Consider the following 143,561-nt stretch of genomic DNA (forward strand, 5'->3'; position numbering starts at 1 on the left):
TTCTGGTTTTTTGGTGCATGTTTTTCTTTCCCTTACGAGAACAGCTTTTACTGTTTGTGGAAGTTGTTTAACTTTTCTTCAACACAAATTTTTTGTAAGAATTATGGTTGATTAATTTCAAATAGCTGACCAAAAAAAGTGAGATAAAGCCCATCCTTTCTGGTTCCAACTCATGGAAAAGTGAGTGTAATCTTTATCTCCCCCCCCCCCACACTGCCCCGCTCCTTGTTTCTGCTTTTGGTTGAGTTTTATTTCTCCTACTTTTAGTCCCCAGGGAATATTATTTGTACAAATTTAGTCTTTAAACATAAAACCTAAAACATCAATAGAAAGTGGTAAACCCTGCTCGAAAGGAAATTAAAATCTAGATCATCCTTTAAAATAACTCTATATAAACTTTTCTTCGATTTTCTCTCTATTGAGGATACATTTTGAAGAATCATGGCCAATCATGTTGGAGAGAAATACATTTTTGCTACATTATCTGTCTCTTGTTTTCTTACTCTTAGTTTTGTTTATATGGTTAATAGTGGAAAATAAACCATGCTGTGTCCTGGTATAACTTGTTTACTACTTAAGTACTCCCATGGTGTTTTGAATGTCATACATTTGTATTTTGTATCTTATTTTGATATTCAACTTTTTCCTCCTACTGCCAGATAGGGAATTATGCAGCCTGTTCATATTCTGATTTTTGTCTTCTTTTTCCCCTGATTTCTTTTTTGGAGGATGGGGAGAGGGGGGAGTGCTTTAAAACTCTTAAACTACCAGCTTACTTTAAGTTTTTCTAGTATGTTTTTACATTTTTATAGAGAGAGAAATGGCCCCAGAAGATGTTGGTTCAGCATTTTAGGTGATCAATACTTATTTTACGTTATGCTGGTCGTTACTGTGATGCTTCAGTGCAACTAGCAAGTGTTAGCCTGGTGTACAGAGAAGGCTGTGATGTTTTATTTCTAAATACGTTGCAAGTATATGGTTAGAAGAGACCCGTTTGTGTGGTAATGTGAGATGGCCCAGTTTTATTTTTATTTCTCCCACTAGAACTTGAAAGCTGCCATTAGGCACAGAGCAGAAAGGGAAAGGGCAGGCTGCCTCTTTAAGAGCGCGTGAGCCCCCTCATGTTCTAGAGTTAGCCTTCTCTGCCCTTGCTGTGCGGATACCAGACGAGGTTTTCTTTCAGAATTGCATTCACTGACACAGCAGTCAGTTTACCTTAATCTTCTCAGACTTATTCTCTTCTTCTTATCCCTTTATACTGGCCTCTTCCTCTGGCCTCAAAGCAAGTACGTTTGCTGGCTGAATTATTTTTGTTTACAAAAATTAGCAGCGTACAAATTAATATAGGACTTTGTTACACAGAAAGTCTGTGTACATGTGCTTATTCTCTGAGATGGTGACAGACTGTACTGACGAAGTCTCTTTGGCCTTTCCCCGGTTGCTGTCATTCACATGGCTCCCTCCTTTTGTCTGTATAGATTTCTTTCAAACATTGTCCTCTGATGAAACCACTGGAGCAGCTGACAGAATTTTCTGTAAATGAAATTCTTCAGGTTTTGCCTGCTCGTCACAGTGAAGGGCCTGACGACCCAAAGCGTGCCTTTCGCTGTGAAGGCAGCCTTAGGCCAGGGTGTCCTGCTCAGCTCCAGTGATCCCGACTCCCCCCGCCTGGCAGAGACAGCTTCCATAGTGACCAGTCCCAAAACACATTGCGAGTGGCACCTGGGGGGGCGGGGGTTCCAAAAAAAAAAAAAAAGGGAATTAGACCCCAAGGGTATTCTTTGGCAAGGAACTGGCCAGCCAGTTCTTCAAGTGTATCTACCAGGCTGTGCCCTAAATACTAAATTCTGGTTCCTGCCTCCTTTGGTACTCAATCTTTAAATAATTGATAATTAAGATATAAACAGTGTCATAAAAGGCCAAGCCTATAAATTTGATAAAAGCATCTTTACATCGATGGGCGGAAGCAACCATCTTACCATGTAAACATTTAAACAGAACACCATTTTTCAAAAATTTGGAAGGAATCTTTTTTTTTTCCTTTTAGCTCTATATAGAACTTCAACCCATTAAATCAGGGAGAGGTTCACATTTTTAGAAATTGGGCCCAAATCTGTCACCAGGGTCATCAAGGAAATGCAGAGGGATGAAAGCATTACCTGTGCAGCCACTGTCCTCCAACTGAGATGCCCCAGTGGGACACTTTGTGTATCCTGAGGCTGAATGAGTGACCTGGGATTTGTCCCATGTGACTAGATAGGTCACTTTGCCTATCAAATGAGAGGACCATCTCACCATTATCTTGACATTTTAAGATGATCCTTCACCCTACAACAGTATAATTTTAATAAATTATAGATTTATAAACATATAACAAAAATTTCATTTCCAAGCATAACAAATTGATCTTTTAAAAATTACTAAGTTTTCCATCTCCTTGAAGTCTCTGTTCTCCCTCCCACCCCAGTGACTTCTTATTCATCCATCAAGACCCAGTTTTCATTTCACTTGACCCTTTCTATCCTGGTGTGATGTGATCAGATCTTCCTCTCTAAGCAAAGCGAAGTGCCAGACATCCAGCAGACTGATTGGGAATGTTAGATCATTAGGTTTGACTTTCTCATAACAAAATGTTTCACTGTCCAGTACTCCTCATCAGTCATTCTGGGGAAAAGCATCGGATCCCAGGCTATCAGGTGGCGTTCCTCAGGCTAGCTGGAATTGGCTGCAGATACGCAGAGTTTGGCATTGGGATCGCCCTTCTGTCTCGTTCTCTCCTCCTGTTCTTGGGCCATGCCAAGAGCGGGCGGTGCAGCAGCAGCCATGAGGATAACTAAGAATATGGAATGACCATGTTTCCATAGTCTTCTTCTTGAGCATTCTGACCAAGTGACCTAAAGATAAAGATGAACTCATCCGTGTTTGCAAAACAAAATACCATTGGGACTCACAATTTATTGAAATTTAATAAAAGTCATTTCCAAAGAATGTGAATCCTGGGGCAGGGAGGCCATTAATTAATTAATCAGCCCATCTTAAGAGATGGATTATGGACTGAAATCTTTTGAATATAGCCCTTCAACACCGAAATGTTTGATTTGATGGGTTTTTTTTTACATCACATCTGTCCTGCTATCTTCTAGTCTTCAATGAATCCTCTTGTGTTCATAATTAAAGCCATATTTACCATCATAATCTACAGTCACCTGAGCTCCTTCTGCTCTGAAACCGGGGACATAGCACTGTTCCATTTCTATGTGTCCCTTAACTCAATGCTATGTAAAAGCAAGCAGTGGTATTTAATACACAAGCACTTCAAATTCCACATGCAATGTTTAAATAACCACACAATTTTTAAAAACACAAAAGTCCTCTAACTATTGGAAGCAGTACTACTCTCTATCTCACCATGTTGTCATCATGTTAAGCATTTTGGGGATTTCTCCTTTGTAAACTGCCTTGGAGAACCACTCGTAAGCCACAGAGGAAATCAGTCTTCTTGCTTTATAATCCTATCTGGGTTGACACACAAAAATAGCATTACCCCACTGGATCTCTTACTTTATAAACCAGACTTGGCTCTACTGATTTTGGACTCTTTTAAAAATTACTCCTTTTCTTACTAGTAGCAGCTGTCACTGTTAGGCGAGAATACACCCGAGGAGCAAAGTCAGAACAGCTTTGTTTGAGCGTCTAATCCCTCAAGGTGACCACTTGGCGGAGACAATACAAACTCGGATTTTCTAGTAAGTACATATGTTTAAATAGCCCTTAGAGTAGTTTTCCTTCCCTAATATCTCCCCCACTTCCAATTCAAGGGCAATGTACAAATTTTAATTTCTTGGGCTATTTATTTTAATTTCTTGGGCTATTTATTTTAATTTCAGTTTTCAGAAATGCAGCTATAAGAGCTAAGGTAGTCCTTTTAAACTATAAAATACTGGCATACATTCTACCGGACTGTGATGTGTAATGATAATTGATTCCTCTTATACTTTTTTTCCTATAGTCTTAGTTCCATAAACCCACCAATAACTGGACCTGTAAACCTGATTTTAAAAAAAACAAAAAACTCATGTTTTAAACAGAAAAAGAGGGGACGGCAAATTACAGCATGTGCTTGGGCCAGGGGCCAGGGGCGCGGCACAGACCACATCTGCATCTTTGGATCAGCAGCCCTTCAGGAGTGATCAGGGACTGTGAGCATGGGAGCTTGCCTAACTGCTGATGTGACTGTCCCAGCCCTCACCCCCAAGTTCTCTCTCATTCAGAAAACCCTCTGGCTTCCAGAGGTCCTTCTCCTGGCCTCCTCAGGATGGCTGCCGACATCGGTCAGGGGTAGGAACCCCATCGCTCCAGAGGCGAGAGTCTTAATCCACAACGAGCTGCAGGTGTTTCCAAGGATAAAGTTCAGTCCCAGATGACATTCCCATCGGAGGCTCTTGGCCACTCCGGTCACTCTCCTGGGCCATGTTCGTTCTGTCGTTAATGTAACAAGAAGTACGGTAGCTTCCGGCATGGTTTTCTGATCCATGTCCATTGTGAGCAACAGTGACTCTGACTCAGACAGATACAGGACAGGAAATGATTCGATCTTCTAACATCACGCTGATTATCAGGAATACAAAGTAAAGGAGGAACATTGTGAAGCCCAGGATCTTGTTCATTCTCCATTTGCACGATGCGATTGAAGAGATCACAAACAAGAGCATGAGAAAAAGCAAAACGATTGCACAAAACAAGCCATTGCTGCTGACCGGCACCGGCTGTAATCCGTTGATGAGAGAGAAGAGCAGCCAAGGGACAGGCAGGCTGCAAGATGGAAGAAACACTATGAGTATTCTTGATTTGTAATACAGTAGTCCTCCTTACATACAATAATCCCACGTGCGCAAACAGTATTTTACAATTTACAAAGCACTTATTTTTCCACACATGCACACACACACAAAGCCTATGAAATAGAACAGAAAATATGAGCACCATTTCACAGATGAGGAAACTTAAATTCAGGGAAATGGAAATTACAAGCCCAAGGACTCACAGCTAATGAAGACCCTAGATTAAAACGGAAATTTTCTGAGTCCAAGTGGGGTTTTTTTTCCTCTGTAATTCATGAAGTACGTATGAGGAACCCAAATGGGTTGATGTTTGACTCTTTAATATCACAATTTTTATGATAAGTCCTATCTCAAGCTAACACGTCATTAAATCCTTTAACGCTCAGGGCTCTCCATGCTTCACCCCCCGCCCCATACACAGAGACACAAATTCAAATTAAAGAAACCAAAGCCACCACCCAAATCTAGGCTATGCCTGCGGAAATGAAAATTGCCCAGAGGTTCTGCTCTGACAAGTTGGAAGGAGGGGGTAAGAGAATGGGTACAGGAGGAGGCTGCATTTGCTTGTTCAGATGAAATGCTTTTAGAGCCTCTGAGCTGGCAGGAGCCCAAATGCAAAGGAGCAGAAATATCAGGAAATGAGACTGAGTCGCTGCTCCCTCCAACCCCACTCCCACCACCTTGGAGGTCAGTGAGCAGAGCATTTGACTGTATTTGGTAATGAAGTTGATGGACTTTGTTTTTCAACTCATCTATAAATTCTACTCCGTTACATTTCAGGCAGCATTTTTGTCCTATTATCCCATCTGGCTGTGATGAATGAAGGGAGGGCACTTTGCTGCCTTGTAGCCACTAGTAATATAAATGCCCTTTTATTCCATGAATACATAATACAGCAGAAAACCAGGGAACCAAGCCAACACAGCGTTTTCCAGTCATACTTGATATGCCTTGGAAAGCAACTTTGCCACTCACCCCACGGTGATATCAAATATGTTACTGCCCACAGAACTTGACACAGCCATGTCTCCCAGGCCTTTCCGAGCGACAATCACACTGGTGATGAGGTCAGGAATGGATGTGCCTGCTGCTAGGATCGTCAAACCCATTATCTCTTCAGAAATCCCTACTGTTTCACCAACCTGGTAAAAAGTTATAGTGATAAGAAGCCATGGCAACAGCACCAACCACGTGCTATTTTGTGCCCTCCCAGCCCCTTTCCACAGAGCTCAGCACAATCCTTTAGTCTGGGAGAGATGGGCCACACAGAGAAAGAGCAGGGCCCCTGCTCCAGGCTTCAGGGAATGACGCAGCTCTTGTCTAAACTGGACTACAAGTCTATCTTGTAGGTGGTAACCTCTCACTGTCATTCCAACTACAACACCTCCACCTTCCCAAAAGAACTGCCCCTCCAAAGATTTGTTCATGTCATGTTTCCATTTCCAGAACCATGGACTCCTGCTATGTGCCAGGAACTAAGAGGCCAGAGATAGAAGTATGAGCACCACAACACTGACCCTACTCCCAGCCTAGCGAAAGAGAAGAGCTTGTAACCAGCAATCCCAGGTAGAACAGAAAAGCCATGCGCGCTCAGGGAGGAATACTGACTAGATGCCCAGGAGAAGGCAAAACTGAGCTTGCTCTCATGAGTGTGCACAGCGTCACCAGGTAGAAGGGAGCGGGGCATGCATGACAGAGAAAGCTCAGAATAAGGCTAATAAGCAATGGTCAGCTGGGTCAGACAGTGAAGGGCCTTCTATGTCAGACTGCAGCGTGACTGTAAGACAAGACCCACACTTGAAAATACTACACTCACTGGAATGAAAAGTCAACTTTTGAGCCTTTACAAACAATGTAGAAACTACAAAGTCACTTGGGCCTCACCACTGCCTGGGTACTGGACTTATATCCTGAAGGGGAAAAAAGTGTCCTTGGACCCACTAATGCAGGATTTAGTTCACTCACCTGGTGAGCCCACCATACCATGAGGTATGAGAACATGGCTATCCACACGATGGATCCCAGAAAGGTGAAAACAAAAAACTTCTTAGACTCCTGTTTGCAAGTTTGAAAAGGAAGAGAAATAAGTTGCAGAGACTAAAGGTCTTTGACCCTTCCGAGGGAGCCCCAGAATCAGTGACAGGATCTGCTGAGGGAATGATGGAGAGGGTCTGGAGATGGGTCAGCTGAGATCTGGATCTCCAGTGAGGACCCTGAGATGGCTGGGGAAGGAAGGAGTTGGCGGCCCACAGGGAGTCCAGCTAGCAGGGCATTCAGCAGTCACCAAACTGAAGAAAACTGCTTGCTTGTGGTCTGGGTGTTTGGTGTGGTATCTACAAGCTCCTGCTGCCCTACCCACCTCCCGACCTCGAGGGAGAGTATGGGTAGCTTTGGTAGAGCATGTTAGTCAGAGCTTCCCCTATAAATGAGAATGCTGGGTAGAAATAATACTGTCCCCCTAAGTTTTCAGCCTATCTCTATGACATATGGCGGGGAGGAGGGGAGCTTGGCGTTATTCCCATATTAAAATCAAGAAGCTGACAATAGGAGTTGAGGTACTAGTTCACACACTTACAGTGATGGAAATAAGCACATTTTAGGACCTCCCAAGCCTACCAGTATGTTCCCCTAGGCACATGGTCCCATCTGGAGCTGCAAGGTACGTCCCGGATCCTCTCTGTGGTTGAGCCCTGCCAAGCCAGTTTGCCCCATCCTCTCACCTCCTGTGCAAGAGTGCCTAGAGACTCCACAGACTCCCTGGGGTGCAGCTGGGCAAACTCACCAGCCTCCGGACGTCGGGCACTGTGAGCCACAGCGGGAACACAATGGGCAGGAGGAACAGGTAAATGGCCTGCTTCTGCCTGCTCTCGGGCCACTCCAGGGACAAAGGCTCCTCATTTGCCTCCTCTTCTTCCTCCTCCTCGTCCTCCTCTTCTTCCTCCTCTTCATCTTCTTCCTCCTCTTCATCTTCACTTCCACCTCCTTCGCCTCCCCCGTCACCATCTCTACCTTTCTCATCACTTTTGGCTTCACCTTGACTTTCAGCATTGAGTTCCTGCTCTTCATTTTCACCCTCATCAGCTTTCGTTTCACCATCTTCTGCTTGGAGTTCACCTCCACCTTCATCAGTTACTTTTCTTTCTGCCTGGAGTTCACCTTCACCGTCACATTCATTGGTGCCTTTTCCTTCTTCAATTTCACCTTCAGGTTCACCTTCACCTTCTTCCACTTTGATTTCACCTTCAGGTTCACCTGCTCCTTCCCCTTCCGCTTTCATGTCACCTTCATGTTCACCTTCACCTTCTTCCACTTTCATGTCACCTTCAGGTTCACCTGCTCCTTCCCCTTCCACTTTCATGTCACCTTCATGTTCACCTTCTCCTTCCCCTTCCGCTTTCATGTCACCTTCAGGTTCACCTGCTCCTTCTGCTTCAATTTCACCTTCCCCTTCCAGTTGAGTTTCACCTCCACCTTGTGGTCCATTTTCACCTCTACCAGGAGCTTCAGCCTCTTCACCTATCACTTCACCTGTGCTCTCAGCTCCAGCCACGTCTCCTTCCTGCCATCCAAAGCCAACAGATTAGTGTGTAATAACTGCCCTGCTTGTTTTCCTTCCCAGTTTTTCCCCACTTGTGTTGTTGTTCGCAGAAGGGATCTAAAACCTTGAGTATGGTGAGAAAACTAGTGCAGTCATTCAGCAAAATTCCCTTCCCAACATTCCCACCTGGTGGTGGCTCTGTCTTTACTCGGTCATTTTCAGGGATGGAAAACTCACCACCTCCGGTGGCTTCTACATCTTGACCACTCTGATTAAAGTCCATATTTATAACAAGGTTCTATCCTCTGTGTATGGGTTGACTCTTTGGAGCCACACAGAACAACGCTAATCACTCTTCCACAACACAGCTTTTTCCCCTGAGTTAGAGATTCCCAGATCCTTTCATCTTTCCATGCTGTGGCCTTGAGCCTCCTCCCCATTTTGGTGAACTTACTCTAAGTTTACACCCCCTGAGGGAGCTTTGAAAACTGAACACAGAACACCACAGAGAATGGAATAGGACTATCACCTCCCTTTCTCAGATGCCTGCTTCCATTAATGTTGCCTAATATGGTGTATCTTTCAGTGGTTACGTTGCTGAGGCTACTAAAACTCCTAAATTGTCATATTGCCTTATATATATAAAATGATAATGATAATACCTACTTTCTGGGGGTTTTATGTTCCAGGCACTATGGTAAGTGGCTTAAATAATAATAGCACTTAGTGTTTTTCATGAGTCAATTAATTTTTGATATAGACAGAATTAAACCGATCTAACAGATGGAGAAACTAGGGAACAGAGTGGTTAAATAACTTGCCGTGGTCTACACAGTTAGTAAGCGATAAAGTTGGGCTTTGTAATATGGATAGTCCAACTCTCAGCCTCTTAACCACCAAGCTACCCTGCTTTGCAATTGCCAAGGCTGAATGAGATCTTTGGTTCTCAAAGCTGGGTGGCTTGGGGAGCTTAGTAGAAATACAGATTTGCAGAATAAATTAATAAAATCAAAGAAATTCAGATGTCCGAGCCCCACCTGGACCAACTGAATTAGAATCTCTGTGATGAGAAGCCAGGAATCTATTCTAACGTGCTCACAAGTCCTCCTAATACATTTGCTTGCAGATCAGCGTTTGGGCACCAGGGACTGACTCCATAGGTAATCTAAAAGCCACTCATTCTGAGTGTCCACAGATTAGGTACCCAACTACCCTATAACAACATGCCTGGCCAATCCCCTGAGCAAATGACCTGGGCTGTGTGCCCATGGAGTATGTCATCTATAACAAATTTCATGACGTAGACAGCCTCCAAGGAATGCTCAGTGAGTCTCAACTCCACTGCATGCTAAAATCACCCAGAGGCTTTAACAACATTCATGCCCAAGGACCCACCCCAGATACTCTAACTTAATTGGTGGAGGGTGAGGTCTGGGCATTTTTATAAAGTTCCTCAAATTATTCTAACATGCAACCCGAGTTGTAAAACCCCTGATGAAGCAGTCAAATATTAATATTCATGAGGCCTGTGCTTTGAATTGGAAATGAACAATGAGAAGATTTTAATCTGAAATAATTCCTGCCCTCCCTCCCCCACCCCTATCAGGAGAGAAGTTTCCTGGAGGAGATGACAAGTCATTTAAATCCATAGGTATGGGAGTGTCTGCCCAGCCTGCACCCTTGTCTCTGAGAACTGTCACCCCTAACACCCTCTGAACGGGTGGCGCTTTTTTTTTCCACGTTGGAGTCAAAGCACCCCCCCACTCCCTGCCCCAGCGGATTGAACACAGGCTGGATCCCTGACCTGGGACCTGGTCTGAAGAGATCCTCTCTCTTCTGAGATGGGGAGCCAGTCCTTGGTTGATCCCCCTGTGGACTGGAGGTGCCGGGTGGGGGTTTAGGGCTGTGTGTGCCAGTAAGAAAGCAAATGAAGCCAGGCCGCCAGGGAAGCTGAGCGATAAAGCATGCACGCAGAGAAGGGGACCTGAGGGAGAGCACGATGGAGAGTGAGAAGCCACGAGAGTCACAGATGTCTGCTCGGGCCTAGGTGCAGTTCTTTGTGAGACTGATTTTGCCCTGGGGTTCCAGGAGATGCGTCCTTTTAGTCCCTTCCACCTGAGCTGACTGTAATGGGTCTACTCGGGACACTCAGTACCATCGGGATGTCTTAGACACTAAACCCGAACTTGCGGGTTTAAGGATGTGATATAACTGTTTCCGGGTGTCAAACAGAAAAAAGCAGGGATGGAACTTGTAAACTAAATGCTTATTTACTGTCCTTCTCAGCCCTTACTGAGCACAGCTGGTTGCGCCAGGCAGTGCGTCTCTCTCTGTGGGAGAGACAGACAGCTCAGACGTGCATCCTGCCCTCGGGAACTTTACCACCTAGTAGGAGAACTAAGAGAGACCCTGGGGGCGCCTGGGTATTGCAGTCGTTAAGCGTCTGCCTTCGGCTCAGGGCGTGATCCCGGCGTTGTGGGATCGAACCCCACATCAGGCTCCTCCACTGGGAGCCTGCTTCTTCCTCTCCCACTCCCCCTACTTGTGTTCCCTCTCTCGCTGGCTGTCTCTCTCTGTCAAATATAGGAGCCCTGAGACAGGGGCCAACTACAATGGGCCTTCATTCATCAGATGGGGGGGGGCGGTCAGGGAAGCTTGATGGCCATGGAGACATGCACAGGACATGAAGGTGGAAAGGAAAAGGTATCCTGAGTGGGGAGGAAACCAAGGCCTAGAGGTAGAAAAGCATGGAGATGAGTCCAAAGAGCGTGGTGGAACAAGAGGCTGTGTGGCCTTAAAGACAGTGGCGGCAGGACTCTGGAAGCCCTGTAGGCAAACCTCAGAGAGTTCCAAAGGCGTGTATCCAGCGACCCTCCCCGCTGCATGTCTTACTGCCCCCTAGCTTCTGGCAGACCCCCTGACAATTACCCTAGGCTCTTACAGCCTGTGACAGTTGGCAACACATTCTTACATACAGTATCTCCCTCATCCTGAGGTGTTAATGTGAATTAACTGCCCCCATGAGGTACGTGATCTTCACAGAAAGGGCCGTGCTTACCTCAGAGGAATGAACCTCAAATAGCACTTCAGACCTTCAAGAAGGAAGGATGTGGGGCCAGCAAGTCCTTCCCTGGGCCTCTTGAATTCCCCCACCTGGGAAGAGGCTTGTGCCTACCTGACTGCTGGGATCCTTCTCCCGATCTCCCTTGACATCCGGAGCGGGGGCTGGCGAGGCTGTGACCGCAGGAAGCTCGGCTGGCTCCTCCTCTTTGAAGGATAAACATGGAATAGGTCAGAAACGTGTGCCAGGTTCTGAGGGTGGCTGCCAGAGGCTCGTGTGAGGGGCTCTGGGGCTATTGCACCTGTCCACCTTGGCATCTCAGAAAGTTTGGGGAATTTTTTGTCGATAGGAAAAGCAACGTGATGTGATATGAACTGTTATTGCCCCACCCACAGAGACAGCTGCGGGTAAGAGGACAGCTAGAAGATGGCCATCCTTTCTCGCCCTGTATTCACAAGCATTTCATCCTGACCAGTGTGGCCAAGGATCCTGTGAACAGCTTGGGCAACAGAGACTAGAGAGACAGCAAAGCCCCAGCTCCCAGCCCTCAAGGTCTGACCCTTCCCCTTTCCCCCTACATGGAAAGGATCCTGGTGACTTCAAAGGCAGCAACTTGGAAGCCTTGGAATAGTATTGCAGGGAAGGGAGACTCAGAAATTCTGGAGAGCTGGGTTTAGGAAGAGGCCCTCTCCTCGGCTCTGCAGCTTTAGGTAAGTCACTCGACCTCTCAGCTGGGGTTTCCTTGTCTGTAGAAAGGGGAAAATGGCTGCTGCTCTCCTCCCTCCTAGGATTGTTGAGTGCATTAGGTAGGCCTGGTGTGCTGTGCAGCACCCACAGGCCAGAAGCTCTCTCACTGCCTCCATCCCGGCTGCCACAGGGATGCTGCACTTCTGTGTCACCGGACCCCTGGTGTCCTTCCCTTCTGGGGTTGCTGGTCTCAGACCAATCCCTGTCAGCACTGTCCTTGCGTAGAAGTGACAGGAAGAAGAAATAGAGGCCAATAGAGTCTCCTCTGGGACGAGATTTAGTGAAAAAGCAGGACTTCAATCACACACACACACACACACACACACACACACACACACACACACCCAGCCTGGCCCCGCCTGGCCCATCAGAGGAAAGTGTGCAGGGTCTCCCTCGGGCCAGCAGCCCCATCAGAAAGGGAGGACACTGGAAGCAGGAGGCCGGCGTGCGGCACCAGATCATTGCTCCAGCTGGCTGGCTCCGAGAGGCCAAGAAGCATGCCTCAGCCCCTGGCCCACAGGAGGGAGAAAGGTGGCAGGAGGAAACCCAGTGGTCTCCCTATCCTCTCACCTTCTGGTTCGTTCTCTGCATTAGCGTGAGGCTTGGCTTTGGCCTCCTGACTCAAGCTCTCCTCCTCCTCCTTGTCTTTGGAGGGGCGGGCTGCAAATGAGAAAGGGAACACATCTTATCTGGGACCCTTTAGTCAGGCTGGTCAGCGGGGCAGCCCGAGCAGCTGGAGTGGGTGGGACGAGGCCGGCCAGAGTTGTGGTCTGGATGCTGGTCCTACTAGGCTGTTCGTGCTGCCCAGTTCCCAAACTTTCACCCTAAATGCCCTGCATCATTACTAACTGGCTGTGACCTTAGGCAAATCACTTCCTCTCTCTAATCCTATTTCCTTTCTGGTAAAATGACATGGTTGGACTCGGAGGCAACAAATAGGATTTATTTCCTTTATGAGTTCAAGTGATGGCTGTTGGAGCGCTAAATTGAGGAGGATTCTGATCCAAGGTTGGTAGGAGGGGACCAGGCCTGATCAGTGATGTCTGCGATTCCACATCCCTGTGTGTGCACTTTGCCAGAAGCTTGCAGAGCACGGTGTGCAGAATAGTGCTGCTCTGATTTCCAAGCAAGAGAAACAAGGGGGGAAATCTCTTTCAATGCGACGATGTTGCGGGCAACATGCCAAGTGCTTGACATGTGGAATTCAAGGTGAGAGGCACAGAGGCTGAGGACAATGGCACAAGAGATAAAACAGCACGGTGCCGTGGAATCTCTTCTGGAGTCCAGCCTGGCTCTCCCCTGTGAGCCCTGGCTGACGTGGGAAGCCTGGGTACCCTCTCTAAGCTTCTGTGTCCCCCTCTACAAAGGCAACCTCGTGATACACACAGAGTGCTGCTGTGGGGGTCCATGAGACAAAATAAATAAAAATGTTTTAACTGGAACCATTAAATCTTGTGCTGCTAGCTGGGGTTCTGGACCCAGAGAGCCTGGGTTTGAATCCTAGTGCCACCACTTGCTAGCCAAGGACCTGGCCCACGGATTCCTTAACCTCTCTGTACCTCAGATTCCTCATCTGTAAAATCTTACTGGGTTGTTAAAGGAATAAATACATTTATGGAGGAATGTGCTTTAAACAGTGCCTGGCACCTAGAAAGCACTATACAAGCACTAGCTACCACAAGGATGAAGAGAGTGGTTGAGAGCAGCTGTCCCACCCATAGGCAGCTGTGCAGGGGCCCAGCTTTCCAGAGGGTTTGAGTTAGAAGAGACCCTGGAGATCCTCTGGTTCATGACACAGACAGGCTGAGAAGGTGCGACACAGGAAGCTGCAAGGACCAAATGCTGCCTGGGTCCAGGATGGGCAAGAGATAGAAACAGGTCTGGAATTTCCTCCTAAACCGTCAGCGTTGGTTCTGTGGCAGCCACTCCTGGCAAGAAGCTCCATCCTGCAGAGCACCCCCCGGGCCCATGAGGCCCTTCGAGGTGTCCCAGTGGGCCAGCCCCGCAGGTCCGTGTCATAGCTGAGATGTCAGGAAGCCGGCCCACCACTGCCTCCTTCACCCACACAACTTTGGTGCCCCCTTGGCACGGATGGAGCACCGCAGTCTTCTGTGGAGCAATGCAGAGTTGCTGTTATCCAAGGAGAGTTCCCCGGGTTCCAGTGCCTGCACAGAGAACATCTGCTGACTGTGGCCTGGAGGGGCTGGTGGGGCTGGCAAGGAAAACCAAGTGCCCCCCGCTTCCTTCTGACCCCGCCTCTTGCACCCTAACCTCTCATCTCCCAGGCCACTGCGGAAAGCAGGTGAGCTTCGGGGCCCCCTGCTGTTCCCCTCTCCCTCTCTCTCGTGCATACACACACATCCAAGTGAAATCACTGTAAAAGGCAGAGGATCCTGGAGAAGAGAAGCCCTCTCACAGGGTAGGGAAGCATTCAGACCGCACACATCAGCTCTGTGGAAAGAGCTGGAACATCTGGAAAGGGTGGAAACATCTGGACAGCCATTTGGAACCAGCAGATGGAAACATGTATCTGGAAGATCTTGGGAACAAAGGCCTTCATCACTGCTCTGCAAGGTCCCAGAGACTCCTGGATAAGGTCTCGGGGTATAGAATCAGAGTCGGCCTCTCTGAGCAGGACTTCATCCCACAGTGTATCAGCGGTCACCTGCCGCGAGGCCCTCTCCGTGGCTGCCACATGTGCCCACCATGTACCAAGCTGACTTGTCTTCCTGGGGCGGACTGTCGCTGGCTCCCCAGTGCTCGTTTCCTCACATGGCCTCTGTGCTCTCAGCGCAGTGGATCATCTCCTACTTAGTATCAATCTCCTCTGACCTCGGCCTGGCCCGGCCATCACATAATCCTGTTAGGACAAGTAGGTCAGCTGCTGGTCATGGAAGTGGCCCGGGGAAGGGGGGCCTGCGGTCGCATTCAGGAGAAGATCTTTATCTTCAGGACTTTGCTAAAGTTGGTGATTCCACAAGGAGTGGCCAAGCATAACCCAGAGACAGAGCTTCCTTCAGTGCCCCAGGCCAGGTATGCCCCCAGCACCGATCACCCACAGGCTGCTGGGTAGCTGCAAACTCCACTCTCCAAACTTCAGGGGCATCGATACTTGGGGGTGGCCTGTCTGCCGAGGCTCACCCTGAGGATTTTCAAAAGAAGGTTTGATCATCTTGTTTTTGTCTCTGCTTTTCCCAGTCCAATACCCTTTTAAATACCCAACAACCCAATACTGTATCTGCAGGGAATACTTCAGGGCCTGAGGAAATTCTGAGCAACCCCCCCCCCCAGATTTGTCCCTGAACCGGAAGGGTAAGTCAGGATGCTTCCTGATGCCCACGAGTCAGTTTCCAGCCCACGAATCAGTTTCCAGAAAAGGGGCCAGAAGGCAGGACTTGGTAAGACGGATGGTGAGAGTCCCATCACTTGTCAAGTTGGACACCAGGCCCCACTTTACTTTGGACCCCTACCATCCCCAGAAGGGGTTTTGGCAGCTCCTTTGGGGTTCCTGGCTGGAGAGGGGGTTAGCAGTTTTCATAGGACTCCAGCACTCAACATAGAGCACAGGCAGGTACCACTCAGAGCTTCTGGGCTGTGGGGCCCTACAAGAGGTACCCCCAGAAGTGGCCCTGGCTAGTCAGCCTGGGCCAAGCTGCCTGGCTAGAGATTCTGTGCAATACTGTAGCTGACTTGTGGGTGGTGGGCTTTGTAGGAAGTCACTGAGGGCAACGCCAACATAGACCAGGGCAGGGTACACGGCCCTCATGGCCTCGCTAACTACAGGCGAACTCTTTTACAGGAGGGGACGTGGAGACAGGGAAGTTGTGGGATGTGGATACCTAAGGACCTTAGCTCCTTGGGGCCCTCTCCTGTTGAGTCGTGTGCCTTCTCTCTGCCCTGTCTCCCAGACTGTTGACTTCACCCCCCAACTCTCCTCTGCTCTCTAGTCCCCGCCCCACCCTTATCCTACCCACTGCCTCCTAGCTTTCAGGTCCCAGTTCTCGTCCGGCTGCAGGAGGGAAGGAGTGGACAGGAGACCATGCAGGTGTGGGGAGGCCTTGCTTACCTTCTCCCAGGGGGTCCAGGCTGTGGAGCATGAGCTGGTAGATGGTGCTGCGGATGGTGCTGTTGTGCAGAGAGGCCGAGCTGCTCCCTCGGGTCAGCACCGCTGGGAGTACTGCCGGGAGCTGAGCAGGGGAGAGCCGCACAGGCCTCAGTGGGCCCCTGCCCAAGCCAGGGGAGGGGCCGAATGAGGGCCTCACTAACCCTGCCCCCCTCCCTTGGAGGTCAGAACAAAGCACAGCAGCCTTATCCTGGCCTCCGCTCTCCCTTCACCTCCGTCAGGAGTGTTCCACAGCTTTCCTTCACAGCCTCCCCTCACTCTTCCATGACTGGCTAATTCTACATACTGAGTAATTCCCCAAGGTCTCAACAGGGAGCAGACAATGTGTACGAAGCATAACACATTACCTAGGGTTTGTCCTTCCCTGAAAACACACTCTCCTAGAAACACACACTCAGCCACACACCACACACACAGACCCACTTTGTGTGGGTACACTCCATGGTCCACAGAAGCATCATCATGCTTTATCATTGCCCCAGGCCCAGATAAGCAAGGCTGTGATCCCCTTCTACAGAAAAGGAAATCAAAACTGAATGAGGCTAGGTGACTTATCCACAGTCACGTGGGGAGTAAATGAGACTCAAAACCAGTGCTCTGGACTGCTGATTCCCAGTTCCGTTCTTTTTTTTTCTACCCACAGATGCTCAAGAGACCTTCATAGGCACACACATACTCACACCTATATGCTCAGATACCCAGGTGTGACACACACAGAAATATCACCTGATTTACAAAGGAACAGGACAGACCAACACTTGCTCAGTTCCCACCCTTCCCCCCCAACAACCCAACCCTCTGGAGCTGAACTCTTCTGCCATCTAGTGGCTGTGGTAACACAGTACTTCACAACAGGCCTAGGGATTTTCTTTGGATGAGGAAGATTTCATTCAGGCCCCAGCCTCTCCTCTCTAAGGTTCGCATAATTCTTCCCAAATATCCCACTGGCCAAAGGCAGCTAAGATACAGTTTTTCAGAAATCTCAGACTTCCCTGCTCCCAGTGCGCCTCCTATGTTTCTCTTATTTCTGGAGCATTCCGAAGCCACAGGTAATTAGGCTTTTAGATCAATTCTAAAAGTTGGGGCTTCAGTTCGTCTAGTCCACAGTCATTGTACAGATGCAAAAGCTCGTACAGCAAGCTATTGGCAGAGCAAGCAGTGACATTCTGGATTTAGGTCCCAAACAAGCACCTCCTCCAAGGCCACCTTGGAGGGGACAGTCCCTCTGGCAAAGGAGCTGGTTCCTTCACTGGCTCATCCTGGGAGCACTCCCAGGAGCTTCCCAAGCCTGAACCCAGCCCAGGATGCCCAGCATCAGGGCCACAGTGCCTCAGGCCTATGGCTGTCCTCCAGACCCTGCAGTGTCCCTACTGGGCAGACTCCTCCTACAGCTTCTTGCTTTCCTGTGGCTCATCCACCATCCACCACGACTAACCCGTTGCCTGGCTGCAAACAGGGACAGGAGTCACGAGATGTTTGGAGAGGCCCTTGCTCTCCTTCCCTACTTCCCTCTCTCCAGGGAACTCTCAGATGGGAACACAGAAACACACCCAAAGATAACCTGCTCTCAGAAGATGTTTTAGCATGTCCAAACCCCAGCCTGGCCTTTCACGGTCTGGCCTCCGTCTGCACGCAGTAGGCCCAGTCAAATGTGTCCATTGTCTACAGTCCAGTAACTATCTTTCAGTCCCTCAAATGCACCATCCTCTTTACCCACTTTGAAACCCTCATCACGGGGCCCCCCCTCCCATGCTTGGCACCATCCTTCCCTCGCTCCCCATATTTCAGGTCTCCATTTACACATCGCCTTCCTATGGGAAGCTAAGGTGTTGTCCCATTCTCTTTTATAGATTCCTGTTCTTTTCCTCCATAGCACTTTCCTCAATTTACTCGTGTGTTAACAAACATTGCCAACATTGTTAACAAACATACAAATAAATTAACTGCCCCCCCCCAGCATCTTGAAGGCAGATTGCCTATTTCATTCGCCACTGTGTGTCCAGCACAAAAACACTCTCGGGCACTTCACAAAGGTTCGATAAATATTTGTTGAGTGATGCATGAATGAACCGTCCTCTAACAGTCCCCAACCCATTCCAATCCCTGGGCCCTTGTTCATGACTCTTCCCTCTGCTTAAAATGTCTTCTCCTTTCCTCCATGTCTACCAGTTTTTCAGAAAATTCAAGGTGAATTCTTCTATAAAGCTTTCCTGAACGGTCCCTTCTATTCCCACCCTCACTCCAGCTCCCTACGATACCTCTCTCCTCAAAAACTCTATAACGACGGCGAGCACATGCTGTGTTACCAAAATCTGGCTCTGAGATCAAGTAAGCGCTCATGTCCTGGGGAAGCCTCCGGGCAGCCAGCTGGGAAATGAGACAGCCCTAGAAAAATCTAAGATGAAGGAACATTAAACCCACAGGACTTATTGTCCGGACCACTAGCCTTCCACCTGGTATTTGCAGCTTTATAATATCATTTGAACTTAAAAAATAATCATTTTTTAACTATTGACCTATGTGAGTTGCCTACCTAGCTAGACTCGATTTTTTTTTAACTTACGGCACAGTCATCTCTGTCCCCCTAACCTGCAGCATGGTGTCTTGTCCATAGCAGGTGCTCACTGAGGGTGAGCCGAATGAGTAGCTATCCCTAAGTAGCTTCTAGCGCTATCTTCAGGCAGCACTGTCACTAAGAGCTGCCTTCGGTAACTGTCTTCACCTCCCCACTGCTGGACTAGAACTAGACTTGCTATACTCCTGTCTCTGTTTCAACTCAGAAAAGAGAGAAAACAGTGCCTGAGCCCGGGCTCCTCACCCTCCCATCCACCCAATTTGCTCATTCATTCAGTTCTTACCTCCTGAGCACCTACTGTGTTTAGGTCAGTGTGCTTAGTGCTGTTGGGACGCAAAGATGTTGAGAACATGGGTTCTATGTCCAGAAAGAAATTGGAACCAATACTGACAAAGCAGAACAGGGTTCAAGACATGAGAAGCATCGATGAAAGTGCAAGGGGACAAGAAGGTAGGAGGGACGAGAAGCCTTCCTGAAGTAGGTAGAATCTGAGTAAGCTTTGAAGCATGGGGGAGGTTTGAATGCTGGACATAGATTGCTGAATGGATTGAATAAACGGATGGATGAAGCAATGAATATGCAAATGAATGAAATAGAGCAGGAACAGCCAATCTGCCTACGAAGGGAGCACTGCTGATTTTCTCAACAAATCCCCTGACTCTTTCACGACACACCGGTGAGTTCACTGGCATACTGGAGGCTGTGGCACCAACCCCTGCTGGCTCAGCCATCTCACCATTTGTCATGTCCCACCTTCACCCAGTGAGTTTCTGGAGGCAAAAACTGTGAGGAGCCAGGCTGCCCTTCGGGGTAACTAGTTGTGTCCACAGAGGGGCAGGAGAGATTGACTTTCACCCCATGTTGCACATGCCTAATGATTTTTCTGCCTTTCAGATTTACTCAAGCCAAAATATTTCTCTATGAGTTCATCACTCTGCACACATCAATATCTTCTGAGTTCAGCACGTACTTCTCATTTTCTGAAGCCCTTCATTTTCGCTTTCTCATCCAAGACTATGAATTCCACGAAGCAGGCAAGGTTAGTATTATTACTGCTTTTTGATAGACAAGAAAACGGAGGTGCAGAAAGAGTGTGTCACTTGCCCACACTCACAAAGACAGTGTCACAACTCTGATCTCCTGATCCCCATTAGAAGTCTGTTGTCGTCGTTGTTGTTGTTGTTATTATTGTTTACTAACTCACGTTTCTTTTCCCAAGCATAAATAAGGTAATGAGGCAAAATCTCTATTCCCTAGTGGCTCTGTTTCAAATTATTGACATTTTAGGTAAATAGACATGAATGTTTGTCTCCATTTAGATGTGGATGGTGAGTCTTTTGTGGGTAGCAGTCCCAGCAAGTAGGTGTTTTCAGAATATGCCCTTAGTACAAACACATTTCACATCCACCAATCCATTGCCCTCCTCTTTCTTCAGCTTCATCACCCCACCTTCTCCTTCTCCTCATGAAAATTAGCAAAGGGGCCGAGGAAACCGAGGAGGAGGTCTTCCTGCCAGCCAAAGCCCCCAGCACCTGTGATGCCTCTTGCTGAGGCTGAGCAGTGGGATCCCTTGCGGCCTTCATGGAAACCTGTGGTAGCAAATACGGCAGCCCCTTCAGGGGGTTGCCTCCTCCTGACTTCCAATTTCTATCTCCCATTGATGTAGCAGTTGGTCATTGACCTCTCCCCTTCTAGACCATCCATGACACATTTCCTGAACCACATATTTTAGTCTGTGATTTTTTTTTTAACATTCATTTAACAAATATTTACTGAATCCCTGATCTGAGTCCTGCCTTCACCCAGATTATACTCTACTGGGGGCCTCTTCACCCTAGCCCTTTCCTGAGTACAGTCTTGCACCCTGATCCACTCATTTGTCTAAGCCAGAAACCGAGAAGTCTACCAAAGTCCTCCCTCTCCTTCACAGCCCACGTCCAACTAGCTGCCAGACCTAGTTCCTTAAAGTCCTCAGATTTCGCCTCATCTCTCCACTCTCCTGCCTACAGTCCTGCAAAGCCCTCCTGACTCCTGATCTGTTCCTCTTCCAGATCATTCTCCATCCCTCAGCCAGAGTGATTTTCTAAACAAAGCACAAATCATGTCCCTCCCCTGCACCCTAGGGCCTTACTGTCCTCACGAGGGAGTCCAGACTCCTCAGCTGAGCCCCTATCAGCCTCTTCTTACCTCCAGCCCAGCACTGTCCAAGAGAAATAGAATCCAAGTCACATACGTAATTTTAATTATTTCTGTAACAACATTTTTTAATGTAAAAGGAACATGTGAAATTAATTTTAATAATATACTTTAACCCAATATACTAAAAATACTATAATTTAACATGCAATTAATATAAAAATATCAATGAGCTATTTTGCCCTTTTTTTTTTCATACTAAGCCTTTGAAACCCAGTGTACATTTTATACTTACAGCATATCTCAGTTCCGATTACTCCCATTTTAAGAGCCCAGTAGGTCCATGTAGCTAGTAGTCACCGTACTGGATAGTGCAGCTGTGGTCTCATGGTGTCTCATTCCCTTGGCCTCTCCACAAGCCCAGGAGAGTTCTTACCCCTTCTTCAGTCAGGAAACCCCCGGCTTGTCCTTCAAGATTCTGCTAAGCGTTACCTCCCAGAGGAAGCCTTCCCTAACTCGCTGGTCTGTGGAGATGTCCACTCTCTGCAGTACTAACTCCCACACGCTTCCCTATACAATTACACATCAATTCTATTTATCTGTCTTCCCCCACTGAGGAGGATTTACCATGGAGCTAGTGAAACTTAAGTTCCAGGGTCCATGTCTCCCCTACACAAACCCTTTCTAAGGCCTTGTATTTGATTTTGTACCAATAGTTTCATATTCTTTTTTTTTTTAAGATTTTATTTATTTATTTGACAGAGAGAGACAGTGAGAGGGAACACAGCAAGGGGAGTGTGAGAGGGAGAAGCAGGCTTCCCGCTGAGCAGGGAGCCCGACACGGGGCTCGATCCCAGGACCCTGGGATCATGACCTGAGCCGAAGGCAGATGCTTAACAGCTGAGCCCCCCAGGCACCCCTTGTATTCTTTTTCTTAGAGAGTATCAGGCACCACAAAATCTGGATCACCTCCCACTCTGCCAGGCTGAGCTCATCGAGGACTTGGGACAGGGCCTTTTTCTCACTGTAACCCCAGACCCTACACAGGCCTCATATAAAAGGGATTCAATAAATGTTTGCGGAATGAATGAACATTGGAGTTCTTTAGGACACAATCCTAGGGCCTCCCCCTCCCACCCCCACTCTCTCTCAGCCAGTCCTCGATTTAATTACCACACATTTGTTGATTCACAAATTCCTATTTCTAGCCCAGACCTTGATCCTGAGCTTCAGGCCCATTTGGGCAACTGCCCCCTAGACACACCCACCTGGAGGTGACATAGGCATCCACACTCATCATTCCTGAGTGGAAACTCTAGAGTCTTCCTAAACCTATTATTCCTCAAGTCTTCCCTTCTGCACTGGGTGAGACCACTATCTACCCTGCTGCTCGAGCCGAAAACCCAGCAGCATCCTCGACTTCTCCTGCTGTCTCTCCCTCACACCCACTTCATCACCAGTCCAGATGATTCTGCCTTCAAGACGTCTCTCAAAGACATAACGCTGGATGCCCACAATAGCCTCGTAAATGGACTCCCTGTTTTTACCCTTGCACACCTACAGTTCCTTACACAGCAGTTAGAAGCGCCCTTTTAAATATGGTTCATCACTTCCTGCCCTGCTGTGCTTCTGTTAAAATCCAAACTCCATATCTGACCCACAGGGCCCCGCAGGAAGCCACTCCCACCTCTCCAGCGTTATCTTGTTCCACTCTCCCCTCACTCACTGACCACACTGGCTTCCAATTCTTTATTCTAATGCACCTTGCTCCTTCCAGGCTCGGAGCCTTTGCAAATGCTGTCCTCTTCCAGAGTTCTTCCCCATGGAGCATGGGGTGGTTTTTCTTCTCATTCTGCAAATCTCTCTTTGGACCTTTCTCCCTCCAAGAAGCTTCTCCTGCTCTCCCTCACTAAAAGGGGCCCAGCACCTCCAGTCCCTCTCCACCACACGCATGCTTATTTCCTCCACGGCACTTGTCACTCTCTGAAATTATCTTGGTTTTTTTTTTTTTCACTTGTTTAGCATCTATATGCCCACTCCCCCACACTAAATAATGTTAGTTTTATATTTCCAATTTATTCAGGGGGCAGAATATCTAGAAATCATGCTGTTATTTGTAGAACACCATGAATATCTAATTTCATATTTAATCAAATCATACACATTATGAGAAAGTATTACTGTGTGGCATAAATGCATGTAAAATCTCAAATACAGGCACACATGCATCCATGGAAACAACAAGCTATTGGACCAGGCATGATCAGGTGTTGAGTTTTTCCATTCCTATTCATTTGTTTCTTATCCGTTCATTTTGTCATCTGCTAGCACTGACTAGTAGGTGAACACTAAAGAAATGTTATGAGAAAAAGAAGCCTGAAAATTGAGAATTCTACTCTTATCATCTTTTTCTGACAACCTGGAGGAAGCTAACTATTCAAGGGGTTAAAGGAGGGAACCCTGGGGCACCTGGCTGGCTCAGTCGCTAGAGCATGCAACTCTTGATCTCAGGCTTGTGAGTTCAAGGCCTACGATAGGTGTGGGGCCTACTTAAAAAATAAAAATAAAAATAAAATGTGTGAATATTATCTTGAAAGAAAGGAGAGAAAGGAAGGAAGGAAGGAAGGAAGGAAGGAAGGAAGGAAGGAAGGAAGATGGAAGGTAGGAAGGTGGGTGGGAACCCCTCAGCACAGGCTAGGAGGGGCCTTTTGGGAGCTTAGTGGATTCCCTGTGGCTTAGCATGAGTGGGGTCCACAGATGCTGGAGAGGACTTCCTGTTCACAGGGCTTCCTGTCCACAGTCCTGCTGTCTCCACAGCAGGCAGCTGGCTATACAGGCCACTGATAGAAGCCCTTGGGATAAATGTCAACCCTGACAAGAAAGGGGAGGACTGGCCCCCTTAGGAAGTACCTGGTTTGTCTGCTTAGAGGGTCATGTTGGTTGGTTTCATTAAAAAACCTTGCCAGGAAAAAACAAAACAAAAAACAAACAAACAGCCCCCAAGGCATTTAAGGAAAGAGTGGCTGACTTTTCTCCAGAGTTTCACATTCTGAAGCATTCTTGAGGGCATGATGTGGATAGGGACTCAAAGGGACCCAAAACAGGTTTGTTTCCCTCCCCGCCCAGATCCCTTTTTACCACTGGTGCCCCTCTGGCCATGTTGCCAATAAGCATCTCATGCAGATGGCTGGTCCTTTCTAGCTAAGCTGGGAGCTCTCTCTACAAAGAAAGGCCTGAGCTGCTTCAACCACAGAGAGATAAGGCTTTTTGAGCCAGGCCAGTGCATCAGGTCTGCTGTTTTTTGGCTTTCTGTGACTATGCATGGTCAAGGCAAGTCAGATATTTATCATGTCGGGCTAGAATAAACACATGAGAGGTATATAGTTTATATTCAGGTATACTTTATACACAGGTATAAAGTTTCAAAGCAAGCTAAGTTAGACTGTTAGACTGGGGTCATAAAAGGCATCCCAAACCAATACATGCCAATTTGACCAATGTTGTCTAAAATATCTTAGCTTTGATTTTTTTTTCAGCCAGTGTCAAAAGACAGACTCTAAAATTGTTACGATGTGTCTATGTCTGATGCTACACCATTTATTTTTTCTAGAAATGCTCTTAAGAGAATTCTGGTTAGAATACTTTCTGCCCCCCGCCCCCCAAAAAAACTTTATCCCAATTCTAGGTTGTCAGAGCAGAATAGAAAGTAAAGTGAAAGGCCCTCCAGCTCAGAAACTCTGCAGATATCAGTTGGGTAAATATTCAGGAAGAAAATGAATCATTCTGTGCTGATCTCATCTTCAAGTTGTTCAGATAGAACACCTGCAAAGATGTTGTACTTGGGAAAACAGCATGTGGGCTGCTCCCATTCGTTGATGTATTATCTGTGGCGGCTTTCCTGCTACAACCACAGAGCTGAGTAGTTGTGACAGAGACTGCATGGCCTACAAAGCCCCAACTATTAACTGTCTGGCCCTTTATGGTAGAAGTCTGCCAACACCGGCATGAGGTCATCACCCAGTCACTTTATAGGTAAGCAATCTAAGGCCTGGCTGGAAAGCAAAGTGACTTTGTAGCACTTTGTATACGGTTCGTTCTATTATAGTTACTCTTGTCTGTGCTCGTCCCTTCTACTGGAAGGGACACAATCTTTCCCCCACACTGCTTTTCATTTAAGCACTTACTGATAAAGGTTTGTTGAATCGCACTAACTTGCCCAGAGCAACAGGGGCAGTTTGCAGCGGAGCCTGGGTTAAAACCCAGAAATACAGTTTCAGGCGCCAGTGGTGAGAACCACCAACGAGCTACAGAGCTGGCTGAGCTAATGATCCTCTCTGAGCCTCAGTTTTCTCACCTGCAAGAGGGAGGTTATGATCTATCCTTGTAGGGCTGTTGTGAGAAATTGTTGAGATCGTGTATGTATGGAATAGGCCCTCCACAAGTAAGGATTCCCTCCCCACTCCTTTCTCTCTCTGCACTGGAGCGCCTGAACTGTTAGGGTTTCCTGAGGAAACTAAACCAATTGTTTATGCACCTCCTGCTAGAGCCGAGAGCCCGGGCTCTCCCCTTGGGAGATACGAAGATTGTTTCCCCATGCAGTGGCAATGATGAGCCTGACGCTGTAGCCTCCCCCTCCACACCTCACCCCTGGCTGGCAAGAGGCCCAGATGTCTTTCCTGTTCCGGTTTCTCTCCCAAGGGAGCTGGCCCACACTGCCCTCCATTTCTCTTCCTGCTGCTTGGACTTCTTGAGCACCTGTGGAACCATTTCAAAATAGCCATAGTTCTTGTTATTTGGACTAACTTTTAGTGAGGAGTTGTTAATGCTGAAAAGTACTAACTATACTTTTTTTTTATTTAATTCTATTTTTTTGAAGATTTTATTTATTTATTTGTCAGAGAGAGAGAGAGAGCGCGCGCACAAGCAGGGGGAGCAGCAGGCAGAGGGAGAAGCAGGCTCCCCACTGAGCGGAGAGCCCAATGCTGGACTCATCGAAGGACCCTGGGATCATGACCTGAGCTGAAGGCAGACATTTAACCAAGTGAGCCACCCAGGCATCCCTTAAAGATTTTATTTTTAAGTAATGTCTGCACCCAATGTGGGGCTCAAACTGACAAGAGTCTCGTGTTCCACTGACTGAGCCAGCCAGGCGCTACTTGATTTTTTATTTTAAATAAATACAGATTGACTTTCAAGTATAGCCAATAATTCAACCTGTTTGTTCTTTTTTTAATAATGCCGTTAGTTAAAATTCATGCTGGATTTGCTTCAACAAAAAAGAACAGAGCTGTGATCGGCACCACTCTCACTCGTTGGCAAAGAGCTGCTACGAACGCCCTAGAAGTCTCTTAAGTAGGTTGCAAATTCTCCTTTGAAATCATGATTATGCTTCACTTGCTTGACAAGCTTTACTTTGATGGTCTAGCCCTCACAAAATGGAAAATTCAGAATTCATAGAGTTTAAATAAAAACAGAATTACTGATAAGGACCGGGAGGCAAGTCCAAGGCACTTTGAAAACTGCTGGCCTGACATATACCAAGGCATTAGACGCTTTTCTCAGAGGACGGTACCAGGCTCCATGGCCGACCTCAGCAAGGCATGCCCTGAGGACTTCATTAGGAGGGAGGCCCCTATTTCTTCATATTAAATGATGTAATGCTCTGAGTCTCCCTTTCTCTTTGAAGCTTCTGGCTTCATGGAGCAGTAGGCTGACAGGAAATACTGAATGGGGAGTTAGGATACTGGGTTCCCATTCTGGTTCTGATACCTGCTGGCTGTCTAAGCTTGAGTAGGACATTACTTCTTTTGGGGTCATCTGCAAATACGGCAATTGGAGCTCAGTTGACCAAATAAGCACGGTGCAGGGCCAGCCAGAACTAAGCTCACTTGGACAATGATCGTTAGATGGGACCTTTTGGTGACTAGTTGGACTCTGTCGTTTCTGACAGAGAAAGGAAGGGAGGGACCCGTCCAAGGTCACATAGTTAGTTAGAGGCAGAATCAGATTAGAACCCAGATTTCCTGATTCCTTCTTCTGTGCTCTGGTCAGAGTACCACATCATCTCAGAAATCCTAAAGGAAGTACATTTCATCTCTCTTGCATTCTATATCTCCCAGACATGCTGCTGAATTTGGTCTCCATCCTGCCCACTCATCAAAACTGCTCTGGATTAAGTAGCTAAGTCCTTCCATTCTTTGCACACAAAATTCTGCTCACACCAGTGGCTTCTCTGAGACCTGAAAGAGGCAGGCTGAGAGCCAAACTTTGCTCAAACGCACCCTTTAGGATCAGGAAGGAAACAGAGTCTCTGTTCCCTAGGGTACCTCCTTTGGAGTCAAGGAACAAGAACTTTGAGATGAATTTTCAGAGATCACTTCCCCACTTTAATCTCATCTTCCAGGTTATTGAGCCATGCAATGAACTTAGAAGGAGGGTCCCTCATAGGGCAAAGATATTCTCACAAAAGAATTCTGGAGCCAAGAGAAGCCTAGGGGTTGGAGCTCTGGTATCTGGCCTCCACTCGACAACAGAGAGGGCCCTGCACCCAAGGCTAGTTTGTCAGTGGATGAGTGGAGCTCTCGTCTTCTCCAATTTATCAAAAACAAAACAAAAACAAAAACAAAAACCTCCCCCTTGTCAGACCCCATCCAAGCCACCAGCTCCAAATCTGGAATGTGAACAAACAGGATTAAATGAGAGCAAGGGTGCTAGACGAACCCTAAACACTGTGCACATGGAAGAGATTATCATTTTTCCTTGCCTGATATCTCCTTGGATAGTCTCCAAAGCCCAACTCAAATGTCATTTCCAAAGACCCAGTCAGATCAACCCAAGTTCAAATCTTGGCTCCACTGCCTATTTGCTGTGTGACCTTCAACAGTGCTTTAACTTCATTAGGCCTCAGTTTCGTCCCCTGCCAATGGTAGTTCATAGTAATAACCACTGGGTGATTGGGAGCTGAGCCAAGGTCACTCTTGCCAAGCACCTGGCAAAGAATAGGACTTTAAATGTTGAATAAATAACAAAGGGAACCAGAGCACCCATCTCTTGAGGTCTGACCCAGCAATTTCCACTCTTCAGTCACTGGTTTCTCCCCAACTTTTTGCCCCAAAGGGGCTACAGAAATGTAAGCCGGTCTGTCCTTACCTTGCTGAGGTCCCCTAGGGCCATGACCTTGGCCACTGGCCTCCTGCTGAGCTGCTCCTTCACCCAGACCTCGAGCCACTTATTCCACTTCATGGTGAACACATAGAAAGCATAGGCCAGCAGCAACAGCAGGCTCTCCCACCAGGCAATGAGGCTGTCCAGGAAGAAGAGAATGAGCATTATCAGGTCAAGGATGTAGAAAGAGACATCACGGAATAAGGGCCACCATGTGAGATTGAGGATCTCCCGGGAGAAGAGGGCACAGGTGCCGATGACAAAGAGGATGTTGAACACAGCAGAGCCCACGATGGTACCGATGCCCACGTTGCTGTGGGAGATGAAGACGCCAATGAGGGAGGTGAAGAGCTCGGGGGCAGAGCCTCCAGCAGCCATGAAGGTGGCACCTGCCACATCATCAGAGATCTGTAGTTTATCTGTGATGACACCCAGGGCTGGGACAAAGTACTCATCACACACGATGGCCAAGGCCACAAACACGTACATCATGCCAAAGATGTGCAGGACTACCCATCCCTGTCGCCGTTCCTCTATGCTGAACAAGTCCGGGGGGTACTCTGCCTTGGAGTGAAGGTCTGGCCAGCCAGGAGGCAATGCTGAGGGACTGGAACTGGATGCCTCCAGGATCGTAGCTCTTGTCAGGCTGGGGGAGGGAGCAGGGGGCACCGCTGGGGCTGGCTCCACAACCACACAGTGATGGACCTGGATGGTTGGATTTGCCCTGACCTCCGAGGTTGGTGAGGTACTGGGTGCTGTAGAAGGTTTCTTTGCCAACCCCCGGAAGGTGGTGGAAGATACTCCGAAGGTCAACGCACTGGTTCTAGACAAGGGATTCCTAATAGTCCAGGCCGTAGAGGCTTTGGTTTCTGTTGGGCCACTGCCTGTTGTGCTGTGTATTGTCACTTGCCCCTCAGAGATGGCTGTGGTGTGCTCCAGGACCGTTCCAAGGGGAGTTGTCAGCTCGTTCTTTCCCACTAACCCCCAGGGCTTGGTTGATCTGTTATTGTCCGCTCTTCTGGGAGTAGTCAGGGTGTTCTTTTCTGTCATACTCCTTGGAGAAGTCAAGATGTTTGTTTCTATGTCATGTATCAGGGAAGTTGGGGTTTTATGAATTATTCCCTTGACAGTAGTTGGGGGGGTTTCCTCTACTATTCTCTTGGAAGGGTTGGCCTCCAATATTTTGGTGGTTGTCATAGTTTCACTATCTTTCAGTGTTGTTCTGGGGGTGATCCCATGGCTCTTTGTCATTGTCGTAAGTGTGGATGGGGCATAATTGCCTACTAGTCTAACAAGTGGAGATGGGGTGTATTTCTTCACCTTTCCCCCGGCCTCAGTTGGGTGGTAGCTTTGCTTTTCTCTCCCGGGTGGTGTTGTTGGGGTATGATTCTTTACTGTTGGCCTGCTTGAAGTTGGGGTGTAGTGATTCAGTACTCTACTGGGTGTGGTTGTGGTGTCTTCCTTCATTCTTTCTGTGTCTGCTGCTGTTAGGCTGTAGTTATTCTTGGGTATTGTTGGAGTGGTGTTGGCTGTCCTTCTGGGTGGATTGGGGGTATTCTCCATTGCTATGCCAGGTGCTGCTTCATCCCTGCCCACTGTAGCTTGGGACACCAATGTGTCACCTGCCATTTCAGAGCTAGCTCTTGGAGGGTCACTCCTTACCATCATCATATCATCGTTGGGCAGGTCACGGCTGGCCAGTTTTACAGGGTGTTGGGAGGACACTGCTGCCCACAGTGAGGGAAGGCCCCGGGGGCTCCTCAGGTGCTGGTAGGTGGAACCGATGATCAACATTCCCAACAGGAAGAGGAGGCGACTCCAACGCAACCGCTTTGGCCGGAGTAACCGCCTCTCCCATGTTCCCATTCTGATCAATTTCCCCATGATGGCCAGTTATGCCTGGTTACAGAAGACCTCTCATTCTGTCCATGGAAAGACGGGGTCTGTTCTGGGATTCAGGTTGGTGATCAGTGAAGATTTCTCCATGAAGCCCAGCCAGGGGGGTATCCACAAACCTAGAGGGTAAAAAGAAAAAAGAAAAAGAAAAAAAAAGAGGTTATTTGCCCCTAAGAGGAGAGCTGAGATCCATTGAACCTTCACCTAGAAGAGTGATGACAATTCACGGAAGGGTCCTTGTGCTAGGAGGCAGTTGTTTCTGCTGGAACCAAACTACCCCTACTGCCTGTTCCAGAGAAAAATGCCTATCGTGGGAAAAAAGCATTAGAGGCCCTTTGTGCTGTGTAGGCATACCAACAGCCCAGGATCCCTGCAAGAGGTCTGCCAGCACCCTTCAGGTCCAAGCCTACGTTGTTGGGAGCTCAGACATCCATCGTTGGTGCCCCAGGCCACAGATCTCACCTTGTCAAAGGCAGGAGGAAGATAAGGAGACATGATTTTAAGCTTTAGACACAAACAGGAAGCAGTGGAAGGCAGACATCAAGGCTCCACATGGGTGTTTTTTGGTTTTTTAGTTTTGGACCCACTTAAAATAATTCCACAGGATCATCCAGAGAGGACAAAGCTAATGTCATGATGCTTCCCGGACAGAGTGATATGGTGGGAAGAACATGGAGAATGGAGTCAAAGGCCTGGATTTCCAGCCCTGCTGCTTTCCAGCTGTGCCTCTGGATAGGCAAACCTCACTGCCTCATCTGTGAAATCAGTGTGAGAGCAGATGGGTTGATTATGCAAAGATGATCCCTGGAAGGACATCTGGAGAAGGGAAACTGAGGTCAGGGTCCAAGGGAGACTTACTTTTCAGTATATCCTGATGTTCGGTTTAACCGTGTAACCTTTTTATCCCGTGCCATTTCATTATATTTTAAATTTAAGTTTAATTTATTTTAATAGAAATAACAATAGTAACAATAATACCTATGTCACAGGAATGTTGAGAGAGTAAAAAACTATAAGGTCTATGAAAAGCATTGTACAGAATCAAGTGCTACATAAGGGTTAATTTTATATAAAATTTTAATTTTATAATTATATATATAGGTTTAATTTTATATTCTTCAGGAGGGGAAGAAGAACATGAGGGCTCTGAAAAAATATTCAATTTATAAAGAAGGGCACTGAGGCTCAGCCCAAGTAAATATTTATGAAATCTCCAGTTAGTGTCCATAGATTATTATAAAACAATAACTAGAAATGGTTGGTTTTGCATTTATAGGAATATATTAGAAGTGAGATGAGTAACTCTTCAAGTCTTAGGTCATTAAAGGAGGAATTACAGACACTAGTTAGTGCAGCTCTCCATTTGAGACATGAAGAAACTGAGATCCAGAGAGGAGCTGTGACTTGCTCAACATGACACAGCTAGTGAGCGGCCGTTCAGGTGAGCTTTCTAATGTCCCAATCTTCCCAGCACGCCATACAAATTAGAGACACAAATGCATTTGTCTTAAAGCAAAAAAAGGAACAAGCAAAAGGAGATGTACAGAGTAAGTACACTTCCTTTCCTGTCCTTGATTCTTGTAACCGTCTTCCCACCATCTCCCTGCAGCTGCCTGTCCCTTGCCATAAACTCAGCTCCGTAGCAAGCCCGTTTGACTCTCCTAAAGAAACTTTGGAGGGTCTCTCTGTCTTTCTGGTGTGCCTCTGCTGTCTAACAGAGCTGAGCCGGCACCCCAGCTGACCCCTCCTACCTAATCACATCATTTACCTTCAAACCTGGGCATCTGAGTGTCTTCTTAGTTCTGGAAACATGTCAGAATCCAGGGTCTCAAAGAGTGAGTCTGAAGCTGAACAGCAGGAAACACCCCATTCTCCTGTCCCTAGCTCCCCTATGGAATCCTAATTCAAGGCAGGGTCGGGTGTGAAGGGCATCTCAGGGGAAGAATATCTGATCCCTGCTAATACCCACCTCTAAGAAGCTTATCAGGGCATTGTACAAGTTCTAGGTCCCAGCGCCTCTGCCAGAGCCTAAAAGGGTGGACCTTCCACCAGGGAAACGATGGGCTCTCCGCGGCCCCCTGCAGTCAACAGGGAAACTGGGGAAACTTCTCAAACTTGCTTCTAAGCTCTAGGAATGAGAGATGACGGTGCAGAGTTCCCATGCTTAGGGGGAGCAAAGATCTGGAAAGTTTCAGAGGGTGCTCTGAGGGAACCAAGAGAAAGTGCCTGGGGCTTAAGAGATCAGAAGACCTCAGTTAACACCAGTCTCCGTTTGCTACTGTGTGATTCTAAATGCAATCTAAGTGTACATGTGGAGATAGTAATACCAGTCCTGCCTCGTTGTAGGGCAGATGTGAGAATCAAAATTAAAAAAGAGAGAATATCTGCTCGATTTCACTGTGAACCTAAACCTGCCCTAAGAAATCAACTTTATTTTAAAAGACGAAGGAATGTGGGGGAAATACTTTAAACTTTGAAGCATTTGGCACGTGAAAAATATTTTATTAGGCCTAAGGGAAATCCTTGGTGGGGAGGGCACTCACAGATCTCCCGAGAGCAAGAGGGGACATCCCAAGATACCCAAGGAATTATGCCCCCAGCTCAGGGCCGGAGGTGTTGAAATGAAGGTGGGGTGAGGCCATGGGAACTTATGACCCTTCCCATTGACCTGGAAGCCATTTTAATCACCTAGCTCTGCCTGATCCTTACTGACTGCTCCTTTCTCCCCTCCCTGTTGTCCCCTCCCCCAAGATCACATGCAGTTTTGATTATTCTCCCCTGAAATAGCGGGTAATCCCTCACAGCTTCCCTCCTGCCCTACTTTATCCAGAGTGGCCTGTAAGGGTCAGAAGGCACCTAGCTCCCCCTCCTGAAGCACACGGGGGTGCCCACCCCCTGTGGAAGCACAGAGAGGGGGGCTGACCTCTGCTGCTCACCACGTCCTTGCCTTTAGGCTGCTGCAGGCAGAACCAGATCTAGTTACTTCCCGTCTCAGTGACCCAGCTGCCTAACAGCCTCAACCTAGCCCAGAAAGATGGAAAGAAGAGGGGTACCTGGATGGTTCAGTCAGTGCAGCATCTGATTCTAGATCTCAGGGTCATGAGTTCAAGACTCACATTGGGCTTAAAAAAAAAAAAAGATGGAAAAGAGGAACCCAATTCACAAGGTAGAATTATGAGAGATCTTTATTTCCCCCCCAGAATAATTCCTCTATTTTTTACAATGCTATTTGTGCTATACAGGAAATTCAGGGGAGAACCAAATTCCCAGAAAAGGCATTCCTTTTCTCATGTACTTACAACTTTTGCCAAGGAGTTCTTTCTAGTGTCTAAACTAAATCTCACCTGCTGGGCTTGAGCCTGGTGCCCCCTGTCTTGTTCTCAGGGGATTGTGGCACATTTTGAAATTCACCAGGTTGTAGACAAGTCTGCTGCTCAACCAAGAGTAGCAGCATCGCCCGGACTGGCAGGGTGAGTTCGGGCAAGCTAACTTCTCAGTGGCTGTAAATCTCTCCTGACGGTGACAGTGATAAGGACACTACCTGCTTGGTAGGCTCACTGTGAAGATAAAGCAAATTAATATGTGAAACATACCAATAGGGTCTGATACTGTTGCTATTCTGCTTGCGGAGATCACAGACTGCTAGGCGGCAGCAGGTCCCCAAGCATTCTGTTGTGACAGCACCGTACCGTGTACTTATTAGGGTGATCACCTGACTTGTGTCTGCATCTCTTAGTAGTAAGTGAGCTCCAAGAGGACCTTGCCTATAATTTCATGACTGAATCCCCAGAGTGTCTGGGGAATAGTGTGTGGCACCCAATAAATATACCTGTGGATGAAATGAAAAGGGACATCCCAGTGAGGAGATGCTCAGAGATGGGGTGGCTGAACTGGACACAGGGGTGGGAAGGTGGGGAGGAAATGCCCACTCACAGAGGTTCATGGCCATTCAGAAACAAAGTGCCGGAGAAAGACCAGTACCACTGAGGAGGGAAAGATGATCTACTCTGTTCTACCAAGTTGTCTCATTTTATACTCTCCCTCAAACAGGGTAACAGGATGGGTGGGGCCATTTTAGCTCTGACCCTCCCAATAATACCAGTAATATCAGCTCTGGGGAAGGCAGGGTATAGAGGCTACCCAGGTCAGCAGGGAGGCCTTTCCCTCCCCTCTGCTGCTCAAGGCCTTTCCCATTAGAACAGGAGAAAGAGGAAAGGACATTTTTTGCCCGATGGCAAAGGGTTTGTGGCTGAGGCCGGCTTATTTCTGGGCCTGTATCAGGAGTTGATATTGACCCTACAGTTGCAGAGTGGAAAGTAGACAAGACTTGGCAGGGGTTGCAAAATCAAATGCCTTCAGGGCCTGGATGAATAAAATAAAGTTCAATTAGCTCTGTTCAAAGTCAGCAGAGAGTAATGAGGGCTGTGTCTGGACAGAGAAAGAATGACATCAGTAGTCATTCTGATGTAAAACAACTTAAAAATATGAAAAGGTAAACAAAACGCACTGCATTAGACTTACCGTACTACTCTGCAACATCTATTAAAGTAACAAGCCCGACCAGGAGCAAGTCTCCTAAGGTCTCTCGAAGTCTGGTTCGTCATTTATACAACCAGAAAGCGGAGCTTGTGTGCGGGGGAGACGGAAGAGGTACAGTGAGAACCTGTGGGAAAGCCCTTGAATCTGTCAGGCACGGAACTGTCACAGCCCAAGACCTTTTGTTGATATTATTTTAATTGTTTATATTATATTGTTTACAGGATGCTTTTTTTAAAGATTTATCTGTTTATTTATTTTAGAGAGACAGCACCAGTGGGGGGAGGGGCAGAGGGACAGAAGCACACTCCCCCCGTACCCCCATCGAGGGCAGAGGCCAAGGCCGTAGATCACACGCCCCTGAGATCATGACTGAGCCAAAATCAAGAGTTGGATGCTCAACCAGCTGAGCCACACAGACGCCCCTATAGGTGCTGGCTGCACCGCTGTAAGCAAAAAAGCCCCAAACATCCCACAACACTTCATCTCTCTAAGCCAGTGGCTGGAGCCATACCCGAGGCAGGGAGCTGCAGGGGGGTGACATTTCAGGTTAGAGCCGTTCAGAGTCGGGATTTTGACTTTCTTAGACAGGTACCCACCCAGAGGGGGCCTGGGGCCTCGAGGAGAGGTCCAACAAGCACTATCAGAGGGCTTCAGTGTGGCCATACAGGAATCCACACAGTACCAGTAAAATTAACAACTCCCCACTAAGTAAAACTTGCTGTGTCAATCTGATTTCACAGAGGAATACCACCTGAAGCCACAGTGAGATTTTTTTTTTTTCTCATCAGTTGACAAAGACTAAAAAATGTAATATCCAGTGCTGACAAAGGTACTGTGAGTTATCAATCTGGTACAGGAGCACAAGAGACCTTGTTAAACTGTAAGGTCGTGTCCCTCCTCTACTCCAAACTTTCCAGTGCTTTCCCACTTCAGGCAGAGGAAAAGCCTCTACCATATCTAAAAGGCCTTTCCAGCATTGCTTGTAAGAGTGAAAATTGAAATCTAAATGTCAATGGAGGGGCACTTGGGTGGTGGAGTGGGTTAAGCCTCTGACTCCTGATCTCAGCTCAGGTTTTCATCTCAGGGTCATGTGTTCAAGTTCTTCCCTGAACCAAAAAAAAATAAATGTCATTGGAAAACTTGAACCTAGTGTCGTAACTTTCCAGTAATCAGTTATATAGCAGTTCAAAGCAATGAAGATGATGTCCAAGGTACATTAATATACTAGTAATACTAAAAACAAGATATAAAGGAGGCCCAAACCACTAAGGTTTTTGTACACTTCGCAGCCTCCTATTCTTCTAATACTCCCTGTTCTTAGTGTCAGCCTCACCCCAGATCTCACTTCCAATCCAAAGGGGACAATGTTCCTCCCCTCCAACCCTCCACTTCCAACTCAGGCTTTGTCTTCGGCCTAGCCTTCGAGTATGGGCCTCTCTTGGGGGGAAGGAGCGGAGAAGAAAAAGGGTAGAGTCCCACTTCCTCTTACCAACTCCCTATTTAGGCCACTGAATTGTTTATACATACACACACAGATGCACACACACACAGGCACACACACACACAGACACAGGCACGCTTGCATGAGCTCTCACCTTGAATAGAGCCCTTTGGGGAGGGAGAGACTTAAAGGCAGTTTGTGGTGTGGAGAAGTAAGAGTTGAAACCATTTTAAACCCCAGGAAGGTGAAGAGTGGTGATTTTCCCATTCCCTGCCCTTCCCCTTCAACCCCCCCAATCCCCCCCATNACTCTTGATTTCAGCTCAGGTCATGATCTCAGGGTTGTGAGATCAGCCCAGAGTCCAGCTCCGCACTCAACAGGGAGTCTGCTTGAGATTCTCTCTCCTTCTACTTCTGCCCCTTCCCCTACACAGTGTGCTCTCTCTAAAATAATAAGTAAATCTAAGAAAGAAAGCAAGCAAGTGGGGGAGGGAGGGAGAGAGAGAAAGAAAAGAAAGAAAGAAAGAAAGAAAGAAAGAAAGAAAGAAAGAAAGAAAGAAAGAAAGAAAGAAAAANAGAAAGAAAGAAAAAGAAAGAAAGAAAGAGGGGCGCCTGGGTGGCACAGCGGTTGAGCGTCTGCCTTCGGCTCAGGGCGTGATTCCGGCGTTGTGGGATCCAGCCCCACATCAGGCTCCTCTGCTATGAGCCTGCTTCTTCCTCTCACTCCCCCTGCTTGTGTTCCCTCTCGCTGGCTGTCTCTATCTCTGTCAAATAAATAAATAAAATCTTAAAAAAAAAAAAAAGAGAAAGAAAGAAAGAAAGAGACTAGTTTTGTTTTGCTTTATTCTTTTTTTTCATTGAAAGAAGCTACCAAAGTTTTAAGAGGGTGAGGGGTGAGCCCGGGAAGATAGATGCAGGCCCAGATTATGAGGAACCTTTAAAAATTTAGAGTTTGTAATGCTTTGCAAAGAAGAGGGTGTCCTAAATAAAGAAGTTCAGTTCTCCTTTCTTAGACAAATGTAATATCAAATCTTCTCTGCTTTCCCTTTGACTTTTCTTTTGAATAATCTCTAACTTCCTATCTTCTTTTCACAAATGAATGCCCAGTGTTACATGCCAGACCCTTGGGAACCAGTGGTGGGTGAGCCTCACCCCTATTTATAGAGCAGAGATTAAATGAATTGGAATTGGAATTGTATAAAATCCCTTCTTTGGTCAGTGAGTCTTTCTATTATTTTAGAGTAGAGAGACGCTTTGATTTTCTCAGTGCTATGGAAAGACTGAGGATTGAGAGCAATTAAAAGAGAAGGGGTCACGGTTTCTTCATCAAATACAATGCAAGGGAAAAAAGACGTGGAGAGAGAATCTACAGATGACAAGAGACTTCAGAGACCGCAATGTCTGGATCTTATTTGGTTCCTGACTCAAATAACCGGAGTGTAAAAAAAGTAAAATTTAGGGGCACCTGGGTGGCTCAGTTGGTTAAGTGTCTGAATCTTGGTCTTGGCTGAGGTCAAGATCTCAGAGTTGTGGGATCCAGCCCCACATCAGGCTCCACACTCCACATGGAGTATGCTTGAGATCCTCTCCCTCTCCTTCTTCCCCTCCCCCTCCTCATGCTCAAATTCTCTCTCTAAAATAAAATAAATAAATCTTTAAAAATTTGTAAAAATTTTTTAAGAAGTAAAATTTATAATATTTTTGAGACACGTGGATATTTGAAAACTGGGTATTTGATAATGTTAGGGGCTTATTGTTAATTATTTTAAATTTGGTAATGGTGTTGTAATTACTGGTGGTTTGGGGTTTTTTTTTTTTTGGTTTTTTGTTTTAATTTTTTTAAAGTCCCTCACTGTCAAGAGAACGCAAAGATAAGCCACAGAGTGGGAGAAAATACTTGCAAAACACATATCTGGGGGCGCCTGGGTGGCACAGCGGTTAAGCGTCTGCCTTCGGCTCAGGGCATGATCCCGGCGTTCTGGGATCAAGCCCCACGTCAGGCTCCTCCGCTATGAGCCTGCTTCTTCCTCTCCCACTCCCCCTGCTTGTGTTCCCTCTCTCGCTGTCTCTCTCTCTGTCAAATAAATAAAATCTTAAAAAAAAAAAAACCACATATCTGATAAATGAATGTTATCCAAAATATACAAACAACACTTAAAACTCAACAGTAAAAAAAGAAACAATCTGATTTTAAAATGTGCAAAATCCTTTAACAGAACAAACCCTTCACCAAAAAAGATATACAGATGGAAAGCAAACACCAGAAAATACATTCAACATCATATGTCATTAGGGAATCTCAAATTAAAACAACAGTGGGAAACCACCACCCACCTATAAGAATAGCCAAAATCAAGAACACTGACATCACCCTTGTTGCTGAGGAGCTGCAAGAACTCTCATTCATTGCTGCTAGGAATGCAAAACAGTACAGTCACTTCAAAAGACAACTTTTCCACAAAAGTTTAGTCTTTCACAAAACTAAAATGCTCTTACAATATGACCCAGCAATCTCTTTCCTTGGTATTTATTCAAATGTACTGAAAGCGTATATCCACACAAAACCTGAACAATGGTGTTTATAGCAGCCTTATTTATAATGTCAAAACTTGGAAGCAACCAAGATGTCCTTCAGCAAATGGTGGTACATCCAGACAATGGAATATTTATTATTCAGCACTAAAAAGAAATGAGCTATTAAGCCATAAACAAACATGACAAAAACTTAAATGGGTATTACTAAGCAAAAGAAACCAATCTGAAAAGGCTACATACTGTATGATTCCAACTCTGTGACATTCGGCAAAAGGCAACTATGGAAACAATAAAAAGATTAGTGGTCACTGGGAGTCAGGGGAGAGGGAGGGATAAAAGGACAGAACACAGAGGATTTTTAGAGCAGTGAAAATATTCTGAATGATACAAGTGTGGCTATCTGAGCCCCCATACCTAGCACTTATGAGTGGCTTAGAATTTCTGTTACTGACCTTTACTTTGCCAGACTAGAGACCAAACCACTCTGCCTTTCAAAGCCTCTGTTGACAGTGGTCCACTCTTTCAAAGCATAAATAAATAAACAAACAAACAAATAACGAAATGATGGTAGGTTATGCAAAGGAAGTTGTTTATTGATTCTCTTTAATGTGTGTGTGGAAACATGCAAATGAGGGTTTCTGGAGTGAGAAAAAGAAATTTATTAGCCAGCCTGAAAAACATCTCCTACAAGACCTTCTAACTCTTTGTGCTGATGTTCTCTGATTTTATATTCACTGAACAACCATCCGAATTTTAATGGGATTCTACTAAGAATTTACAAATAAAAACAAAAGACTTAACAGTTGTCCTAAGTGATGCAGTCCCCTTGGTAGTTACCTTTTACCGTTCAGTTTTAGTAAATCGCTCTTTTTCTTCCCTAATCTCCTGAGAGCTTGTATTCCAAACTAGGTTACCAAAATCTGATCGCCCATCAGCAAACTCATAAACTTAAGCTTTAGGACTGGGGAAGGTAAGGAATCAGTCCATGGAACGAAGCTGGAACTACCGGGAGAAGAGCGAGCCTATGGCGAGTCATCACCACTTTCGGGGCAACTCTACAACTCCCCTGCCCACACATTCTTGGCCACATCCCTCCCACCAGGGAAAGAGAAGCTGTGACCAAGTAATCAGGATGCAGCCTTACTTACCTAGATCCCGTTATGCTCAAGCATGGTAAGGTTTTGACACAGCGAGGCTAACCCAGTTGGGGAATGGAGTTCTGAAGCAAAAAGTCTAGTCTGTAGGTCCGCGGGCGCTGATGCTGGCAGGGACATTCCCAGGGGCTGATTCTCCTCTTGGGCCACCTTGGATATAAGGAAGAGACTAGAAAGAACTACAAGCAACTGCAGCTCGCACTCTGCCACAGAACAAGCTGGGAAAGGTCAGACAGACTGGGTTGTTCAGTTCAAAGCATCCTCCCTCCTTGACCCGCCCTGCACCTCACCCCAACCCTCCAACAAAAAGAAAAAGAGGCAGAGGCCTTCTTCTGTTGTTACTTGTAATCTATGTGGTACGGCATGATTCTTTGAACCCCAACTACCCAGGCCTGCTTCTAGCTGACATTTCCTGGCTCCCTACGTGGTTAGAAAGTTCCTTATAGGGGCGCCTGGGTGGCACAGTGGTTAAGCGTCTGCCTTCGGCTCAGGGCGTGATCCCGGCGTTATGGGATCCGAGCCCCACGTCAGGCTCCTCCGCTGTGAGCCTGCTTCTCCCTCTCCCACTCCCCCTGCTTGTGTTCCCTCTCTCGCTGGCTGTCTCTGTCCGTGTCGAATAAATTAATAAAATCAAGAAAGAAAGAAAGAAAGAAAAGAAAGAAAGAAAGAAAGAAAGAAAGAAAGAAAGAAAGAAAGAAAGAAAGAAAGAAAGAAAGAAAGAAAGTTCCTTCTTGCCCCTTCGAGGACCTGGCCCGACGCAGGCTGCTGCGGGGACACCAGGTGGCCAGAGGGGCGGCAGGGAGGGCCCCTCGCGCCTCACAGAGAAGTCTGAGCACACATTCCTCAGCAAGGCACCCCGCACTGTAGGGAGAACCACTGAACCTTCCCTCAGAGACGGGTGGCGGGAAGCCAGCGTGCCTCGTGCTGAGGAGACCCTGAGGGAAGTCTTGACTGTCAATTGGCTCAGGTCAGCTGAGAAAAATATACGGCGTGCTTAGCACGAGCTCTCCTCAGGCGGGAAGTGTGGTTAAAGCAGAGTTTGGAGACGATTCTGTCACCTGGTTCAGAGGACGTGAGTGAGGGGGCTCAAGAGCGCGGGCACAGAGGGGCACGTGTCAGGGCGAGCGCCCAGGGGAGGGAGGAGGCTGGAGTATGAAGGGCTCATAGAGGTACCTCTTCAGAGAGGAGGAGGTGGGCAGGAGGCCGGAGGGAAAGAGGGAAGAAGCCGACAAAGGGCAGGGAGAGAGGGAAGGGGCGACAGAGCCCGGGCTCCGCAAGGTTGGGGAAGTCGGAACCGCGAGGTCTTCGCGGACCTGCGGCTGTGGAGGGACGCCGAGGAGGGCGCGCCCCCTAGCGGCGCCGCCGCGCCAGAGCCCGGCCGTTCGGGCCCTAAAGCCCCGCCCCAGCCCCGTGCGCACACCGGCGCCGGATTCCCTTTTGTCGCGCGGCCCTATAGTTCCGGCCGTGGTGCGCGGGCGGAAAGTTTACGCGGACGGACTGTGCCGGCGATGGGCGCGGGGTGAGTGGGGGAGGCCGGGCCCCTCGGGCTGTCCTTCGTTGCTTGTTGGAGCTGCTGGAGAAGGGGTCAGGGGTGGGCAACGACGCGGAGCCGGCGCCTGGCCTTCCCGCCGCCCCGCGCGGTCTCTGCGGCGCCAGGTGCGGGCCCTGCTCCCGGCCTCCACTCGCTCGGTGGCTCGGGGTCGTGGGCCCCACCCAAACACTGCGATTTGGGCCCCTGGTTCGGGCCCTTTTCCTTCCCTCTTCCCATGAGATTTCCAGATCTATTTTTGTTTTGGACTGATTTTAAGGTAAAAATCCACCCCCACCCCCAGTTGCAATTCAGATGCAGGAGTTCTGTATTTCCAGGCCGGCGGTTTCGAGATGAAGTTGTGTCTGAGAGCCCAGGGGGCACTCATCAGGGCCAGGGAAGTCAGGCTGGCAGAAACCCAAGGGTCGGTCAGACCCTAACAGGAATGGCCGAGCCCCTGGAAACCCTAGAAATTCGAGTGATTCATGGTCGGAGAGTCAAACTGCTGAGAATCAATTCTTTAGGACTGAGCTAATATGTCCCCTGCAGGGAAGAACTGCAAACGTGTACTTAGGTGACTTGGCCTTACGGCCAAGTCAGTGGCTGGGGTCTGTTTTCAGCAAACTCTTGTTGAGAAAGTTGTCTTAAGCATTCTATGTAAACAGTACTTTAAACAGTACTTATGGGGAAAAGGGGAGAATTAGGCCAAGTGAGAAATACTCTATGTTCTCAAAAAATTGCTGGAGTGTGGTGGGCACGTTTTTTGTTTTTTTTCATCAGGCCTAGACTGTTTGAGTGAATCATCCTTCACGAACATGCAATTCCCACTTTTAATTCTGTGCTTACAACTTAAGTAATGGTTTCCCGTGACTTTGCCACTGTTAAGAAGGTGGACGGACACAAATGAGTAAGGAGAAAGAACCAGCTCTAGAGGTGTTTGCAGAGAAGGCAAGACCAACCAGCTATCGTCACCCATTCCAGGGTTAACAGTGGATTTTAGGGGCCAGAAATGCTTTTTTATACCTCATCTAGATCTGTGTGTGCTCCTTCCCAGTCTCCTCGAAGAGTTGAGGAAGTACTTCCCATGATCCCCAACTTTTTTTTTCCTAAAGATTTATTAGAGAACGTGTGTGCGCACACATGTGCACTTGGGGGGCAAGGGGTAGATGGAGAGGAAGAGAGAGTCTGAAGCAGACTGCTGAGTGTGGAGCCCAATGTGGGGCTTGATCTCACGACCCCGACATAACAGAGCCAAAACCAAGAGTCTGAGGCTTAACTGACTGCACCACCCGAGCGTCCCTCCCCAGCTTTCAATTACAAACAGGCCTCTGCAGAAATGGGACCACCACGGGAGTTGGATAACCTCTATATGTGGGCAGAGGCATAGGGGTCCCTAGTATCTGCTTGAATGAGGAGAGAAGGAAACGTGTTTCAGGAGTCCAGAGTTAAAATTCATCCTGTGTTTTGCCAAAGAATTAATGTTCTGTCTGGTGACTAGGGGTAATTAGTCATTATCAAATATTTGTCAAGCACATACCCTGTGCCAGTTATTGTGACAGGTTCTGAGGAGACATTGGTGGGCACAATCTGACAAGTCCCTGCCCTTAGTGAGCTTATGGTCTACTGTACTGTAGTTGAACCAGTATTCTACAGGGCCTCACTTCATGAACAGTACAGCTAAGACCCAGAAAGAAAATTGAAAAGACTGAGGAGATGAAGTAGTACCAAGTTGTTACACTTAAGCGCATTCATCTGACACTAGAAGAAACCCACAGGCTCTGAGAACCTGTTGAGTTTGATTTTGGACACAGTTTTAACAAGCTCGATTATCTGGCTTTCCAGCCCATAGTTGCCAAGAAGCAGCAAATTAGAAAGAGGGAGGATGATTATAGGGAATTACTGAGTAAAGTAGAATGCAAGCTGATGGGCTAAAAATTAATTATAAAAAGGAGGCAACAAAACAGCACAACAGCCGGGATCCCTTGAATACAAGGCATTGTTTCTGTGTATGTTCTCCATAATCCCCGTTTTATGGGACCTTAATGGTAATAATGTAGAAAAGGGTTACATGGGAAACACAGGGTTAGCAAATTAAACTGGATTCTTTGCTCTAGAACTTTTCAGTATCTTTATTAATGCCTGAATTCATTTTTCTTGGATCATCTCTCCAGAACTGTGTTCTGCAACACACACTTGGGGGAATGCTGGTGTGAAAAAAACCCACGAGAGTAGCAGGGTGCTAGGCAGTATTGGTGTTCAGAGTGGTGATGCCAAGTCATCATAAGCATAAATTACGTTTTGCATGGTGTTTAATGAGGCAGAAAAGAGGGATACACATTTTAATTTTGTCTGTCAAAATGGTTAAACATTTTGGAATTCTAAAAAGTCTGGAAAAGTAATTTATATCCCTATTTAATCTTTATTGATGTTAGATACATGAGGCATTACTGTATTTGAAATGTATCTCAGGCCACTAGGTGGTAAAAAGGCTTTTCCTATTTTACTAGAGTCCCTGACCCCTGTTTATAATATTGCTTCCATGAACCATTATGTTCTGAGTTTCCAACAGCCTATTTATAAATGGAATTTTAGAATATCACACATTTGCAGTTGGATACTTCACCGAAACAAGTAGTCTGGCCACTGTTAAGTGTTTCTGAAGTAAGTTCCAAAAAAGAAATTAGTGAGCATTTAATTTCTAACCAGTTTTGTCCATCCAGAGTCTTCCCTAATTGTGTATGTGCAATATGAGTTTTATGAAGGTGTAATTAGTGTATACATACAATCCTATGACCTGCTTTTTTCTCAGTTACAGGTGTTTTATATAAATATTTCTTGTATTTACGTACGTGTCTTTTATTTATAGCTATATGAGATTTCATTATGTCAGTAGACTGTAATTTGCTTGTTAACAGAGTAGCAGCAAGCTGTGTCCCCATGAGCAGGTCTGTGTATCTGAACTTTTTTATTTTTGAGAACAGAAATGTTTTCTTCATGCTAATTCTCAATCCGTAATTTTAAAGAACTCTGTTTTCTCCATTTCTTCTGCATGTTGACTTTTTTAAAAAAAAGATTGTATTTACTTATTTATTTAGAGAGAGCCTGAGCTGGGGGAGGGACAGAGGAAGAGGGAAAAGGGGGAGGGAGAGGATCTCAAACAGACTCTGTGCCAAGCATGGAGCCCGTTGTGGGGCTCGATCCCAAGATCCTGAGATCATGACCTGAGCCAATACCAAGAGTCAGACGCTTAACCAACTGAGTCACCCCAGCATTCCTCTGCATATTGACTTTTATACACAATTTCATGAGATAATGTCGGCTGTCCTACATACTCCTTAATTTTGTTCTTTTCCTTCACAACTTAAAGCATTGTTGCCCAGTTTACATACAGTTTTACCGAGGCTAGCAGTAGTTCACTGCTTTTGTCATGCGTAATGATTTCCAGCTTTGTCTGATTTGGATTATGACTCTACTGGCCCTTTCATTTTTACATTTTACATTCATTTTAATAATAAAAAAGGGCACCAGGCAACAAGATAATTAAATAAACACACAACTACTGCTGTATTAAGAGAGTGATGGTGCCCAAAAAGAACAGTTTGCTTGTCAAAAAGCACCACCATACGACAGCTAGAAATGTTCCTTCATAAATTAAGTGTTGGAGAGGTGTTATAGGAATGTTTGTTGTATTAAGTTGTATAAACTTAGGAATTATGAAAGTTAAGGGCTACCTGAATTTAATATATTTTTTAATAGAAATACGTGGTCCTTGGGGCGCCTGGGTGGCTCAGTCGGTTAAGTGGCCGCCTTCGGCTTGGGTCATGATCCTGCAGTCCTGGGATCAAGTCCCGCATTGGGTTCTCTGCTCAGCAGGGGAGTCTGCTTCTCCCCCTTCCTTTGCCCTTCTCCCTGCTTGTGTGCTCTCTCTCCCTCTCTCTCTCAAATAAATAAGTAAAATCTTAAAAAAAAGAAAGAAACATGTGGTCCTTGATTTATGGCCGTTCAGTGGGCGATTCTAGGAGTTGTCCACACAGTGAACTAAGCTGCTTGCTTCCCTCCCTCTGAATTCTCTGTAGTTTTGCCTTAACTTAAATGAAGTTTTCCTTCACTCATTGCTGCAAAGTTTGGTTAAAATTAGGGTGGGGAAAAGAAACTTTTTTCTCTCTGTAACAAGTAAGACCTAATCATATTTATTTTCTACAGCATTTCTCTGTTCATAGCTGTCTGTTTGCGCTCTGACTGGGAACATTGGGATCATTTTCATCATGCCGACAGTGGTGGTAATGGACGTATCCCTTTCCATGACCCGACCTGTGTCGATCGAGGGGTCTGAGGAATATCAGCGTAAGCACCTAGCAGCCCATGGTTTGACGATGCTGTTTGAGCACATGGCCACAAATTACAAGCTTGAGTTTACAGCCCTGGTGGTTTTTTCATCACTCTGGGAGCTGATGGTTCCCTTCACAAGAGACTACAACACCCTTCAGGTACAAAAAGGAATGAGTTACTGTGTGTACAGGGCCCAGATTTTTAGGAAGGAAAATAATGTTATCATATTGCACTGAATATTTAGAACTTGGACTTTTTTTTTTTTTTTTTAAGATTTATCCATTTATTTGCCGGGGGTGGGGCGGGGATTGGGGAGCAGAGGGAGAGAGGAACTCAAAGCAGACTCCGTGCTGAGCACTGAGCCCAATGATCTCACGACCCTGAGATCAAGACCTGAGCTGAAACCAAGAGTTGGATGCTCAACTGACTGTGCCACCCGGCGCCTGGTAGAACTTGGACTAATTTAATGTTAAGTCTATGGGTATAATATCTGAATATAGCTCTAAAACAAAGATTCACAACCAGTAGGCCTTATGCCTTTGGTAGAGCTATGAGTTTGAGCTCTGAGTTGTTGCCTTATTTTCTTCTCTCAGTTTTCCTGAATTTTCTGTGGAAAGGAGAACATGTCAGGATGTAGTTCTCCATTCTCTAAAATTCAGGGTCTTTAAATTCAACACTTTATTATTTTCTATTTTCCTATAAAACTTGAGGAGATGAAAAAGAGCCCTTCCATATAAAAACCTTTATTCTAGAGTAATTCAAAAGTATATTTCCTCTGCAATAAATAGCCTTTGATTTACAGATGCCAAGAGATTATAATTTTTGCACCTCAGTTGATAGGTGTTAGTTCATAAGATGTTATCTGTGATATGTCAGAGAATTTACTTTCTGACAACAACTCTAAATCATTAATATTTCCAGCAGTACCTTGTAATAGTCAATAAGTATGGAATTAAAACAGTTTAATACTTGCTGGGCAGGTTAGAGATCCAGGATCAGTATAGTTTGATTTTTTTTTAATATAAGTAATAAAATTTTGTTAAATCATTTTTTTATCATCTCACTTTTTTTTATGTTACTCAAAAGCTTTTTTTAAAAATTGCACTGGATTTCTTGTAAATAAATAGTAAACTAAGGATTTTGGATGTTTAGCAGTTCTGAAATTTAGAGAATTGCTTATGCGTCGTTCAGAGTAGTGGTTAAGACCAGGTGCCCTGGAGTCCTACTGGCTGGGCTTAAATCTAGACTCTGCCACCTCTAGGCATGTGACCTGGGAAAGTTACCTCATCATTCTGTGCCTTTGTTTCCTCGTTTTAAAAATAGGTTAATAATCTGTACCTTACAGAGTGTTGAGATAACTGAATGCATGTAAAGTGCCTAGGTTGGTGTTTAGAATATAGTTAGTACTCGATAATTTTTGTCATTTCTTTTGTTGTGTTTAAAAGTTCTTCATTTTAATTACTTTTTTTTTTTTTACAAAGCTATGAATATGAAGACTATTTACTCTCACTTGATAAGAGAATGGAATAAAGGAAAGTTCTTTTAATTGTCATTTGTGGTTGAGGAAGCCTGTTTTGCCATTTTTCTTTGAGAAAATATGCTTTTGGGCTGTCAGAAACACAGTGTCCCCTGTGTAAAATTCATGCTTTGAACAGTTTATGTTGTTTTCTAATAACAAAACAGTAAAAAAAATAACGAGCAGTTTTATCTTTTATTCAATCAGGAAGCACTAAGTAATATGGATGATTATGATAAAACCTGCTTGGAATCTGCATTAGTTGGTGTTTGCAATATCGTTCAGCAAGAATGGGGTGGTGCGATTCCTTGCCAGGTAATGATCAATTCCTTTTCATTGCCCTAAGTTAAAACCATTAACCATTGAGGTGATTCGACTTTCTTTAGGCTCTGACACAGCATGCATTGTAATTTCTAAAAACTACATTATACATTATTGGTATCTTTTTAAAAGAAGGCACTAAATCAACAATATGCTCAGAAATCAGTATAATTATGCCTTAAGGAAAGCACTCTCCTAGCAAATTGGCTTATTGCAAACTAGTATTGTTTGTATAAAACACAAAGGGCTCAGAGTAGAATTTTAGAACACTCCGTAGAAGGGGTAATTATAATTTTGAGTGCTAGAATTATAAACTTCAATGCATGATAGTCTGTCTTCATTATCTCAGTGTAGCATTTATTTAGCAAACATTTAACCATCTCAACTGAGTTGAATAAAAAGTGGTGAGTATGAATGTCATATATTCTGTTCCCCTTTACTTTTTCTGTATTTTAGGTTTTGCAGATGTTTGTGACAACTTCAATTCCACTGTCATAGCATGAAAGCAGCCATAGATAATAAGTAAATAAATGGCATGGCTGTGTTCCAATAAAACTTTATTTACAAAAGCAGACAGTGGGCCACAGTGTATGATTTTTTGTTACATGGTCAAACCCAGATTCTTCAGTAGTGTCAGTGGCATCACTGGTATTTATTTTAAAATAAGATTGTGGTTGCCTGGGGGTGAAGGAAGGGTAGGGAATTGACTCGAAGGAAGCACAAGGGAAATTGGAAGTGACAGGACTGGTCTTTATCTTGATTGTAGAAGTGGTTGCTCACTGAATGTAGTTGTTGGAATTCCTAGAACTGTATATTAAGAAGGATGAATTTTACTGCGTGTAAGTTATATCTCAGTAAACCTGACTTTTAAGTTTCTTTTTTTCTTACTACAAAACCACCTGTTTTACAGAGTATGAACTCATGGGTTAATGAAGACCCTGAGCTGCTACTAAAAGGTGAAATCATTTTAATAAATGCCATGAATGCCTTTTGATCACTTTCTTTTCAGAAATAAAAATGTTTGGCACCTTCATAAACATTATTTATTTGGTAAATCTGTGCATACAGAATATCTAATGTCCTAAGAATATATGGAATAAATGAAATTTTGTTGTCAGTATCTCCTGAACTGGAAGCTAGCAGGTAGCAGTTTCCTCTGCTGCTTGCTTCAGTCATTTTAGAGAAGAAATTCAGAAAATATGTAACAAGCAAGATCTTGTGCACCACACAGCCTTCTGCCTTTTAGTATTTTTTCTTCCTTTACAAAAGGAAGAATCTGAATTTGAGATGTCCTGTACCCTGAGGGCCCGGATCTACTTAGGTTTGCTTGATGAGTTTTGGAGTGAATCAGGTCCAAAACACTGTACTAGAGGTAGAAGTTATTAGCAATTGTTTTTATAATCAGTTACTATCACATAGATTTGTTTTAATGTGGAATTTTGTTAACCAAGGTTTCAGATAGCTGGACTATGTCTTCATCATCTTGGTAAAGTCTGTCTCATTTTGACATTACATGAAATATTTCATCACACAGCATCTGAAAAAATGAGGGGCAGAAGTAAATCATTATATAGCAATTGTTCGTGTAAGAGGAAATTGCCTCATATAAGTCCATTGTCTATCTTCCCAAAAAATGACATCTCTCCAGGGGACTGCCATTGAGCATTCTTGGGCTTTAGAAATAAGTGCCAATCTTGGTACTTCACATGGTGCTGTCACCTAATACTGCCTTAATGGCCTGTTATTTTTTTTAATAATATTTATTTTGTTATATTAGTCACCATACAGTACATCCCCAGTTTAATGGCCTGTTATAATTAACTTAGAAGGCTAGGGTAGGAAGAGCAAAAATAATCCTTCCCTGGAATGCTTGGAAAATCTACCACCCCATAGGATCACTGAGGCAATGAAGAAGAAAAATAATTTGTAACTACCATCCATTGTTGGTGTATTTGAAGGCTTTTTCATATTACAAGTTGATTAAGAATGTCTTTTAAAGGTCTTATACATGTCTGGTTAAATGGCTTTTATAAATACATTTTTTAGAGCAGGAGAGAGGCAGAGGGAGAGAGAATCTTAAGCAGGGTCCATGCCCAGCGTGGAGCCAGACACAGGGCTCGATTTCACGACCCTGAGATCATGACCTGAGCTGAAATCAAGAGTCAGACACTTAACTGACTGAGCCACCCAGGCACCCCTATAAATACATTTTTAAAGCATTTGTCATTTTAATTGACCAGGGATAGAGTTTGTCATCTTTGAAAATAGTGCCAAGGTTCGGACTTCTGTGCTGATACTTCCTAGGGTCACATGTAAAATAGATCCACATGTTATTCTTGACATCTAGTGCCTTAGGTGCCAACTCTGTCTAAGAGTTAGGGTTCTAGTTTTAATACAATTAAGTAAAAATTGGTTATGATTTTAAGTGTTCATAGGTAGGTGCTATTTTTTAGGTTTAATTAGACAAAATACAGAGAAGTGCATAGATCTCAATTTCATAGTTCACCAAGTTTTGACAGATGCACACACCTATGTAACCACTGCTCCAATTAAGATCTGGCACGTTTCCATTACCCAACAAAGTGTTTCCTCACCTTCCCCTTTCTAGCCTATATCCCCCTACACCCCACAGCTCTTACTTGATTTATTTTAGCTCTGTCGTACCTGTTCTAGAACTTCATATAAGAAGAATCATGCAACGTGTCATCTTTCACTTGACAAAATGTTTCTGAGGTTTATTCACCTTGTTGCTGGAGAGGTGGGTTTTTCAGTGTAAATGCCATTAGGGAGAAATGAGACTGCTTTAAATAAATATGTTATTTCATGTACAGACTTCCTCTCACTCTTTGCAAACAGGTTGTTCTGGTGACAGATGGCTGTCTTGGCATTGGTAGAGGGTCACTGCGGCATTCCCTAGCTACTCACAGTCAACGAAGCGAGAGCAACAGGTTTCCGCTACCTTTTCCTTTCCCATCTAAGTTATACATCATGTGCATGGCAAATTTGGAGGAGGTAATACTGAGTTCTTTTTAGTTTGATTAGATACATTTTTGGACTTCATTTTTTGTATATTCCATTAGTATTATATTGTGTATACTATAACATTGAACTCCATTGATTTCAGCTGAAGCTAATCACTAAATTTGGAAGGACTCTAGGTCTCAATTGCCCTTTGAAGATTCAGAGTGTTGTCCAAAGTCTGGAAACAGAGCTGGCTGGAGTTGTTATCCATCCTGCTTCCCACAAAGACTCTTCAGATGCATAAGAGTTAAAATCTTCTTTTTGGTGTTAGACATATACCTCGTTTAGGAATTCTTATGTCCATTCCACCAGAAATATTGACAGAAATGTTCTTGAATTTTTTTGGTCAAGTAACATTACTCTGATGTATTTTTATTAAACTCTACTTCCTGGTTTTCCCATTTATTTGGGAAACTTATTTAACCTTTCTTCACCTCAGTTTTTCTGTCTGTGAAATGTAGATAATGATGGTTCTCACCTAAAAGATGTTAGAAACACTTTGGAGGGAAGATATTGTGTAAATACCAACTGGTCACTGCTGAGAATCTTTGTAAAACTACTTCTGAGTAAAGTAGCTCTACTGGTATCATTTGATATAGCATTCCTCTTGGTAACCTTGAATTAAAATTGTTATAGTTATTTTCGCCTCAGGTTGTTAAAAAAAATCATCTCTGTTTTTTATTGCCTGTGTTATTGCGAGGGGTGTGACCTTGGTGTGCTTATAACAATCTGGCGTTGGGTGCCGCTTTAAAAGGCTCATCTGTTTTGCTTTGTAGCTTCAGAGCACTGATTCCTTGGATTGCCTTGAACGTCTCATAGATTTAAACAATGGTGAAGGGCAGATTTTTACCATTGATGGCCCCCTGTGCTTGAAAAATGTACAGTCTATGTTTGGGTGAGTATATATTTAGAGCTTTTTTGCCTTCTTACAATCTGTTATTATAATTTGATATTCACCTATAATATCTATTTCACTATTCCTAATTGTTGTCATTTCATTTTCCCCCCGAGTTGCACAATTTTCAGGTAAAGTGATTAATAGTAGTGATTTTTAAAAGTTCATTCCCTTTTATATTAAGCATGACCAAGTCAGTAATGCCTATAGATACTGACTTCCTTACAATGACTCAGCAGTTTCAAGAGATTAAATTACTTTTTGGCTTTTCTGAATTGAAATTTCCTCACCAAAAATGTCAGATTTTGTTCTATTTCACAAATGGTCAGATCATAGTTTTGGAGTTGACTTGAAGGGAAAATAAATTTAGCATCTTGAAAAAAATGATATGTATCATATTATTACTCTTCTTATAACAATTAATCATCATCTTCTAGAAAACTGATAGATCTGGCGTATACACCTTTCCATGCTGTTCTCAAGTGCGGCCACCTAACAGCTGATGTGCAGGTCTTCCCCAGACCAGAGCCTTTTGTCATAGATGAGGAAATTGATCCCATCCCTAAAGTCATCAACACAGGTAACATGTTTTTTAACTTTCTTCTTAGTTTTTTTGTTATCTTTTCTTGTAACTTCTGGCTTCTCTGTCCAGGAGGGTTGAAAAGAAATTTAAATTCTGATACTAGGGTGCTGTTGTCATCACCGGTATATACATTTTGAATGGGAGGAGGCATTGCCAAAAGGGTGGCAGTCTTGTGGTTCATGGTGAGATCATGAGTTAATCTCCAATCCTAGATAACTATAGCCACAAATTACTAGAGTTGGAAATCATGACCCAAATTCACTAGCCATGAAATCCCTGAAGTAATTCTTAATTGAGATACTAAGATTGATTAGCATCATAATTAAGATCATCTGTGAAGAGCTAGTTTCCAAACTTGGCTGTGTGATTCTTCCTGTGTGATCCAGGACAAGTCATTTCCTCTCATTCTGGTTGGCTCGGTGAGTGGAATCTCTAGATGAGTCATGGTCTCTCTCAGGTCTCCGCTCTTATATGCCGTACTCCTCTAGCCCTGCTGCTTGTGTTTTGACTAAAGAAGGAGCCATGCTACTGCATTTCCCTGGTTTGTGCTGGAGATGTTGTGCTTAGCCGAGATTGGCAAAGTGAGTCAAGTCACAAGGAAGAGGAGAGAGGAGAGTTGTCTCCAGTTGGTGGGTGGACCCCTTGAATGGTGGGTACATTCAGCCGTCACGGTTTCAGTCATAGTTGCACCTTCAGTGCCTAGCACAGCGTCTGAGGCTTAGAACATGTTTACTAGGTAAATGTCCAGCCCACCAATGATCAGCATTAAGCGCATAGTAAATGTTCATTTCACTCATGGGTGTACAGATTGGAGGGAGTCTGATAATGAAGGGCTGTGCAAAGGCTTTTTATTTTTTGTGCCTTTAGCTCCTCGCTGTCTGGAAGTCGGACATCCATCTCTTCATGGTGACTACTTCAGTGTGTTAAGCTGTGCCCAATGTTTTGTTGCCTTCAGGCCAACTAGATTCTGCTTCCTTCCCATCCTTTTTTGATGAGTAACTTTGAATAGATCTATTCTTTTCCATATAAACTTTTAGTCCAAGATCTTTGTCATAGCTTATACTTACGCCACTTTGAAATGCAGGCCTTTTGCTACTCAGATGAAAAAATGTAATTGCTTATGCTGACTCATTTGTTATTCAGCTAAAAAAGGTAATGGCAACAAATCTCCAGTGAAGCAGATTTTCTGACATATTAGAAGTTCAACGTACTCACCATGACCCTGATTTTTTAAAAAATCGTTTTGAGAGGGGCTGGGTGGCTCAGCCCATTAAGCATCTGCCTTCAGCTCAGGTCATGATCCCAGGGTCCTGGGATCAAGCCCCATGTCGGGCTCCCTTCTCAGTGGGGAGCCTGCTTCTCCCTTGCCCTCAGCCTGCCACTCCCCCTGCTGTGCTTTCTCTCTGTCAAATGAATAAATAAAATCTTTTAAAATAATCATTTTGAGAATATGAGTATATCTGTGCCTGGAAGAAAGACTGAAAAGCAATTCAATAAAATATTAATAGATGTTTCTTTTGATGGTGAATAATCAGTGACTTTATTTTTCTTCTTTACAGTTTTTAGTGTTTCCCAAGTTTTTCTACTATTTATATAATCAGAAAATAAACTTTTAGAAAGTACTTTGGGATAAAAGTTTTATTTTTTACCTGTTAGGTTTCCAACAAATACTCTGGGCCTTTAATACAGCTTCATAAAGCAAAGAAATCATTGTCATATTTAGACTGCTACCTTGGGCTTATTAGAGAATGTATTTCTTTCTCACAGAAATGTTTTTAATGATAGCTTTACAGTCCCAGGACGGCTGCTCCTCCTGCAAGATTGGAGTGGTGGAAGTGCTTGACTGTGATGCCCCCTGCTGACATGAACATCCTTGACTAAACAGAGGGATTGGATCTTTAAGCTTTTGCCTTGGCTGGGGACCTAGCCTCATAAAAATAAAGTCTAACTGATTTGTCTTGTAACTTAAATCATTAAATGAAAGGCAGTTATTCTTGTTTCCTGAGCTGTTTAAAGTGCAAATTATAAGTCATTCAGAGAAACTTCTAATAACCTTCTTAGTCACATCTGAATTCCTCACCTAAACGTTGTATTTGTGAAAAACCTAGTACATAGAAAATAATGTACTTCCCTGTACATTAATTAATTCTGTGTTGATTCATTCTTTTCAGATTTGGAAATAGTGGGATTTATTGATATAGCTGATATTTCGAGTCCCCCAGTTCTGTCCAGACATCTGGTCCTACCAATAGCACTTAACAAAGGTGAGTTCTCTTCCTATTCCAATGATACAGATGAAGCATCTTATGATCTAAAATTATTCTTAAATGTATATAGTTGATAGTAGGATAGCCCACTTTGTAGAATTAGGGGAAAGGAATAGTTATAAGATTCGATTTTTTGAAAATGGAATGTTGCCTGATATACTGGAAGACCATTTCTGCTATTTTAATTTCACCACCATAAAAGAAACCTTTTAGCTTTCAACCCCTAGCTTCCATCTCCCTCAGCCCCAGGTAACCACTAAATGTCTTTTGTGTTTCTATAGGTTTGCCTATTCTGAATGTTTCATATAAATGGAATTCATATAATATGTGAAAACTGATTTTATATGGACATAGGAAAACCAGATTAGGAGTTTTTCTTACGTGTTATAATATTCCTTTATAACCGAATACTCTCCTTCCAGGCTAGAAACAACCAGGAGTATAATTGGAGTTTGGGATTTTTGTAGCTAATTTTAGTCTGATCTCTTTTCATAGAAGGTGATGAGGTGGGTACTGGCATAACTGATGACAACGAAGATGAAAATTCAGCCAATCAAATTGCAGGCAAAATACCCAACTTTTGTGTCCTACTCCATGGCAGCCTAAAAGTGGAAGGAATGGTGGCAATAGTTCAATTAGGGTAAGGAACTTTGTTTACCTTTGGTTGAATGAGGGAGAATCAATTTACAAAGTGAAGTATTTCCCAGACTTTTTCTTATCACCTTTTTCCTCCCCCTGCCATACCCTTCCCACCTACCATTACCTCTTAAACTGCTCTTTAAGTCATCCCCTACAATAAGTATAGAGTGAGGCTTTTAATTATATTGCTTTTATATTATATCCTTTCTCCGTTTTCCTCTTTTCTGTTCTATCTAGGAAATCTGGATTCAGTTAGAACAGTTCTGCTTGCTGCGGGATCTTATGCAGTATTCACAGGCTCCTCAGCTATAAGATGAGGAGGTGGAACTAAATGAAAAGGATACCAAGAACATTGAACATTTTACCATATGCCAGGCACTCCTGTAGTCACTTTATCTATATATTAATTCATGTAATCCCTCATAACACTATACAGGGGGTGTCTGTGTTATCCCTATTGTATAGATGAGAAACTGAGGCTTAGTGAGGTCAAGGAACTTGCTCAAGGTCACACAGCTCATAAACAAAAGAGCCAGGGTTCTTGCCCTTGCATTCTGACTCCATAGCGCATGTTTGTAACCACTGTGCTGTAACCCTTCCCTGTGGGGAACACCTTTCTACCTTTTACATTTGCTACAGTCTTGAAATTTGCAAAACCATCTCCTTCCCTTTCTATAATACCTGTTGTTAGGAAAGAAGAGGTGACTGATCATCTTCTGGCCATCACCTGGGGTTGACTGGTACAGAAGATGAAGAGGTTAGGAGTACTCAGATGAAGCTCCATTTCTACTTGAGTTAAAATTACCTGATCCAAAAAGAAGAATGCAATTCGTATTAGGTATTAGTTTGCTATATTTCTTGGTACCCAAGCTACTTGTATTGGCTCTGAATATGAGAATCCCCTATGGCCCTTTGAGAAGCAGGGACAGAGCTGGGTGATGGCTTTGTGCCCTTTGTTAGAAATGCTGCTCTGTGTTGGTGCTTCTGTGAATGACTCAGGGAGGCAACTGAAACATGGGTTGCAACCCTTACTCCTCCTGACTTCTGTAGCTATTTGCTGCTCTTGTGATTTTTTTTCTTTTTTAAGATTGCTTTTGATTTCCATATCTACTTAATTGAAAAATAATACATTTCCCAGAGGAATGGCAATTTTGGGAGGCAGCAGTATGCATTTTCAGTTTTAGGATTTGGCTTTTAGTAAAAATGCACCTGATTTCAAAGCTGAAGCCCATGTCTCAAGAAAAAACACTGGCTAGACTTATTTAACTTTATAGTCCCAGGCTTGACGTTCTTCTGATCTTCCATCTTCTCTCCATCTAGTCCTGAATGGCATGGAATGCTCTACTCCCAAGCTGACAGCAAGAAGAAATCAAACCTCATGATGTCTCTCTTTGAGCCTGGCCCAGAACCTCTCCCGTGGCTAGGGAAAATGGCACAGTTGGGTCCTATTTCAGGTATAAGCCAGATCAGATTTTACTTATCCTGACTTTTGTTTTCTCTCTGCTATTCTGAATGGCTCTGACTGCAGTCAGAGAGCTGTGTGATCTCCCTTACGGATGTACTGTGGTCTCTAATGCTGGATATGTGTATGGAGAACCCCAGCAGAGTGTGATGTTTGAACTTTTAACTTTACATCAAGGGAAACTGACATTTAGTTTGCTTTAAGTAAATGTAAATGCTCTGACTGCCTAGAATGAAAAGCTACTGTCCACAAACATTTTTTTCTTTAGTGCACTATTCTCAACTCCAGTAACCCCAGTCATTTCTAGATAATTTAATCCCCTTCCTTCTTGAAAGTGTTTTCCCTTAGCTTTCCTAACATTGCATTCTTCTGATATTTACTTTTTCCCTTGGCAGCTTTGCTTTTTCTTGTTATCTTGTCTTCCTCTTGCCTCATGAGTTTCAAGATGTTATTCTTCACCTTCTTCTCTTGGATTATTATTCTCTCTTGATTTTTTCATCAGCCATTATAACTTCAGGCTCCCCCAGATGTATAACTATGGTCCTACTTGATCTCTCCCTGGAACTTGAATGTCATATCTCCAGTTCCCAATTAAACCTGTCCACCTGGATATTCTGCTGTAGTACCAAACAGCTCAGTATGCTTGTTACAGAAACCGTTGTTTCTTAACCCTTCCCTCCTAAACTGCTCCTTTTTCTGATTGTCCCGTCCCTTCTTATTGAGGCCTAAGTACTCCTAGGTACTCAGGCTCCAACTGTAGAGTCATCCCGGACTCATTTGGGCCCATTTCAATTTCAGAAACATCTACAGAGCAAACTTTTAGGGGATAAAAGTTAGCAGGAGTTGCTCAAAGTCTAGTGGAAAGTGGAATAATAAACACAGACTGGTATAAGATCAGAGTTGGCCTTGATGATCAGCTCTGCCTAGAGGACTCAGGAAAATCTTCACAGAGTAGGAACACCTTAACTGGGGTTTGAAGAAAAAGGTTTGCTGAGCTATTGAAGGAAGAAGGGGCATTCTGGACAAATGGATCACATATAGAAAAGCAAAGCTAGAACGCAAAGTATGAGGGTGGGGGTGGGAGGCCCAGATGAGACTAGAAGTGGGCAGTAGCTGGGCAGGCCTTATCTGAAATGTGAAGAGCTTGGACTATTCTGCAAGTACTAGGAAGCCGCTGAAGGGATGCATGTGAGAACAGTGGGATACCAGTTAGGAGATTTGCATGCTAAGTACTAGGGCCCCCCTGGAGTTATGTAGTATGGCTGAAGTTCAAGTGAGAGCTAATAAATTTGCATTTAGAAAGATAATTCTGGGGATGCCTTGGTGGCTCAGTCAGTTAAGCATCTAACTCAGTTTTGGCTCAGGTCATGATCTCAGGTTGTGAGATCAAGCCCTGCATTGGGCTCCATGCTCAGCGTGGACTCTACTTGAGTCCCTGTCCTTCTCCCTCTGCTCCTCCCCTGATTGTATGCGTACGTGTGCGCTCTCACTCTCTCTCAAATAAGTAAATAAATAAAATCTTAAAAAAAAAAGAAGAAGAAGAAAGAAAAATAGTTCTGTGGAGTGTGGATTTGGAAAGGTAAGAGCGTCCCGCAGTTAGAAGTCTACTGTGACAGTCCTAGAGATGTAAGAATGAGAGCCAGAACAGGGGAAGTGCCTGGGAATAGGGAGGATGGGGATCCATGTGGAAGATTCAGGAAGCAGAATCAGCACTGTTTGGATATGAGAATAAAGGAAATGGAAGTGTTGAGAATGATCCCAGGTTTCTGACTTGGGCTGCAGGGCAAAAGTTGACACTGTTGATTGGAACAGAGAACAAAGGAGGAAGAATAGATGGAAAGACATCTTTTGTGCATGTTGAGTTTAGGCCTGTGAGATTTAGGGAGGGGTGGCTAGAGACAATTCCTGTAAGAGTTCCCAAAAGAGGGCAGAGTTGGATATATAATGTTTAGTTACTAGCATACCACTGATAGTTAAAATGGTGAGAATGAGGCCAATTGCTTACGGTAGTTGTTCACACATTTGAGTTTTTGTGTACAAAACAAAAACCAGAAGGACTTGTTTAAAAATTGTTTCCTGGGCCCCACGTACAGATACTCTGATTCAGTGGGTCTGGATTCCAGGCCAAGAACTTGCAGTTTTAGTGTTACCTGAGTAATTACAATCCAAGTGGTCCATAACCACGCTTTAAGAAGCCCTAGCCTCAGGAAAGTATGTAATTAAGGCAAAAAGAGAGCCAAGGACCAATCCCCTAGAAAAGATTAACTACAGGGACAGTGGAAAAGGCGCTAATAAAGGAAAATGAGAAGGAATAAGCAGAAGGAAAAGTAGAAGAAAGTGATGTCATAGAAGCCAAGAGAATAAAGAGACTCAAGAAGAAAGTACAGTGTCTCATACACATGTACGGTACGTGGCCTGCATACCCTGTCTTATACACAGGTGCATGCACGTCAGGCCTGAAGGATGCCTTTGCCACTGAAGCCTAGAAAAGTTTTTGACTGAATATAGACCCTAGAAGCTAGGTAGTAAGCTTTTTCAGTAAGGGCCAGATAGTAAATATTTTAGACTTTGCAGGCCATGTGCTCTCTTGTCATAACTGCTCAACTCTGCTATTGTAGCCCAATACATAAATGAATGGGAGTGACATATTCCCATAAAATATTCTTTATGGACACCAGAATTCAAATTTCATATAATTTTCATGTATCATGAAATACTTTGATTTTTCCCCCCAACTATTTAAAAAATATAAAAACATTTTAAACTCAAAAAGAGGCAGCAGGCCGTAGTTGGCCAGTTCTTGAGCTAGGATGCAGGGCTGGGGTTTTAAAATCCACACAGGAGGGGCACCTGGGTGGCTCAGTCTGTTGGGCATCTGCCTTCGGCTCAGGTCATGATCTCAGGGTCCTGAGATCAAGTCCTGCATCGGGCTCCTTGCTCAGCGGGAAGTCTGTGTCTCCCTCCCTCTGCCTCTCTCCCAGGCTTGTATTCACTCTCTACCTATCAAATAAATAAATAAAATCTTTAAAAATTAAAAAAAAATAAAGTTCACACAGGAAAAAAGATATGACTTTGTTTCAAAACAAAGAACTGAAATCTCTGAGTAAAGCTAGGAGTGTGGAAGGTCTATACCCTCAGTGAGAGGATGACAAGAAAAATTCTACCCATTGTTTCTACCTGCTTTTCCAAATATTAAAAAAAAAAAGTCTCCCATGAGAAATTGAGCCCAAGTTCTGCAGTGCAGACTGACACTGTCCGTTCTAAAGTGGGGCTCTCCAAAACCAAATAACACACCAAAAAAAATTTCTGAAGCAATGAAACCCAGCGTGCATCCTCCAGAGTTCGTATAATGGCAACCCAAGGCAAAAGGACTTCTCTGAAAAACATCCTTGCTGAAGATGAGTTCCTGATTTGAAGAAAAGTCTTTAAATTACGTGAAGATTTTCTGTCCTTTGAAGTGAGGCCAACAGGAGAATTAGCAACTTGAGAATTTAATAATCTGAAAGAGACTGCAGAATGAGTGTTGTAAATAGCTAAAGCGCTTTAGGAAGGAATAGAAACGAGGAAAGAAGAGGACACTATGAATCAAGAGTCATTTGATCTCTACAGGAGATTTTTGGTGACTTTAAGGGTAGCTTTAGTCCATGATTAGCCAGAAGGCAAGTTGAATGAATTAGAGATGAGGAAACGAGCATGACAAGTTTGCCGCAAGAGAGAAGTAAGGCAGTAGGAGAGCACAGGGCAGAGAAAGTTGTGTGTGTGTTCAGATGGAGAGATTCCTCATTTCCTGGTCTCCTTCTGTAGCATTCCTAAATTCATTCTGCCATTTCATTTGCACTGCTCTTGCCTTGTTCTGGCTTTTTTTTAACCTTTCATTTAGATCAAAGGTCAGTTAACCAATGCCTGCTGGCCAAACTAGCCCACTGCTTATTTTGTAAAGTTTTACTGTAAAGTTTCATTACACGGTCACACTCATTTATGTGATTTATGTGTTATCTAGGGCTGCTTTCCTGCTTCAGTGGCAGAGTTGAGTAGTTACAACAGAGACCATATATCCCACGAAGTCTAAAATACTTACTCTCTGGCCCTTTGCAGGAAAAGTTTGTCAACCCCGGACCTAGACTGTTGTGACATTTTTCACAAAGATACCTATTCGTAATCTAAGATGTAGCATTCAAATTCCTTTCTATTCTAGCTTCCAATCTAGCAGTGCTTGGTTTGTTATATGTATTCTTCATTCAGATTGAACTGCTTTTTACTTTGCCCTTACTCATTTTTTCCTCTCTCAGGGTCTGTTCTTTTTTTCAAATGAAGATAATAAAGCTAACATTTTATTGAACTTTATACCAAGCCCTATGCTAGACACAACGAAATGTATAATCTCATTTAATTCTCAAGACAAGTCTTATGAGGTTAGGATTAAAAAAGCTTTATTACATATAGAGGGGAGGGGGTTGAATCTTTCTTGACTCCCACTTTCCTCATGGCTTCCAGGACGTTGCTCAGCTCTTTTCTCTTCCTTTTGGTGCAGATATGTGTCCCCACCCTTTTCTTGATGAGCTTGAGGGCTCGCTTGTCCTTGGAGACCTTGAGCAGCTCCATGGCACACTGTTCATTTGGGGCGAAGCCTCACACCCTTGAATCATGTCCCACATGAACTTGGAATACTTGGTGAGGGGCCAACGCTTCGCCTTGCTGACATTCTTAGTCATCTTGTGGCCCTTGTTGAGGCCCATGGCCATAGGGTAGTGCAAAACCATGGCTGCTGCTCCTCTGGGTTTTTCCTTTTTTTTTTTTAATTGAAGTATAAGTAGCATACAATGTTTGTTTTGTGTACAATATAATGATTCAACAATTCCGTGCTTTACTCAGTGCTCATCATGATACATGTACTCTTAATCCCCTTTATCTGCTTCACCCAACCCCCCACACACCTCCCATCTGGCAACCACCAGTTTGTTCTCTGTGTTTTAGAGTCTGCTTTTTGTTTGTCTCTTTCTTTCTTTGTTTTGTTTCTGAAATTACGCATGTGAGTGAAATCATGTGGTATTTGTCTTTCTCTGACTTATTTCACATAGCATTATACCATCTAGATCCATCCATAGTGTTACAAGTGGCAAGATCTCATTCTTTTTTATGGCTGAATAATATTCCATTGAGAGAGAGAGAGAGTGTGTGTGTGTGAGAGAGAGAGAGTGTGTGTGTGTATGTACACACCACATCTTTATCCATCTATAGATGGACACTTGGGTTGCTTTCATATCTTGGCTTTTGTAAATAAGGCTGCAGTAAACATGGGGATGCATATATCTCTTCAAATTAGTGTTTTTATTTTCTTTGGGTAAATACCCAGTAGTGGAATTAATGAGTCATGGTAATTCTATTTTGAAATTTTTGAGGAGCCTCCATACTGTTTTCCACAGTGACTGCACTAATTTGTATTCCCACTATCATTGCCCAAGGGTTTCTTTTTCTGCACATCCTGGCCAACACTTGTTATTTTTTGTGTTTTTGTTTGTTTTTAAAGATTTATTTATTTATTTATTTCAGAGCGAGAGGGTGTGTACGCATGGGGGTAGGGGCAGAAGGAGAGAATCTTTCAAGCAGACTCCTCTCTGAGCAGGGAGCCCGACACGGGGCTCAATCCCATAACCCATGAGATGATGACCTGAGCCAAAACCAAGAGTCAGATCCTTAACTGACTGAACCACCCAGGTGCCCCAATTTTTTGTGTTTTTTATTTTAGTTATTCTGACAGGTATAAGGTGGTATCTCATTATGGTTTTGATATGCATTTCCCTGATGACCACTGATGTCGAGCATCTTTTCATGTGTCTGTTGGCCATTTGTATGTCTTCTTGGGAAAAATGTCTATTCAGCTCCTCTGCCTATTTTTTAATTGTATTATTTTTCTGGTATTGGTATAAGTTCTGGTATATATCTGGTGTGTGTATATATATATATATCTGGTATAAGTTAAAACATATATATATATATCTGGTGTGTGTGTGTATATGTATATGGTATAAGTTCTTGCTATATTTTGGATATTAAACCCTTATCGGGTATAATCAATAACAAATATCTTCTTCCTCAGTAGGTTGCCTTTTTGTTGTGTTGATGGTTTTCTTCGCTGTGCAAAAAGATTTTTATTTTCCTTTCATTTCCCTTGCCTGAGGAGACATACCTAGAAAAATGTTTCCACAGCCTATGTCAAAGAACTTGTTTTTATTTATTTATTCATTTTTGGTCAAAGCAAGGCATGCAAAACAGTATGTTGTTTATACCTATCCCTCCTACTTCTTATTCTTTTCCTAGAAACAACCACTTAAAACTTCTAATTGTAGGAGGGTTTTGTGTTGTTGTTGTTTTTATATTTACATTTCTAAATAATATAAATATATAACTATTTCTTGGCCTTTTTTTTTTTCATTTTTAATGTCATTTTTGACTTTTTAAGGTTGACTGCTTAGCTCTGTTACCACCACCACCCCCACCCACCCAAGAATCACATTTTTCCCTTCCTCTATTCTTCCCATGTGGTTATAGTGTTCTTTTTGGGTAAAGCAGTGTTCTGTCCTTGTTAGATGACGTGAATGTTATTTATGACTAAGCCATGTGGTACACCGAGTTACATTTTGTTTTGCAACTCTTTGTTCTCTGCACCAGTTGTTTTTTTTTAAAGATTTTTTTTTCTTTTTTCTAGCAGGCAAGATAAATGTGCAGTTGACCCTTTAATAATGTGGGGTTATGACTTTTAACTCCCCCACAACTTAACCAGTACAAGCCTACTGTTGACCAGAAGCCTTAGCGATAACAAAAACACTTGATGAACTTGTATGTTGTATATGTATTATAAACTGCGTTCTTAACAATAAAGAAAGCTAGAGAAAAGAAACAGTTGTCTAAAAAACCCTAAGGAAGAGAAAATACATTTACAATACTCGTACCTGTGGGGAAGATTCTGTGTATAAGTGGACCTGTACAGTTCACACCCATGTTGTTCAAAGGTAAGCTGTCTTCTAACTTCCGTTAAAAGGAAGGCTGTGTTGGAAAGACACTGAGGTTCCTCAGAGACTCCAGGAAAGAGCTGGGCAGGCTGTGGGGGCAGCCAGCAGCAGATGAAGGCAGCCAGCCCTCCGTCTGGGCTCTCTGACGGCCTTCCTCTCTACTTGCTTTACTTACTTTGCTTTTCTTTGCTCTTTTCTGTGTACTTACTGCTAATTCCTAAGTAAAATACATTCTTCAGGTATTTTTGTCAGTTTTCTTTTTTTTCCCTTAAGAGTCCTTTCCCTTCCTCTTGTTTCATAAGTGGACTGTTCTCTGTGCCTGCTGGGTAGCTGTCAGCCTTCCCTTCCCATCTCTTCTGTGGCTCCCCTGTTTTGTGACTCCTCCTGAGAAAAGGGTACATGGGAAGTAGATGTTTGAAATCTTGCATATTCGGAAATGTCTATGTTTCATCCCTTACTCTTAGTTGATGGTTCCGTTGGACATTGAGTGCTGTTGGGAATCCCTTTACCTTAGTGTTTTGATGCATAGCACTGTTTTTCTTTTCTGGCTTCTTGTGTTGCTACTGAGAGTCTAGTGCAGTGCCGTCAGGGCTTTGACCCCGATCTCTTATATCCTGTGCACTCCTGGAGGCGCTTCTTTGTGTCCCTCGTATTCTGGATTTTGAGAATGATGTACTTAGTTGTTGGTCTCTTTATTCATTGTGCTGAGCATTCAGTGGGCCCTTCCATCTGAAGAATGAATTGAACAATTCATGTTCTTCAGTCCTGGAAACCTGAATCATGTCTTAGATTTCCCCCTCTCTATTCTCTGTTCTCCCTTTCTAGAACATCTGTTTATGATTTTTGTATAATTTTCTTATCTTCCGCCCATTTTTCCATTTTTTTCTTTTCTAATTTCTCTAAGGTATCTTCAGCTTTATCTTGCAACTGTTTTTTTCTTTCTTTAGGCTACCATATTTTTTATGTCTAGGAGTCTCCTGTTCTTTTTTCATAGATACAGTATTTTTTGTCTGTCAAACCAGTTACCATATATAGGCTTCAAACAATTAGAGACAGTACAAGATAGACTGTGGTTAGATGTTTTAATGTTTGGTACAGATACTGAGTGCTATAGTAGAAAAGGGTCTAGAGAAAGTACTGTGTGCCAGGACACTTGGGACAACTTTGTGGAAAAGGTGGGATAAGATCTGGACCTGTAATATAAGTGAGTTTGGTTTATGTGAGGAATGGCGATGTTGAGTGGTAAAAAAAAAGTGTTGCCTTTGCAGGCAGACCCAGCTGAGTGACTGTGAAGCCTATGAAGGTCCAACCTCTCTGAGCCTCAGTTCCCTCATCTTTCATGGGACCAATAATATCTACCCCCCTAGGGTTGCTGTAAGGAAAGAAGGTGTATATGTAAAGTGTTTGGAACTTAATAAATATTCTTTATTCTGTAAGTTCCTTGAATCCAGAAAAACAGTCTTCTCCAGCCACACTTCATAGTGGAGTGCTTGCTATGTAGTGGGGGCTTAGAAGAGCTAATGAGTGAGCGAGTGAGTAAGGGAATAAATGGATGAGGGAAGGGGAGCACTCCTGGCAGGGGAAAAAACAAATAGTGGCAGGGAAATTAGAAATAAACGTGCTACATGGAAAAAGACTGCTGAGATCTTGGCCTGGCTAAAAGGGCTTATATATGTGCAAGTATTTGCAGAAATATGTCTGGAAAGCTGGGCCGATACTTTTTGGAGGGGCGGGGGTGGGGCGTAGGCTGCTGACATACATAGTGTGGGGCCAGTATAAAATACTTAATGACCAAATTGGGGTTAGAGAGCTTCTGGCTCAGAGACACTGGGTTCATTCCAGTTGCCAATATGAACATTTGGGCAAGGAATGTAAGCTCCCTGAACTTAGTGGGGAAATGATCCCAGCTCTCTCTACCCCAGAGGGTGGTAGTAATCAGGATAAAATGAGCCAGTAATTATAAGTAGGCTTTGTGAGTTTCTGCAAAGTTTCATGGTTCAGTAAGCAGGTGGAAAAACAGAAACCCTTATTTATTCACATGGTTAAAAAACCAACCTGGCTTTAAATATGTAAAAGTAATAACTAATAAGCCATGACGACATGGGGTGTGTTTCACCAAAAAGGTGTTTCTTCTCTTGCCCCTTTCCTTAACGTGGCTACATATAATATTCCTCTGGAATTTTCTCAGTGCTTAGACCTATGCTGTCCTGTCCAGTAACCACTAGATACCTGAGGCTATTTAAATTAAAATAAGTAAAATTTAAAATTCAGTTCCTCAGTCACTCTAGCCACAAGTCAAGTGTTCAGTAGCCATGTGGGCCAGTGGCTACCATTCAATCATTGTAGAAAATTCTCTTGGAGAGCGCTGGGCAAGACTATAAAATTGTATTATGTGTGTTTATATATTTCTTTAGAGTTGTTGCATGTATTAATTTTATTCTCTCTGATCTCAATTGATAAAGCAAATAAGCGAAGCTTGTCTCTTTAAAAACATTAAGCTGTTTTTTTACCTACATGGGCTTCAGTTGATTGTTTAATCTCCTACATCAGTGGCTTTCTATGGAGAACAGGTTCCCTAACCTGAGGGAAGTGAATGGATTTTCTTAATTAGGGAAGTAACAGGATGTAGAAGATTGAATGATTCAGAGAGCTTCTAGCCTAATTGGAAATGTAATTGATGATGTTTTACCAGATGTCATTTCAAGAATGTCTTTTCCTTTTAAGATGCTAAAGAAAACCCTTATGGAGAGGATGATAATAAGAGCCCATTCCCCCTGCAGCCCAAAAACAAACGCAGTTATGCCCAGAATGTGACTGTCTGGATCAAACCCAGTGGCCTGCAGGTAACATTACCACTTAAGTTACTTTCCACTGGGGACAGGGGAGGGATTCTAGCAGGCAGGCAGACATCTGATTTGATTTTCCTTTCCTTTGATACTTAGTAATTCATTTACTTCTAATGTTTGTCATTATTTCCAAAAAGGATTTGAGGTGGCCTACAGTAAAACACGTATGCAGCAAAATCACTTCTTACAAAATTTAGAGCAGTACAAAACCTAGAGGAAGAGGGGAGACAGTTGCGCCAGGAACCCAAGGCGAAATGTAATTGTGTTTGAGCAATTTGGCTCTGAGCTTCCTGCTGAGGTCAAAAAGCACCGTGAAGGGTTATATGGTTTTTTCTTGTCTGATAGAAGGAAGCATGTCAGTTCTAGAGAGACATATTTTCCTGGCATTGAATCTCAGTGTAAAATTTTTGACATGGTGAGTCATTGACATAATGGGTTTTATCTTTGACAACAGTTTTTTGAGAAGGATGTAAAAATCTTCATGGGGTTATTTCTTCTGTCCCCACAGTAGAACCCAAGCAATGGCATTACACCTTAATTCCACAAAAACACTTTTATGGGAAGCTAAGATTACACTATTCTCAGGGTATGCTGCTTTCAGGCAAGGTACTCAGTGATGTTTCTCCCTCCACTGACATACGGTCATTTCTGCCTGTTTTTAAAAATCACTTTTTGAGCCTTTTTTCTCATTTGAGCACCATTTTTTTTTCTTTGTTCCTCTAACAAGTCCAACCTAAGCCAAATGAGAAGAGGAGGTTAGGCCACCTGACAAGGGAAATAGCTTCTGTTGATGGCGCAGTTTCTTTCCACAGAGACTGGACACATCCTGCCATGGCTACAGGGGTAGGGGCTTTGTTGGAAAATCAGGTTCTCTCCTGCCATCCCTGACCCCAGTACTTCCCTGTCAGAAGGAAAGCTGAATTTTTCTTAAATTATTTTTTATATTTTGTTTTGGTATGGGTGTATTTTTTTGTTGTGAAAAACACATAACATAAAAGTTACCATTTCAGCCATTTTAAAGTATACTGAAAATTCAGTGGCATTTAGTAATCACTGTGTAGTTCTAGAATATTTTCATCATCCCAAGAGGAATCTCTGCACCCATTAAGCAAATCACTCTAGATTCCCAACTTCCCCCAGTCCTTGGCCACTACTAATCTGCTTTTTGACTCTGGATTTGCCCTTTTCTAGATGTGTCATATCAATAGCATCATATAATGCATGACTTTTTATTTGGCTTCCTTCATTTAGCGTAATGTTTTCAGCAATCAGCCATGTTGTAACATAGATCAGTACTTCATTCCTTTTGATGGCACTTCTGTTTACCCATTCACTCAGTTGATGAACATTTGGATTGTTTCCACCTTTTGGCTACCGTGAATAATGCTAAGAACATTTGTCAATTTTTTTTTTCCTTTTGTTGCTGTGCTCTTGTTGTCATACCTAAGAAATCATTACCAATCCAAGCTCATGAACATTTACGCCTATGTTTTCTTCTAAGAGTTTTGTAGTTTTAGCTCTTGCAGTTAGGTCGCTGAACCATTTTATTTATTTATTTATTTTACTTATGTATGTATGTATGTGGTGTGACGTAAGAATCCAGCTTCATTCTTTGCACGTGGATATCCAGTTGTCCATTTGTCGAAGAGACTGTTCCTTCCCCCATTGAATGGTCTTGGCACCCTGGTCAGAAAGCAGTTGGCCATAGATGTAGGATTTATTGGGTGTATATCAGTGAGATGAGTTCATTTCTGTCACTAAGGGATTTATTATCATCAAACATTTTGAAGGAGGGAGGTGCTTTACTAATGTCGAACAGAACAGTGACATTAATTCAGAAGGGGTCCTCATCTTGACGTTGCACCTCTGTTCCTATTTTCATTTTTCTAAACATTTAGAGCCACCCTTTGATATTTTTTCCCCTTTTACCACAGAATCCTAATGCTGAAATCTTTTTACCCTTGATAGACAGATGTACAGAAGATTTTAAGAAATGCAAGGAAACTACCTGAAAAAACACAGACATTCTATAAGGTGAGACGATTGGAATTATAGTGGAAGAGGGTGGGCCCTGGGATGTGTACCAAAAATAAATGGTTCACAATAGTTAGAGTATGGCATAGCAGAGTGAATGTGGACAGGAATTAGAAATGTTTGGCTTGTGCCTCAGTGTTTTCATTGTTAAAGTCAATAGAAATGATAGGTCCACTGCTGCCCTAAAATCCAAGAATTGGAAGTGTTCAAGTGGCCTGATTCTGTGCACAAGGGCTCCTCTGTCTTGGTGCTGCTGTGAATGACTGAGGGAAGGAGTCAGAAGAACCTGTGGGTCAAAGCCCTGAACTCTCCTCACCACTCTCACCCCAGACAACCAGGGTGACTTCCTGGGGTGATGACTTCCCAAAACATTCTTAGTCTCCCGGAAAAGCTGCTTCCAGGAATGACTACTAAAATTGTACTTTTATCAATTGCAAAAGGATGGCCCTCCAGAATCCTGCCTAGCTAATCCAGAACTGTTGGCAGAGGAAATAAAATTATAACTAGTGGGTGGAGTTGGGGGTGCATATAAGTAAACACCTTGTTTCTCCCCTTTCCATCTGGTGTTTGGCTGAAATTAAATTAAGTGGCAGTGTGAGGTATGCTGTGTTGTCAATTGTAGCTCGGCTACTAATATTTTATGGTGCACACAGCCTACCCCAGGCTAGCATCTCTTCTGGAGAACATACGTGCTACTTTGTCTGGGTGTTACCTCATTACCGTTATGTCACTGTGGTCTTCAAACCTAATTATGTGGCAAGCTGGCAAAATCAAGGAAGAGCAGCCTTAATCAGAGTTCACATTGCTGCTCAGCCGGCCATGCCCTCCCTCCCCATGAAGCCCGTAGTTCACACACGCCCTTGATGACCACTCCTTGGCTGTAGTCCCTTTCTCCCCTGCAGTCATCAGCGCTCTATTCAAGAAGGCACACTTGTACTCTGGCCTTCTTCTGAACTTTCCACTTGTTAACAGATGATAGTAGAGAGGTGGTCAGAAAGCCCACTTCTCTTTTCTGGCTTTATAGAATCCCACCTATCACATGTGGAAGGGCCTCTGCCAGACAACTGTGTCAGCCCCTGCAGTGGGCAAGGAAGAAGTCATCCTTCTCACTTTATAAATGAGACCACTGAGACCCACGGAGACTACACACCTCGACTGCACTGCCAAGTGGTTGATGGGGCTCTTTGTATTTCTCAGCTTCCATCCACTACCCGACCCTTCTTTTGTGGCAGTCTTTTCAGGTCAGACTTCTTGAATCCTGCAGAGCCTCCAAACGTGTTCACTGTTGTTCTTTTTGAGGCGCAGTCAGAGAGGAGGCACCGGAGGGTTCAGAGCTCTCTGAAGTTCGGGGCTAGCCTTTTTCATACCTGAGTAACAGGAAAGTCCTCCTGAGAGTTAGGGGTGAATGAAATGATGTGTGCAGAGTGTCTCATCGTGTTTGGTGTAAGCGCTCATCAGCTGTGGTGATGACCACCTGTGTTTCAGTCAGCCGGCTTTCTGATCACCTGTAGAGGAACTCTCTTGTCATGTCATCACACTTTCTTGTTCCTGGCATCTCCGTACAAGCATCTGTTCTCCCGTCAAAATGCTCACTTAAGTTCGGGGATCAAGAAAAATGTATTCTAAGTTGAGCACTTAGAAAGTATGTGACAAGGGAAATGCATTTCAGGAACATTGGTGAGTTTTTTGTGGTTTTTTTTAATCGTTTCAGGAGCTAAACCGTTTACGAAAAGCTGCCCTGGCATTTGGTTTCCTGGACCTGCTCAAAGGGGTGGCGGACATGCTGGAAAGGGAATGCACGCTGCTGCCCGACACAGCGCATCCGGACGCCGCCTTCCAGCTGACCCACGCTGCCCAGCAGCTCAAGCTGGCCAGCACCGGCACCTCCGAGTATGCCGGCTACGAGCACAACATCACGCCTTTGCACACAGACTTCTCCGGGAGCAGCACTGAGAGAATGTGAAGCTGACTTTGGGAGCCTTCCTGCTTTTTTCATTTCAGGTGAAAATGATTAATGTAAAAACTCCAATTTGTTCACCTGTGCAAGAGCCACCTGGAGACCTCCCTGCGGCTGCCTCGGAAGCAGCACTTGCGGGTTTCAGGGACTCTGCTAGAATCTGAGGAGGGTTCTGAAGGGTGTTTGGCTGCTTGGGCTTTGACCTTAGTTTTCGGGGGCTGAGTCTTTAAGCCCAAAAAAACCACTGTTGCTCCCACGATGGGCACATCTCCTGAGAAACTTAAAGGACTGATGAGCGCAGAGCTCTCCCCATTTCCTCAGGAAACCTAATCAGCGAGGGTTCTCTGGCTTCCAGAAAGGCACCTTCTCTCTTCTCCTCTCCCAACCGTAAGGACATTTTCCAGCTTCTGTCCTTGGAACAAGCAGCCCAAACTGTGTGGGATTTGCTAAATACAAACCCAACACAATTAAGTTTCAGAACTCTCCTTAGAACTTGGGCAAAAACTTGATGGTAACCCTTTGGTGCTTTTAGTATGTCTTGGGATACAGACTTTTAAACAGCAACCATAAGTGTATAAAATGATTCCCACTTCAAGTTTTGTTTTTGGGGTTTTTTTTTAATGGAAATAAAATACTTTATTTTCTATAAAATGGATTCACTGGGAAACTAATGGGTGTTCGCCTTTCAGTCTGTCCTATCACCTGAGTGTAATTTCAACTTCCTAAGTGGCACAGATTCATAAATCCAGAGAGTTCCTAGGGTTCTATGTGAACTTCCTTGTTTCTGAACACTGGTTAGGTCTCTGCCTAAGCCAGGTTCCACCCAAGTGGATTCTGACAGATCACTGTCGTCAGTTATGGTACCAATTCATTCGCTAACTTCATGACATTAGGCAAGTCATGTAACTTCTCCAAGCTTTCTGTCATCAATGCTTTTCACATTGCTCTGTGGACTTCCTGAGGTTATTCCTCCCGCAGGCTTCACCCCAAGCAACCATTTTCACATGCGGAATTTAACATATCACCACGCTGTATAATATTTTGTCTGAACAAAGGACTTTATCATCAACAACCTGAAAACCTATCAGACTAAAATGATCTTTAAACACAAGCTGTTAGGATTTTGATTGTAAATGTTTAATAGAAATACACAATGTTTTGCTTTCTCAGATAGCAATAAAGGAGTTTATAACAATCACTAAGAATACAGGCTTCTGCCACAAAGATGCAGCATATACTGCAAAGCTGATCTGTCCAAATAAACAGAAAGTCAGGTGAAAACATCAAAAGTTAACACAAACAAGTGTTGACAGAAGTTACAGACAAGCAAGATACCCTTCAGTGCAATGAACTTGTAAAAAAAAAAAAAAAAAATCAGCCAGCCTATGCTAATCCGATGTTTTTGGGTCAAACCAAGTTTCCGTGTCAGGCTCAGAGAAACAGCATAACTCACGGAGTCCCCTCTCCCCCAAGAACAATAGGAATGGCAGAACAGAAAGAACTACCATGCTCTTAAATTATTTTATACAAACATTACTTCTAACACATCTTTTACTTGGTTAACTTGGAATGTTTTAGAGGAAACAATGATATTTTTGACAATGGCCAAACTTTACAATGTCTGCATTTTTCTCAGTTCCTCTGTGGGTGGGTTTCTCGCCAGGAAGCTTTGTTAAGCTTCTCCAGCCAAATTTCTCACTCTGTTTTCCCTCTCCGAGAGCAGACCAGTGAAACAACAACAGAACAAAGGCAGGCGTTTCTGAGGTCAGTTCCACCAGTCACTCTGAAAGGTTTACAAGCCAGCGCAGAGGAAGAAGAGAGCCATTTTATGTACGGGCAAGGACTGGTGTGCGGGCGCGTTTCGTCCGCTTCCTGGTTGCCACAGGCTGCACAGCCAGCAGCTGTCTCACTGCTGGTTTGACCCTTCTGACACCTGTAGCCATCTGGGTTTGGAACTCGTATAATCTCACGGTTTTCTAAACTAACGTTTCATCTTTCTTTAGTGTTGAAGACCGTTCTGATTTAGCTAGGAATGAAGTAAGTGATCATGGTGTTCCACGGTTCTGACTGGTTTCTCCCAGATCATTCTGTGCCTCCCCAGTGCACACACAGGTAAGCACTGTCATGATAGGTGGTGGTAGAGGCCAAAAGACGCTCAGGTAATATGTGTCCTCTAGCCCCACTCAGACTCAGAAATGTTTTATCAGTGCCACCCAACTTGACAAGTAACCCCTTGGGCACAGAATGCTTAAGGTCCTGCCTGAATCACTTTCACATCCTCCTAGAGAGGCAACAGTGCTCTATTCCCCGGAGCAACAGCTGAAATGAACGAATACCAGCTATAAGAATGGCCAGTACCGGGTAGGGTCAGGGCACGGAAGCAGTATCTCTGGCCCGCGTGACAGCAACCAGACAAGGAATGCGTGGGGGTAGGGCTGAGTATTTTGCTGTCATTAATGGAATACAGCAGAATAAACCTGTCATCAGATATCAGGAATCCATGTCATGCAAGGACTATACTAAGATAATACGGTAAATTCGGGAATGTTACTGGGGGACACGGAATAAGAGCCTCACTGAGAATTTAATCATGTAACTTTAAAAAAACTTTTACATCAGTACAAGAAGGTAAAACTGTAAGAATTATAGATTAGGCTCAAACTGGCAAGAAGTCATCTAAATCTTAGTGGACCTTTTTCTTTTTTTGTCCATAGCGCCGCCTGCGCTGTTTATAAAGGTGACGGAAATTTATGTACAACCCTGAAAAAGAAAAAAGCCAGTGAGAAAAGGGTATCTTTGTCTCTGTTCATAATCAGAAGCTCCTGGGACGGGACAGTCTCTAGATGGCTGCTTGTCCTACCCCACGTCACTGTGCTTACTGCAGGGTGCTCGAGAATTACAACTCTGACCAAGTTCTCATCAATGCACTAGAGACCACTCGCTTTTTTCCCAGTGGGTTTCCTGGGGTTTTTCCTCCTATATTCTGAGAATTTTCAAACACACAAAAAGTAAAATACTGTACAGTAAACCAACACTTAAATCTAAACTTAAATTTTTATTATATTCACTTTGTCACCTGTTCCCTCCCATCTCTCTTTTTTTTTTTTTAAAAAAGATTTTATTTATTTATTTGAGAGAGAGCCAGTGAGAAAGGGAACACAAGCAGGGGGAGTGGGAGAGGAAGAGGCAGGCTCCTAGCAGAGGAGCCTGATGTGGGGCTCGATCCCAGAACACTGGGATCACGCCCTGAGCCGAAGGCAGACGCTTAAAGACTGCGCCAGCCAGGCGCCCCTCCCATCTCATTTTTGATGTATTTCACTAAGTTGCAGACATCCATAAACTTCACCCCTAAACTAGGAAGTAAATTAGAAAATGCAGGATTTCAGCATTAGAAAAAACTTTAAGTCCTACTTGACCACTAACTAGTTCTGTGGCTTAGCCTTACCTCAGTTTCCTCATTGTACAAGAAGGTTAAAAACACCTATTTTACAGGCTTAATATGGGAGAATGTATGTTTACAAAAGCACTTTGATCTATGTGCAAACGTAACTGGGTGTAGTACTGCTTCTAAATTACACAAATTTAAGATTTCATTCTAAAGAATAAAAACTACATTGTAGGCAAACTAAATATGAGTAAAAATTTTGTAAATTAGAGTGCACAACAACATAACATGAAGAAAAGCCACTAGGGTTAAAGCACATTAAAATACTTATACCCTTCTAACTTTTCTAGTAAGATATTTTAAGTATCTTCCCAATATTTATTCCTCTTTTAACACATTGACTATGCACACCTTATGGAGCCTGGTTGCAGTAACACTAGCTTTATCCAGTAAGAGAGGTAAAGAACTCTTTTAACAAGTGCATTTTCCAAATTGAAGCATACTCCCTTCAAGGGCCAAACATTTTAACATATTTTGGTTAGAAATCTTTCTGAAATAAATTATACCCTTTCTGAAATAGAAAGGAAGGAGAAATTGAATAAAATGTAACCTCTGACAAAAAAAAAAAAAAAAAAACCTTTGGCAAATGATCTATACCCATAATGTGCAATATGTAACTGTTCTTCTGCCATGTGCTGGTACCCTGAGGGGCTCCTAAGGGGGCTGCTCTCTTGTCCCCCGATGCTAAATGAACTGAGCTTTGTGGCTTCTTGGATTTACTTTTCGTGGTCTTCCTCTCACTGAGGTAGTTAGTCTCCCAGATGGTCCCTAATGGTCCTCCCTCCTGGTATCATACCCTTGTGTATCCCCTCCCATACTGTACCAGGTTGGTCTGTGTAACCAACAGAATACAGCAAAAGTGATGGTATGTCACTTCTGAGATTAGGTGATAAAAGGCAGTGGGGACCTGATAAAGGTGGGAGTCATGTCTACAATGGTAATCATATTACAATTTATGAATTAAATCAAAATAATGTGTACCTTAAATTTACACAATGTTATATGTCAAATATATTTCTATAAAAAAGATACTTTTTTAAAAGATTTTATTTATTTGTCAGAGCACATAAGCAGGGGGAGCATCAGGCAGAGGGAGAAGCAGACTCCACGCTGAGCAAGGAGCCTGATGTGGGGACTTGATTCCAGGACCCTGGGATCATGACTGAGCCAAAGGCAGATACTTAATGACTGAGCCACCCAGGCGTCCTTATAGATGCATTTTTTTTTTTTTTAAGGCAAAAAAAGAGTATGGCTTCTGGCTCTCAAACCACTTGCTCTGGGGAAGCCATGTCCTGAGCAGCCACATGGAGAAGTACTGTGGCAAGAAGCTGAAGCCTCCTGTTCAGAGTTACATGAGTGAGTCTGGAGCAGATTCTCCAGCCCCAGTCAAGACTGCAGAAACTGCAGCCCCCGCCGGGCTGACAGCCTGCCTGAAACCTCAGGAGGGACTCTGAGCTACCCAGCTAGGCTGCCTCTGACCCTCAGAAGCCATGTGAGATAATAAACATTTATGTCTTAAGCTACTAAGTTTTGGGGTGACTTGTTACACAGCAATAGATAACTAATATACCATCTGTTGTCATATCCTGTTGCTAGAAGACCAGACAATCATACTTATTTAGGGCCACCTTAAGATTTTTGTGAACTAAAACAGAGAGAAATATGTAAATTATATTAAAATGCATTAGAGGGGCGCCTGGGTGGCACAGCGGTTGAGCGTCTGCCTTCGGCTCAGGGCGTGATCCCGGCGTTATGGGATCGAGCCCCCACATCAGGCTCCTCTGCTGTGAGCCTGCTTCTTCCTCTCCCACTCCCCCTGCTTGTGTTCCCTCTCTCACTGGCTGTCTCTATCTCTGTCAAATAAATAAATAAATAAAATCTTAAAAAAAAAAATGCATTAGAACTGGGACGCCTGGGTAGCTCAGTTGGTTAAGCATCTGCCCTCGGCTCAGGTCATGATCCCAGGTCCTGGGATCCTCCCTGTGTTGGCGCCTGCTTCTCCCTCTCCCTTTGCTCCTCCCCCTGCTTGTGCTCTCTCTCTCTGCCAAATAAATAAAATCTTTTTTAAAAAAAAGTATTAGAACTTTATCTAAAGTAAACAGTCCTAATGATTAGGAAGGCTTTTAAATCTCTTATATTTGCAATAATTAGGTTTATTTCTTTTAGTTCTTAGATTTCATGAATTAAGGAAAAGATTTGTGATTTTATATAAACTAATATATAAGCTGGTTTTACACGAGGAGTGGGGTGAGGGGACTTTCCTATTATTAGGTAGAAGCTTTATGACAGCTCTTGGCTGCTCAGAGGCCTTGACTGCCTTCATCCTTCCTTGCTGCCAGTGGTATTATCACCTCTGTAAATTTTGGATAAGGAATGTGTCACTGAAATTAGTAAAATTAAAATGTGCTGCTGCTTCTACTTTAAAAGAGCCTCTTACATTGTTTTAAACATGAAATAGCTTATGGTGAATTCCCAGTGACCAAGAGCACGCCAAAAAATCATTCAACCACTGTTGATTTGGAAGAAATACATGGCATTTTCTCCTCGAGGATCTGTTATACAAAATAATGTTTCTCTAATTCTATACTACTCTTCTGGAAATAAAAATCCTAGTAAAGGCTTTGAAAACTTTGAATCATTTAACTCTACCCTCTAAGAAGTGATAGGAAAAACTCTATTACAGAGCCAATACTTACCTAAAAATAACATTATAAGATAAATCTGAAGAAAAAAGGAAAATCTAACTTTGATTTTCACTGGATATGGCAATGTGAAACTGAATCTTCCTGTTTCGTTGAATAGTGGAATGGACTGGATCACTGAGACAGCTGAAAGTAGAAACAAGAACCTGTCAGAAGCAAATGAAATACAGTGCTATCTACTGAGAGAAGCTTCTAGCCCCCCACGGTGTCAATTCTGGGTGTGCTGAAAATGCTTCCTTCCCCTTAGTACAGAGGGCTCATGCCTATTTCATTTCTCCCCCTAGTTTTTAGAAGCGATGAGCCTCCAAGCTGACAACAAGATGAAAGGGGAAACATTCATTTTGACAGCACTGAGCTTTAGTTTTCTATTTTATAAAATGGAGAGAAAAATCCCTACTTGACTCACTCACTACATGTCTGTAAGAATAAAATGAAGTCATTGATATGAACCTGCTTTGGAAAATTCTAAATACCATATAAATAGGAAGCATACAGTACATGAACGCCCAGCTTCCAAACCTTACAAAAACAAGGTACTTCCCTGGAATAGTCTGGGTATCAGCAGTATTATGGAAGGAAGCCACTAGAAAGAAATTCTTAGGTCTAACACCTGTATATCAGACTAAGGCTGGCAGAGGAAGGAAGCAAGCTTTGGCCTATCAGCTTAGCTATTCCTTGGAACTAAGCTTATAAAACCTAGCGTTCTTGAAAGTACCTTCTGCCAAACATCCCAGAGGATACAAGGGAATCCACAGAGTGTAACGAAGCCATGTGAGCACCTTCCAATCCATGTCAAGGCAGGAAAGCATGTAGAAGGGGTACCTATCAAAAATAAGGAATTAGGATGTAAAAAGCCACTTCAGGTCCTGAATGCAACTGTAGAACATCATTCAAGAAGAAGAATTTCACAATTAGCCATACGTGGCTTCTATAATTCTTCAGAACAGAATTATAATCCTGGGCTATCTACCCACAAACTCCCATCACACTCTTCCCCCAATTTTCAATGGCTGTGAACTCTCTTTGGTGGTAGACTAAGTTTAGGTCCTACAGGAACCCTCTTTGGAACAGTTCAGTATATGAAATGAATGCTCAAAAGCTCTTTGCCTTTATTACTAATTCTAATCTATGTTCTAAGTAGGTAAGGATGACACACACCTGGACAATTTCTCTCCGGAAAAATGAATGTTATCAAAGTAAACGGCACCTGTGTGGTTCAGTTGGTTAAGTGTCTGACTCTTGATCTCAGCTCAGGTCATGATCTCAGGGTCATGAGATCAAGCCCTGCTTAGGCTTCATGCTGGGCATGGAGCCTGCTTAAGATTCACTCTCCCTCTCCCTCTGTCCTTCCCCTGCTCTAGATTTCAAAAACAAAACAAAACAAAATTCAAAATTAAAGTATACAAAAGATCCCTAATCTAGAATCAGATATACTCTATTTAAAAAGAGGTAACACGGGGCGCCTGAGTGGCACAGCGGTTGAGCGTCTGCCTTCGGCTCAGGGCGTGATCCCGGCGTTATGGGATCGAGCCCCACGTCAGGCTCCTCCGCAATGAGCCTGCTTCTTCCTCTCCCACTCCCCCTGCTTGTGTTCCCTCTCCCGCTGGCTGTCTCTATCTCTGTCAAATAAATAAAATCTTTAAAAAAAAAAAATAAATAAAAATAAAAAGAGGTAACACAAAAAAGAAATTTTTCTTCCCACACAGAGTTAATATTAAGTACTTATAATCTCTTTTCACCTTTGTGTTGGTAGATTAGAGGGTACACCAAATACTAAGGGATTCAGACCACGGTTAAGACACAATCTAGGGGCGCCTGGGTGGCTCAGTCGTTAAGCGTCTGCCTTCAGCTCGGGTCATGATCCCGGTGTCCTGGGATTGAGCCCCGCATCAGGCTCCCTGCTCAGCAGGGGTCTGCTTCTCCCTCTCCAACCTGCTGCTGCTTCTCCAACTACCCCGTGCTTGTGTTCCTTCTCTCGCTATCTGTCTCTGTCAAATAAATAAAATCTTAAAAAAAATAAAAGACACAATCTAGGGCTACTACTGCCTCTTCTCCCTTTCAGCTATTAACTTTGCTAAAATATGTCCAAACCTAGAGGTGAGGAGTCAATTTGCAAAACCCCTGCTCCACCTGACCAAAAAAGAGATGGAGTATGGGTGGTCTGGTAGAGAAGAGTACCTCTACTTTAATTGGATCTTTTTTTTTTTTTAAGATATTTCTTCTGTTGACAATTGAGAATGGCAGAATCAGATAAGAGGTTGATTCAAACTTTAGTAATCTTGTAGGAGAAGCTTTATTTCTATCATTCCTTCTAGAAGGTTGTTCTTCACTAGTTCCATCCAGCCTGACTACTCCTTCAATCCCATGTCCCTTTCTAAATTCTTCCACGTGGATGAGTCCTCTTTCCAACAAGACAGCAAGATCCTGAATGGTAAGATGGGTTTTTCACATCTCTCCACCTTTCGACTCCCTCTGCTCCCCAGTGCCCAGGCCGGTACTATGATCCAATGAATGCTTTAAAAAAAAACATGCCTCACCTTTGCAGAGCACACAGATGCAGACAGAGCTCTCCACACACGGAAACTTAATCTCAAACCAAACGAGACTCTGACTAAAACTTCCTCCAGAAGAGAGCTGCTCCAGAGAGAGATGCATTCAAACCACCATGCTGGCATTTCTACCCACCTGAAAATTTCGATTGCACTCCACGAATAAAACACAAAGAAAACCACAGCTTTGTTCTGCATTTCTTCCATGGTGCCAAAGATGATAAACAAAATGAAGTTTCTCCCACAAAGCTATTAAAAGAACCCAAAAGAAAGGAAAAAGCTTAAAAATATATTCTACAAAAACTATATAAATGTGTTACCTGAAACCTAGTCCCACTAAATTCAGGGTAAAAAGAAAAAGACTGAGGGGCACCTGGCTGACTCAGTCAGTGGAGCGTGTGACTCTTGATCTCGGGGTCATGAGTTCAAGCCTCACACTGGGGGTAGAGATTACTTTAAAACATTAAAAAATCATAAAATCTTTTTAAAAAGGAGGAAAAGAAATGAAAGACTGAGCTCAGCTAGTTTAAGCCTCTGTTCCAATTTTGGAACAAGTTAAAGTAAGTACCCAAACCAGTTTTTCTGAGTAGACTGTGTATATGTGTGTGAACAGATCAACACAAATAGTATATTTTCAAAAAGCACTCACACACATTCAAACACAGTGTAAAGAGTGCTGCCACGAGAACACATGTCTGCATAACCCAAGTTAGGAACCAGAACCTCACCAGTGCGGCAGCCGCCCACATGTAACTACTACCTTGTGTTAATTACTCCACTGCTTCTCTATGGGTTTCCTGCTCATGTACATACTTCGAAATAGCATGCTGTTTCACTTTGCCTTGTTTTTCAACTTTCTGAAACACACTGTGCTATACTTGTTTCATACTCCGTGTTACGCTTCTGAGCTGCAGTCATGTTGGCGCATGCCCGACTCCAGGAGGCTCTGCTCACGCTGCATTCTCCATGAACGGCACTCCCTGGAGCCGCGCGTGATGTGAGGATGCTGAACCCCTCCCTTCCATCGTACCCTAGAAATTCTAGCCTCATGCTTATCTGAACTACTCCTTGACATACAAAAAAATATTATTCCAAATTAGTGGCTCCCTCACTACCCTCTTTTATTTTTTAAAATGAACAGAACAGCCTCTCTCCAAGAACAGAAAACCCAGGAGTAACAAGGCTATTGTATTAACACTCTATCAGAATGCCAGGGCTGGTGTACCAGAAAAAGGTAGAACTATAGAAACAGGACTCCAGGAGAGACCAACCAGCAAGCACCTGTTGCCCCCCCCCGGGGGGGGTTAATATTATGTAATCACAGTTAGGAAATAGGGCAAGGAAGTTAAAAGACTTTGATGCCCCATTCCTGATAGCAATCTTCCAAATATTAGGAAACAACATAGATGTATCAAGGGAGGGAAGAATCCCCACACCAGTCAAGAGAGTCCCCTTCATATACAGAAGAAAGTCCAAAGTGAAAAGAGCTCCTAGGATTGCATTGCCTTCACCTACCCAAGTTGGGAGGAGACCAAGCACAACTCTACCTGAGAAGATTGTGGGTAAGTTTTTCTGCTCCTGCTTGAGAATCAAGTTTCCCTAGTTCTAAAGCCCTTTTTATAACTGTGATTTCATGATGATGTTATAAACAAACAAACCAGACCTGAAATGGCAGAAGTCTACTTTGGAAAATACCCCTGGGCTTAAAGTTTACCTCCTTTTTCAGATAAAACAACGCTATTTTTTTTTTTGAGATAAGAGATTTTTACTCATTGCCACTTCCCAGCAAATTGTGGCGTACCTACTAAATGATGAGATCTGAGGTCAGTTGTTCCGTACCTGGATAAAACAAGGCATCAGTGGTGACTTAGTGACACCGATTGCTGCATTGATAGTCTCCACAGCTGACAGCATTTGGCAGAAATACATCATGTCGGCCGAGGTGTGGAATGTGTCATAGAAGGACTCTATGGGACAAATACACATTAAGGGTAAATCAAGCTGCAAATTCCAACAGAATTATTTCTCAAACTGGATACCTACTTGCATGAAAGAAACTTAAGGAAAAGTATAATAAACAGCCACAGGGATTCAAGTTTACAATCCTAACTAAGCTGCGGGGGACCAGGCCTGTGAGGTCATGAATAGTAAACTCTACCGGTTATTAGAAAGTTAACACATAAACCCTGTAGGTCCTTCTCATTTTAAAAGACAAGAAAAGGGGTGCCTGGATGGCTCAGTGGGTTAAGTGGCTGCCTGTGGCTCAGGTTGTGATCGAGCCCCACGTTGGGCTCCTTGCTCAGCAGGGAGCCTGCTTCTCCCGCTGCCTGCCGCTCCCCTTGCTTGTGTGCGTGCTCTTTCTGACAAATAAATAAATAATATCTTTAAAAATAAATACATAAACATCGGTTGAATAGAAGAGGCCCTTGAAAAAAACTTAAAGAAACCCTCTAATATTTTTGCAAAAATGATCCACTTTACAATCCTGCTAGAGTCAAATGTGAAATGAAGAATGGTATATAGTGTTATTATGTAATTTTGCCAGAAAAATTCCATCAGTAAATTAGTTCAAAATTGGACTAATTCTTTTCTCTGAAGAATTAACGCAAAATTACATTTACAATTTTAATTTCACTACATATAAGTCAAAAAACATTCTCATAACTTTAAATCGCCCTTTTCAAGACAAAATCTCAACCGAGTCTTTTTGTCGCCATTTACAATGAAATTCTGGTGTCCATTTTAAGGGGATTCACTTTATTTTTTTTTTTAAAGATTTTATTTATTTATGTGACAGAGAGACAGCCAGCAAGAGAGGGAACACAGCAGGGGAGTGGGAGAGGAAGAAGCAGTCTCCCAGCGGAGGAGCCTGATGTGGGACTTGATCCCGGAATGCCGGGATCACGCCCTGAGCCAAAGGCAGATGCTTAATGACTGCACTACCCAGGCACCCCAGGAGATTCACTTTAAGATGCATTTCTCTTGGGCAAAGCTTTAAAAAATGAGGACTTCCGTTTGGAAAACACAAAGCTGTGACTTAAGATTTGGCACATGGTGAACAAAAATTAGATCTTGTGGCTTTGCTTTGATTTTACATCCTTGTTTCAATTCAGAAATAGAAATCTGATTTCTAAAATGACAGTTACAAAGAATTTTAATAACATTAAAATGCTTATAATTTTGTTTTTAAAACAAGACAGAAATGGTGTACACAGTAGGACTACAAAGTTTCACTGTAGGAGGAAAATTACATATGGCTAAATGCATATTTTTTAAAGATTTTATTTAGGTATTTGAGAGAGACAGAGAACACGAGCAGGGAGGAGAGGGAGAAACAGGCTCCCCGCCGAGCAGGGAGGCTGACGCAGGACTCGATCCCAGGATCCCGGGATCATGACCTGAGCGGAAGGCAGACGCTTAACCGACTGAGCCACCCAGGTGCCCCAATGTGTGGCTATATTAATAGTGATGGACAATGGCTTATTCGCCTCCCCTTCTCTCCCCCCACAACTCCATCCTGGTTTCCCCCACTTTCCGAACTGGCTTAAATCAGCACATTTACTTTTATGATATGAAAACAAAAACTTTTAAGTAGTAAAAGGCACTCATGTTAATGGGATGTGAGATACTACCAGCAGTGGGAGTATATAATACAGTATACTGGGGGCGCCTGGGTGGCACAGCGGTTAAGCATCTGCCTTCGGCTCAGGGCGTGATCCTGGCGTTATGGGATCGAGCCCCACATCAGGCTCTTATGCAATGAGCCTGCTTCTTCCTCTCCCACTCCCCCTGCTTGTGTTCCCTCTCTCGCTGGCTGTCTCTATCTCTGTCGAATAAATAAATAAAATCTTTAAAAAAAAAAAATAATACAGTATACTGTGTCTGGGCAGGATACATGAAAATCCTTAAGAACAATTTGCCATTTAAACTCACAATTCCATATCAGGAATTGTTCCTTGTTCTCGGGAAGTTTGGTCAGTTGGAAGGATATACACCAAGGTGCCGAGGATCTGTTGCTCTCGTAGATGGGATTACAGAAGAGTGTTTGTTTTATGAAAGTCTTTATTTCCTGATTTTTCTGTGATTAACACATTTTTATAATTAGAAAAAACTTTTAACTTTATTTTTTTAAAAGAGTATTCCTTAATGGAGAGCTAGATAAGCTCAAACAAGAGTTTCTCCATAAGCCCAAGAGTTTGCTAGTGTTTCCTTAGCATACGAAGTTTAGCAAGTACACGTTTACATGAAAAACCAAGCATAGGTGCGGAATTTGCCATTTACCAACACCCTTCATTCAAAAGGAGAAAACTGCAAAGGGCAAACTGGGTGCCAGGTGCCAGGTCCTTACCACATCTCTGACGACTGATAAGGGAAGAATTAAACCAGAAGCTCCTTTCCAGAAGGTGGTTAGTAAGGGGCTGAGAACCAAAATAGAAATGACAAATCCAAGCAGCTTAAACACATGACCCAGATAACTTAGGCGCTTTTGGACTAGATCACCTAATGGCCTGCAGGCTTGCACAGGAAAACGGAGAATCAACCTAACGACGTTAAACTAAATGATTAGGTATTTACATGTCCTTATTCATTCCATGGGACTTGTGATCAATCCACAGTAATAAAAACCACAAGTCTGAGACGTGCCTTTTTTTTTTTTTCCCAAATAACTCATCTATGTAGACCTTTGGTCACGTGAGACTCTAAGACACTAGGCATTTGGGAAGTTCTTCACTAGCCTGCCGCTGTGCTTTGCAGAATTCTTAGGTGATAAGAAGGCTGGAAAAACAACATACACTTCTTTGAAATGACTCTAGAGCTAAATGACAATTCACCTACTACAAACCTCAGATGGGAAAATTTAGGACTAAAAAATAAAATAGACTATAGGATTTTTTTTCTTTTTTTAAACAGAGTCTATATTTTCCATTATACTTCTATTTTTCTGATTTCTTATATAAAATAAAGACACATTTTTAAATTATCCACATCCAAACCATTTTTAAATGGTGCATTCCTTCCAATCTTTTTGCATGTATTGGTGCAGTTTTTTCCCCTTTTTATACGATGTGAGGAAACTGGAAGAACGAATTTATCTAGTACTTTTTTAGCCTATCCTAGTATTTCTCCATGTTACTATAAACTCTTTAAATACTTTATATCTGCTTCACAACAGCCCACTGAATGAATATCGAAAGCAAACCCTCACTGATGGGCATCGAGGTAGCTTCTAACTTGTCACTAACAGAAATAACGCTACAACGTGTACCGTTTGAAAAAGCTTTTCTTGTAGTTTCAGTGATTTCTTTAGAACATACTTCCAGAAGTAAACTAACCAGATTCAAGGATATAAACCATTACATGTCCTTACGCGCTTTGCCAAATTATTTTCCAAAAGAGTCATTGTGCTCATAGCCACTCATGTGTCTACTTTAGCCTATGTCCTCCTAAGTTAGCTATCTTTTTTGACTTCGCAAAACTGACAAAAACCATATTTTTATTTCCTCCATCATTATTGAGTTAAATATTTTTTCTGTATATTAAATTGGTTTTACTCCCTCCCTGCACATGACTTCTGTTTATTTATCTATTCCATAGAGTCTATACATTTTTAGATCAATTTGTAAAAAATTCTGTATATGTAATCAACCTCTGCTAGTATTGGCTGCAATTTTCCACCAACCCTCCATTCCCCATGCTACTAACCTCCATAGACTTTTAATCTTGAGTGTTGTCTTAGCTGGGGTATTTTTAGATACACAGGAATTTAGATATTTTATGTAGTCAAATATATTGACCTTACTCTTGATGATTTCTTCTCTTTTAAGCTAGAAAGTCCTAACCTTCCACATGAGACTTTTATAAACATTTACTTGTATCTTGTTATGTTTTAAATTTTTTATACAGGACTCTTAAACCCTTTGGGGGAATTTTTTTTTTTTTTAAGATTTTATTTATTTATTTGACAGAGATGGAGACAGCCAGTGAGAGAGGGAACACAAGCAGGGGGGAGTGGGAGAGGAAGAAGCAGGCTTATAGCAGAGGAGCCTGATGTGGGGCTCGATCCCATAACACCGGGATCACGCCCTGAGCCAAAGGCAGACGCTTAACCGCTGTGCCACCCAGGCGCCCCTGGGGGAATTTATTTTTGTACACAGTGTGAGGAAAAGAGTCGAAGAGATTCCTTGCCTCCCTCATGCAACCAAACCTAACCAATTTTCCCTGGAAACATTAGAATTCCCATCCAATAAAAAAGTATTGGATATTTCCCTTTCCACTGACTCATGATTCCTTTTATATCATATATATAATTAGAAGATATATATATAATGTAAAAGCTATTTCTGGACCACCTAATCTGCTCTATTGATACTCTCTTCTTATACTAATGCTATCTTATTTTAACTGTCATTCTTTCATATCAGACAGAGAAAGTGCTCTCCCATTACCCTTTCTTCCCCCAAATTTTATTACCTATTTATTGTTCATAATATAATTTCAGAATACTTTAGATCACATTCTCAAAAATTTTCCATTGCCATTTACTTTCTGCCAGAATTTTGTTAAATACAGTTTTAAAAAAAAACATACAAATTAATTAATCAAGAACAGGTATCTTTAGGACAGTCTTTTCATTCAGTTTTGGAACGGTCCATTTGAGAATCTACTTAGACTCCCAAAGGGCAAGATCCCTTTTGGACTTGCATTAACTTTAGCACCGAAAATACCACCTAAGTTTATTTGGTTACAAATGAACTACCATGTAGTGAGCAGAGAAAGGAACACTAGCCCAAGATGTGCCTCTGGCCAGCTGTGTGAATGTGGACCATTTCTAAGCCTGTTTCCTCACCTGTTAAATGGACACAATCTCCAGCCTGCTTGTTTCACAAGGCCAAGGGAACTCAGAGACTCGGAAGTACAATGAAAGGACTGAATGCTACACAAACGTGGGGGGTTATTATTAATACCAAAGGTAGGGTACTACTGACACCTTTGGTGGGTAGTAGGCCAAACTACTGACAAAAGAAAATTAGTGTTGGGGTGCCTGAGTGGCTCAGTCGGTTAAGCATCTGCCTTCGGCTCAGGTCATGATTCCAGGGGCCTGGGATCGAGCGCCGCATCGGGCTCCCTGCTCAGCGGGGAGTCGTCTTCTTCCTCTCCCTCTACCTGTGGTTCCCCCTACCCATGCTCACTCTCTCTCTCTGTCAAATAAATAAATAAATAATCTAGGAAGGAAGGAAGGGGAGTAGAGAAGAGAGAAGAAAAAAGAAAAGAAAAGAAAAGAAAAGAAACTAGTGTTGAAATTTTGTGCTTACCTTTTCCCAAAATAAAGAACCGCACAGTCATGTTGACAAAGATCCAGGAGAATCCCAAGAACTGCACGAAATTATACATGAACAGGTATCCTTTCTTCAAGCTTGTAAGAGCTGCAAAGAAAAGCAAGACAGGAAACTGTTACAAGCAGAGCTGCAACAGAGGGGTAGGAGGGCAGACCTGGTTGACTTCAACCCCTCTCTCCCATTGGGTGCCCTGAGCTCCCAAACAGATACCTGGCCCAGATCAGCACCAGCCTGGGCTCCTAGGCCCAAAGAGGAAGGGGTGAGGTAAAGATATGGACACTGCACTCCGAGGTATGTCTTTAGCAGTCTTTTCCCTCATGGCCTTGAAGGGTAAGGGTATAGACATAATAAATCCAAGGAGAGAAATTACTTCTGGCAAAGAACGACTGACCACCTTAGGAGGCATTAAAGAAGGGAAATAAAGCTACACTCCACTCCTGCTCTTGTCTTTTTCATATAATCTACAGTTTCTTTGTTTCCCACAATTTTTTTAAGGTCATATAGTCAAACTTGCTCAAAGAAATAGAAACATAACAAAAAAAGAATTTTGATATTTGATCACATTTGCATCCAACAAAGGATCAACTGAACATCCACAAGGTGCAAGGTTCTCAGGAACACTAGTGGGATTCAAAGATGTTAATTAAGACTTGACGTCGCCCTCAAAAAACTTACAATCTGAAAGCAAGAGAGTAAGAGGTTGCGTCTTGTGAAACCCTCAAGGTGAGAAAATGACATTCGGCTGCGGAAGTGGGAAGCAGGCAGGTCTGCAGAGATGACATGGGGCCTGCCCTGTGCTTTGGAAGATGGGTAGAATGAGGACATGACCAAAGAAGGAGAAGTACAGCCTGAGAGGCAGGAGGATAAGGAATGTTAATTTTGTCTGCAGCCTAAGGCTCGCGAAGACACAGCCAATTACAGAGTTAAGGAAGGAGTAAGGAGCTTAGAGTCATGGTCCAGTCAAAGGAGTGGGGCAAAGGAAAGGATAATTCTCAAGAGAAGAGCTAAGGAGCTCAGCTCCTGCTGCTCCGTATTTATTCCTAGGCTACAGATCCTCTGCACGTAAGCCTCGGCGGATGCTCAAATAACCACGCTAACTAGGGTGGTCAATCGAAAGCAACCTAGTCCTCAGGAGTCAGACTTTTCGCAACACTTAACTAAAATCTTTTCTTCGAAACTACAAAGTGTATTAGACTTCGCCATCTAAAGAACTTACTTCATCAGGAAACTTCATGAATTGAGATAAAACAGTAAAAGCATTATCTAATGTCCTAAAAATCCATATATAAGAATTTTTACATGTTTTCGAAGTTTATCCCTCTAAACCCCCCTCCAAAATTAACTTAAATTTCAAATAATTTTCAAGCTCATAATTAATTTTAATCTCAAGTCTTTATTCTTTATCTCTAGTAACCTTCTCCCCTTCTTTGTTTTTCTAAAGGAATATTTCTCTAAATTAGTGATTATTCAAATCTTTTTCTAAAGCAATGAAACCTTTTCAAAACGAACTTTATTCAAAACCTAACACATAAAACACAAAAGCAGAGCAGCTCTAGTTGAAATGGACCCGCTTGCTTGGCCTGTCCCTCCAAAGCATCCCTGGGAACCCCTGGGGACCACGGGACATAGTTTGAAGACAGCCACTCTAAAACTTTCCCCTTCCTTCCTTACAGCATGCCACATAAGTGCCCCTAAAACCTGAAAATATATGGACACATGAAAAACCATGATTTTATTTTGCTTTTCAGCATGCATTTTGTATAGACTTTCGTGGTCCTCCCCCTGGAACGGATGCTCTCAGACAGCAGGTGCTCTGAGGAATTCACCGGCCCCGCCCCCACGGGCCTGCGACAACGCTTGCACACAGCAGGAAGTGGACGGAGGGAGGGCTGCTGCATATCGTGTGTGTGTCGCCCAGAACACAATACACTTACAGAGAGCTGCTTGCTTCTCAGCAGTTGGACGGAGAGAAACAGGAATAGAGTTTTTGAGGTTGAGAACCACACTCGTCTGGGAGAAAAACACCAAGCTGGAGGAAGTGTAGCCTTGGACCTACATGGTGTTTCCACGTGTCTAGGCAAGGCCTGCTGCCACCTGACAGTGGGCCAGTCCAGGAGACTGCGGTTCTTCCCTTCTGCTAGACCAGCTTTGGTGCCCTTGGGTGCTGTTAGGCTCCAAACAGAGGGACACATTAAAAGGAAGTCTTCTGATGTGGGTGCACACAGTGTAAGCCCTGGACGTGACACAGTCCTCATCACCTCACACACACAGTATTGGCTCTCCTGCCGCATCGCACCCCTCCATACCCCCATCTGTATCGCTGGTTAACTGGTAACTACCGCAGCAGCGGCAGGGGCAACTTACTTTCAGGGGAGCCTTGGCTTTCAAGTCTCAGTTTGTTTAGGCGTTCTTCTTCCTAGAATTCAGACAGAAGTTTTCCAAAAACACAGGTTAGAATTCCCAGATGCTCACAAAAATCCACATGCTGGAAAAGTGATCTGACTCCCTCAGAGCCCCCTCCTCCAATCGTGTCCACGCTTCACTGGGGCAAATGTCCTAGCTCATGGTGCTGACACGCCTGACTGCTCCCTCACTGGGCAGCACCAGCACCACAGAATGCCCATCCAGTGCTCACAGAATTCAACCAATCATCTGGCTTCCAAACTACAAAGCGGACAGTCTTAGAATCTCGGGAGCTGGAATCTCAGACCCCCAGAAGATTTGTCACGGTCATGGAAACAAAGCAGAATTTTAGGGCAGGAAATAGATCGCTGTTCTGTTTTTTTTTTTTTTAAGACTTCTAGATTTTTAGTAGAATTTTTCCAGAAGCTAACTTCATGTCTCCAACATCAATAAGAACTCTCGTTAGGTCAATATAGATACAGATGGATACATACAGAAATTTATAAGTATAGATAGTATAGGACTGGGCTTGCCTGCACACATATAGTTCCTCATTCTGCCACCTGAGAGGGTCTAGAAGCATATCTAGAGCCCAGGTCTTGGTTTCCACTACTATTCCCCACTAAAAAGAACAGAGATCCTTGAAGAATGGCTGCCTCTGGGGCTGGAGCAGGGAATACACAAGATAAGCCTGGAGCAGCTTATAGTGCCAGAAATTAATAATGTCCAAAAAAAAAAAAAAAAAAGCCCCACAATGACGGAGCTTTGTCAAAAGGACTCGAGCCAACTGAAAGAGCTTCCAATGGCTGAAGCTGGAACAACAGGAATAACGAAATAAAAAACATACAAATAACATAGTACTGGATTATAAACCAAACTATAAAAAAAATATTCATCAGTCCATACAGATATAAATGATTGACTAAAAACATGGAACAGAACAGGCAAATCTCCCAAAGAGAAGAATTCCAAATAAAGTACGTAAATACTCAGCAGTAAGGATGGGAAGCATAACTCCCCACTCCTTAACATGGGCTAGACATAGTGACTTCCATCTGAAAAGTACACAGTAAAGAAAGAGGGGAGAGTAACATTACAGTGGAGAAACCGGACAAACATTACCTCAGCCAGATGATCAAGGTTAATATAAGCAGTGGTAAGTCATGCTGACAGTATATACCCTTGATGGGACACAATAAGAATGAAACCTCTGTGGTCCTCTTCCCCAAAATCCCATCATCCTGTCTAATCACAACAAAAACATTCAACAAATCCCAGCTGAGGGACAATCTACAAAATATATGACCAGCACTTCTATAAAACCATGTTTCCAGGGTGCCTGGGTGGCTCAGTCGGTTAAGCAACTGTCTTCGGCTCAGGTCATGATCCCAGGGTCGTGGGATCGAGTCCCGCATCCGGCTCCCTGCTCAGTAGGGAGTCTGCTTCTCCCTCTTCCCCTGCCCCTCCCCCAGCATGTACCCTCTGGTGTGTGCACACATGCACGCTCTCTCAAATGAACGAATCTTAAAAACAAACAAAAAACATGTTTCCAGGTCTTTAACTGAATTTGCAATTTTGTCCTTCTTCAGTCAGACCCAGATAGGTATCTGAGGTGGCCCAAATAACTTCCAAATAACTTGTGTTCCTTATGATTTGTCTAAATCCTAGCATCCTTACTGACCTTGGCTCTGAGCTCCATTTCTGCATCAGACTCGTCCAGCCAGCGATCAAAGTCAGGGGCCAAAAACAGTGGGCGCTTCTCCTGCTTAGTGAGTCTCTCCCACCACTGACTCACTTTCTTCTGTACTGTAATGTTTACCTGCCTCTGGGTCAGTTTGTAAACCGGCTAGAAGAGAAAGGGAGAATGTGAGAACGCCCTCTCCTTCCCGTCCTTCCCCTGCAGGGGCGCCAAGCCAGTGTGGCTACGCAGAGAAGCTGCTCAGCGTGCTCATTCCCCTTCCTTCTCTGTTCCTACAAGGAGTGATGCAAACAGGACCTCTGGACCAAGGGCTGGTACAGCAAAGCACTGGTAAGAATGGCACTGTCTTTCTCTGATCCTCCAGTGACTGACACAGGAGGCAGTCAGGCTAAGAAAGGCGCAGAGTTCTGGTTATCCTTAGGAAACTACACGAACCTCCTGCCAGATCTCTGCCATGCAAGGCCTCTCAGTGCATCCTCACCTTCCAACTCTCCTTCCATGAAGATGACGAAATTCCAACCTCAACAGTTCCCGGCAGAGCCAGCCCTTGTTTCAGAAAGGTCTACTCAAGGCTGGAACTTGGCTGGATCGGTTATGACTCTATCACAAGGGCCAGCCTGGGGCACCCTCCCAACTAAACTCAAATTCTTAGAGGCTGTTCCAGTTCATTATTCCTCTCCATGGCCTCTTCCTGTGCCTCTACAGCAAGACCCTGACAGGTTCTCTACCCCTTAAACCACCGCTGACTATTCAACCAACCAAAACAGCTGGGCCCTCCTGCACAGAGAGATCAGTATGCTCAAGCCCGCAGAGATAAGAGTGTAATTCCAGAAACTGGAATCCACCTTCTGCTAGGTGCTCTCTCTTCCTGTCAGAAAAGCCCCACTGAGCTCCGAGAGAAAGGAAACTTCAAGGATACACCCCGCATTCTCTCTAAAGGTCGGCTGCCTCCACCTTTTCTGATTTCTCCTGCCCCTGAAGCAAAGTCACATGAAAGCAAGGCCCTGGCGTGGGCTTCACCTGCCTTAAACTCTGCTCCCTGCCAGTGCCATACTCCTCTGTCTTCAGTAACACCAGAGAGTATCCGAGCTGGAAAGGCCCCCAAGGATTTCCTAGTCCAGCCCTTCGTTTCACACACAAGGAGACTCACGGAAGTGAAGAGACTTGTTCACGCCGATAGTAAATGGCAGACAGAGCCCAGATTCACCTCGGGCTCTCTGACTTTCCCACTCCCCTGCAGCTAAACTCAGGACGCAGTTCCCAATAAGAGAACTATATTTTCCTTTGGTTTTATCTTTCCCCCCCCCACAACCCCCAACCCCCTATTTCACTGAACTATTCGTATTTATTTCCTATAAGGGAAAGGGAAGTGAGAAAAGAAAGGACATACCTCTGGTTTCACAAGGTCTAAGAACTCCAAGTGGAATTCATAGACATTGTCTCCTTTGGCGCCGTGTCCCTGAGCTATAAAGAAAGAAATGTGGGTTACTGTGAACCGGCAGAGCAAGGCCATCCAAAAGCTTGGTGCAGTTCATTCAGAAATATACAAACAGGAATGGGTCCTGCCCAAATCAACGGGGGCTTGTGAGCAGAGCTACTCAGACAGCTAGATAAGCTGAAGCCCGGACCAGAGTTTATCTCCATACGTCCTTCTGATGAGCAGTTCCAGAATATTTACCTCATCTTCCAATGTGGCCTTAATAATAACCACGTACAAATAATAGGCAGGAAAAAGAGTACCGAAAGCAAAGCCAAAGGTATCACGGAACTATAAATTCAACTTTCACATATACTTTGGCACTGAATCCAGGCCAGAGAAATATCAGGTAGGTGTATTATCTTGACTGCAGCTAAGAAAAGCTGCAGGGTATATAGAAATGCCGACTGTCTCAAAGAAAGCTCTGAATCTAACACCTCCCAAACAGGGACAGAAAATGAAGAAGCTGACTTCTCCTTTAACACGTCCTGAATGGAACAAAAGGGAGAAACATAATTTCTTCAGCTCATTCCTAAGAGAGGATACATGGATCTGGGAGAAAAGTCCCTGGGGTGACCATTATGCCATTCCCATGCCTTGACATGGTTCCTTTCCCTAAAACAAACAGGTGCCATGCCTGGGTGCCAAGGACTGCTGGACATCCCTTCCCCTCTCACTTTCTGACTTGTCCGTCATTTGGTTCCCTCCTGGGATTCTCTTTCCTCATCGGGCCACCTGTGGTATAATTTGCCTAATATTTGCTACAGGGCGCTATTGTTCTCTAAGACCAGAAATTCCTTAAGGTCAAGCAGTCCATAATCTCCGCGTGGCAAGATACACTTCCATCACTTAACTTCCTTTCAGATGATTAACACCCAAAAACTCTGAGCTGCTATCACAGATGCTCCCGTCTCGAAAAACAGATACAAAGGCCAGGCTGCATGTTCATGCAAGCGTATGGAGATAGATGGAATGAATCAACAGTAAAGCAGAAACTCGTCAATATCCCATCACCCCGGTCACTTACTAATGATGTTCCAAGGAACTAGAACAAAGAGTAGGGAGAACGCCACCCCACTGGGTGACAAGGAATCCAAACCTACCCTCTCAGGCACAGCAGCGTATCTGCTGACAAACCGAGGAGAAAGGAGACGGAGGCAGACTGACAAAATCAAAGACTGTCAGAGCTGCAAAGGCTTTAGGTATCATCTAGAATGCTGTTTCTCAAACTGGCCCGTGAGTGTAGCATCAGAGAGCTGCACAGTCTCATTAAGAAAATTTCTATGTTTTGTTTTGATTATAATCTTAAAAAAAAAAAACCAACTATATTCTGGATCCTCTAGTTGGCTACCTTATAATCAAGGACTGACACGCAAGCTTAGCGGCTGTGTGCACAGCTGCAGTGGAGCCACGTATCACTTAAAGTGACCATACTTAATTCTTAACATGTTTTCTCAAACTGGGGTCCATGGCCCAGGAGGATCCTTAGGACATTTTTCTCAGGTGTCCATAGGTCCTAAAATTTGAGAAATACAGATTATACCCAAATACCTTCATTTTATAAGTCCAGAAAAATCAATAAGTTGTCCAAGGATAGCAGAATTAGAGCCAGAAGACAGATGTTCTGATTTCCAGCCCGGGATTCTTTCTCACTCTATCTACTGCCTCTCCAAGAGGGAAACAGGACTTCTAAGTCCTAATAAGTTATTTGACTTCTCTGATCATATATTTCAAAACAATCTTGTTTACCCCAAGAACAGCAAAGAGGTGAGCATCAACAGAAAGTGAATAAGACAAATGGAGAAAAAGAAACCACCACCATGCCTCTCTAGCTGTGTAGAGAGCTGGGAGCACTTGCCCGGGTACTGACCTTTGAAATGCAGCACATTTTCAGTGATGCTGATGGCAGGATTCTGTGAAAAGAGACCAAGGATGCGAGAAGGGCATTTTAGTAGGAGAAAAATGAAATTAAAACAGGGGCTTACTTCCCTCCATCCTTCCCCCTTAGGGACTCGGCCTCCTACCTGTGCCTCCCCCAGAAAATATATTTAGTTGTTTATGCACAGCTCTGTGCAGGGCTTCTCTGCGTCTGTCTGAAATTATAGGCATCTGAAGAAAAACCTATGCTGTTCTAACCATGCAGAACAATCAGACCCTGAGTCAGTCCATTCTGATAATGGCAAATGGTACAAGGTGCACTGGGAGGTGTTTCCGGGGAGAACACAGATCGCTAAGACTCAGTCCCTGAGCCGAGGAGGCCGGGAGTCTAGTGGAACAGATGATGAGTCACTTCCTGTCAGAAGATCTCAAATAGTATCAAGTGACATATGCTCGAGACCAAGAGAGTAGGAAAAAGCAGTAAGTGTTAGAGTTGTTAACAAGAGGGAAAGCACAACAAAGAACAGGATGGCGAGGAAAGTTCACCAAAAGTGAGACCTATTATACTGCAACAGGAAGAATAAATCCATTCCAGGAGGTGGAGAGAACGCTGACAATTACAAAGGATTTCATATTCAAAATGAACCATGCAGTGTCCTCGCCTCAGGCTCCATGCTCTTAACCCCCATCCAAACCAACACTAAAGAGATCAAAATTCTCCAGATTGTTCACTTATTCCCAGAAGTTGCTACATGACTTTAATAGCATAACTTAAAAGTGAAACCACTTAGCTCTTTTTCTCAGTGGATGAGAAAGGACTCACCTCCTACCTCCCAGCTCAAAGTGAATAAGCAGGAAGCAGCATGTTTCCAGTGCTGTAACCAATTCGTTTGTTTTTCTCCTGCAGGGTCAGCTCTCTGTGCTCCATTATTCAAGGAAGGAAACCAGTAAGATATGGTTGGAGAGGGGTATACCAATGGGGAGAGGGAGGAGCGTACGTGCTCTATTCACAGCCAAGAGTGTTAGAAAAAGGTAAAGAATGAAGGCTTGGGGGGGGGTGGCATTTGAGCCAAGCTTTATGTTGAGAACCTCACTAGTGGGAGTACAGACTTCAGGCTGAGATGCTTGCTCACCCAAAGGAGCTAAAATTCTAGATGACCTTCTCTGTGGCAGGAAGAGGGAGTTAGGGAACCTCAGCGAAAGAGGCTATACTTCCAGGGGCATGGTTCCTCAGTAAGGCAAACAGGGTTTTGATGTAAGTATTTTCATTAAAGCTAAAGTTCTAGAATGTCTTGGAGGTAAGGTTCCCACCCAGGTCATTTCTTGCCCAACTCATGTGTTTCTCATAATCTAAATCACTTGGAAGGAAAAAGGAATGAAATTGAATCAGTAGTCAAAAAACTTCTGACAGACAAAAGTCTAGGACCAAATGGCTTCATTGGTAAATTCTACTAAACATTTAAAGAAGAGTTAATACCCATCTTTCTCAAAATATTCCAAAAAATTGAAGAGAAAGAAACACTTCCAAACCTATTCTATGAGGCCAGCATTACCCCAATACCAAAACCAGACAGACACCACAAAAACAACAACAACAAACCAGACCAATATCTCTGATGAACAAAGAAGCAAAAATCTTCAACAAAACATTAGCAAACTGAGGGGCGCCAGGGTGGCTCAGTCAGTTAAGCATCTGCCTTCAGGTCAGGTCATGGTCCTGGTCCTGGGATCCAGCCCCACATCGGGCTCCCTGCTCAGTGGGGAGTCTGCTTCTTCCTTTCCTTCTGCCCCTCCCCTGGGCTGTGTGCTTTCTCTCAAAACTTAAAAAAAAAAATATTAGCGAACTGAGTTCAACAATACATTAAAAGGATCATACACCATGATCAAGTGAGATTATTCCAGAGATGCAAAGATGGTTCAATATTCCCAAATCAATCAACATGATACACCACATGAACAAGACGAAGGATAAAAGTCATATGATCATCTCAATAGATAAGAAAAATCATCTGACAAAATTCAACATCCAATGACAAATACAGTGATAAAATTTATCACTATTTATGATAAAGCCTCTCAGCAAAGTGTGTGTAGAGGGAATACACCTCGACATAATAAAGGCCATGCAAGACAAACTCACAGCCAACATCATATATACTCAATGGTGAAAAGCTGAGAGCTTTTCCTCTAATATCAGGAAGACAAGGATACCCGATCTCCTCACTTTATTTAACACAGTACTGTAAATCTCAGCCACAGCAACCAGACAAAAAACAAAAACAAAAGGCACCCACACTGGTAAAAGAGAAGTAAAATTGTCACTATTTGCAGATGACATGAAACTATATACAGAAAGCCATAAAGACTCCACCAAAAAACTAGTAGAACTAATAAATGAACTCCATGAAGTTGCAGGATACAAAATCAACATACAGACACCTCCTGCACTTCTATGCACTAATAATGAATTACCAGAAAGAAATTAAGAAAACGACCTCATTTACAATTGCATTAGAAAGAATAAAATAACCTAGGAATAAATTTAACCAAGGAGGTGAAAGACCTGTACTCTGTAAGAGTACTGTAAGACACTGATGAAAGAAATGGAAGAGGATGCAAATAAATGGAAAGATATATATTCCATGCTCATGGATCAGAAGAATTAATATGGTTAAAACATCCACACTACCCAAAGCAATCTACAGACTAAATGGAATCCCTATCAAAATACCAATGGCATTTTTCACAGAACTAGAATAAATAAGCTTAAAATTTATACAGAGCCACAAAAAGACCCCAATAGCTAAACCGATTTTGAGAAAGAACAAAGCTGGAGACCTCATGTTCCCTGATTTCAAAGCTATAGTAACTACAAAGCTATAGCATATATACGGTATACTGAAACAGTATAGTACTTGCACAGAGACAGACACATATATCAAAGAAACAGAACAGAGAGCCCAGAATTAAAGCCACACTTCCACGGTCAATTAATCTATGGCAAAGGAGGCAAGAATATGCAATGAGGAAAGGACAGTCTCTTCGATCAATAGTGTTGGAGAAACTGGACAGCTACATGCAAAAGAATGAAATTGGACCACTTTCTTACATCATATACAAAAATACACTCAAAATGGATTAAAGACTTAAATGTAAGACCTGAAACAATAAAACTCCTAAAAGAAAACATAGTAAATACCCATACATTGGTCTTTGAAATACCTTTTTGGGGGCGCCTGGGGGACACAGTCAGTTGAGTGTTCAACTCTTGGTTTCAGCTCAGGTCATGATCTCAGGGTCGTGAGATCGAGCCATGCATTGGGCTCCGTGCTCAGCGCAATCTGCTTCAGACTCTCTCTCCCTCTCTCTCTGCCCCTCCCCACTGCTTGTGCATGTGCTCGCTCTCTCTCTCTCTCTCTCTCCAAATAAATAAATAAATAAATCTTAAAAAAAAAAAGAAAAGGAAATATTTTGGGGGAGTCTTACTCTTCAGGCAAGGACAACAAAAGTAAAAAATAACAAATGGGACCATATCAAACTAAAACATTTTGCACTGTGAAGGAAACCATTAACAAAACAAAAAGGCAACTCACTGAATGGGAGAAGACATTTGTAAGTGATAGATATCATAAGGGATTCGTATCTAAAATATATCACGAATTCATCTACAACTCAACCTCAAAAAAAATCCAATTAAAAAATGGGCCCAGGATCTGAATAGACATTTTTTCAAAGAAGACATCCAGATGGGAAACAGACACATGAAAAGATGTTCAACATCACTCATCGTCAGGGAAACGCAAATCAAAACCACAGTATCACCTCGCACCTGTCGGAATGGCTATTATCCAAAAAAAAAAAAAAAAAAAAGCTTGATAAGGACGTGGAGGAAACGGAGCCCTCGTGCACTGTTGGTGGGAATGTAAATTAGTGCAGGCACTATGGAAAACAGCATGGAGGTTCCTCAAAAAATTAAAAATAGAATTACCATACAATCCAGCAATTCTACTTGTGGGTATTTATCCCAAAGAAAATGAAAACAGCAATTCGAAGAAATATATGCATCCCTATGTTCATAGCAGCATCATTTGTAACAGCCAAAATACGTAAGCAACATAACTGTCCATCCACAGATGAATGAATACAGAAGATGCGACATATATACACAATGGAATATGAGCCATCAAAAAGAAGGAAATCTTGCCATTCGTGGCAACATGACTGGACCTAGAGGCTATTATGCTAAGTGAAATGAGTCAGACAGGAAAAGAAAAGTACTGTATGATCTCACTTCTATCTGAAAAAACAAAACAAAAAACGCAAAACAGAAACAGACTCAAAAATACAGAGAACAAACTGGTGGTTGCCTGAAAGGAGAGGGGTAAGGGGATGAGTGAGACAGGTGAAGGGGATTAAGAGGTACAAACTCCAGCTATAAAATAAGCAAGTCACAGGAACACAAGAGTTCCTGTGTAAAGAGTAGAGTAAAGGGCATCGAGTCAATAATATTATAATAACTTTATATGGTGACTGATGGTAATGACTCTCTGCGGTGATCATTTCATAATGTGTATAGACGTCAAATCACTATGCTGTACACCTGACACTAGTATAATATGTCAGCTACCATTTTTTTTTTAAAAGAATATAAATTTCCTGCCAATCTCTACTTCGGCTGTATTTTCATTATTATTCAGTCAAACGTATTTCCTAATATTATCATCTCTTTCTTGACACATGGGTTCCTGAGAAGTATTTAATTTCCAAACACATGAGATTTTCTAGTTATCTTGTTATTAACTCCCACCTGAACTGCACTGTGATCAGGGGGCGTTCTCTGTATGATTTTAATCCTTTCAAATTTGTGGAGACTTGCATTCAGAAGCAGGGTAGAGTTAAATTGTCTAAATGTTCCCAGTGAACCTGAATGTGTATTCTGGAATTTAGATACAGAGTTCTAGATATGTCTACTGGATTTCCTGTTAACTATTTGTTCACATAATCTATATCTTTACGGAATTTTATCTTGTTATTCTGTTAATTACTGAGAAATCACGATACTGTCAACTTGTCTGTTTCTCTTTCTCCTTCTGTTACTTTAGGTGTTACCGAGGCTGTGTTACATATAACTTTAATGTTGTTTTACCTTCCTGATGAATTCAAATCTCTATCATTACGAACTGACCTTTCTATCTCTAAAAATACTTTTTGTCTAAAACTCTTATCTCATTTCAGTGGAGCTAGATCACAGGGATCTGTGTTTGGCTCTGCCAGGCACCTAGAAGCTGCGCTCTACCAGTCGAGACCACTTTAAACAAAATTCATGACCTGAGGATTTTTAGATCTTCAAGGTTGTGTACATTTGGGCTATATAATCTTTTAAGAGCCAACTAATGAACCCCTCAAGGACCTTTTCCTCTACTTTGCTCGGTGCTAAGGCCTCTGGGGATGGGGAGCTGGGATGGATTTACTTGTAGTTCATCCTTACCCTGAGAGGTTGGTCCTCTGAAGTAGTTTATGGGGAGAAGGGTTTCCTATTATATATGATATCTCTGGTGGGCTTTGGTCTTATTCTGTCCCCTGCACTCTGTCAGGATGTCAAGGTCAAAGTTCAAGTTCACTCAGCTGAGCTAAAGTTTTCAAGGCAAAAGCAGTTTCAGGATTCAGCTTTACCAGAGTTCCCACCATAAATTTCTAACCTGTTCACTCTTTGATGATTTTAAGGTTGCCAGTGAACATTTTTAGTTGTTTTTAGGATCTGCACAACCTAGTCCATCTTTTACTAGTAGAGGAATTGTGCTTTTGCTTATAAAAAGAGGAGTGGATAGGGAAAAGGGGAAAAGGTGACTTTGAAGTTAGATGGACCTGGGTTCAAATCCTACTTATACCACTTTTTATTTCTATCATTCACTTTCAAATCCACAGCCACTGTCATTATTTTTAAAATAACAGTAACACCGCTTATTTCACAAGACGGTTGTAAGAACTGGATCATAATAATAGGTGCAGAATCTGGTAACCAGTAAGCACTCAGAGTCTGGTTGTTCTCCTTCCTCTGCCTAGCACGCCCTTCTAAGTTGCCACGTCTGTTGAATACTATTCATTTTTCAAAGTCCATGCCAAATATTAATTCCTCTTCCCTCCTACTCACCTCCAACATTAAAATTAATAGTTTCCTTACTACTTTGTCTTCACCTTTCCTATAATACTTATCCCATTGTTCCGCAATTATTGCTTATTGGTTTATCTGCCTCTCTAGACTTGAGTTCCTTGATGGCAGCGACTCATCTCTGAATCCCTAAAGTCTCCTTAACTATTTAGTGAACTGAAATTAAATCAATTCATCCCATTTTCATAATTTCTGACAGAACTACAGAGTTCAGTAAACTATCTGCTACCTAAGCCTTTAGATATTTAGATCTCATTTAAATCATGTGCATTTAGTTTTGCACATGTGGGTGATTAATGTATGCACAAAAAAAGGGATACGGCAAGCAGGAGGCTGCTATCTTTATAAGGGACTGGTTCCAAGATCAGCCCTTGGCTGGCATGGGGAAACCTGGCCTTCCTCCATCCCCTAACAGTTGGTTCACTGTGCCCAGACTCTGCCTACAAACAATGTGATTAGTGGTGAACACCAGCTTTCCTTCTGGGAGTCCAGAACTGGGTGCATGGGTGCTGACTCTCCAATGGGCTTCCCTGGGCAGAACCATTACACATAAGTTACTGCAGTTTTCACCGCTGGAAAAAAAAGAGCAACTCAAGTGTGTACCCTCCAGGAAGAAGAGAGGATGAGGACCCCTGTGCATGGAAATTCCCCCCACTTCACCTGTGTCTTTAATCCTTTGCTGATCCTGTCATGTGTCCTTTCACTGTAATAAACCTTAGCCAGGAGTACAACTATATGCTGAAACCCATGAATTCTTCTAGTGAATCAGCAAACACATAGGTGGGTGTTGGGCATCTCCCCCCCCCCGCAATTTTTTACTTCGAATTTTTAATTCACTTAAAAAAAACTGAGGAAAGGGGCGCCTGGGTGGCTCAGTTGTTAAGCGTCTACCTTCGGCTCAGGGCGTGATCCCAGCGTTCTGGGATCGAGCCCCACATCAGGCTCCTCCGCTGGGAGCCTGCTTCCTCCTCTCTCGTTGGCTGTCTCTCTCTCTGTCAAATAAATAAAATCTTTAAAAAAAAAAATGGGGGCGCCTGGGTGGCACAGCGGTTAAGCGTCTGCCTTCGGCTCAGGGCGTGATCCCGGCATTGTGGGATCAAGCCCCACGTCAGGCTCCTCTGCTATGAGCCTGCTTCTTCCTCTCCCACTCCCCCTGCTTGTGTTCCCTCTCTCGCTGGCTGTCTCTATCTCTGTCGAATAAATAAATAAAATCTTTTTAAAAAAATAAATAAATAAAAAATTTAAAAAATGAGGAAAAAATAGTATAATGAATACTCATATGCCATTCATCAACTGATTATATTTCATCACACTTGCTTTTTATACACACAACTCTTCTCAATCATTTCACAAAGAGTTGCAGATATTTCACCTCTAAACCTTTCAGCCTGCTGCTTCTAAATATAAGGACGTTCTCTTACATAATTACAACAATCACCTCACACCTAGGAACAAAAATTCTGTATCCTCTAATAAACAGTTTCCATTCAAACAACTGCCTGGAAAATGTTTACTTGTTTCAGTTGTCTACTGTAATGCAAAACTTGGTGGCCTAAAACAACTAGTTTATTATCTTAAACTAAACTATGCAGATTGACTGGGCTCAGCTGGACAGTTATGCTCCACACGATGGTGGCTAGGGCTGTCATATCCTGGGCTGGAACATCCAAGATGGGTCACCCCCACGGCTCGGAGCTGACACTGGTTGTCATTTGGGAGTTCAGCTGGGACTGTTGACCAGAGGAGCTACGTGTGTGACCTCCCTGTGTGATTTGGGTTTCTCACAGTTGGGCTGCTAAGTTCTGGGAGGGAACGTCTCAATGGCGAGTGGTCTAGGAATTGTAAAGTCATGTCGTCATATTTAAACTTCCAATTCAAATCTACTATTATAGAGCTTCTCATCTTCTGTTACGCAATATTTTTATCTCTTTTTTTACAGTGAAAAGCATGGTGCTAATAGCATTAACACATTGACTTATTTGAGCCTCAGAAAGTTTCAGAATTATACCAGAATTTTCACTGACACTAAACCTGGGTAAAGTACAACGTTTATTTGCAGTTCTTTTTGTTCTTAGAAGGTATATTCTACTGAAGAACCAGAGTACTGTGTTCAGAGTTACCTGCATTAACTTATTCATCTGCTGGTTATGTGATCAACGTAATACACAGTTAGGTCCTTTTTCTGTTTGCACTGAATTTCAAGATTTGCCATTGTATTCTTTTTTTAATTGAGTTTTATTTTTGAATATGTAAAATATTCACATCGGCCAAAAGTCAAACTTTGTAGAAACATATCTTCAAAAGTCCTGCCTCAAACCTATCTCCCTCTGCCAAATTCCGACCCACCACCCACAGGTAAGCATTTCAGGAGTTTCTGGTTTATCTTTCCTCCGTACGTGTGCGCACACGCCTTCCAAAAACTAAGTAAATATACCCAAATATTCCTATATCCCTTATATGCTACATTAAAGGTAGCATATAATATACATTCTCACACACCTTCTTTTCACACCTAGATCTATCCTCCTCAGTTCATAGAGATCTCACTCCTCCTTTTTACAGCTGCATTATACTCAACTGGCTGTACATACCTGTACATGTCCCCTGCGATCCCCCTGGAGTCCAAATTTACTTAGTCTTAAAAATGCAGTTCAAGGGGGCCTGGGTGGCTCAGTCAGTTGAGCGACCCACTTGTGATTTTGGCTCCAAGCCCTGAGTGGGGCTCTGTGCTAAACAGGGAGTGTGCTTGGGATTCTCTCTCTCCCTCTTCCTTTGTCCCTCCCCAACCCCTGCGTTCTCTCTCTCAAAAATAAATAAGTAAATCTTAAAAAAAACAAAAACAAAAAAACGCAGCTCAAGGCCCACATCCTTTAGAAAGAAAGCCTTCCTCTCTTCTCTGAACTCCAAGAACACTGTACCACTGATTCCTCTGCTCATCCTCTCCCCCCACCAAGAGGAAGCTTCTTTAAAAGTTATCTATAATCATTACTTCTTCCTCACCATAAATTTACTCTTAAATCCACTCTGATCTAGCCTCTATCCCCACCACTCCACTGAAACTGTTATTATCAAGATCAATACCCTTCATACTGGCAAATCCAACATATAGTCTCATCGTACTCAACTTCTAAGCAGCACTGGACACAGCTGACTACACCCCCTGGAAATGCTTCTGTCCCCTGGCTTCCAGGACACCACAGGGCATGTCTGGATTTTATACCTCATAGGCTACTCCTTTTCCATCCTTTGCTGTCCTTTCTCCTCTGCTTACCTTCTCAATGGCTGCTTCCTACCTCCACCAGTTTTTTTTTTTAATTTAATGATTTTATTTATTTACTGGAGAGGGAGAAAGCATGCACATGAGCAGGGGATGGGGAGAGGGACAAGCTGACTCCCCACGGAGCAGGGAGCCCGACAACAGGATTTGATCCCAAAACCCTGGGATCATGACCTGAGCCGAAAAGCAGATACCTAACCGAAGGAGCCACCTAGGAGCCCCACCACCAGTTTTTAATATCTATCAGTTTTCTGTCATAAATTGGCATCTAAAAGAGCCACATTAAGCCCACAATATTTTATATGGCCTGCAGAGAATTGCTTTTGTTTTATGTATGTACTGATTTTTGGTTTGACTTCACCAGCAAGTACTTTCCACCGAGGGATTCTGCGGGAGCTGCTCCGTCTCCCTGTGACATTCGGTCCTCACAATTCCGCACAGCTTCTTCGCAGTTGGGTCTCTGCTCAAGTGACACTTCCTCAAAAAGACCTTCCCTGACAACCCAATCTGAGGCAGTTCTCATGATCCCTGCTCGTATTTTTCTTCTTTCGCCTTCGCCGTAACATTTGGTATTATCTGAAGCTGTTCGATGAATTTGTTCACTTGTATTGTCACTCTTTCACCACCACCAGCTTCAGCACACAAACGTCATGAGAGGAGGGACCTCTGTCTGCCGTGCTCCCACCCAAGTCCCAGAGTCTGGAAGACCCCCAAGCACACAGTAAGCCTTTCCATACGTTTGTTGAATACAAGTCTAGTGTAAAACTATGAGGGGTTTTTTTTTTCATTTTAAAAAAATCTGGATTTCTAGCTTCTCATTCACAAATTAGAAAAATCAGATGCCAACCTCAGATCTGCCTTCTTGCATGACAATAGCTCCCCGCTTAGGATGAACCCAATCCTCTCCAATTAACTGTATTCCCCATCCAGCTCACTTCACACACATTTACTGGGCACTCACTATATGCCAGGTATCATTCAAAGTGTTCCACACTATTAGCTCACACACACACACACACACACACAAAGCCCTATAAAATAGGTACTATTATTATAACAATTTTACAATCAGGCAACTGAGGCTTACAGAGAACACATAGCTGACCCGAGATTACAAAATCAGCAAGAGGCAAAACCCAGATTCAAATCAAGACAAAAAAACACCTGGGCTCCTCATCACTACACCATATTTTGGGCATTTGAGTTGGTAACCTTTGATCTGTCCTTTCTACCTGGGCAAGCTCATCCTGTCTCAGGAATTTAAATACTACAACTCATTAACTGTCAATTCCAAAATGGGCTACATTTCTTCAATTCTAAAATGTACATTTTTTTCATATTTAATACCTCTAAAATCAGGATATATAATACAATCAATAGCAGCACCTTACAAGTAAGTGCTTTGGCCAAGTGGCAGTCATAACATGCCTGTCGCTGCCTGAACATGTGTGAACCTGGCTATTATTCCAGATGGCATGACTAGACAGTTGCAATTGTTTTTCAGTCAACAAGCCACTTAAAACCCATCTGAGGAAGGAGTATGAGTCCTGGTCCTCATCTGGAAATATTCTGTTGACATCTTCTGGTCAGATCAAAAAAGTGCCAGCATCAAAACTTATAAATAGGTCACGATGACTTGGGAAAAAAAAATGCCAGAGATAATAGTAAGGCACTGTTCCGGAAATGCTGCACTACTAGTCCTCTTAATGGTACGGAGGATGACACCGTGTGGAAAAACATAGACCATAACATCCCCGAGGTAAAAAGTGATTCAGAAAAGTAGACTCTAAAATATGAAGATGGGGGGGCACCTGGGTGGCTCAGATGGTTAAGTGTCTGCCTTAGGCTCAGGTCATGATCTCAGGGTCCTGGGATCGAGTGCCACATGGGACTCCTTGCTCATGCTTCTCCCTCTCCCTCCTCCACCTGCTGCTCCCCTCTCTGTCAAATAAATAAATAAAAATCGCAAAAAAAAAAAAAAAGATAAAATAAGCAGCCCTGATATCTGAAACTGATCTGACATTCACAGCTAGATCTCAAAATTATTACAAGCTGGTCTAAAGCTCACAGCAAGGCCACTTTGCTCTCCTATTGAACATAAACAATCTCAAAGAATACTAAACCACCTCAGGTTACTCTGACACCATGATAAAATGACACAAAATAAGGTCAACTCATAATTTTGTCTAAGAACAAGTCACTCGCTGTGTCATCCACAAAATATCCAATCATAGAATTGTCCCCACTTTCTAACAGCATCCCATCTTAGATGAATCCCTACTTCCTTAGACCCTTTCCCAATCATCCAACCAAAGCCCAAATCCTATAATCACTTATTTCTAATACCCTCTTATCGAGATGCCCCACAATTCCCAAAACGTGTTCTCCTTCATTGAAACAAGCAATAAAGCCACTTATTAAAACAAGATGTTTCTCAAAATGGAGCACAGGGGGAAGGGAGGGAAAAATAAAACAAGACGAAATCAGAGAGGGAGACAAGCCATAAGAGACTCTTAACATAGGAAACAAACTGAGGGTCCTGGAGGGAAGGGGGTTGGGGGGGTTGGGGTCACTAGGTGACAGGCATTAAGGAGGGTGTGTGATGTAATGAGCACTGGGTGAATCACTGATCTCTACCTCTGAAAAGGAAAATATACTTTATGTTCAACTAACTGAATTTAAATAAATAAAATTGAATTTAATTAAATGTTTAAAAAACAAGCTGTTTCTGGTGGTCTTTAGTGGGGTTGGGAGGGGGACTATATAAAAATGTCCCATTGCCAAACAATCTCACCAACAATTGGTAATGTTAGACTTTTCATTTTTCCTAATCTAATGTGAGAAATATAATCATTTTTCTGACAAATACTGTCCCTTTAACTGACATGTCCCTGATTACAACTCAGATCAAGCATCCTTTTAGATTTCCTGGCCATTCTCGTTTCCTTTTACTCTGAATCGCTTGTATTTTCGGCTTGTATTTTTCTAATGAGTAATATGTCTTTTTCTTATTGATCCGTGGGTGGTTCTTTCTGTATTTCAGATGCTAGACATTTGTCAGTGATATGTGCTATAGAGGCCTTCTTCAAGCTCATCGCAAATTAGTCTTTAGGATTTATGTTTTGTGTGTCTTTTTTTTTTTTAAGATTTTTTTAATTTATTTATTTGACAGAGATAGAGACAGCCAGCGAGAGAGGGAACACAAGCAGGGGGAGTGGGAGAGGAAGAAGCAGGCTCACAGCAGAAGAGCCTCATGTGGGGCTCGATCCCACAACGCCGGGATCACGCCCCGAGCCGAAGGCAGACGCTTAACCGCTGTGCCACCCAGGCGCCCCTATGTTTTGTGTGTCTTATTTAACACATTATTCCCTGTTCCAACGCCATAAAGATAGTGTCCTACGTTTTATTTTAGTAGTTTGGCTTTATGCATTCAGGTCATTAACGCCCCTGGAATTGACTTTTGTTTATGATATAAGGAAAGATCTTATTTTATCTTTTTGCTATTTGGATTTACAACTGTCCCCAAACAATTTCCTGAATGGTTCATCCTTTATCCTGTTAATATGCAAGGCCACCTCTGCGGTCCAATATGTTTTTATATACGGATAACTCTGCTAATAGACTCTACCCTGTTCTATTGGTCTTTGTGTTTCTCTCTCTCATCTAAGATTTAATATCACAATAATAATCCTTTCACTTGAATAGCAAACTAGAATTTACAAAGCACGTTCAAATCCATTGTCCAATTCAGACCTCAAAACAATCCTGTGAATTATTTGGATTTATTTGGATGAAGAAACTGAGGGACATAAGGGTTAAGTGAATTATCCCTGGGCACCAGATAGGAAGCAGAAGTGCAAGAACCCAATCTCACGTCTTCGGTTACCCCTCTTTCTACCGGAGAGTCTATCAAGTATGGACAAGAACAGTATCTGTCAAACAGCTCCCAAACAGATATGGGTATGTACTTTGTCCACTTCCAACTAAAACAAACCAAAACCTTGATAAATGAACAAATGCTTTAACAACTATGGTTGTTGGCACAAACCTATTATGCTTATCTTGAAAATAAACTCTATTCTGAAAATAGCCTTGCCCCAGCCCCCTGGACTCCAGCTGGCACCTTTGCTACTGCTCACCTCACACACAGACAAGGCTGCTGTTGGAAATCTTTACTGTGCACCATTCCTCCTCCCATCAGTAGTCGTTCTCAGCAGCCACTAGCCCTGCACCGCCAAGGACAGAACAGAGATGTGCAAACTGGACAGTTCTCTGTGTCTCAGAAAGGGAGGGGAGCAGAGCTGATGTCCCCAAATTGGAATTCAACACTAAAACTCAGTAACTGTGGGAAACTCCAGAAAGCAGGGGGCGACAGAGAGCTGTCCAACAACCCAGCACCTTGCGTAATGAGATAGGCACCGGCACTCACAAATAGTTCTCATTGAATAAATGGACTGCTTCATCCAGAGCCTGAATCACAGGTTCGACAGCCCTACACTGAGTGAGAAATTTAAAAAACAACACAGCAGCCCCTGACATCCAGAGGGTGGCCTGTCACTCACAGCTCGGCCATGCTGCTCTCCTATTGGACACAATAGCACAGAATACCAACCGTGGACAAGGTTATTCTGAAACCTTGACGAAATGAGGCAAAGGTCATTTGATAATTTTGTGTAAGCACAGACAAAAATGTGGCTATGCCACTCCCAAAATACCAGACACCCTTCTCTCTTGGCCAAAATGAGTGACTGCCACTTCTCTAACAATTACCTTTATTCTTTTGCTAGTCTCTCCTCCCTACGGATAAGATTTATTCCGATAACCAACCAGAGAATTGCCCGTTTTCCAACAGCACCCAAATCCTATGATCAGTTCTAACCCCTTCAATGAGACATCATTGTCCCCCATGGGCTATGCTCTCGCTTGCTCCAATGAGTAGTAAATCCAACTTGTTTAACCAGAGGTGTTTCCCTGGCAGTTTTTGGTTGTAGTCCGCTGACACAGTACAAGTCAGACAACCTAAGAATCTATGCCTTTCTCTTCCTGGGACGTTCTTCCAATCTCAGTCTGACAAGAACACAACCTCATTTCTGGAAGTCATCTCTAACTACACATAAGAAAGGTAACAAATTCCTTTAACACCAGAGACCTGGTTCACATTCAACTCCAATTCTACCAATAAACACGCTCCTACACAAAACTTTTTGTCTGTTTACGATAATATGCTTCTTTTAGATAGTACGCTCTTGGAAAGCCGAGGCTGTCTGACTCATCTCTGCAAATCTCTAGTACCTCACACAGGATAGAGGATTTCTTTTATGAGTGGTATTAACACATTGCTTGGGGGGGGGAATTTACTTTTCCCCCAAATAAAAGGATTTCTGTCTCTAAAAGAAACTTCCATTTTTCCCTCCACCTTTGCATTTCCTTAACTATCATACGTTTCGAATGTATACCTTTTCATATCTCTAAATATAACAAATATGATTAACACGTGTTTATATTTCTTAGAAGAGGTTTAGATCTCTCAAGACAGGGGCTCCTGGGTGGCTCAGTCGTTAAGCGTCTGCCTTCGGCTCAGGGTGTGATCCCAGGGTCCTGGGATCGAACCCCACATCAGGCTCCTACGCTGGGAGCCTGCTTCTTCCTCTCCCACTCCCCCTGCTTGTGTTCCCTCTCTCGCTGGCTGTTTCTCTCTCTATCAAATAAATAAATAAAATCTTTAGATCTCTCAAGACAAACCTAAGTATAATGCATTCTTTCATTTGTTCAACTAATTTCCATTTCTTTCCACCACCACCACCATCTTATTCCCCTAAAAACACCTTTAAGTGTTTGCAGCTTCAAAAGTATAGCAGAATAGTACATCCTTATTACATGATAACATCTAGAGAGGGGAGGGCCTGAGTTTAATTAGTCTACATAATGCTTGGCTAAATTACTTTTTTAAAAAAGAGACTGTCATAACACGTGTTCCACAGTTACTGAGAACCCTCTCCAGATGGAGACTGATCCCCGTCAACAAACATTTTGTTTCCTTCTTTACTGCAACACCCTGGAGCGGAGTAGAGGGAGACAGCACAGAACATTTACTCTTCTGATGCGAAGTATTCAGTCTGGTTTAGCACATTACATGACACACCATGCAATGTCACATCCTATTTAAAGGCATTCTGGCCAGTACTGTCTTTATCTTTCAATGGGAAAACGGGTTTAAATTCCAGAAACAAAGATTCAATTCAACAAATTCAAACCCACACCCAAAGAGCACCTCTCTTTGCACCACTTTGCAAGAAATATGTCAGACAGGTGGACAGATAGAAATATGAACGACTGAGTCAAAGGCAGAGAAAGTTAGGTGGCGTGAAGGAGGTCACAAATTGCCACAGATGTCACGGAGAAGTAGTGAGTAAGGATGACTGGAGAAAGAACATTCCAGACTGAAAACTCAGTCACAGTTTCTCAAAACCTGGAATCCTGGATGGTTTGGACAGAGGCAGGGGATACACAGGTCCTGGTATCTCCACCATTTAGGAGGCACGGGCTTGTTCGTACAGGGAGCTAAGGAAATCAAACATAAATGCTTGATGTAACTTAATTTTTAAGTTCTCTATGCAACTCCGCAAACCTGAGCTCACAGCCTTCAGAACAGGGGGGAAATCACTTTCTCCGGGTCTTCCGGATTTTAAAATTAACAAGAATGATTTCCATCACTGAAAGGTTGGAAGGTTGGAAGGTGGGTGTGGCCCCTCTGGCCAGCGCCGGACGTCCAGCCAGGACGCAGCAAGCCGTCATTCTGCACCCCAGGCCCAAAGAGCTCATCCCATGCTTCGAAGGCCCTAGGCAAACCCGAACCCCGACGGCTAGGCCTCCGGGGCCGGGGGCGGGCTCCATCAGGCCGCAGGCTGTGAACAAAGAGAAGGCCCGGGGCAGCCTCGGAGAGCCACGAAGGGCTCACGCAGCATCCGAAGGTACCTGCAGCCCTCAGGGGGTTGCGCCCCAGGCCCGGGGTCTACGGGTGTTCCTCCACGAGGGCCAGCCCCTGCCCCGGCCCGGACGCCGAGAGTGCACCGCGTCGCCGAACCCGTTGGCGCACTGCAGGCTCTCCCGCGCGCACCCGGACAAAGGGGATGGGGGAGATCGGCGGTTCCCGGGAGCTGCGACCCCCGCTCGTCCCGCCGCCCGCACCGGCTTTTACCTGCACGTCACTCAGCTCCACGCGTAGATACAGCTCGCGGTGTCGCTGAGCCCAGTAGACGTGCGGCGTCAGCACCTGATTCTCCATGGCCACACTGCCCAGGGCGCGGGGAGACGATCGCTGCGCCTCGCTGCCTCGGATAGTGCGCGACTGGAGCCGGCCGAACGCAGGCCACAACACCCCGCGCTCTTGAGCGCCGGCAGCCGGCCACCTCGAGACACCCCACGCTCGCAGGGTGCGCTTGCGCAATGAAAATTGGGGGCGGGGGCGGCGCGAGCTCTTGGCCTCCGCTCAAGCCGGGAGGGGGCGGAGCCGGGCAAAGGTGGGAAGGGCCGGTGACGCCAGAGCCTGATGCGGCCGCCTGGGAAGTTGGGAGTCCGCAGGTGCATGCATGGAGATTTTCTCTCTTCTCCGTGGCGATGTTTCAAGATAGGCTTAAAAATGAAAAATGCTGGAGACACAGAAAGGACCGATCAGAATGGGAAAGGGCTTGGGACTGGTGTATCTGGAAGGTCCCTCCCGTTTTATCACCTGTTAATTCAACGTTTACTAAGCGCCTACTAATTGCGGTGGGCTTCGAAGCTCAACACTGGAGCTACAGCAGTAAGGCACAGTCCCTGCCTGCTGTCCTGGAACCCTGCAATTACAAACACAATAAAGATGATGGTGGTTATAGGGGAAGCACTGTGGGAAGAGGGTAGAAAAGTGTTCTGAGAGGGGAGATCTCGTAAGCGCGTAAAGGCCAGAGATTTTCTGTGCGGTCCCATAGAACTTTATGCCGTGATGGAAATGTTCCATTCTGCGCTGATCAGTATGGCAGCCGCTAGCCACATGAGGCTTTTGAGTACTCGAATGTGGCTACTGAGACTGAGAAATTGAATTTTCTATTTTATTTACTTCTAATTAATTTAAATAGTGACATAATAGCGGCTATCCTATGGGACAGAGCAGGAGACTTGTCGCTCTTAAAATAGGAAACCCAAACTAGAAGCAACGCTAATTAGTGTCTAATTTAAGCTGTATCCACTTTCATTCCTGAGTCGGCTACGGTGAAGAACTGAATAGGAAGCAACATTACTGTGAAAACCAGAAGTCTGGGACAAAAATGAAACTTATAATTCATTTCTGTTAGCACTATTAGCATTTATTTAGCGAAGTGCTGAGCACAGGGACCCAGAGATGAAGAGAAATGATGTGGGCTCTCAGGAAATATTTAATTCAGGGGGTGGATAGTATAAAATATGGGGGTTTTCATATGGTGAATGCACAGAGCTTACAAAGGCAGGAAGGTGGGAACTGAGGGGTCTGGAAACCATGGGTGGACATTTGAGAGCGAGTCCTTGAGAGCTAGACAGTGAAATGTGGGGAGGATTTTGATAAAGAAAGAAGCAGAGGTGGGATAATGGAAGCATGGGGCAGGAGTCCAAAGGTGAAGAAATGTGGACGGTTATGTGTGCTAGGGTTTAAGGGCATGGAGAATAGAAGTCACCCTGGATCTAGAAAGGCAGAGGAGTGAGTTAGGAAAGTCTTTGTTTGCTTCAGTGAATATTTGTCCTGTATCCCACAGACACATGGAAGCCAGAGAAGTTTGTTAAACTGGACGGTAGCCAAATCAAATATGTGCTTGGCAGGACCACCTATCAGTGAGGAGGAATTGATAATAGGCAAACTGGATGGAGGTGATTCAGTCAGCTGGGTAAGGGATAACAAAAGCAGTAAACTTGATAGAATTGAATTTTAAAAATAAAATATTTTTGAAATGATAACAGTGTTTTTGTTGCATTGTCTTTAATACAATGCAGATCCAATATAGGGCTCTTTTTAAAAATTGAAGTATACAGGAAATGAGCAAATTTGAAATGTTTATCTTAAGCTGAATTTTTACTTACATTTATATCTGTGTCATTAATTACCATCTAGATCAAGATTGGGAACATTTCCAGCATACTCCGGGTTTCTCTTAGATTAGTATACGTTTGCTTCCCAACCCTTCCTCCAAAATTTCTATCGTGACCTCTATCACCATAAAGTAGATCTTGTCTGTTCTTGAATTTCCCATAAATGGAATGGTTTTAGTTTGTTTCTGCAGTGTTGTATTTCATTGTATGAATATACCACAAGTTATTTATCCGTTCTCTCGATGAAGGACATTTGCATTGTTTCCCATTTTGAGCTATTATAAATAATGGAATGCAATGAACATTTATGTCCCTATCTTTTGGTATATAAATGTGCTTAATTCTCTTGGATAAAAATGTAGGAGTAGAAATGCTAGGCCACAGGGTAGGTACATGTTGCATGTTAGTAGGTAAGCAGATTTTGTCTTTGTTTTTAGTATAGTTGACAGGAGATAAGCAGTTTCAGAAAGTGTTCTATCAGTTTACAAACCTACAGGCAATGTTTGAAAGTTCCAGTTGCTTTATTTCCTTGGTATTTTCAGTCTTTCTAATTTTAGCCATTCTGGTGGTGGGTATGTAATAAACAGTAAAATAATTTCAATTCAGAGTACTGAAAACCCGAGGCTTATCAGCTGACCTCCACCCAAGGTGGGAGCTATGGATAAGCAAGAAGATTGACTCTTGACATTTTGCCCCAGATCCTCTATGAGAAAGGTCCAAAGAAAGGGGGCCTCTCCAGCCTGCTTCAACTAACCTCCATGGCTAACCTACTGGAAACTTTTCTCTGCCTGATTTTCCATATCCATCAAATGAGAGAGTTAGAGTCAGTCCTTTCTGAGGACCTTATTAGCTATTACTAAATTTTCCTGCAAAGAGGCCAGCTTTTATGGACCCTTTTCTCCAGGGGAAATTCAATAAGAAAAAAAACTGAAATAGAAAGAGGAATGAGTAGTGTCCAGGTAAACTATAAAACGAAAAGATGGCAGAAGGGTTAAAAAGACAGAGCCAAGTAACACTGCCCAGCTCAATGAAGTAAGGCTGGGTGTTTTATGATAATACGAGTCATATAAAAATGCAAATGAAACACTAAGCATCCTACCTTCTAGATGCAACCTCCCCCGGCCCTGAAAGAAGCGCACACTCAGTGATTAAGGGGGTTTTTCCAGCCTTTGACTAGTGATCACGCACATTTTCCTAGTTCACCTTTCTATTCCCTGGAGAAGTTTTAGAAAATGAGCTGTAGAATTTGGCTGTCTTGTCCCTCACCCAGAATCACCTAGGGAAATACCCTTAACGAAACTCATGTTTGTCTGTCTAGCCAGCACAGAGCTGAGTGGAGAAGAAAGCTCACTGGGTCAGCTCACGCACCTACTGGGGCACTGGGTGAACCCAGCTCATATCCCTGTGACCTCCTAGCTAGTCCAAGAGGATGGTCACTGCAGGCACTGACAGAAAAAACTTCCTCTCGGTCTGCCAACTCATAGTCTAGAACGATGTGCAAAATGACCGCTTGGGTATGGGCAGTGGTCTTTCCACCCTATTCAGTTTGATCTCTGATAATTCCTGGCTCTCTGAACTGCCTGCATGGTTGCCAGGTGCAGACAGTTGGTATGCTACCCTTTGTGTAAAAAAATAGTGGACTAGTAGGAGGAATAATCATCTATCTACACGCATTTGTTAAGCGTTGGACTCTTGGCTTCTGCACAGGTCATAATCTCAAGGTCGTGAGATCAAGTCCCTAGTCTGGGTCTGCGCTCAGCGGGGAGTCTGCTTGAGATTCTTTCTCTCTCTCTCTGCCCCTCTCCCACTTCGTGTGCTCTCTCTCTCTCTCAAATAAATAAATAAAAATTTTTTTAAAAAATAAAAATAACTTCAAGAAAGGTTGGTGGTGTTTGTGGTGTTCCATGGTGAAGATGTTCGTGGTGTTACATGGTGAAACATTGGAAATTACACAAGGAGAATGACCAAATGAATGTTAGCATAGTTGCTCAATGGAAAAACAACACAGCAGTGCAAAATGGTGAATTCGAAACTAGCAATATTGAAGTTTATGATAAAAAATACAAAATTTCCAATTACAGGGGTGTCTGGCTGGCTCAGTGAGAAGGGCATGTGGCTCTTGATCTTAGGATTGTGAGTTCAAGCCCCGTGTTGGGTGGTAGAGATTACTTAAATAAAATACAAATTAAAAAATTTTTCAAAAATTCCAGTTGCAACTTTACATAGTGCTACAAGACAGGGACGTACCTTGTGTTTTTGTTTTGCTTCTTTATAACCCTGGATCCTTCCCAATTTAGGGGGTTAAGATGTGGTAACCCTTGCTCTTCTGCAGTTATAATGATGGGAACAGAGAACAGAGACATCAAATTCTTCTCTTTAAACCTGGATGCACGTGTAAAACAAATTATTTGGAATAGGTGGGTGGAGGGATGGGCTAAATGGGTGATGGGTATTAAGGAGAGCACTTGTGATGAGCGCTGTGTGTTAGTGATGAGTCCCTAAATTCTTTCCCTGAAACCGATACTCTACTATATGTTAACTAACTTGAATTTAAATAAAAAAGTATACAAATAAAATAAAAGACAATAAAACATTTGAAATAATATGCAGATTAAATAAAAAATTTCCAAGCATAATAGGGAGAAAAAAGTCAAAAGAGAAGTAAGGGACTCTGCTCAGTGGCCTGGCATTTATACAAATGATAAACCTGACTTTGGAGTTCAGTAAACACCAAGAGGATTTTTCAAATTTTTTTAAAAAAATTATTTGTTTGTCAGAGAGAAAGAGAGAGCACAAGCAGGGGGAGCAACAGAGGGAGAAGCGGACTTCTCCCTGAGCAGGGAGGCCGACGCGGGACTCGATCCGAGGACCCTTGAATCACGATGGGAGCCGGAGGCAGACACTCAACCACCTGAGCCACACAGGCCTTCTGAGGATTTTTTTTAAAGACTATTTTTTTTAATAAAGATTTTATTCATTTACTTACTTATTTGAGAGAGAGGCTGTGCATGAGTGAGGGGAGGGGTGGAGGGAGAGGGAGAGAAAGAATCTCAAGCAGGCTCCATGCCCAGAGTGGAGCTGGATGCAGAGCTTGATCTCGGGGTTCTGAGACCTGAGGATCACGACCTGAGCCAAAATCAAAAGTCGGATACTCAACCGAGTGAGCCACCTAGGCACCCGGAAAGATTTATTTATTTTATTTTAGAAAGACAGAGAGGGAGAGAGCAGGCAGGGGGAGGGGCAGAGAAAGAGGGGTAGAGAACCCTTAATCAGACTCCCCGCTGAGCGCAGAGCCCAATGCAGGGCTCAATCCCAGGACCCTGAGACCATGACCTGAGCCAAAATCAAGAGCCAGCTGCCCAACTGACTGAGCAACCCAGGCGCCCCAGTAGGAGGGTTTTTTTAAAGGGGTAGGGGGAGCTAAGGGAGTCCCTTGAGAAGGAGCCTGGATCTTGCCGTCTCCTCCCCTTAAGGGCTTCTCCAAAGCTGAAGGGAATAGTAGACCCCCCCTCGACACCCGTGGCAGGTTTAGGGATCTAGGGAAAGAAAAGAAAAGACCTGTGCTCATGACCAGGCATTAGTGCAAGACCCTTGAGAAGCAGTTGCACCTGGTAGAGATAAATGTTGACTATTAGCAAGAGGGCCCAAGGCAGCCTGGATGTAGGTAAAGGTGCAGGAGAATATGTAAGAAGGGCTAGCCATCGGGGCAGAGACTGACAGATAACAGATCTCACTGGGTACCTCATGACCTCAGGAGGTCATACCTGAAGATTAGCTGTATGTTCATTTCCTAGTGCAGCAAATAACAAAATACCACAAATGGAGGTGAGGTGCTTAAAACAACAGAAATCTGTTCTCTTACAGTTCTGGAGGCTAGAAGTTCAAAATCAAGACGCTGGCGGGACCATGACCCCTGAAGGTTCTAGGCAAGAATTCAACCTGTTGGTTGCTGGCAATCCTTGATGCTCTTTGGCTTATAGGGGGATCGTGCCAAACTCCACCTCTGTTGTTACATGACACTCTCTGTGGGTGTATCTGTTCTTATTTCCTCATATGATCTTCTTTTTTTTTTTTTTGTAAGATTTTATTTATTTGAGAGAGAGAGAGAGCACGAGTAGGGAGAGCAGCAGAGGGAGAGGGAGAAGCAGGCTTCTCTACTGAGCAGGGAGCCCAATGAGGGGCTGGATCCCAGGACCCCTGGATCACAACCTGAGCCGAAGGCAGACGCTTCACCAACTGAGACAAGTGCCCCTCATATGGCCTTCTCATAAGGACACCAGTCAATGGATTTGGGACCCACTCAACTCTAACATGATCTTACTTTAACTAATAACATCTGCAAAGACCCAATTTCCAAGTAAGGTCACATTATGAGGTTCTGGATGGACATGGATTTGGGGAGGACACTCTTCAGACCAGTACAGCTATGATGAAGGACATCTTAAGAGATCCTGGTATAGAACAGGGATTATATATTTTCATTCATTCATTTCAGTGCTGTTACTGAACTCATTTTATAGATGAGAGAAATCAAGCTTAGGAAAGCCTAATATCACTGTCATTAAGGAGAGGAGCCAGGATGTGAACCCACGTCTGGCTGATTCCAGGAGTAACAGAGGAAAAGTACCATTGCTTGAAGATCATAGAGTGTTAGACACAGAAGGACTGTTAGGTTGGTCTCTGCTGAGGCCCAGTGTAGAAAACTGTCAGGGTCTCTAAAACATAAGTCCAGACCCGGACAAGGACCTGATTGCCTCAAAGAGGCATGGCTTCTGGATGCAGCCCAGATTTCCCTAGGGATGGTTCTCCCTTGGCCTTGCCACCCTAGCTTTTACTCACACTTCCTGCCTGCCATCCATTATGCCAGAATGTGACTGTTATGTTATGCAGGCACAGATCTGTGTCAACAGTGCCATGCTATTTATTCAGCCTTGTGTGCTAGACGACTTGCCTTTTTCCTGATGAGTTCCTAGAGCGCAGGGCCCCAGAAAGCTGACTAGGCTTTGTCAAGCACACACACAAGCTTGGGAAGACCCAGGACTGACTGAGCCAGCCAGTAAAGATACAATGAGCCACTTTAGATTCAGACAGTATATTGCTTACCTATACAACAAAAGGAAGAATGCATTAAGGTGCCAGCTGCCAGTGGTCCTTGTCCCACAAATCAAAACAGAGAATATTGAAACAGAAGAGGCCAGATGACTGCAATACAAGTTCTGGGAAACCCAGCTGCTGAGAAGCCCATTCTAGACTGAAGCCTAGTGATTCTTACATTCTGCAGCTCTATTCTGAGGGGGTGGGCAGAAAGCCCACACCTCGTCAGAACCTGGGAGATGAGAAGCCGTCAGGGGAGACGACCCTAAGATCCTCATGAGCCTCCCATCCTCTGCTGCTCTGGGAGGATCACAAAGCATTCTGCTAAGACTCAGCGAAGCTTTGGTTCGAGGCCTGCGAGGCCTAGGTAGAACATGCAAGCTTGCCAGGGTACACGATGGAGATATTCCCCTACAGCCTTCTCTGGTTTGAGGCTTTTTAAGCCCACCATAGAGAAGATACGATTGAAAACCAAGAAATCTAATCTAGATCAAGCCATAATTAGCCAAGTGACTTAACCTCTCCAGAGCTTGCTTTTTTTTTAATCCATAAAATTATGTATTTTTGTTTGGTTGCTTTTTGCGAGGACTTTTTCCTCTTATTAGGGTGTAAACTGCAGAAAGGGATCTTGTCTACTTTATTCACTATTGCAGCCCCAGTGCTTAGAACAGTGATAGGCACATGGCAGTGATTCAAGGAACACTTGGTTGAAGGAAATGAACTGCAAGATATTACATTGTATTTTGTTAGTATGTGCAGGTGCATTCAAAGCCTTAAAACATACTCTCAGGTCATTTGCAGAAAATTCACAGAGGAGTCCCAGTGAAAATGACTGTACTTTTCTTTTAAGGGAGCCCAACTAAAAAAAGCCTCCAAAGTGAGTAACTACATAATGAGGAAAGGAACGTGGCACCCAAATAGATCTTTTACAAGTACTATTATAATAAAACCTAATGACACACACCTCTGACACATTGCTCTTGGTAATAATAGAAAGGAGAGGAGGACCGGCTTTTCCATTGCTCTGTTCTACACCTGCCACTTTCCCAATCATTCCCAGGCTCCCTTTTTCTCAGCCAATGCATGGTGTAAAATAGGACGAAGATTATGGGTCAAGGGACCTACCTGCCTCTTGTTGTAATTACAGTAAGTCACTCATTTCCTGCCCTAGCCCCCAATTTCCTCCTTTTATGTGTGATTGTACCACATAATGGTTTTTCGTAATTATAACTGTTATATCTCTTCTACAGATAAACCATGGCTCAAAGAGATGGAATGACCTGCTAAAGATCACTAATTAGTATGAGAACCAAGTCCCTCCCCTCTGTCATCTCCACGAAGGGGCAAGGATTTTTGCTGGCTTGCTCCTTGCTCTAATCTCAGCGTCTACAACTCTGCCTGGCACATAGCAGGCACTCAATATGTATTTGTTGAATGAAAAAAAAAAATGAGTAAGTAGAGGCGCGCCACAGTGCTTCCTGCGGCTTCCAGAAAGTCGCTGCCTCTTTCTGGATTTCATCGGTCCCCGTCCCGCGCCCGGTTCGTTCCTCCGGCCACTAGACAGCACTGTGGCAACGCACCCCACCCAGCAGGGAGCGGCGCCCTTCTTGGCCCCGCGGAGCCTTCGCTGGTCGGAGGGCGGGTCGCGAGGAACCGGAAGTGCCGGAGCGCAGCTGCCGCCGCCGCCGCCGCCGCCTTTAAGTGCTGTGTTCGCCGCCTGGGTTATCACCGGCTCGGTCGCCGAGGAAGCCGCCGCAGCGGGGTCGGGAGTGGAGGCGGCGCGGCATGAAGCGGCGCAGGCCCGCTCCGTAGCACGCGTCGGGACGCTCCGGGCGGGGCCGGGGGGGAAGGTGCAGTATCCGCCCCCTCTCCTTCCCCTTCGCCCGCGAGGCCTGGGCCCCAGCCCGGCGGGCCCGCTCCGCCTCACGGAGGAACCGCCCGGCGCGCTCTCCGGGTTAGCCCGCTCTGCGGTTTACCCGGCGCGCCGCCCTGCGCGGGTCAGAGCTGGTGGCGGGGCCCCGCTTGCCGGAAGAGGAAGCCGAGGCTCTGAGATTCCGAGTCCACCAACGTTCACTGGGCGCCCCCTGAGCGCTGGGTGCTGGCCTCCGGACTTCCACGTCCGTTATCTTAATTGAGCCTCGCTGGGGTTGGGAGCCGGGTATTGCCCGGGCTTGCAGATGAGGAAACGGAAGCCCGCAGAGGCGAAGGGATCTGCCTAAAGTTCGACTGTGGCGGATCGGATTCGGACTGAGATTTTTTTGGTTTCCCAGCCGGTGTTCTTTTCCTTCCTCCTGCCTCACTAGGTCGATTCCCTCCCTGCTCACCGGCCCCTTCTCATTCTATTTCACACCCCCCGGGGCAGGATAGATACATTTCTTTCCCTCGAGCCACCTCTCCCCTCACACACTTTCTCCTGAGACTTCCAAGACTTGGCATCCCCCCATTCTCCTCAACATTCTCTGCTACACCTGTCCTCTTCTTCCCCATTCATAGCTTTCCAGATCTTTGCCCCAGTCAGTGATAATGAACCTCTCAACTAACTGTGGACCCTGAAGAGTGAAATAACTAGGCTTCAATGAGGCGTGGGGTGTTCAAGTGGACGACTGTTTGGCTCTTGGATTAAAAATAAGAATGACATTTGAGTCCATCCAGATTCAGGAGTTCTGAAGTTATTCTCTAACCCAAGATGCTCTTCTCAGAGTGAGGTGCTTAGTGCATGGGACGGTGTCTTGACATCTTAGTCCATTGTTCTTATATTAGCATAACTTCACTGTGTTCCCTCCATTTGCCCCTGAGCTTTTCTCACCACGTCTCTCTCCATCACCTGCTTGGGCTATGAGAGCCCAGCATTAAAACTGATAATGAAATAACAAGTGTAATCACCGATCCTCTTTTTTTTTTTTTTTTCCTTTTACTAAGTCAGAATTTCAACAACTTAATGCTTCCTTTTATGGAAAAGTTAGCTGGAAAGGAAAGGAGCAAAAGTGGAACGCACTTAAAATGGATAGCACGTTCTTTGTCTTATGAAAAAGGTTATTAAATGCAAATTAGTTCCCTTTCCACAAAAAATGGCCTGTTTATAATTCTTATTGGTTGTTCTGAGTCTACTCCATCTCCAACCAGCTCAATATGTATTACGTAAAATAATGCAAATGTATTATTAATGTAAAAGCAGGAACAGAACCAAGCACACAAATGAATGTTAGTAATCATCTGTCATTTTTGAGGATTTGTAGTAGCCACCTGAGTGACCTCACGTTTGTGTGCCTTCTATACTTTCTAAAGTTCTTCCATAGTTTTCCTTATAATGTACATCTAGATGTCAGGATTTACACTATGGTTAGGATATCCTTTTGAGTAAATTAGGCTATACATTTCAGAAATTTTTTAAAAATTATGATTTTGATAATCTAAAATATAGATACAAAATAATTCAGGGATTATATATCACACCAAGAAGAATGTTTCTATGTCAATGTTAAGTACTATTTAGATTTAATCTTTCTGGCCACATATCCATTTCAATAATGATCAACAGCCTTATATCTTATTTCATTATCCTGGTGAGCAGGATTGGATGGTGAGAAAAGGAAAGACTCCTGTGAGAAGAGAACAAGATGAGCAGAGGGATCTATGCTTGAAGTTGAGTCACTTGAAAAAAGATCTCTTTGAATGTGGAAGAGATCTGAGCAGATGAAAATACAATCAGGTAGGCACAAGGGAAGGGCCTTAAGTGAAGAGGTAGGTGGGGCAGTGACGTATATGCACTGTGCTGAAAACCTATGCTGATTCTCTTTTCTAATTTTTGAAATTAGAACTTTGAGAATGTATTTGAATATGAGGTGTTAATGGAAATCTGGAACTTAAATCATTTTGTTAGACATTTGTGTAAATTACTAAAATTATACAGTATCATATCTAGCCTAGAAAATGCAGGATATTCATTGACTATAAACAGAGTAGTAGAATGTCATTTGAACTGTAAAATTTGAGCGTGTATGTGTGTGTGTAGAGAGACAGAAATAGTCCAGAGACCTAGTACAATTTAGGAATAGCAGGTGATTTGCTATTAATGAGTGTGAGCTATTTCAACTTAGACGTAGGAGAGCTGTCAAGTTAATGGTGACTCAGGAAGCTGGGCAGTAAGCCTTGGGAAATCTGCCTGCTGAGTTTCCTGGTTCTGTTCCCTAGCCCTATTCTTAGGAGCAGTGGTTCGGACATGAAGTTCCAAATTTAACAAAAGTTGAGAAAAATGAACACGGTTTGTGTAGCTTTTTCTCTCATTTGTCCCTAACTCTGTTAGAAGTGAAACTAGATCCACTGCCATATTTGATAGAAAGTAGGCCTCCCACTAACTTTTAGATGGGCAATCTCCACTGTCATATACTGCCATTTACTAGCAGCTGAGCCAAAACAACTTCTCTGCTGGGCTGCTTGGATTTTGGTCCTTGGCGGTAAATGCCCCATTGTAGTAATGTTACAGGTTGGATACCTGATACAATTCTTGAATGGGTTTTCTGGTCATTTTTGCTACTGTTACATTGAAGATGGTAGTATAGTTCACTGTAGCATAAAAAAAGACACACTATCCTGGCGACACAGTTCGTTTCATTTTGCATGCCATAATGCTTGCCTGGTGGACTAATTCACAACCCACACCTGCTAATTATTTTTTCTCTGTGGTTGGTAGTTACCCTGGACTCTTGTTAACCTGGGAAATTGAGCTTTAAAAAAAAGACATCCTATTAAATATACAACCATGCATTGATTGTTGTTCTAGAGTTAATTACATAAATGTAATCTATTTCTCTCCCATATCCACAGGTTGCTCCAGAATTTTTGTTTATGCTGCTTCTTTTAGGTAGTTTCACAAATAATCCATGTCAAAATATCACACAATGGCTTGTTATAACCCTTCTAATTATTTTTTCTGATATGTCGCTGCTTTAAGTATTGAAATATTGTTTAAATATTGAAATAGATAAAATAATCCTCTTCTGAATTTGTAAAATGAAAAGAAATATCATCAGTAGGTGAAATACTAACACTGTTTTGGGGTTGAACTGGAAAATTAAGTTCAGATTTTTATCAGAATATCGATAGTACAAACATTAAATGCTTTTTGCATAAACAACTTCACCTAATTAAAGCTAATTAAAGTATCTTTTTTCTCCCATTTAATCACGAGAGTGAAAGTTACATAATCTGTAATAGTAGTTACATAAATTCCTTATAGTTACCAAAAGTGATCATAAGATAGTGATGTCTAGGCAAGAGCAGAAGACAAAGAAAAATGTACCAGCCAGTTAAGTCTTTTGTTGTTTGGAGTTCCACTTAAATGGAAACAGTATTTATATTATCTTGGTAAGTGCCCTAGGAAGTTTATTACAAGTAGATTGTTTGCTGCAATTTTATTACTGTTCTAATTGGTCATGATTATTTCTGTTAACTGAAGTCCACATTTATCAAATGTGTTACTTTTTTAAGTGCAAAAACACTTACCTCCCTTAGCACATTGAGATTCACTGTTGACATGCTCTTGGATAGAGCATAGCAGCCAACTGGCATATGGCCTGTTTCCTTCCAGTGTGGGAAAGAAAAAAGGAATTTTGGCAAGAGATATGTAAGGACAGCCTTTTATAAAAGTTGCTAAAGGGATTTATAGTCACATTGAAACAGACATGACCTCAATTTTTTAAAAATCTAATTTTTAAACTGAACACAGAGAAGGTGGAGCTATTAACTTTTCTTACTAGGTTTCATTGCAGCTGTGCTGAAGAGCATTTTTTTCTTGCCTTTTTGGTGGGGGGAACACTATCAGACTCATTCCCATTAATATAAAAGAGGACTGGCCTGTGAACAACTTCATGTGCCTTATTTTTCTAGGAAAATGCAACATGGCAGCAGCAATGGAAACAGAACAGCTGGGTGTTGAGATCTTTGAAACTGCAGATTGTGAGGAGAATATTGAATCACAGGATCGGCCTAAATTGGAGCCATTTTATGTTGAGCGATATTCCTGGAGTCAGCTTAAAAAGCTCCTTGCTGATACCAGAAAATATCATGGCTACATGATGGCTAAGGCACCACATGATTTTATGTTTGTGAAGAGGAATGATCCAGATGGGCCTCATTCAGACAGGATCTATTACCTTGGTGAGTATGAAGTCATAGTTTCTGAGAGGAAGTGCTTTCTTAATTCAAAATCTAGATAAAATTGGCACTCAAATTTTGGTGAATAAATAATGAATCATTGATGTTCCACTAAAGGAACAAAATGCATTTCCTTAGGAATGGTCAGATTAGGAGCATAAACAGTAAAACCACATTCAACAGTTGCTGCTTTTGTTTTTTTAAACCAAGGCTGGTTCTGGTGTCTTTTTCCTGAGCCTGTTCACTCCAGATTTAAGATCTGTCTGAATTAAATATATTATGCCACTGACTTACTTCTTTGTTTATTAAATTTTTCTTAAAATTTTTATTTATTTATTTTAGAGATAGCGCCTGTGAGAGAGAGCGGGAGGGGGGGCAGGGGCAGAGAGGGAGGGAGAGGGACAAGTAGACTCCATATTGAGCCCCTCCGGGCTCAATCTCAGCAACACTGCGATCATGACCTGAGCCTAAATCAAGAGTCAGCCCCTTAACCAACTAAGCCACCCAGGTGTCCTTTGTTTATTAAATTTTTAAAAATAGGTTTACTGCTTTTTTCCAAAGTTATTTTATTCATACACATATATATATTTTTAGAGATACTCTCTGCATTAGCCCACATCAGTAATTCTAGATGCATTTTTTTAACAGCTTAAGACTATTCCATTATATAATTGTGCCATATTTATTTAACCATGCCTCTAATAAGGAGCATTTAGGTTTTTCTATTATACTGTTACAAAAGATGAGGCAATGACTATCACTGTATTAGATCATTTGGTACGTTTGTGAATTTACGTATAGGACTAATTCCAAAGGGTGGAATTGCTGGGACAAAAGGTGTGTGTATTCTGAATTTTGGTTGATATTGCCAAATTATCCTTCTAACAAGGTTATAGGGTTTATATTCCTATCAGTGTTGTCTCAGAATATCTGTTTCTTCACACCTGTACCAGTAGCGAGTAATCATACTTTATCTTTTCCAGTCTGATTAGTGAACAGCAGTCTCATTGTAGTTGGTTTTTAAATTACAGGTTTTTTTAATTGAGGTATAATTGACATTATGTTAGTTTCAGGTGTACAATATAAAGACTTGATACTTGTATACAGTATAAAAGGATCACCAAAATAAGTGATCTAGATCTTTTATAATATCTAGATATTAACTAGGTATCTTTGACCTTACAGATTAAAGAAAAAATATTTTTTCTTATGATGAGAATTAGAATTAAGATCTCTCTTCACAACTTTCAAATATGCGATACAATGTTATGAATTATAGTCACCACTCTGTACATTACATTCCAATATCATAATTTTAATTCCAATTATAAGTGAGGTTGAGCATCTTTTCACATATTTAAGAGACATTTGTATTTCCTTTAAGTCCTTACCAATTTATACTTTTTTGTTTTTTAGTTTATATATTTTTTTATTATTAACATACAATGTATTATTTGTTTCAGGGGTACAGGTCTGTGATTCATCAGTCTTACACAATACACAGCACTCACCACAGCCCATACCCTCCCCAGTGTCCACCACCCATCCATCCCATCCCTCCCACCCCCCTCCATACCAGCAACCCTCAGTTTGTTTCCTGAGGTTAAGAGTCTCTTACAGTTTGTCTGCCTCTCTGGTTTCTTTTTGTTTCATTTTTTCCTCCCTTCCCCTATGATCCTCTGCCTTGTTTCTCACCTTCCACACATCAGTGAGATCATATGATAATTGTCTTTCTCTGATTGACTTATTTCACTTAGCATAATACCCTCTAGTTCCATCCACGTCATTGCAAATGGTAAGATTTTTTGATGGCTGTATAATATTCCATCGCATATATATACCACATCTTTATCCATTCATCTGTTGATGGACTCCTGGGCTCTTTCCATAGTTTGGCTATTGTGGACGTTGCTGCTATGAACACTGGGGTTCAGGTGCTCCTTCAGAATCTTTGGGGTAAATACTTAGTAGTGCAATTGCTGGGTCCTAGGATATAGCTCTGTTTTCAACTTTTTGAGGAACCTCCCCATACTGTTTTCCAGAGTGGCCGCATTCCCACCAACAGTGTAGAAGGGCTCCCTTTTCTCCGTATCCTCGCCAACATCTGTCGTTTCCTGACTTCTTAATTTTAGCCATTCTGACTAGTGTGAGGTGGTATCTCATTGTAGTTTTGATTTGTATTTCCCTGTTGCCGAAAGATGTTGATCACTTTTTCATATGTCTGTTGGCCATTTGGATGTCTTCTCTGCAGAAATGTCTGTTGTCTTCTGCCCATTTCATGATTGGATTATTTGTTCTTGGGTGTTGAGTTTGATAAGTTCTCTATAGATTTTGGATACTAACCCTTTATCTGATATGTCATTTGCAAGTATCTTCTCCCATTCTGTTGATTGTCTTTTGGTTTTGTTGACTGTTTCCTTTGCTGTGCAAAAGCTTTTTATCTTGATGAAGTCCCAATAGTTCATTTTTGCCCTTGCTTCCCTTGCTTTTGGCGATGTGTCCAGGAAGAAGTTGCTGTGGCTGAGGTTGAAGAGGTTGCTGCCTGTGTTCTCCAGAAGGATTTTGTTGGATTCCGTCTCACATTTAGGTCTTTCATCCATTTTGAGTCTATTTTTGTGTATGGTGTTAAGAAAATGGTCCAGTTACATTCTTCTGCATGTGGCTGTCCAATTTTCCCAAACACCATTTGTTGAAGAGACTATCTTTTTTCCATTGGATGTTCTTTCCTGCTTTGTAAAGATTAGTTGACCATAGAATTGAGGGTCCATTTCTGGGTTCTCTATTCTGTTCCATTGATCTATGTGTTCCATTGATCTATGTTCCATTGATCTATGTTTTTGTGCCAGTACCATACTGTCTTGATGATTACAGCTTTGTAATAGAGCTTGAAGTCCGAAATTGTGATGTCACCAGCTTTGCTTTACTTTTTCAACATTCTTCTGGCTATTCGAGGTCTTTTCTGGTTCCATACAAATTTTAGGATTATTTGTTCCATTTCCGTGGAAAAAGTTGATGGTATTTTGATAGGGATTGCATTGAATGTGTAGATTGCTCTAGGTAGCATAGACATTTTCACAATATTTTTTCTTTCAATCCATGAGCTTGGAACTTTTTTCCATTTCTTTGTGTCTTCCTCAGTTTCTTTCATGAATATTCTACAGTTTTCTGAGTACAGATCCTTTCCCTCTTTGGTTAGATTTATTTTTAGGTATCTTATGATTTTTGGTGCAATTGTAAATGGGATCGACTCCTTAATTTCTCTTTCTTCTGTCTCGTTGCTGGTGTATAGAAATGCAACGATTTCTGTGCATTGATTTTATATCCTGCCACTTTACTGAATTCCTGTATGAGTTCTAGCTGTTTGGGGTGGAGTCTTTTGGGTTTTTCACGTAAAGTATCACATCATCTGCAAAGAGTGAGAGTTTAACTTCTTTGCCAATTCGGATACCTTTTATTTCTTTTTGTTGTCTGATTGCTGAGGCTAGGACCTGTAGTACTATGTTAAACAGCAGTTGTGATAGTGGACATCCCTGCCATGTTCCTGACCTTAGGGGAAAAGCTTTTGGTTTTTCCCCAGTATTTTTCTTATTAAAGCATTTTTTTTTTTTTTTTGTACAATGAGGGAATTAACCCATTGTGGTATTTTCCTCTGAGGTTTAATTTGTCTTTTGCCTTTAGTGCCTTTTGTCATGTAGAAATTTGTGATTTTTTTTTTTTTTTTTTTTTTTGGATAGTTAAATTTGTACTTCTCTGTAGGTTTTGGCATCCTAACTAGAAAGGCTCTCCCAACTCCAGGATTATGTCTTTTAAGATCTTTATATGTTTTGGACTTTCTGTTTGGTTCCATTGCTCTGTCAGATCGAGTACTAATACTGTGTTGCTGCTACTGTTATTACCCTCGCTGTATATGTTTTACTGTTGGATAGCACTAGTTACCTTTCATCACTTTTTCGTACTTTTCTTGACTATTTTTGTTTGCTTGTTTTTCTGTGAGAACTTAAAATTAGCTTGTATAGCTTCTTTCTCCTGGTGCTAGTTATACTGTTGTAGGATTACATTATATTTATGGGGTGAAGTTAGGGAAAATTGACAGTCTTAAAAATATTGAGCTTTTCAAGAAAGTTGTATGCTTTTTCATTTGTTCAAGTCTTTTATATTCATCTGAAGTTAATATTTTTTCTCTGTATAAATCCGTTGTTCAAAAAAAATTTTTTTTTAGATTTATTTATTAGAGAGAGTGGGTGCATGCGTACAGAAGAGTGTGTGAGCAGCGGGAGGGGCAGGGAAGAGGGAGAAAGAGAGAAGCAGACTCCCCACTGGGGGTGGATCCCAAAGCAGGGCTCCATCGGACCACCCTGAAATCATGATCTGAGCCAGAATCAAGAGTCAGAGGCTTAACTGACTGAGCCACCTGGACGCCCCATTTGTTTTATAAATTTTAATATATTGTGAACACCAATAAGTGTGTTCCATTGTGTCATCAGGAGAGAAACAATGGAAGAAGTTTGTTTTGTGCTTACATAGAACTGGTGTGTGCATACCTAGAATGCCTTGGAAGTTTTCATTGGGCATGTGTGAAGCCAAGGAAGATGTTATGGAGTGAGGAACAGTTTTACGAGGGGCAACTGAAATGATTGTGGGGAATGGCTCTCATTTGAAAATAGATGAGAACCAGTTTTTTCATATTTGAGGGCTGAAGACTCTTAGAAGGAGAAGGCTTAAGGAGGATATGATCACGTTTTGTAAAATGGTATAGATAGGTGACTGCAATCCTAACAATTCTATAACAAAGTAACTCTGGAATATACAGAATAGATTGAAGACAAAGTCAGATGCTAAAGTGAATGTCAGCTCATACCTAACTTTTACTCCAAAAGGCAATACAAACTAAGAAAGTTTAAGAATAGTTTAGGAAAGAAACGAAATAAAGGAAGATATGGATATTTGGGGGCTCATCCCCAGCCTTTGCAAGGGTTGGCATGGAACTTACCATGCCTTCCATAGACTACCTTCTCTGCCATTATCAGAAACACTAGGCTGAAGATCATTTCTATCCAAGAGAGAGTTCCTTGTTCTTCCTGTGTATTTTATCATCTTCCTTCACCTTCCTCTAGCTTTTTTGGAAATGATACCATTCTAGCACCTTTTATGGTAGAAGGGCTTTGTTTTACTTTGTTTTCTTTGGTTCACATCTTCATAATCATAGTGTTTTTCTGTTACTTCTCTTTTGTATGTAGCTCATTCTACACTGCTGTGATACGCACATTCAGTTACTGCATGATTTCACAGAATAGGCTTGGCTTCTACTTAGTATAGACCTCTTTACTTCACCCATCTCCAATAAATGACAAAGAGATTTTTAGCAAATCACGTATTTTAACAAATCAGATTTTGTGTTGTTTTAATGAGTATACTTTCATCTGAAATTTAATACAGACTCTGTTATAGGACATTTATAATGAAGAAAAACTAGAATTCATTTAGACCTATGTACTGCTTAAATAAGTAGTTTAAATGATTCGGGAAAAAAAGAAACTTAGTAATCTGCTGTTGTCACAAAGCACCCCCATTTGGAATTTCATGAATCTATTGCTAACTTGTAAGAGACTTAACAATTTTCAAAAAACTAAAAATGACAATTGTCCTTATATCATCTTACACACTTTTATGTTTGTTTTGAGAGGGACCAAGATCTGAATATTGAAATGAAACCTGAGCATTTTTTGTGAAACCTGGGTTTTATTGAAGAAAATTTCCATGGCAAATGGCATGTGCATCTCCTACTTGTTAACCTTCCCATAGAGTGCAACATTTTGCAGTATGTAGAAGGCATAATGGGGTGCCTGGGTGGCTCAGTCAGTTAAGCAGCCAACTCTTGATTTCTGCTCAGGTCATGATCTCGGGGTCCTGGGATCGAGCCCCATGTCGGGCTCCACATGCTGTGTGTAGAGTCGGCTTTAGGATTCTCTCCTTCTCCTTCTGCCCCTTCCCCAACTCATGCTGTCTGGTTCTCTGTAAAAATGGATAAATAAATCTTTTTTTTAAGCATGTATTTAGACTGTGATTGCAGTAGATTGCTATTTTTGAAAATAATTTCTAAATGATTATTTTCTCTTAAAGCTATGTCTGGTGAGAACAGAGAAAATACACTGTTTTATTCTGAAATTCCCAAAACCATCAACAGAGCAGCAGTCTTAATGCTCTCTTGGAAGCCTCTTTTGGATCTTTTTCAGGTAGGATTAAACAATGCTATTCCTGTGATCTGGTGTATATTTTCAGATACTGCCGTTACTAAGAGGCAGAAATCCAAGTGGGGTTTTATATTTGAAGTAGATGTGAATCAAAAAGACTTAAAATATTTTTATATTTTTGAATGTATGACTGTTTAATTCCATTTAATTCTCAGCATCTGAAACTATAGGATATTACAATTCTGATTTTTAAAACTAGCTTCTCCCTGTTTAGCCAACTTTCCCTTCTATAAACTTGTTAGTTATATAGTTCTCACATTTGAGGGGAAGAGTTGTTCATGTAAAAGAAGTAACTACATTTCCAGAAAGCTTTTTATTTAAATCTTTCAATTGAATTTGTAGTTCTGATACTTAGTAACAGTGCTAACTTAAGGGTTAAGTAAAGGAACTCAGTTCAGTTTTTGTTTCCAAATAGAATTCAATTTACGTAGAATCAAAGCTTAAGGATTGTTTTTGTTTTGTTTTTTCGGCTTTTTTCCTCCATATCTTATCATTAGACAAAGAGCGAATAGTTGAAAACATCCCAAGATGATAATTTGGGTGTGATTGCCCTTTTCATTCTCATTTATTATTTTACATTGAGTATTTCCTTATTAAATAGCTTTTTGGGTTAAATGAACTAAAATGTGATATTATTCTTAGGAATTAAAAAAATAATTTCTGGCAGCAGCTCTTTCTGCCCACAGGTCCTGTCCCTGTGTTTTAATAAACCACCAAAAAAAAAATTAAAAAAAAATAATTTCTATGATAACTAATCATTTTGACCGTAACTATTTATCAGGGCTGTTGTTTTTCACATAGACTTTTCTTTAAAAAAAAAGAACCAAAATAATGGTAGTTTCTTCATGGAACAGTTTGCAAATTAGTAAGTTGTTTTTTATTTTAAACTTTTATTATGGAAAATTTCAAATTACTAGAATCATGTGATTATCAATAATTATCAAATCTTGGCCATTTGCATTTCACTGTAGCCCTACCAGTCCCCCCATGCAGTCCCTACTCCCACCTTTTAGGTTATTTTGAAGCAAGCCAGATACGTTTCATTTCTAAATAAATCAGTGTGTATCTAAAGGGTAAAAATTCTTTTTAGACATTACCAGTATCATTATCATAACTTAAACAATTGTTGATCTTTTCTTCATAAGAAATATTCAGCTAGTGTTCAAATTTCCCTGATTTTTAACTATAATTTTTTTATACTTGATTTGTACAAATCAAGATCTAAATACATATGTTACAGTTGATTAATAGTCTCTTTTAATTTATTGGTTTGCCTTCCATCCTTTTTTTTCCCCATTGCACTTTATCTGTTGAAGAAAGAAGGTCTGTTTTTGTTGTTTATCCATGGTGTTATTTGATATATTTTTCAGTCCCCTGTATTTTCTGTAAATATGAATAGGTAGTTAGATCTAGAAACTTGATCAGACCCAGGTTTGCTTTTTTTTGAAAGCAGGGTCTCGAACAGATATTTGCACACCCATGTTCTTAGCAGCACTATTCACAATAGCCAAAAGGTGGAAACAACCCACGTGTCCATGGACAGATGGATGGATAAACAAAATGTGGTATATTCATACAATGGAGTATTATTCAGCCTTAAAAAAGAAGGAAATTCTGACATATGCTACAACATCGATGAACCATGAAGACGTTATGATAAGTGAAATAAGCCAGTCACAAAAGGACAAATACTATATGATTCCACTTACATGAGGTACCTAAAGTAGTCTAATTCATAGAGACAGAAAGTAGAAGGTGGTTGCCAGGGGCTGGGGGAAGGGAACAATGGGGAGCCGGTGTTATCGGGTATAGAATTTCAGTTGTACAAAATGAAGAAGTTCCAGAGATGGGTTACACAACAGTATAACTATACTTAACACTACTGAACTGTACACTTAAAAATAGCTAAGATGGTAAATTTTGTGTTATATATATTCTACCACAATTTAGAAGAAAGAACGCTTCATAAATAAGGTATGCTTCCATCCAGAGGCATATAGAGCCTTATTTCTCTTCTTATGGTGATGGCACCCTTTGATTATTGCCAAAATCCATTAATTCATTAGGAGTTATAAAACAGTGATATTTTATCATTCCTTCTTTATTTATTAACTGAAATACTCCTATAAAAAGAAATAACTATTCAACCACTCTTCAGTTATCCTGAGGCCTAGTTCCTAATGAAAAGGAGGGTTTGATTCTTTCATGTTGTCATTTTTCAAATAATTTGTTTCCTGCAGTCCTCCATAGGTGATCAAATAGGGTTTTTTTGGGTTTTGGGTTTTTTTGGTATCTTCATAAACTTACAGAGTAAACTTGTGCTGTTTTTTGATCCATTGGTAGTTATTCTTATTGTACAAATTGTCTTATTTTTGGCTGGTGGCAGCCCCTTCAACTTGACATGTCAAATCCTATTGATATGATCCTTGCTAGTGTGATGAAGACGTTCTACGTTCATCTTACACATTGCCTAGCCCATGCTTGGAAGTCATTTCTCCCGTGAGCTCTGGTTCCTTTAGAGGAAATTAGTATTAAGAGACCATGATCTGGGTACTAGGGATGTTCATTATTATTGGGTTGGTAATTGTTTCTTTGTTGTTGTTGTTGTTGTTGTTGAACACACTAGGGAATATATACATTTTGTGTGTGTGTGTGTGTGTGTGTGTTTGAAATGTAGGTATCAGTATGAATCCAAATCAATTCAGATAAACTAAAAGTTCAGACTGATACATCTAATTCAGATTTTACACGACAGGATTGTTCTTTAATCTCATTTATCTTACATGTGAATCTTCTTTCTCTGATCCCAAAGATCCCAGTTTAAACAACAATAGAATTACTCATTTGCTTCACCCGCGCAGCAGTTTCAAAATAACAAAGGAATCAACACTGTGATTACTTACGACAGTAACTTGGAATTGTTCTTCTCTGTGTGTTTATGCCAGCAGTTCTGTGCAGTGATGTGCATTTTCTTCATTTTGTTTTTGAGTGTTGGAATTCCTTTATTTTTAATTGAATTTTATTTTATAAAATAAAGGATTCTAAATTCAAAACCACAAAACAAGAGAAGCCTGTCTTCTCTACCCTATTTCCTTCCCTCTCCCTCTAGATAGCTATTTTGTTTTTAAATAGCTTATCCTTTTTTAAAAAATGTGAATATGTAGACATTCGTATCCCCCTTTAGATAAATAGTAACATACAATATACATTTTTTCTACCTTGAAATTTTCAAGTAACAGTGTATCCTTCAGACCACTCCATAGGAATCTATACATAATTTTTATTTCTTTTTACATCTGTATTGTGTTGTGCAGACTAATCATATTCAACAAGTTCCCTATTGATGGCCATTTCAGTTATTTTCAGTTGTTCTCTTACAAATAGTACCACAGTGAAACAGCTTGGGCATACAACTCTATATTTTTTCCTGGTATGTATTTAAGCTAGATTCTTAGAAATGGATTCTCTGGATCAAAAGGTATATGCTTTTGTAATTTTGCTAGAGAGTACCGCATTTCCTCCATAGGAACTGTGCCATTTTGAATCCTCAGTAGCAAGATATAAGTGTACCTGTTTTCCTACAGGCTCTCCAACATAATATATAGTCAAAATTTCTGATTTTTGCCAATTTGATAGATGGAAATGGTATCCCGATACAGTTTCATTTGCATTCCTGTTATAGACAAAATTGATCATCTTTTTATATAGTTAAAGGCTACTTGCATTTCTTTCTCTGTATATTGTTTTTTCATATTTCTAAACCATTTTTCTATGGTGTGATGGGTCTTTTTCTTCATTCTTAGGAGCCTTTTATATACTGGGGATATTAACCTTTTGTGATTTGTTGGCAAATATTTTTCCCAGGTTGTCATTTGTATTTTTACTCACTTTATGGTGGGATGGAGTGTGTGTGTGTGTGTGTGTGTGTGTGTGTGTGTGTGTTAGCCTGTGAAAGATTTTTATATCATCAAATGTATCAGTCTTCATTGCTTCTAGAATTTGTGTCTTCTGTCATAGTTAGCACAGTTTTCTCTACCCCCAAATTATAAAAGAATTCACTAATGTTCTCATCCGGTACTTACATGGATTCATTTTTTAAAGCTTGATTGAGGTATAATTGACATAATAAACTGCAAATATTGAAGTATACAATATGATAGATTTGGGCATACGTATGTACCTGTGAAACCATTATTTCAATCATTATCCCCGAACGTTTCCTCGTACCCTTTTGTAGTCTTCCCCTCCCACCCATCCCCAGACAACCATGGTACCAGTCTTGTACAGTCTTTCATAAGCCTTATCTCTTAAGTGTTTCAGATTTTTTATTCTACTGTAAATGGTATTTTCTAATTTCAATTTCTGGTTGTTCATTGCCAATATTTAGAATACAATTGATTTTGTATATTGATCTTATCCTGCAACCTTGCTTGAACTCTTTTATTAGTTCCATTAGATTTTTATAGCTTCCATTGGATTTTTCTATATAAACGGTCATATTGTCTGCAAACTGGCAGTATTACTTCTTCCTTTCCAATATGGTTGCCTTTTGTTTCTTTTCCTTGGGTTATTGTACTGCCTAACTCCTCCAGTACGAAGTTGAATAGAAATGGTGAAAGCAGATGTTCTTGTGTTCTTGATCTTAGGGGAGGAGTCATTCAGTCCTTAACCAGTAAGTCTATTAGCCATAGGTTTTTCATAAATGCCCTTTGGTAGGCTGGAGAAGTTCTCTTCTATTTCTGACTTGCTTAGAATTTTTATCAGGAACAGATACTGAGTTTTGTTAAAATTTTTTTTTTAAGATCTTATTTATTTGTCAGAGAGAGAGCACGCGCACAAGCAGGGGGAACAGTAGGCAGAGGGGGACAAGGAGCCTGATGCGGGACTTGATCCCAGGACCCTGGGATCATGACCTGAGCTAAAGGCAGACGGTTAGTTGCCTGAGTTCCCCAGGCATCCCTTTTTAAATGTTGAAAAGATGTTAAGGTTTTCTTTTTTAATTTGTTAATATGGCAAAGCATCACTTGATTATTGAGTATTAAATCAGCCTTGCAATCCTGGGATAAAACCTAACTTGGTTATGATTTATTTTATTTTATTATTTTTTTAAAAGATTTTACTTATTTATTTGACAGAGATAGAGACAGCCAGCGAGAGAGGCAACACAAGCAGGGGGAGTGGAAGAGGAAGAAGCAGGCTCATAGTGGAGGAGCCTGATGTGGGGGCTCGATCCCATAACGCCGGGATCACGCCCTGAGCCGAAGGCAGATGCTTAGCCGCTGTGCCACCCAGGCACCCCTGGTTATGATTTATTATCTTTTTAACGTATTGTTAGATTCAGTTTGCTATAATTTTGTTTAAAATTTTTTTATACGTTCATGAGGGATATTGGTTTATAAAGTTCTTTTCTTATAATATCTATGTATGATTTTGGTAATAGTGTTAATGCTGGCCACAGAATAAGTTGGAAGTTATTTCCTCCTTTTAATTTGCTAGAAAAATCTGGTAGAGTTTTTGTGAAGCCACCTGGACCTGTAGTTTTCTTTGTGGAAAAAATTTGTAACTGCAAATTCAGTTTCTTTATTAGATGTAGTGCTATTCAGGTTATTGGTTTCTTTTTTAGTGAGCTTTGGTTGGTTGTGTCTTTTAAGGAATGCTTCTGTTTCATCTATGTATTGATTCTATTGACATGAGTTTCATAATAGTCCCTAATCTCTTTAGTGTTTACAGAATCTGTGTGATTCTCTCTCACTTCTGATACTTCTTGTAATTTGTGTCCTCTCTCTCTTTTTCTAATGAGTCTGACTTAGGGTTTACTGATTTGGTTTCACTGATTTTTCTCTCATTTTCTATTTTCTATTTCAATGTTTTACCCTCTGACCTTTTTTATTGCCTTTCTTCTGCTTACTCTGGATTTCATTTGTTCTTTTTCTTGTTTCATAAGATGGCAGCTGAGGTGACTAGTTTGAGTCTTTTCTTTTTTTCTTACATAGGCAGTTAGTGTTATAAATTTGCCTTTAGATACCGTATTAGCTGCAGCCGATACATTTTAATATGTCATGTTTCCATTTTCATTTAGTTCAAAATACTTCCTACTTTCCCTTTATCCCATAAGTTATTTAGATGTGTGCTGTTTAGTTTCCAAGTATTTGGCTATTCTCCAGAGACTTGATTTCTAACCAAATTCCATGGTATTCAGAGACCATAATTTGTATGACTTAAATCTTTTCCAATTTTTTAGTCTTGTCTTATGGCTCAGAATATGATCCATCTTGGTAAATGTTCTGTGTTTACTTGGAAAGAATATGTGTTCTGTTGTTATTGGGTCTATAAATGACCATTAGATGAAGTTAGTTTATTGTATTGTTCAAATTTCCTATATCCTTACTGATTTTCTGTTTGTTCTTCAGTTATCTGAGAGAGAATGTTGAAATTTTCATTTCATAATTAACTACTTTTTGTTGCAGCTGTATTAGTTTTTGCTTTATATATGTTGAAGCTGTGTTATAAAGTGCATAAGTGGATAGGATGATTGTCTTCCTGATAAATTGACTCCTTTATGGTTACTAGATGACCCTCCCTGTTTCTAGCAATATTTTTTTATTCTGAAATTTACTTTAATATTAATACAAGCTCTCTAGCTTTCTTTTGATTAGTGTTAGGATGGAATGTACTTTTCCATTCTTTTATTTTTTTTTTTACCAGCTTTATTGAGATATAATTCACACAGCATACAATTCACTCATCCAAGTATAGAATTCAGTGGTTTTTAGGGGTGCCTGGGTGGCACTGTGGTTGAGCGTCTGCCTTCGGCTCAGGGCGTGATCCCGGCGTTATGGGATCGAGCTCCACATCAGGCTCCTCCGCTATGAGCCTGCTTCTTCCTCTCCCACTCCCCCTGCTTGTGTTCCCTCTCTCGCTGGCTGTCTCTCTCTCTGTCAAATAAATAAATAAAATCTTTAAAAAAAAAAAAAGAAAGGAAAACTGGTAACATATTTACTGTGGAAAAATAGGGGTCATCACCTTAATGATTTTGGAACATTTTGTAGCCCCAAAGGGAAATCCATTAGTCACTTCCCGTCCACCTAGCTGCTCACCCTCAGACCTGGGCAACTACTAATCTACTTTGAGTCTCTATAGGTTTGCCTGTCCTGGACATTTCATATAAATGGAATCATGCACTATGTGGGCCTTCATGACTGGTTTCTTTCATTCAACATGGTATTTTCTGGATTCATCCACATTGTAGCAGATAATGATACTTCATTTATTTTTATGGCTGAATAATATTTCATTTTGTGGCTATCCTATATTTTATCAGTTTTTGGATATCTGGGTCATTTGGACTTTTGAGCGTTTTTGAATAATGTTGCTGTTAACATATATGAGATTTTGTGTAGACTTGTATTTTGAGTTCTCTTGGGTATATATCTAGGAGTGGAATTGCTGGGTCGTGTGGTAACTGTTTAAATTTTTAAGGAAGTACTAAATGGCTTTTCCATAGCAGCTGCATCCTTTTACAATCCTGCCACCAGTGTATAAGGCTCCTAGTTTTCTTCATCCTCACTAACACTAATTATTGTCTGTCATTTTGCTTATAGCCATCCTAGTGACTGTGAAGACGTGTCTCATTGTCATTTGATTTGCATTTCCCTAATGATCAGTGCTGTTGAGCATTTTTTCATGTCTTTATTGGCTGTTTATGTCTTTTTTGAAGAAATCTCTGTGCGGGTGGGTCCTTTGCCCATTTTAAATTGGGTCTTTCTAAGGTTAAGTTGTAAGAGTTCTGTATATATTCTGGATACCAGGTGTTTATCAGATAGGTGATTTGCAGATATTTTCTCCCATTCTGTGAGTTGTCTTTTTGCTTTTTTCTTTAACTGCAGTAGTCATTAATTAGCATGAAATCAGTCATAATTACCTTTGACAAGTGTTTAGTACTATAATCATTCATTTAGATCTGTACATTTAAGTAAAATTGCTTTGGTCTCTATGGAGGATAAGACAGTTTTTGTGACATCCTTTTTCCTCTATTCATCATTTACCTTAATCTGAAGTTCTATATCTTCTTTTAAAAAATTGTGCCAAAATACATATAAAATTTACCATCTTAACCATTTTTAAGTGTACATTAGTGCACACCATTGACATTAAGTACATTCACGTTGTTGTGCAACCATTACCACCATCCATCCACAGAACTTTTTCATCTTGCAAAACTGTAACTCAGTACAAATTAAATAATAACTGCCCGTTACCCCTCCGCCTAGGTCCTGGCAGTCACCATTCTATTTTCTGTTCCTAGGAGTATAACTACTCTATGTACCTCATATAAGTAGAGTCATACCATATTTGACCTTTTGTATCTGGCTTATTTTACTTAGCATAATGTACTTAAGGTTTGTCCATGTTGTAGTATGTGTCAGAATATCCTTTTTAAAGATGAATAATATTCTGTTTTTTCTATATACCACATTTGTTTATCCATTCATCCATTAATAGTCACTTGGATTGCTTCCACCTTTTGGCTATTGTAAACAGTGCTGCTGTGAACATGGGTATACAAATATATTTTCATGTTCCTACTTTCAGTTCTCTTAGGTGTATACCCAGAAGTGGAATTGCTGGGTCATATAAGTCTGTTTTTTGTTTCTGAGAGATAGCCGTACTATTTTCCATAGCCGCTACGCCATTTTACATTCCTACTAGCAGTGCACAAGAGTCCCAGTTTCTCCACATCTTTACCAGTACTTATTATTTTCTGGCTTTTTAGAGTAGCCATCTTAATGAGTATGAGGTGGTACCTCATTCTGGTTTTGATTTGCATTTCCCTAATTAGTGATATTGAGCATCTTTTCATGTGCTTATTGGCTATTTGTGTGTCTTTGGAGAAATGTCTATTCAAATTCTTAGCCCATTTTTTATTCAGGTAGTTTGGGGTTTTTTGTGGCTTATTTTCTTCATACTGTTGTATTGTTTGAATGGTTACCACCGAAAGGATATATCCAAACCCTAGAGGTGTTTGTGAATGTGACCTTGTTTAGAAATAGGATCTTTCTAGATGTAATTAAAGATCTCAAGATGAGACAATCCTGGGTATAGCGTAAACCCTAAATACAGTAACTGATGTTCTTTTTTTTTTCCCTTAAGATTTTATTTATCTATTTGAGAGCATGAGCTGGGGGAGGGGCAGAGAGAGAGAGTGTAGTAGACTTCCCACTGAGCAAGGAACCCAACACAGGGTTCGATCCAGGACCCCAAGATCGTGGCCTAAGCTGAAGTGAGATGCCTAACCAACTGTACCCAGGCAACCCAACTGGTATTCTTATAAGACAGAGGCGAGGGAAATTTGAGACAGGCACAGAGGGTAAAGATCATCTAAAGATTACAGTTATGTTGCCACAAGCCAAGGAATCCTGGAGCCACCAGAAGCTGGAAGAGGCAAGGAAGTATTCTCTCCTTCAGCCTTTGGAGGATGTCTGACCCTACTGAGCTCTTAATTTTGGGCTTCTGTCCTTCAGAATTGTGAGAGAATAAATTTCTGTTGTATTCAGTCACCAAGTTTGTGGTAATTTGTTCTATCAGCCCTAGGAAACTAATATACGTTCTTTGATGCACACAGTTAAATTTTGATAAAGTGCAATCATTCTGTTTTCTCTTTGATTGCTTGTGCTTTTGACATCATATCTAAGAAACTGTTGCTTAATCCAGGGTCACACAGATTTGTCTGTTTAGTTATATGTGAGTTTTATAGTTTTAGCTCTTACATTTAGGTCTTTAATTCATTTTGACTTAATTTTTTTATATGGTGTGAAATAGGAGTCCACATTAATTCTTTGACATGTGGAATCCAGTTGTCCTAGCACGACTTATGGAAAGCTGTTCTTTCCCCATGGAATGGTCTTAGCACCCTTGTTGAAATTCAGTTGACCATAAATGTGTGGATTTATTTCTGGGCTCTCAGTTCAATTCCAGTGGCCTATAAATCTATCCATATGCCAATACATGCTGTATTGATTAATGTAGCTTTGCTCTATTGAAATTTGAAAATGTGAGTCCTCCCAGTATTTCTCTTTTTCAAGATTGTTTTGAAATTCCATTATCAGTACTATTAGGATCAGTTCATCCGTATCTGGAGAAAAAGGGGAGATATGATAGCCATTCTTTGAATCTCTATCAATTTGGGGTATATTGCTATCTTTATAATCTTAAGTCTTCCAATTCATGGACATGGTGTATCTTTCCATTTATTTAAATCTTTTAATTTTTTTCAACAGTGTTCTATATACAGATCTTGCACTTTAAAGTTATTGCTAAGTATTTTACTCTTTTTGAGGATATTTTAGATGGAGTTACTTTCTTAATTTCATTTTCAGACTGTTTATTACTAATGTATAGAAATGCAACTGATACTTGTTTATTGATCTTGTAGTCTGCAACTTTGCTGAACTTATTTACTAGCTCTAATACTTTTTTGTAGATTATTTTAAGGGTTTTCCATATATAATATCATGTCATCTATAAATAGAGATAGTTTTCCTTCTTCCTTTCCAATCCTAGCTAGAACCTCTGTAATAGTGGTGGTAAAAGCAGACATCATTTCTTTTTCCTGATCTTGAGGAGAAAACTTTCAGGTTTTCCGATACTAGCTATGGGTTTTTCATAGATGCCCTTTATCAGATTGAGAAATTACCCTGTATTCCTAATTTGTTGAGCACTTATATCATGAAACAGTGCTGGGTTTTGTCAAATGATTTTTCTGTATCTATTAAGAAGATCATTTTTCCCCCACTATTATATTAATACCATGCATTGTATTGATTGGTTTTTATATGTTGAACCAAGCTTACATTCCTGGAATAAATCCCACTTGGTTGTGTGTAATTCTTTTAACATCCTGCTATATTCAGTTTGTCAGTATTTTCTTGAGGATTATTGCATCTGTAGTCCTAGGGGATGTTAGTCTATGGTTTTAGTTTATTATTGTGTGTGTGTGTGTGTGTGTGTGTGTGTGTGTGTGTGTGTGTGTGATGTCTGTCTGGTTTTGGTGTCAGGATAATACTGACTTCATCAAATGAGTTGCAAAGTGTTTCCACCTGTTCTCTTTCTTTGAAAGAGTTTGAGAAGGATGGGTATTCATTTTTTTTAACATTTGGTAGAATTCATCAGTAAAGCCATCTAGTCCTATGCTTTTCTTTTACGGGTAGTTGTTTTGTTTGTTTGTTTGTTTACTAACTCAATCTCTTTACTTATTCGAGGTCTGTATTTTCTGTTTCTTCTTGAGTCAGTTTTGGTGGTTTGTGTGTTTCTAGGAATTTAACCATTTCACCTACATTATTGAGTTTGTTGGCATACAGTTGTTCATACTATTCCCTTATAATCTTTTTTATCTCTGTAAGATTGTTCCTAATGACCCTCTTTCATTCTTGATTTTAGTAAATTGAGTCTTCTTTTGTTATTTTGTTTTTTTTTTTTCATTCTAGCTAAATTTGATCTTTTCAAAGAACGAACTTTTGGTTTAGTTGAGCTTTATTGTTTTTCTATTCTTTGTTTTATTTCCAATTTATTTTGTATTATTTTCTCACTTCTGCTTGCTTTGGCCTTAGTTTGGTCTTTCTCTCCAGTGTCTTAAGGTGGAAGGTTATGTTATTGATTTCAGATCTCTTTTTTAATGCAGATATTTGTAAGTGCCCCTCCGAGCACTGCTTTTGCTGCATGCCTTAAGTTTTGGCATAATGTTTTCATTTGTCTCAACGTATTTTCTGATTTCCTTTGTGATTTCTTCTTTGATCCATTGGCTACTCCTTCTTGGGCCAACATCTGGAAACCGTTGGGGCAGTTAGCTGGGACAACTGTAAGGTTCACCTCATTTGGGTCCCATTTCTCAGAAATCACTGTCCTTTTTTGTCTAATGTCCAGTGTCTTGAAAACATTATTTCATATATTTTGTTAGTTGTTTCAGATGGGAGGATAAGCTGAGCCCCTGTTACTCCATTTTGGTTAAAAATGGAAGTTGGTTTCATTTTTAACATTTAAATCTCGGATGTATTTGGAATATGTGAGAAGTGGATCCAGTGTTATCTTTTTTGCATATGGCTATGCAATAATTCTTATTTAAAATTGAAATCAGTAATCACTGATTTTTAAAGTCCCATCTTTTTCCTACTGTTTTTTTCTTACAAATTTCTATATTTAGCTTTCTATTTTAGATTTTCTATTTTCTGCCATTGCTGTTGTTCATTATGTTTATTCATGTTTTAATTTTTAAATATCTGGTAAAGTGAGCCTTGTTCCCCATAATTGATCTTTTTCAGGGTTATTCTTTCAGATAACAAACTTTATAATTAAAAAGTTATAAATATAGAGTTCTCTTGTAAAAGTTAATTTCTTAACTCTGAAATTTCTTGTGTTCTGATTATTAAGCATTAAGACATATTAAGTACAGACCAAGTCCAGTGACATTAAGGGAGAATAAGAGGGAAGAAATTAAAATATAATCATATTCTCAGAATTGCTTTTGGCTTCAATTGAAAGAGTCTTAAGAGATACTTAAAGAGATCAGAATTAATAAAACTATATGTTCATTGAATTTACAGGTTTTCTTTTGGAGCCTAACACAATGTATAAATGTATATACATGTAATTAAGTATTAATAAAAAAGTGATACAATGAATACAAAAAGTGGGTGGGTTTTTAGCAAGATTTCCAGGTTGTCTCATTTTTATCCTCACCTAACATTATTTTAGGTTTGCAAGTACACACATGTATTTGCCATCCTTGAACAATGTTTACTTTCAGTGTGCTAGCTTAGTTTTGGAGTGATACATTCCTGCCAGTAAACTTATCTAGATACCTTTGTAAGGTATCCTTGATAGTAGAAACCATGTCTGCTTTCCTTATGTATCATGCTCAAATGAAGTATTAAGAGCTCGTAGGGAAAATGTGGATGTAAATTTTTTTGTTAGCACTTACTAAATTTGTTTTCTGTATATTCCTTTTTAAATTTTATACCTATATCAAATAATATTTCTAGCTTAGGAAAAGCCCTTATTGTCACCAGTCATTAATTACAAATAGTCTTGGAGAGAGATTTTAACAGATGCTGCAGGTAGGAAAACAAAATGACACAGATTCTGCTCATTTTTTTTAATCTATTTATAGTCAGAAATACTGAAAAAAGTGAAAAACAGTACCATAGTCAAATAAGTAAAAGAGGTAGTAACTTTTATATAAATCTCAAGGAAGAGATAACTGTACATCGTAGTGGATCAGGAAACTTTCCTTGGCAAGACTGAATCTGAGCTAAGATTTTGAGATAATGGTAAAACTTGGATGAATGAAAGAAAAATAGCCTTTCAAAGGGGGACAGTGGAACACAAAGACCAGGAGGCAGAAACTCATATGTTGAGTTTTATGTCAATGACAGGACCATCCTGATCTAGGGTTTTATTAGAAGAGTATTAATAGATGTGGTGGGAAGGTATTAATGACAGCTGATACTTGAGAACTTACTCTGTGCCAATCATTGTGCTAAATGCTTGGCGTGTTTTTAACTAAGTTAATCTTCACAAAGCTGAAGTAGATGATATATTACCATTTTGAAAGTGAGAACAATTACTTTTGAAGAAATTAAGCTACTTCCCAAAGTAAGACTTCTAGTGAGGGTCAAAGCCTAGATTCAAACCACTTGGTTTCAGAGTCTGTGCTCTTAACTACATGCAACACTGCTCAAGTACGTTTAAGTTGTAGAAGGTCTGGCATGCCAAGCCAAGGTGCTGAGACAATTCTTGTTCTCTACTATATGCAGTAATCATCTAGAGACCCTTTACCAGGAAATCTTTAAGCAGACTTCTTGAAATTAGTTTGCTTAAAG

General features: G+C 42.3%; 5 protein-coding genes and 1 pseudogene across 18 annotated transcripts in view; 3 read left to right on the plus strand and 3 right to left on the minus strand.

Annotated features, from left to right (window-relative positions):
• The window catches only part of DENND4A (DENN domain containing 4A), a 138,969-nt gene extending 138,410 nt beyond the window's left edge, over positions 1-559 (plus strand). For 7 of the 8 annotated variants that reach the window (XM_034660799.1, XM_034660798.1, XM_019794151.2 and 4 more), the window contains one exon: positions 1-557. This exon is cut by the window's left edge and continues 2,009 nt beyond it. The gene's annotated coding sequence lies outside the window, so the exon portion shown is untranslated. The other variant, XM_019794150.2, reaches the window with a different exon arrangement.
• Positions 560-4,562: 4,003 nt separating this feature from the next.
• Positions 4,563-30,250, minus strand: SLC24A1 (solute carrier family 24 member 1). Its single transcript, XM_034660804.1, has 8 exons — positions 28,171-30,250; positions 16,254-16,374; positions 12,758-12,847; positions 11,555-11,646; positions 7,624-8,400; positions 6,807-6,896; positions 5,817-5,983; positions 4,563-4,812 (listed from the first exon to the last, which is right to left on the minus strand). The coding sequence occupies exons 1-8, from the start codon at positions 30,067-30,069 to the stop codon at positions 4,563-4,565; spliced, it is 3,486 nt and encodes a 1,161-aa protein (XP_034516695.1). The 5' UTR covers positions 30,070-30,250.
• A 10,888-nt stretch (positions 30,251-41,138) lies between these two features.
• On the plus strand, positions 41,139-72,270 carry INTS14 (integrator complex subunit 14). 3 transcript variants are annotated; one of them, XM_034660806.1, is made up of 13 exons: positions 41,139-41,268; positions 45,481-45,764; positions 47,330-47,437; positions 50,300-50,455; positions 51,241-51,359; positions 51,797-51,939; positions 54,114-54,206; positions 54,705-54,849; positions 56,169-56,302; positions 66,045-66,163; positions 68,135-68,200; positions 69,912-70,201; positions 72,161-72,270. In XM_034660806.1, the coding sequence occupies exons 2-12, from the start codon at positions 45,543-45,545 to the stop codon at positions 70,161-70,163; spliced, it is 1,557 nt and encodes a 518-aa protein (XP_034516697.1). In that variant the 5' UTR covers positions 41,139-41,268; positions 45,481-45,542; the 3' UTR covers positions 70,164-70,201; positions 72,161-72,270. The 3 variants fall into 3 exon arrangements, with proteins under 3 accessions (XP_034516697.1, XP_019649704.1, XP_034516696.1); XM_019794145.2 differs by lacking the exon at positions 72,161-72,270 and having other exon boundaries at positions 69,912-71,531; XM_034660805.1 differs by lacking the exons at positions 41,139-41,268; positions 72,161-72,270 and adding an exon at positions 41,275-41,557 and having other exon boundaries at positions 69,912-71,531.
• Positions 60,730-61,070, minus strand: LOC109488852 (annotated as a pseudogene).
• On the minus strand, positions 71,273-110,546 carry HACD3 (3-hydroxyacyl-CoA dehydratase 3). The gene is made up of 11 exons (XM_002914254.4): positions 110,292-110,546; positions 93,640-93,682; positions 91,683-91,756; positions 90,275-90,439; positions 88,555-88,606; positions 86,167-86,277; positions 80,693-80,820; positions 78,990-79,102; positions 77,020-77,126; positions 76,299-76,430; positions 71,273-72,917 (listed from the first exon to the last, which is right to left on the minus strand). The coding sequence occupies exons 1-11, from the start codon at positions 110,376-110,378 to the stop codon at positions 72,841-72,843; spliced, it is 1,089 nt and encodes a 362-aa protein (XP_002914300.1). The 5' UTR covers positions 110,379-110,546; the 3' UTR covers positions 71,273-72,840.
• An 8,390-nt stretch (positions 110,547-118,936) lies between these two features.
• DPP8 (dipeptidyl peptidase 8) overlaps positions 118,937-143,561 on the plus strand; it is a 63,768-nt gene continuing 39,143 nt past the window's right edge. For 2 of the 5 annotated variants that reach the window (XR_004625572.1, XM_034660810.1), the window contains exons 1-4: positions 118,937-119,133; positions 120,855-120,992; positions 123,170-123,439; positions 129,557-129,669. Coding sequence is in view for 4 of the 5 variants with exons in the window: in XM_034660810.1 (XP_034516701.1) it covers positions 120,956-120,992; positions 123,170-123,439; positions 129,557-129,669 (420 nt within the window). In the remaining variant the exon portion in view is untranslated. The other 3 variants (XM_034660807.1, XM_034660809.1, XM_034660808.1) reach the window with 3 other exon arrangements.

This window comes from Ailuropoda melanoleuca, chromosome 5 (assembly GCF_002007445.2).
Source record: "Ailuropoda melanoleuca isolate Jingjing chromosome 5, ASM200744v2, whole genome shotgun sequence".
Classification (NCBI taxonomy): Eukaryota; Metazoa; Chordata; class Mammalia; order Carnivora; family Ursidae; genus Ailuropoda; species Ailuropoda melanoleuca.

What these genes read in the sequence shown, in the direction of transcription:
- SLC24A1 (XM_034660804.1), bottom strand. Translation starts at nt 30,069, where the DNA reads ATGGGGAAATTGATCAGAATGGGAACATGGGAGAGGCGGTTACTCCGG. An exon ending in TGCCCGACGTCCGGAGGCTG is followed by an intron (nt 6,897 to 7,623) that starts GTGAGTTTGCCC and finishes ACTTGCAAACAG; the next exon opens with GAGTCTAAGAAGTTTTTTGT. An exon ending in ATATTTGATATCACCGTGGG is followed by an intron (nt 4,813 to 5,816) that starts GTGAGTGGCAAA and finishes TCCATCTTGCAG; the next exon opens with CCTGCCTGTCCCTTGGCTGC.
- INTS14 (XM_034660806.1), top strand. Translation starts at nt 45,543, where the DNA reads ATGCCGACAGTGGTGGTAATGGACGTATCCCTTTCCATGACCCGACCT. An exon ending in CCCTAAAGTCATCAACACAG is followed by an intron (nt 51,940 to 54,113) that starts GTAACATGTTTT and finishes CATTCTTTTCAG; the next exon opens with ATTTGGAAATAGTGGGATTT. An exon ending in ACCAATAGCACTTAACAAAG is followed by an intron (nt 54,207 to 54,704) that starts GTGAGTTCTCTT and finishes CTCTTTTCATAG; the next exon opens with AAGGTGATGAGGTGGGTACT.
- HACD3 (XM_002914254.4), bottom strand. Translation starts at nt 110,378, where the DNA reads ATGGAGAATCAGGTGCTGACGCCGCACGTCTACTGGGCTCAGCGACAC. An exon ending in AAATGTGCTGCATTTCAAAG is followed by an intron (nt 91,757 to 93,639) that starts GTCAGTACCCGG and finishes CTTTCTTTATAG; the next exon opens with CTCAGGGACACGGCGCCAAA. An exon ending in AAATGGAGCTCAGAGCCAAG is followed by an intron (nt 88,607 to 90,274) that starts GTCAGTAAGGAT and finishes TCTGAATTCTAG; the next exon opens with GAAGAAGAACGCCTAAACAA.